Source organism: Thermobia domestica, chromosome 2 (genome assembly GCF_964235325.1).
Source record: "Thermobia domestica chromosome 2, izTheDome1.hap1.1, whole genome shotgun sequence".
Classification (NCBI taxonomy): domain Eukaryota; kingdom Metazoa; phylum Arthropoda; class Insecta; order Zygentoma; family Lepismatidae; genus Thermobia; species Thermobia domestica.
In genome coordinates, this window is record NC_137455.1 from 278,472,694 (window position 1) to 278,616,872 (window position 144,179).

General features: G+C 36.5%; 1 protein-coding gene across 2 annotated transcripts; it reads left to right on the plus strand.

Moving 5' to 3' along the window:
• The first annotated feature begins 21,216 nt into the window (after positions 1-21,216).
• Rab11 (RAS oncogene family member Rab11) lies at positions 21,217-79,684 on the plus strand. Of its 2 annotated transcripts, none has more exons than XM_081748757.1 (5): positions 21,217-21,736; positions 48,444-48,565; positions 52,563-52,636; positions 57,352-57,626; positions 77,428-79,684. In XM_081748757.1, exons 1-5 carry the CDS (start codon positions 21,697-21,699, stop codon positions 77,562-77,564), a joined length of 648 nt encoding a protein of 215 aa, XP_081604883.1. In that variant the 5' UTR covers positions 21,217-21,696; the 3' UTR covers positions 77,565-79,684. The 2 variants fall into 2 exon arrangements, with proteins under 2 accessions (XP_081604883.1, XP_081604882.1); XM_081748756.1 differs by lacking the exon at positions 77,428-79,684 and adding an exon at positions 71,723-71,914 and having other exon boundaries at positions 21,249-21,736.
• Positions 79,685-144,179: the final 64,495 nt, after the last annotated feature.

Here is a 144,179-nt window from a genome sequence, read left to right on the forward strand (position 1 = left end):
TGGATGTAGCTTCGTCAGTAGCTGTGCGAGGCCTCCCTGATTTTGGTTTGTTTCCACCGACCCTGTCTCTTTAAATTTCGCTGTAACTTTCCACACTGCACAATGGGAAATGGGTTCCCTTCCTGGGTGACGAGCGTTAAAATCGTCTGTGATCGGTCTGCTGCTGCACTCTCCTGAGATCAACACGATCTCTATCCGCTCGTCCCTTGTTAGTGCCATTCCGTGTTACACCATCTGAAACAAAAGAAAATCAGTTAAAACTTTACAACGGTTGGTCGTAGAGTCAAAAACATTTCACCACTGGCTTCCTGGAAAAATTTCAGTCCTATTTGATGTTTCACACGATAGGATTCCCATTTTAAAAACTTACCGCCATTTCAAGATTGCAAATTTGAAGACGGCGGCCGATAGTGCCATTGTGTCTCAAAAGACTTTCTTTCCCCCTCGTCTGTTATCATCACTTTTTTCTCCTTCCCCAATTCTGAACGGTTTGGATTTTATTTGGATGTTTCCCCATTTTTGAACCATCTTGTAGTATTAAATTTCTAAATTCTATCTTGCGAGTGATCTAGTGACTGAGGCATGAACTACTGTTAATTTGAAATAATAGTGGATTTTTCTTATTTTTCTTATTTTTCTTACTTGATTACGAAAATGTTTATTGCAAAAATTCGACTTTTCGTAAATTCGAATTTGTGGAAAAGAGCCCTGGATTGATCTATTTACGCAAGTTGAGGGTTGTTGATATATCAAAACTTTTCTGTCATTTGCCATTAAAACTTTTAAGCAAATTCTAATGATTATACACTGTTCACACTATACACAAAGACTGAGAACCCTAGGTTGGAAACCGCTTGCATACTATGAAATGTTAAAGTATATGTCTCTTGTTCTTACAGTTTTAAAAGCATTAGGAATAATAAGTCAGGTTAAGGTAACGTATGGTTTTTAATAGTTTTTTCAACCAAAATAAGTAGTTACAAATTTATCGTATGTATTTGCAGGTAACATTGTGATATGACGGAAACGAAACATTTTTTTTAAGTTATCACCAAAATGTGCCTAATGAAATAATGCAATAGATAATAGAAAATAATTCTTCAAATTATTTGTGAATATGGTTTGCACCTTTCATTCATGCCAACGCTCGTTTTTCTATCAGTTTCGGCCCATCTTCTGCTTCAGATTCTCTTCCAAAAATCATTTCACTTTTAAAACATAACTACTTCTTCATTGCCTGGGCTTTCACAAGTGTTTACAGTGTATTTTAACGATGCATTCGTAAATATACTTTTTAAATACAATAAATGAAATAGAAGCTTTACATACAAAGTAGTACAATAAATTAATACAATGCATTCATAACATCCAAGTGTGATGGCCAATTCACGAAGATAGTAATATTTTAATTCATTTCTGATGAGCCTAATTCAATAATTTCCAACACAATGCCTGACAATTCTCCACTTCATTAATTAATACCTTCTCCAGCGGATCATCATATTACTATTATTGCAGGTAAGCCGAAATGAATGTAGATTAGTTAAAGATCTAGTTTTCCTCCCAAACTTCTTTTTATGCGCAAGCTCGACAACTACAATTCAAGTTTTTTCTTCTGTCTTTTAAGTTCCAAAAGGATTTTCAGTGCAATAAGGATTCGAAATATCAGAGAAATGAACTCCTCCTCAGTGTCGGAGTTGCAGTTAGTTAGCCAAAAGTGTTCCCTGTTGTAGACGTCTGTTGTTCGAGTAGACGGTTCTAAATATACTCGCAGAATTTCCCTTTATTCAATTATTGTTGAAGCAGCAACACAACAACTTTCTCCACCAAGTTCTCTTTGGCAGTTGTGACTTTGCTATACTGTCTGTGCTGCCATTGAGAAGAATTCTGTCCAACTCGGACTCTGAAATGACCTTGAGGAGGTCATGTTCGAATATTTCGCTTCGAGTGTCGTCCTCACCGACGAACTCAACTTTTCACACCAAGATCTCTTAGGCGGTTGTGGTTTTGCTAAACTTCCTGTGCTGATGGTAAGGAAGATTCGGTCTAATTCGGACTCTGTAATGTCCTCAAGGACAACGTGGTCTGATAGTTCGCTTCGAGCATCATCGTTGGATCCAAGTGTGATGAATGAGTTGTGTGTGTGTGTATGCCTTTAAACATCTGTTCTTGTAAGTCGAAGATATCAAATTCTTTCTCTTCTTTTTCTGTATTAAGGCAACAAGAGCGACTCGATTTATCACTGCCAGTAATTGAAGTGATGGATCCTTATGACGCGTAGATTAGTCCTGACACTGACATAAGGAAGTAATCCTTTCAGACGCCTTTCCTCAAGTGAGTACCAAAATACAGCAAATCCTTGTAAGGTGTAAATGAAAGCTGTTCTAACTACTTCTTCATCAAATCTACATGTATACACCATATTACCATTAGTATCACGACTCTGATACTCCCGACACCTCCGCTCGCAACTGATTGTAATTAAAGGATCGTCTATAAAGGGAAACTTCTGCTCATAATTATGAAGAAAAGAGGTCTTTTCCCACTTTTTTCACTTTCCATACGAGGTCTTTTTTTTTTTTTTTTTTTTTTTTTGTTTAAATAGCATTTTGTCGCTTTTAAAGAGCAAAGTATCAATATGTGTTATATTCAAATCGTTCGATACACTGAATTTTCACCTTCATTTATTATTTTCCATGCTATTAAGCGGCGTGTTATAGGTCGTCCAGACGTATCAACATATATTCTTATGTTTTGCTTAAATGTGTTTTTCCATAAGTTTGTATCCAAACTAAATTTTGTAGCTGTGAAGTGTTGCTTGAATCAGTAGCGTAACTAGAATTTTCTTCAAGGGGGGCAATGAAAGGCCCAAGAAAATTTTGAGGGGGTCATCTCCAATGAATGAAAAATTTTATTCACATAAATACACATACACATCTTTGTTGTTCATGATTTTACTCTTTTACAGTGAAAATGTAAGAATTTACAATTTACTACCTCAAACAACTAGGATACATTGATTTCTAATATAAGTAAGTACTTATTTAATCACGGCATTTAAAATATATGTGGGTGGTTGATTTTAAGTGGAAGCAGAGAAATACACTTTTACAAGTAAAGAAAATAACTTATAGGATCATGCCTCTAGTTAAAAGAGGATCTTTTTTTATTCTTGTGGGCAGCAGGAAACTTATCAACAATCTCAAGATGTAACGATTTAGCAATTTTCTTTAATATAAAGTAATCCTAATTTTTTCAACCTATCATCAGTCATTGAATTGCGTATATGTCTTTAATATTTTCAAACATGAGAGTGGCCTTTTACATGTAGCACTAGAAACTAATATAGTCACAAAGATGATATCTAGCTTGTAGGTTTCTAGGAATACGTTTCTGTAGACGAAACAAAAAAATCAATGAAATTCACCAAGGAATTAACTTTGGTTTTCTCTCGTCTTGATAAAACTTAATTGTGTTTGAGAGGATTTTAATCTTATATTTGAATATTCCCAGATTACTTCCATAATACTGGGCCATAGACTCCACAATGTTGTAATTTAGAAAGTTTCCACTTTTTGGATGTAGAGCGGTGATTGATCTAATGATTTTGCTATATTATCCAAAGCGGTTTTTCCATTTCAGTGATTGCCTTATCAATAGTAGGCAGAAGAGTGTATCTTAGTATAAAGAAAATTCGTTTTCTGCCTCCCAAAATGAATTTGTGATATTTCGATGGCGAATGTCTATTTCGTTTCCACGAGAAACCCCTATATTCTATCTGTTTCTAATTCTGGAATTTCAAAACCATTTTCTTTGTATATCTCCAAACATTATTGATAAATTTGCTCGAATGTTGCTCGTTGAGAGTCATATTCTCCAGACCTCATCTTCAACAGCGTTTGAACTAATGAATATACAAGAATCAAACTTTCCGACATGTCTGCATCTACTTGAGATAAGGCGAAGCTTAAAATTATAGCATACACCAGTCATCTCAAATTTTAGCAGCCCGAAAACATTCCCTCTCTTACAGATCACACTAAATTGCCGCATGGAATGATGGAAGTAAATAAATATCACAAGTTCCAGAATTGGTTAAGTTTATGGTATAATAATATAAATAGTTGTTTGGTAGATAAACTGTATTATTATTAACTAGCAGCGTTCACCCCGCTTCGCTGGGGTCACCCCGGAACGCAATAAACCTTGTTAATTAGATAATTTTTACTTTTTCGCTTTCAAGTGATATGATAAAAACCATAGTAGATTGCAGTAAATGTTAACATTATATCGCCTGTCATTTATGTTAACCCGCCGAGTGACACGGTCATGCGGGTTGCATATAAATACGTTTATTTTTACCTATGATGAACTAACAAAGGATTTGTACGTTATGGACACTTGAATGGTCAATTATCTCAAGACACTGGTAATTGAAAATTAAAGTGATATGATAAAAACCATCTAGGGTCCAAATCCTAATAACCCCCCAAAAATGAAAGAAATTGGTTCAGCCGTATTAGCGTGATGAGGGAACAAAGGATTTGTGCGTTCTCTTTTATATATAAGATAATAATAAAAATAATAAAATAAAAAGTAATGGACAAATGTTCTTAAGAGACAAACGTCACACACAAACAGAGGAACTGAACTCTAACAGGACACTGATTTGCTGTCCCAGTCCACTTTAAATTTTAAGCCTTGCTCTTGAAGCTTAAGTTTCACTTTAAAGTAAATTGTAAATAATTATCATGTATGCTTAATATTTTAGAAAGAAATGTCCTGATTTCGCTCTCTAAAAATATGGTAGCCTAATCAGTCACGAAACTAGACATTTGGTGCCCAGGGCAAATTTTGCTATTAACACCCCCTTCATCTATATCTACACCAATAAACACACAGATTAGTTTGCTGGCGTCCGGGACAACTGGCAAACTGAGTAATAAATTTACCTTTACTTCATTAAAATGAGGAAGTGAACACTCTTTGAAGAAAAATGAGGAAACGTGCTTTTCTTTCCCTAATATCAAACTGTGTACAAACCAGGGGCGGCTTGCCTATAAGTGCTGCAGGGCTGCAGAACTACCAGCTATTTTAGTGGCATAAATGTATTTTCAATTCAGTTGAATTGTGTTTAATTTAATCAAGGTAATAACATGTAATGATGATATTTGGTCTAACGGTGTCCTGAAATTGTACTGCTGGATATGCTACATATCGTAGTATTACTGGAAACACCTTCTGAAGCTTAATAATATTGCAAGAGCTGTGCACGGATTGCCCTATGCTTTAGCATTGAAACCAAAATCTTCACCAGCCGCACTGTATTACGTTTTCCTTGTCTCTTAGATAGGATTTACTAGAGCTGCACTCCCAGCAGCTCAGAGCTCACGAATTCTTCCGAAGAAGCCGAAGACACACGACGTGATGCACATGAGGCTCCCTTCTCTTGTTTTTGATAACGGTATTCAGTGTAATTGTTGTGCGCTTTGAAAGTAATAGTATTCCATGTTCAAGTTTGTGCAAATTTTCTGAACAAACACAATTTGTGTGACAATTTTAAGGAAACCGTAAACCTTTTGGAAATTCTTCAATTATCCCAACGACAATAGCTGAAGCAGAACGTTACTTCTCTAATTTTAAAATAGTTAAAACATTTTCGGGAAGCACAATATGTCAGGAAAGAATCAATGCTTTGGCTGCCTTATCAATCGTGCGTGATTTCATATCCATCATGCCGAACTTTAATGATAGAGTAATAGGACATTTTGTGCAGCAGAAGACACGTCGGATAGACTATTTACAAACGATAAAATATTTATAATTCAGCAGTATTAATACAATTTCTACCTGTAGACATTACGTGAATCCGAAATTGTTATGGTATCTGAAAACAGTGTTTCTTACGATATGGGTATGGTATTTTTAAAGTTTGTTACACGCAACGGTGGCGTATTTAGAGAGGAGATATAAGGCTCAAGATCCCCCGAAATTCATTTAAACTTGTAGGCATCCCAAAGGAAAAATTAAGTGCTTATTCATATGCTGTGCATAGCTCCTCCCGGAACAAAATCCGAAATACGCCACTGACACCCAATAAGCAAAACAATAGTGTTTTGGTTGCGGTTAATTTCAATTATAATTGTCATGATAACGATTAGAGTGCTAAAAGATATGCGGTTCGTGTAGATTTTATAATTACTTACTGCAAACGGGAAATTTAATATACAAAAAACACACTGTGCAGAACTACCTCAGATTATGGTATCGAGCCGCTACTGGTACAAACAGACGTTTCAATCGGGACTCCTTACAGCAAAAAAGTACAGGGTGCGGCACGTAAATCCGGCCCGTCGTAATATTCTGGTATATTGTGTTTTTGGCAACACTTAAATAATCTACCTTCCTACCAAGAGATGGCATGTCGAGGTCGGGTCGACTTACGTGACTTACAGCAGTCACGTGCAGCCGCAGCCAGTGAAACTTGTCGAAACCAGTTGAGAAAAAGGCCTCGTTGTGTTAAGCCGGGTGAGCGTCAGTGTGTGATAATGCCGTATTCGATACCCGAGCGTGTTGCCATTGTTGAAGGGTTCATTCTCACTGGATCTTTTGTGAAAACAAAGAATTTGTTTCGGGAGAAATTTCCAGGACGTTCTGTGCCAGCAAAAAGCACCATTCAGGAATTGATTGAAAAATGGCGGCGTACAGGATCGGTTCAAAATGCTCCCAGGAACAGACGACCATCTGTCTGCACACCTGAATTAAAGATGCAGGTGGAGGAGATAATGACAAGAAGTCCTCGAAAGTCAACCAGGAGATCATGCGAGTCAACAGGTTCATGCGAGTGAGAGAAGTTGCAGACGTTTTAAGGGGACTGAAGTTAAAACCGTACCGGATAAGTGTTGTGCAAGAACTGAAGGAGCCTGACCTGCAGAAGAGAGTGCATTTCTGTTCATGGCTGTTGAGCAATGTTGCCAGTGGTTTCTTGGATCCACTAATGCTCATCATGAGTGACGAGCAGAGTTGGCGTGGGTCAATGAAAACTTGACCCACTGACCCACCAGCCACCGTGACCCACTCTGACCCACGACCCACCATGACCCACCACCCACCGTGACCCACTCTGACCCACGACCCACTCTGACCCACCACCCACTGTGACCCACCACGACCTACTGACCCACCACCCACCATGACCCACCACCCACGGTGACCCACTCTGACCCACCACGACCCACCACCCACCATGAACCACTCTCATCCACTTTGACCGACTCTGACTCACCAAAACCCATCGTCATCAACTCTGAACACGATCCACGGCCTCTTCTAAACTGACTAAAGACTAAAGAGTTTACACTTGTAATAAAACAAGACTGTGAAATTGTCACTAATCGGAGTTTGAATTTCTAGTCAATCGCTCAAGCACCACTCTGTTGCAATAACAGTGGATCTGACCTTTACGATATAAAATGGTAAAGTGTTTGTCAGTGAGGAAATTGAAACAGTTAGAGGTGGGGGGAAATTAGTGTGTGGCTAAAATATACTTGTACTAAGAGTGTATTCTTTCATGTGTTACTTTCTGAACGTATTCCACAAGAAACTTTTATTCGCAGGAAAATACCCCTGTACAATATGGAAAATGTTATGGTTTCTCAGTTCACAGTATTTTTCTCACAAAATACTTGAAAAATCAGTTGTTCATAGGGTATAAAGGTGCTCGGGTACCCTCTGTGAGAGCACATCTATAAAGTATATGTTGGGGTCAAAAGTGTTAAAAGTTTCTGGATAGATTGTATAAACTAAAGAAGAACGTAATCAAGATTAGAACGATGGTTTAAAAAAGAAAAAGAGTATGTAGGTGATTGTTTATATGTGTAATTGAATTGATGTCACAAATTGAGCCATAAGTGGCTGAAGTTATTTGTATGTGTACTAAGAGCCATAAGTGGCTGTAGTTGTTTATGTGTTTGATAGGAGCCATAAGTGGCTTAAGATCATTATATTTAGGTAGATGAGCCTAGAGGGACGATTTATGTTTTAGGTTTAATGTAATGCCAAGGTGGCTTACGTTATTAGAATACTTGTGAAATACAGGACGTTTATCGGCTTGTGGTTGAAGTATAAACCTAATAAAGGTTGGCTATGGAAAGAGTAGTATCGACATTCATTGATTGACTCTAGTTGATTTGAAGTAATACTTTGCTCCTTTTAGATACAAAAAGTAATTTTACTATCCTAACAAATGGCGCAGTCTCATGGAAAGGAATCTACGCATAATGTTATACTACAGGAGATTTAAAAACTAGATCAAAAGGAACTTCATCTATGGATTTTGAAGGAATTTAGGAAGCGTGACCTTGTAATTTGTCAATTAAAAGAAGAAATCAAAGAATTGAAAGCTAAACAAAATCTGGGTAGCTATTCATCGAGTGGACTGTGTACACCAGGAAGGATTTTTAGGCGATCTATATATTCGTCGTCCTCTCACTCTACGAGTGAGAAGAAGGAAAATCAAATTAGATGTCTGGGATCACATATAAGAGAAAAGTGTCCAGCTTATGGGAAGCGTTGCTTCCGCTGTACTGGTTTACACCACTTTGCACCAGAGGCTGAGAGGAAGAATTTGAAGGTAGAAAACTTGGTCGGAAGTACCGACAATACAAAAGGAGTCTTAGAATCGAAGAATGTGAATGATTCTAATCATGTTTTTACCATAGACACAATGGTTTACCAATTAGCTGAAGACAGTAAAAAGCACAGTCAGAGCACAGAAAAGTGTGTACCATATTCAAACAAAGGGAAAGACCTTGGCATAGGAATGCTTATGGATACAGAAGATATGAATGTCAGACGCTTAAATTTAAACAAGGACACATACTTCACAGACGCCAGCTTTACTTTAGACTCCCTAAGGCTGCGTAACGAACGTCAAAAAGAGAAGAAATGTGTTGGAAAGTACAAGTGTTTGATAGACTCTGAGGAAGACGAAATTCTTAATGTTCAGATGCAGAATTTGAATGACAGATCTAGAAGACCTAGAAGATATCGAGAAAGGAATGGAAGACAGAAAACTCAGACTACCAGGCAGTATAAAGAAAGTGAGAAGAAAGAGGAGCAGATCTTGAACCAAAAGCAGGAAGTGTTATAGTGTATGTTTATGGAGTTCATGTCTAGGGATCAGAATATGCAAGCGATGAGTGACAAGATTTTGGGAATGGAACAACGGATGAGAAGATTGGAGAGAAAAAGAAGAAGAAAGAAAATTAATGAGCGATAGTAATCCAAAATCTTGATAGTGAATTTGGTGATCATCTTTTGTTATAATTAAATAAGACTTGTTTTTTTTTCGGTAATGCACGGAAGGATGTTAGGTTAGGCTTTTTCAGTTGGTGCTGTTCATTTTTATGTGTACCGGGAGGATGTTGGGAATCCCTTGGTGCAGTTCATTTTTAGGTGATACCCGGGAGGATGTTGGGTTCAAAAGTGTTAAAAGTTTCTGGATAGATTGTATAAACTAAAGAAGAACGTAATCAAGATTAGAACGATGGTTTAAAAAAGAAAAAGAGTATGTAGGTGATTGTTTATATGTGTAATTGAATTGATGTCACAAATTGAGCCATAAGTGGCTGAAGTTATTTGTATGTGTACTAAGAGCCATAAGTGGCTGTAGTTGTTTATGTGTTTGATAGGAGCCATAAGTGGCTTAAGATCATTATATTTAGGTAGATGAGCCTAGAGGGACGATTTATGTTTTAGGTTTAATGTAATGCCAAGGTGGCTTACGTTATTAGAATACTTGTGAAATACAGGACGTTTATCGGCTCGTGGTTGAAGTATAAACCAAATAAAGGTTGGCTATGGAAAGAGTAGTATCGACATTCATTGATTGACTCTAGTTGATTTGAAGTAATACTTTGCTCCTTTTAGATACAAAAAGTAATTTTACTATCCTAACAGTATGCTCATAATTGTAATTTGTGTAATCACTAAAACACCACGTTAAATTTAAGTTACAAATATGCATAATTGCAATTATTATCAATATTTATTCAAAGTAGTTTACCTAAAGCAAAGAAGAGACTTACTAAAAAGTAGGTACAAAGTTGAATAACATAAATAAGCCATTAGTAATACAAGTATATATTTTCCGTAACTCGTAATTTTACACCTTAAAACAAATCTGAAATCAGATTTATTTCCTGTTGGTAACTTTTTGGCGGTAAATCATCCGCAGTGGAATGATGTCCATCCTTCAGCCAAGAAATAACTAGCTCGTCTACTTTGAGCTTGTCTAGCGGTGGGCCATTAACATTGATGAGCAACAAGTTAGACAATGTTTGAGCACTTAGTGTATTTCTAATATTAGTCATCTGTAAATTCATTAGAGGAAATTCCCGTTCGCACTCTGTCGTGGAAATTGATAATATTTCTACCCGATTTCTGCAACTTCTCATCGATAATCTACTTATTAGACTTAAGTCTGATAACGATTTTTCTTGGTCAGGTTTGAAATATTCAGCAAGAATTATCATCTCTCTATCACCATACAACATCTTTTCCATATCGACTATGTCAGTTGGCAATGTCGACCCATGAAGAACAGAAACTTCATCTACCAAGCCTTTGATAGGGAATCTTGTGAATAAATTATCAATTAAAGCCTGATAAACTGATGATTTCTTATTTGTTTATAAATTTAATTTTTGTAATTACACATGAAGGTTTGATACCATTACCAAGTTCCCTCCCCCGTCTAGAAAGCGAAAGGGAACGAGGTTCCTGGAAAGTGTTCAGAGTTGAATGGGAATTTCCCTCCTTCTTCAACTTCAATTACCACACTGCTGTTTGCCATGTGCCAAATTACGATGATTTCAATTAAATTATCATAGTATAATTATTTCCTTGTTGAATTATCAATACTTTTCAGTGGAAAAAAGGATGAAATTTCAACGTTCCAAATCAAAGTAAGTAGACCAGCGTAAAGGGAGAAAAAGTGTAAAATTTTCCATACAATTACGCGTACAATCCAAACTTAAAATATCCATGTAATTAAGCTTACAGTACAAATTTTATGCCCATTTTTCTCACAACTTTATGGGTTGATTGCCCTGTGCTGTAAGCGCTCCAAATAATAAACATAAGCTTCAGCAATTATTATAGCAGAAAGCAATGGATATATGAAGCCAAGCACTGTATTTTTTGTTTCTAATGTTTTTCTTAAATAACATCGATCGTTTTCGATCATTTTTACAAACCAACTCACTACCAATTTTTCCATATATAGAAAGTGCCCCCCCCCCTTCATATAAAGGAGAATTTAAAAAAATGCTAGGACACACACTGTTTATTTTCAATAAAGAGTTAATACACTGAATTTCATCTCCTTAAGTTTAACGGCTTGCGAGATATTTTTTTTTTTTCGCAAAAATTCGGATCCTCACTACCTCCTTAGGATATTATTCCTTATAATAAAAGCAATATAACATCCCAATTTGGATTGAGGCCTAACTATATACCAAAAGTAATTTCATTTGACTTTGCAATTTGATCGTGATGATCAGGCACACATAGTTACATTCAATTTTTTTTATATAATAATTTATATATTACAGCGATTCAAAAATGTGTTTTTTTCCAGTAGTTACCTCTAAAAACTCACAAGTCTCGAAAGCCAAGTAGTAGTGTAAGTCCTATTGCTATTATTACAATTAAAAATATAAATATTCAAAAGTGCCTGAAGTTCTTTTTTCACTTAGTTAGATATACTCACCTCAGGTAAGTAGACAGAAACAAGTGGAAAAGAAAGGGAAATGAAGGTCTTGAAAGTAAAACGGAGACAAATTTACTAGTCCTCAAAAGATACTGTCTACAATGCAGTGAGCAGAGAGGGTCGGTAGATCATACTGAGTCGGTGGGTCACGGTGGGTGGTGGGTCGCAGTGAGTCATGGTGGGTGGTGGGTCACGGTGGGTGGTGGGTCGCAATGAGTCATGGTGGGTGGTGGATCACAGTGGGTCACGGTGGGTGGTGGGTCGCAGTGGGTCACGGTGGGTGGTGGGTTGCAGTGGGTCACGGTGGGTGGTGGGTCACAGTGGGTCATGGTGGGTGGTGGGTCGCAGTGGGTCACGGTGGGTGGTGGGTCACAGTGGGTCACATGCTATTGACCCGAGACCCACTGACCCACCCAGAAAACTTGACCCACCGACCCACTGACCCACTCCATCTCTGGTGACGAGGCGTGGTTCCACCTGTCTGGGTACGTAAATTCCCAAAACAACCGGTATTGGTCGACAGAAAATCCACACGCAATCCACCAGGTACCCTTGCATGATGAGAAGATTGGTGTTTGGTGTGCCATTTCCGCCACACGCGTTATTGGGCCCATATTCTTTGAGACGACAGTGAACAGTGACGTGTATATGGGAATCCTGGAGGAGTTTTATACACACTTGACCGAACAGGAGCGTCAGTTATGTTACTTTCAGCAGGACGGTGCAACATGCCACACATCAGCTGCATCATTGTCCCTTGTGCATGAGATTTTTACACCAGAGAGGATAATCAGCAAAGGCTTGTGGCCTCCTCGGTCACCAGACTTGTCCACGTGGGACTTTTACTTATGGGGACTGTTAAAGGGAAGAGTATACGAAACAAATCCACACACAATTGAAGAACTCAAGACCAGGATCCAGGATGTCACCAATAGCATTACAACACAAGAACTGACAAGGGTATATATGAATCTCCTCAATCGTGCTCACATGTGTGTTGAAGTGGGCGGAGGACACTTTCAGCACCTGCTGTGAAGGCTGCTATGAAGGGAGTAGTCATATTCAATACATTACATTTCATTTATGTGTTGTAGTTAATCATATTCAATACATTACATTTCATTTTATGTGTTCACTTTACGGGCCGGTTTTACGTGCCGCACCCTGTATATGTGGCCTTTTTCTTTCTTTCGTTTGTTTAGAATTTGACGTGAATTCAAATACACAAATATTTCACACCCACACCGAATGGCCAAAGCTCAGCGGTAGAACATCGACTTCAGATTCGGAAAATGGTGTGGGTCGATCTCTCGTGGATAAATATTTCGACTGAGAAGTTTACCAAGGTTTTTCCTCGGTGTTACTAGGGAAATTTTTATAGTCCCGTTGACTCATTTCCCTCATTTCTATCCTCTGAGTCTTGAAAGCCTTAAAAGAAATTCAAATGTAGTTGAAATAACTTAACGCTACTATCCTGTAGTCGATGCTAAATTAATATTTAAGTTTCGAGATTAGATTTGAAGGAGGGGCATTAATTAGTATATTTTCTTGAAAATTTGTCACCACTGATTTACTATTCTGCATAATTCCTACAATGTAATTTTCTCAGAAATACTTAGTGCTTAATTTTCTCAGAAATGCATATTTTGACAAAGAACAAATAAAAATCTATAGTAAAAATGGGTATTCTTTGACTGAACTTATTGAATGGATTATCTGTGGACCAGTCCCACAAACTCCTGATATATCTCTGATTACTAAACATCAGATAACTTGATGATACAACCTGGTCACGGGAGTAATTACCACTTTTACATAAAATAGCATTACTGCCGCGACCAAGTTGTATCATCTCGGTATCTTACCTGATGGTTAGTCATAGGCGTCTCTGGCGGGGGGACGGACGGGGGGCGTCCCCCCAAATATTTTGAAGTACAAAATATTCAATATTTCATTCTAATTTAATTTATTTACTAACGACAGAATAACAAATAAATAAATAAATAATATTTTAATAATTATATTTATTTGGAATATATTATTCAGGCTGTGGAACGATTATATCAGAGTTCTTGATATACCTTAGGGGATCCGTGAAGGTAAGCAGAAAGGTAACAAATGGAATCGAAGATAATAAATAGGTTTGGCTAGGTAGCACCATTTTAATCACTTTCTTCGATGCCCCCCCCCCCCCAAATTTTACATGCCAGAGACGCCAGTGTGGTTAGTAATCAGGAGATTGTAGCACTGGCTCTGTGATAAACTTCGGAATTTCTCTAGTAGTGGCACTTTTGGGATTAAGCTAGTTAAAACCGTTTAAAATAAAATACTTCTGAACGATTTATTTATAAAGGATCATCGATTTTTGTTAGCCTCAGTTCCCCACGCTTTAGTTAGTAGTATAGATCCACCAAGCCCTGACTTCGTTTTCCTTGGAGATCGCTAGTATCGCTTAACATGGCAGCAGAAGATTTCTACAGAGGTGCAAATAGTCAAGAGCGTTAGGATACTAGACGTACTAGAGACACGACCAGAAGCAGTAAGTACGCCAGAAATTTTTACTTGGAGGGTGTTCAAAATAAAAGGGGGGGTGTTCTCAGAAGAGTGATATACATTTTTAAACAAACTCAAAGAAAACAGTACCGGTATATTTTGTTGTGCAACTATTGCAATACTACTATTACTACTACTACTAATAATAATAATAATATCAGCTCTTCACAGTGGTAGATCAATAAAGGAAGTTCACACATTTGAGCATTTATTATTATTAAAGTAAGTAGTACAGTGAAACCTCTCAAAACGGACATCGGTGGAACACGATTATTTGTCCGTAAATGAGAGGTGTCCCTAAAACGAAGGGTTCTCTCTCATAACATCACACCACAAATATTTATGGCATAGAAGAATAAAAAAAGTTTGTCCTCTTATGGAGGTGCCACCACTATTTCACCCAGTAATTACATATGAATTGATTATATACAAATTATTGTAATCATTTTGCAAAATTCTGCCATTATTTCAATTTATTCACCCCCAGCAAGTTTTAGTGGGTGATTTTTTTTCAAATATTAATTGGGAAAAAATTCCCTCGTCCCATGCTGAAATCACATTCGTTTAGTAATTAATACTGTACATAGTTGCAAGTTCATTATTTTAATGTTCTAACCCTGTTGTTACGTTAATGGTTGTAATATTATTTGATCTCTTAATCTCCGTTCTTGCCCTTTCCTGGTTCTGAATATATTTCATAAGAAAATTATTCATTGATTTGTTTTCCAGAAATCCAGTTTTTCAATTTACAAATATTTTGTATTTCTCTGTTTTGTCTTTTTCTTAATATAGCCTAATTTTAATAGTCCGCTCAATGAATTTATGTGAATAAAAATATACTTTACAAAAAATTAAGCTAGCAACAAATACGTTCCTGCATAACACTAAACTCGCTCTAAAATATACAGATAGTGATCAGAAAAATGGAAACACCTGTAGTTGGCAACACGTCAGATGCATGGGTTGGCAGTGGTGTCGTGGCGCCCGCAGCACCGGACCGCTGGTGGTGGTGTGTTAGGTCGGTCTCCATACTACGTCAGGCGCAGTGGAGCAGCAGTGTCCAGTGGCTGCAGCAGACGGAGGTAGTGTAAAATGGGAGACCTCTCAGATTTTCAAAGAGAGCAAATTGTTGGTGCGCGGTTATGTGGAGTGAGTGTGACGGCAGTGGCTACTGTGTTGGGTGTGTCGCGTGGGACAGTGTCGAAGGTGATGACGGCCTACACAACACACGGGAAAACCACATCGGGGAAGCGGAACAGTGGGCGGAAGAAAATCATGAGTGACAGGTCACGCCGGGTATTAAAGCGCATTGTCACGCAGAACCGTCGTGCCATTGCGGAGCAAGTGACAGAGGAACTCAATCAGCACCTCCCACACCCTGTTTCGACAATCACAGTCCGCCGCGAATTACATGACATGAACTTACGGGGTCGTGTTGCACGGGCCAAACCGCTCATCAGGGACCATAACGCTTTCGCACGCCGCAAATGGTGCCGCGACCATGCAACTTGGACCGTTGAGGATTGAAAACGTGTGATATAGTCGGATGAGTCATCCTTCACCCTACTCCTAACCACGGGCCGTGTTTATGTTTGGAGAACGCCCAAAGAAGCTTATGATCTGCAGTGTTTCCGCCCAACTGTGAAATATGGCGACGGCTCGGTGATGCTGTGGGCCGCCATATCATGGTTTTCATTGGGTCCTGTGGTCACACTTAGCGTACGAATCACTGCCAACGATTATGTCGCAATTTTAGGAGATCACTTGCATCCCATGGTCCGGATGTTGTTCCCGGACAATGACGCCATCTTCCAGGATGATATTTCACCCATTCACACAGCTGGCGTTGTTGCAGCGTGGTTTGAGGAACATCGGGATGAAGTTCAACACCTCCCCTGGCCCGCCCAATCCCCAGATCTCAACATAATTGAACATCTGTGGTCCGTCTTGGAAACACGACTCCGGCGAGGATTTCCACCTCCATCCTCTCTCACAGAACTGACCGATGCCCTGCACGAGGAATAATGTAAAATTCCACTTGCTACCATTCACGACCTCTATGCCTTCATCCCACGTCGCATCAAGGCTGTTCTGAAGGCGAAAGGTGGCCCGACACCATATTAATCTGGTAAGTTGCAATTTCGTTCAGGTGTTTCCATTTTTCTGATAACCATCTGTATATAATTCTTACTTCGATCGATCTCTTCATTTCTAAAAACATTTTGGCTACACCCTTCTAACTTCCGTCCGTTGATACACCACTTGTAGAGTAGCACTTACCAACTGAATCTGGTATAGGCTTATTACTATATTGTCACATTTTTCCTTATTGAGGAGGAGGTAGGTGAATGACCGATCAAGACGTTGCCAATTTCAGTCATCTGCATCTGTCCATCAATCTCTTTTCTCGGAAACAACCGCGGAGCCCAGGAGGATAGGTATGAGCGGGTTTGTTTTGTCAATTGTTTTGATCGAAACACCGCCCGAAACAATGAGGTCATGTGGTTCTCACAGCCGTACATGAGATCGAGGTCGCTTCGTATTTTGAAGTGAAATAAATAAGAATGTTGCCTTCTTTCCTAAACACTAAACCATTTTTAACTTGATGTAGTAAATAACCTCTATGATACTGGTTGATACAATTGGATTTGGGGGAGTATTCCTTTTCCATCCAGGGGTGTTGTAAAGAAATTTGAGGGGGTGTTGGGGGGGGGGTAGATTACTCCCTGACCAGAAGGTAATCGAGAAGGAGAACCAGTATCAGTAGCAAAGAGTAGGTGTTGGTAGTATTTAGAATCTTAATTTTCTCGAACGATTGGGATACGAACAACAGAGAATGACAGAAATAATAAAAAATTCTTCTCTCTTCTTTTACTGTATATTTAACAAGACGGCTCTATATTATTTGATAATAATAATACCAAATTATTTAATGGATGCTATGCATTTGTTTTATGTTGCCATAATCAATGGAAATTAACTACTTAGTGTACGAAGATTTCCTTCGTCCAACACAAGTGTAATGTTCTACCGCAGTGCATGCTATTTGTAAGTAAGCATATCTTATTTTAGTATGGCTTTCAACATCGAAGCGAATGAGAATGTCGACCAAGGATGTTATAAATAGAGGATCTGCCCATACAACAAAATCGTGAAGCCATACGTCACAGCTTCGCCACACCTGCTCTGCCCACTCCGCACCACTAAGATCGCAATGTTTCGAGCCAACAATCATGGCAGAAACGAGAGTAGCCAATCAGATGTTCCGGCTCAGACGATGCTCGGTTGTTTTTTGGCTTCACTGAGTTCATATGATGAAGATATGTATGGGCAGATCCTCTATTTTATAACATCCTTGATGTCGACTGATTTTGCTTTTTTTTTTTTTTTTGTTCTTTGTCGAAAACAAAGAAGATAAACAGATAGAGGGCAGGGATTAAAAGGAACGTTCAGATGGTGAGGTCAATGCATGCACATTACAGATTTCGACGAATTAGATCTTGCTGTACTACAAATAAAAACGAACCTGGAGCATTTCACTCGGAACGCAAACTATTGCAATATACGGTATTCTGCAGTTGGTAACTGTTATTGAGAGATGTTTCGGTAGTAGTTTCATTTGTGGCCACTATCAACTCACCGTATGTCGACCTATAGCAGTATCACTTTCTGTGTGGGTCACTAGGTGGGCCAAGAATTTGAGCAAGGGGGCCTGGCCCCTCAGGCCCTCCCTTGGCTCCGTCACTGGCTTGAATATGCGTAACTTTGTACTGGTGTGGTTTAATTTTAATATTTCATAAGTTTGTAGCCAATTGTATGTAGTTATTAAGTTTCGCATGAATGTGTGTAATGTACTGGTTTTGTTTTATTTTCATATTTCATAAGTTTGTAACCAATTTCTTATAGTCAGTTCCCTCTTCTATGTAAACAGGTTTTCACCCCTCTGCGCACGTCGCCTCAGGGAGCCTGCGGATTAGCACGATAATAAATAAAGATAAAAATGCCGTGCCGATGTGCACGAAAATCGTACTGTGCGGATGTGCACGCGTGCCGATGTGCACCACACCGATAGTACATCTAAAAAGAAGCAAAAAATCCTAGTGAACATGGGGGAAATTCCGTTCCGTTTAGGAGTGACAGAGTGTCGAAAGCGTGGGAACATGAACTTCAGAGGTCAACAGCTTAAAAACAATACATCTTAGAGAATGCGGTTGAAAATGTCACTTAGAAAGTCATACCTACTCTATTGAAAAATGGGGTCGCTGTGGCTCAGTGGTAGAGCGTTCACCTCTGGTGCATGGGGTCCCGGGTTCAAACCCTGCTCCCGCCAAGTGAGCTTTATGGTGAACAAACACCGTGTGCGTGGGTTTTCTCGGGATTTTCCCGTTTCTTCCCACTTTCTTCATTCCACCATTTCATTCATTTCTCATAATCACCGTCTCCTATAGCCTAACTGCCATAACCATGGGACGTAAAACTCAAATATTTCATTTCATTTTTCTAATGAAAAATGCATGTTTGAAAACGCAGCTGTGTGTGGGCACGGGATTAAAAACTTCTTTCCTTTACAGTATGCCCGGGAATCCCTCCGTTCCTTTGGGGAATAATGTTTCAGAACAGCACCGACAATGTTTGGGAAGTAATTCGTGACACTAAGACAAGACAAAAACTATAGACTAACCTGGGTGCACAAATGCTTCCTTTCGGAGTTAAAGGATGCCGAAAACATGAAAAAATGAACTTTAAAAGTCCATAGCTTGAAAACTATAGGACCTACCGTAGTCGGGTCAAGACTTCACTTAGGAACTAGTAGTGCTCTATCAAAATATCCAAGTTTCATAATCCTGCTGTACTTCCACAAGTTTTATAGATGTAATTGGTAAGTACTTCAAAGTGTATGCCTGTAGCCAAACTTCCTCTATAAAAGTTGTTATGTGAGTGCCTTAAGATTCTGAAACATGTATTTTTGGATAGCGCACATAATAGTTCGTAAGTGAAGTAGTGACTCGAATATGTAGACCCCATAGTTTTGAAGTTATGGACCTTCAAAGTTCATTTTTTCATGTTTTCTGCAGCCTATAACTCCTAAAGAAAACATTTGTGCACCCAGGTTGGTCTATTTATTTATTTGTTTGTTTGTTTGTTTTTTGTTTAATCTGGGTGTCAGGAATCACCTTCCAAACGTCGGTGTTGTTTTGAAACACTCTGTATATAAGAAATAAATAAAATGAAATGAAATCTGTGAGTTTTACGTCCCATTGTTATATCGGCTAGGCCAAAGGAAATGGTGATGATGAGAAATGAATGAAATGGTGAAATGAAGAAAGCGGGAGGAAATGGGAGAACCCCGAGGAAACCCGCGCACAGTGTGTTTGTCCAACACAAAATTCTCTTGAAACGAGCTGGGATCGAACCAGGAACCCCATGCACCAGAGTTTAACGCTCTGCCACTGGGCCACTGCGCCCTCTATATAAGGGAGTGATAGTAGATGAATAGGTAGATAGATATGATTTTCTCAGGAAACAAATTATACAAGTTAGATTTTATTTATTTATTTTTTTTTAACGGGTTAACACAACAAACTGGATAGCGACATATACAGCATCTTGCACTGCGAATACATTGCAAACGAATTGTCCAAGATAGATGATTGTCAAAAAAGTAGTTTATTGGGAAGACTTTTATCCAGCAATGGATCGGTAATTGACGATAATGGTAGGTACGCGTTTAAAATATATTTTAACCCTCACCACAGGCCTATAGCCCCAGTCATTCTTGATACATTAGGAATAAACGCTTTCTGAGAGATCATATGTTTAATCTTATAGCTATAACAATTTCAGAAACCAAAGATAAAATAAATTTACCGTTCCCCCACCCCGCCAGTAATCTTCTGATACTGTATGTACAGAGCAAAGCAAGTTTTTTTAAATAATTATTTGTTTCTGGCTGTGAAAAAATTGTATCCACCAAGCTCTCCGTTTCAGCTGCCTGCCTTTGTGTGTGTGTGTGTGTGTGTGTGAGAGAGAGAGAGAGAGAGAGAGAGAGAGTTTGACTATAAGAAACGGTTCTGCGAACTCGAAATATTTTGACCGGCTAAATAGCACCACTGGTCGTTTGTATGTAACAGCCATTCCAGTGATACCTTCTGCTTTTTCAGCACTCCAGTCTTTAATCGCCTGGAATTCCAGGAAGCGACCACGGGAATTTGAGGACTTTAAATATATTCTTCAAGACATCGAGTAGAACAAATCTTCCAATTTTCAGCTTTAGACTATTTTTCGCAAGGTTCAAACTTAAAATGACTGGGCTTCCATTTTTTTTTTTTTTTAATTTGAGCTTTCACTAAAATAAAACAAAACTATGAGGTGCTTAGTGAAGTGTCTTAAGTAGCATTCCAATATCCTCATTATCAGTGATCATCACAGAGAATCCTAAGCATCCACCTGCAATGAAATCGAATGATACGAACTATAAAAGCAGAAATGAAACAAAATCGATATGTATAAAATGGTACACTAAGCTCACGTTCGTTTCTAGTATATAGCCTACTGGTATTTATTGGTTATTAGAAACGTGTCAATGTATTAAATAGTTTTATCAATAGATAAGGTACATTTTGAGATAAAAATCGGGATGATTCATAATATTGAAATCATGCTTACGTTAAACATGACATTATGAATTTATTTACAGTATATGAATCAATTTCTTCTATTCATTTGTTCAAATGACCGTTTTATCAGTTTATCACTTGAGCAAATTTAGGGAAGGAGAAAAAGTACCTACACAAACTTGTGTATGATCTCCTCTTGTCTTCTCCAGGAACATCCCAGTGAGTCATTGTCGTCTGATATAATAAGACAAACTCACGATTCGAAGGAACCTCTACTTTCTTTACTTTTATCGCATATTACAATAAACAGACGATGACTAAAATAGAAAATACTTTCTAATTATTAGAATTAGTATCTATAATATAACATTTTAGTTTTTCTTTATATGAAATGTTTTGACATTTGACATTTTTACACAAGACAAGGTGAATAGTCAGTTGCAAATTGCGTTGCATTAAGTTTAGTCAATTGTTTTGATACGTCAAGGGCATGCGCAATGTTAGGGGCGTAAGAAGTGGAAGCCATATTGGGAAGTTAATGCGAAGGAAAGCCTTAAACTGGTTCGCGTTATTGAAAAATATCGAAAGCATCCGACCTCGTATTACCCCCATAATATTGTGTTGTAATCAGAAATATTACAATAGATTTTTCAATCACGATTGATTTTAATTTTTTTCTAGTGTTCATAGTCCAAAACAATTTTTTTTCAAGGAGCCCTATCCTGGGTGTAAATTCCAGGCACTGAAAAGGAAATGGGTACCCGGGATGATGAATATGACTATTTATTCAAAGGTAAGAACAAAAATACTTTTATTGATAATTTTATCGTAGTATTCGAGTATGCAATTTACCATGAATAAGTTATTGGGTCAATCATTTTGTACTGATGGTAATTCACAAGAGTTTAAACTAGATTTGGAAGTTCTAAATTATTGCATATAAATTGTCACTCTAATAATAGAAGAAAGACGTAAGGTTATGACTATATAAAACTTATATAGTTCGGTACGGGTTTAATCAAGTGCTTAGGAATAATGAATAAATTTTTCAGGTTTGTAAGCTAACGAAAATTATCGATACTTAAGACAGTTACATATTTCAGATACGAACGATCTCTAAAATTAAGTTACGTCAAATTTGGCAGTTTTCGTACATCGTACAGTTTGTTTTTTTTTTTTTAAAGAAAAAAAGAAAAATCACATGTATTGTTGAACCGATGTAAGAAAAAGAATGTTCGATGTGACCTTGCATAGTGACGGCATATATTTGTTCGAAATTGTACTGAAGTGCGGTTAGGAATGTGTTTGTACTATACAATGTGGCTACTATTTCACTGATCGGCTTTTTAGCATGTCATTGAGGAATTCGTCTTTCGATGCCGAGGCATTGCTATGCCTTTGTACTATAGATTTATGAGAGTTGAATTTATGACCACCATTATGAAAACAGACGATATATAAGATAACGTGTACAATGTAAATTCTTCGAAAGTAGAATTCTTTCAATAAAGTAGGTTTCCTAAATGTGTCATACTCAGCGTGTCAGGTAGGCCAAGTTCATTGTTCATCTTGGGAGTTTTATGTTCTGTATATGATATATTGGTTGATAATCTTCGGGGGTTATGTTTAGGAGAAGGGGTCCAGAAGCACATAAAGACACAAAATATACAGGAGAAATGGATGATGAAGGTACTTAGGCCTAACATAACGTAACCAAATCTAACCTAAAGTACGCAAAATTCTGCCATTTTTTGAAAAATTATGCTGGACTCCTATACTAACATAATGTAACCCAAAGTCACCTAAACTAACCTAACCTACCCTAATGTGAACATAAATTAGCGAAATTCTAACTTTTTTAGAAACAGTTGCTGGAACCCTTTTGCTAAACATTAACTGTCTTCGGAATTTAACTTTTTTAAAAAAAATAACACCAGTATTAGTGACACTTTCAGTGCATTAGGAGACATTAATTTTAGTACTTTAGGCCTGCTTTGTGTTTAGATGTGAAAATTGGTTGTGTTGCTCACCCTGTCGTTCATTATTTTTACAATATTCGTAAACATTTTCTTTACGTCTTTCTGATGTAAAATCGTTAATTTGAACATCGTTAATTAAAATGTGGACCGATGTTTAGTTAGGAGTACGAAAATTTACTGCATTCGGTTATATTTGATTGGATTACATTAAGTTGCGTTAGATTACGTTACGTTAGGCATGCTGTATTATTGTACGAATCCATACTATAAGTAGTAGTAGTAGTACCGGAAGTAGTAGTAGTAGTAGTAGGAAGGGGGTTAGAAGCTTCGCAGGGGTTGGTTGGATTCTGATCTCTACATGAAATGGGCAAATTAAACGCACAAATTTTTCTGTACTTTTTGCAATCCATGGATCCGTATAGTAAAACAAGCCTACCTCTCCGCGAAATAGTCCATCCGCCACCACATTTAGTGCTGCTTACAGCATCATAAACAACCACTTTCTTAACTTTTACTATTCCCCTTACCTGACTTTCATTCGTTCTTTTTCACAAACTTAAATAAATTTTCCATTTGACCCGGTAAATTTCCTAAAATTGGTCCGGCGATACAGACTTAACCCTAAATTAGGATCCATACTATAAGTAGTAGTAGGAATGGGTTAGAACCCCTGCAGGAGTTCGTTGGTTTCTGTTCTCGACATAAATGCGAATCACTTCCTCTTACCTTTACGGTTTGTACAGGTCCCCTACTGCTTTCAAAAAATTGTGTGCGATACTCTCTTGACTACTTGAACACCACTATCAACTCATTTCTCTTGTAAATCATCCTGTTTTTTCCTACTGGCCTCCTAATACTAAACAGTTACCTTATGTTTTTATTTGGTTTCAGAATCAATGATTCCTTCGTGCCCTAAATGATTCCCTGATTAATTCTACACCCTTATTTTCTTGGCGTTTGGTCAAACACTTGCTTCCAAATTAATGTATGCGTGCAAACTGATGTGATCCCTTACTGGTAAAATTACTGATACGGATGACTGTCATAACTACTGTGCAAAGAAACATTGACCAACCTGTGCTAGGTCCCCACCAAGAAACACGAATGTTGTCTAACCCGAGTCAGGGCGGAAGCACAGGAGGAAAGGGGCCATAAGGAGCAGCCGCGTCAGCGACAGAGAGTATGCAGACAAACGGGGATAGTGGGGAAAAAACTAGATATCAAATAAAAACAGCCCACTTGTGTAGGCAGAAGCGCTTGTGATGGCCATGACTTCACACTAGTATCTCTATACTAAATAAACAGAAAATACATGTTCCCTACATTGTGTGGCTACAATTCGCCAATGAAAATTACTATGATACACACAGTCATCTTTCAGGTGTAGTCAACTGATTTCAACAGTAAAATTACCATTTTTATGACTGTATTCTAAATCTGCATCTTTTCCGTTTTCCGAAGCTTGTTTATTTTTTTTCAAAATAGCACATTGTCGTTATTCGAGTTTCCAACTACGGTATGTTTTGGAAGACTTATGTAAAGTTACGTCAGAGACTAAGAAGAGGACAAGAAACTGTTCCCTGATTTAGTTCCACCACCCTAAGAATAGGTTCCATCTCTATCGTTATTACTTTATTCCAACCGAAGGTGGTTTAAAAAATCCTGCCTCAACATTAATTACAAGCAAACACGGTGAAAAGTAGCAAGAAACTGATTTATATATATAAAATATGGATTGAGCGTCCCAAGAAAAAAAGCCACCTCTGCCCATAACCCTCTACTGAATCCGGAAGTGTAGGAGTTTACAACTTCGATTTCACTTGACATTCAGATGGCAAATATATTAATGGATAAGGTGGAACTTTTCTAAAATACGAATTTACTGTAATGGATAAGGTGGAACTTTCCTAAAATACGCATTTACTGTGATAGTGTCCTAAGAATATTCACTCTCTGTTCTAATCAGACTGTTGAAACCGGAAGTTGTAGGTTCTCGCTTCCGGAGATAGCGAGAAATTATTTTTTCATAGCGTCCCCAAATGTAGGTTGCATCTCTCTCTTTGGTAAGTTATACTAAAACGAACTCTGCCATGGGGTGGAATCGGAACTATGGGAGTGCTATAAGAAAATGCCCTCGTAGGTCCGTTCAGACTTATAATTTCTAATTCTCGTTAGAGTACTTGTATTATCAGGTGCTACTGGTTCGAGTGGTAATAAACCGTACTGTTTTTATCACACACTATATAGAAGAGTTACGCCGTACATGAATAATTTTTCGTATTCAACACAGTTTTAAAATAATTGCTGCCTAGTCTCACATTCAATGGGACGAGTGCTTCAAAACTTCGTGTGTAAATACCAAATATCTCTTGAGGAAATGTCAGCAATATCGTAAGGTTTATTCATTGACATCCCACAGTTTCTACAAAGATTGAAAAGTGTCTTGCAAAAATAGTTTTCAGTCAATATGGCGGTACTTATTGCTCCTGAAGAAAATATTAAGCAAGAATTATTTCATGAAGAAAGGATGAATAAACTGAATTATGGGAGGTCGTTCGTTAGTTGGTTGATTTGAAGGTAAGTGACCCTTTTCAGCACCTAGACAATGTGAGAGGTAGACCTGGAGCTTAAAATGGGATCTAAACCATTGAACTCTGCCTCCCATGCATATACGAGGCAGAGTTCAACACAGTTGTGATCAATAATATTTCCACAGCGTATAGAAAGAGATCTTTGTATTTGTATGTGGCAAGAAATGATTTTTACAAAGTTTCGTAATTCCTATGTTTAAAGTAACTTTACCCATTTGAAAAGGAACACTGCGTTCCCCGTTTTTCATTTTCATTTGTTGCTTCGCACACAATCTTAACCCTCCCTATCCTTCAAATGCGAGCCTAAACGACACTACAAACGAAAATTTGCACAAAATGACGATCATGATGGGGACAAATACCCTCTGCTGATGTCCGCATTAAACTTCATCGAAATAATAACGGAGATTTACTTAGTCTAAATATATTTTATAATCCTTCCCTTAATAATGCAGATAGCATCGTACTTCCTTTAATTTTGTCGCCCTGTATGACTTTATTCAAGAATAGTCGCTTTTGTATGTGGTTTTCCAAATCGTGGTGTATACAGTCATCAACACAGAAATTAGTAAAATTCAGGGATAAGTGAATCTTAATTTAACCATGTGGTTTGGTATATATGCTATTCACTGTGTGTGAGAGTTTATGGTCTTAATTTTCTTAATTTATTCGTTAGTAATTACGAATGTGACACAGTAGCGGATATAATTAGTAGAAGCAGTTGTTTATTTCCACACTCCAGTGAATAAGGTACACTCACGTCCAAAATTATTGTCTCGTGTCTATAAATATGTTGTTGTAGGAATATAATTTGATAACGAATTCGCCCGGTATTTTAATAATGTTAGTATGTGTATAATCGGCAAAGACATGTATGTGGAAAAGTTAATGTCAAAAGAGCTGTAAATAAGAACAATAAAACGAAAAGAAAACTTTCTTGTCCATTTTGTAATATTTTGTTTTACTTATTCTAATTTTCGTATTTATAATCCTTTTCCTATGAAATTTACCAGAAATATACATTTCGCGATTATACACATAGTATCAGTATTAAATGTACCCTGCAAAATCATTATCAAATCTTATTCCCACAAGGAAACAATGCGACAATCAGTTTGGATATGAATGTAGATAGTTCATATGAAGTTCATTTTCAATTGCAGAATGTTTTTGATAAAGCCTATATACAACGTAGCATTCGTAGTGAGATCAATTTCTAAGTGGGGAAAAAAAATCCCCGTGATAAATTGTTGTGCGATTGTGAATAAAATCTTTTGAGATTTTATCAATGAAAAACGGAAGTTATGCGTGAAGTGAGTTTTAGGTGACTGGCGCCGGTAAATATGGAGTAGGCAAGTCAAAGCCATGGATGATGAGTTGTTCCTTCCAGAAGATAAGTAGAGGGCTTATATCAGGATTATCAGAACATAAAATGTTATTGTCCACACTATGCAGCATACAGTAGTTTAGAAATACTTAAGTGACGACAAAGAAAGAAATGGAATATACTGGTTCCCCAGGCAAGACTGGATTCGAATAAACGGACGATCATGTGCGCTAGGGAACCAAATTCCTTAAGTAACTTAGAACCCAGGATACCAAATCGTTCGAATTGTCAGTGATGTCATTCATGGTGACAAAATTGCAATTATCTTTTTGTTTCTTCCCACATACCATATAGCTAGCGATTTATAATAGAAGCAGGTAACGGTTCTTGTCATCCTGTCGTACTTAAAAATTCGACTTACACTAAATTCGTTGCTTAAATTGTAGAACTGTGTTGTCGCGGTCTATCATGTATTAAAACAGATCTTATTGGCATAGGTATTGGAACTAATACCCAACTTAATACTTTGTTGGACAGTGCGACACTTTTGTTAGGATTTCAGTATTTAGGTTTCTACACACACACACACACACAGTTGATTGGTTGATATCTAAGTGTTTGTGTTTAAAGTGTATGCTGTCTCTTGGTAATTATATGTATCTCCACTTACAAAAAGTCGTTCTTTAATGTGAAGCTTACACACCCAGTTGTAAAACTTCCTCAAAATTCTCTCATACAGCTGCTAGATTGCAATCGGGAAGAACTTTTGTTCACAGGTGTTCAAAGTACACACTGTGAATCTAAAACAGACACGAAGTGGAGAAAACAAAAGACATTTGTGAAGATTAGAAATCAAAAATATGCGCACAATGAGCAAATATTTTGTTAATCTACTGACATACCTGACACTTCAGAGTACCTATTTCAGATGTGATTGTGGAAGTCTGACTGACTTCTGGTTCAGAAACTTCAAAATTGATCACAGACGTGGACGTACGGTGTTGCTGAACTGAAAAGTAGTAAAAGTTTTAACTGGCACATGCAGAAGTAAGGTTTGTGCGATACTGCTCACAAGTAAATTGGTTCATTATCTTCGTTTGGTTCAGTAATAGATATGTGTCCTGTGTGCTCTCTGATTTTGTCGGGACATTCACAGACAAATGTTCGAAGAAATTATGGCAACTTGGTGCATGGGGTCTCAGTTTCAAGCCCTGCTCCCGCCAAGTGAACTTTGTGATGGACAAACACCGTGTGCGTGGGTTTCCTCCCACTTTCTTCATTCCATCATTTCATTCATTTCTCATAATCACCATCTCCAGAGCCTAGCCGGCGCAAACGTGGGACGTAAAACTCAAAAATTTCATTTCATTTTTTACAATGTGACAAGTCAAGCATATCTTTACTTTCTTGTTCTGATACTGGTTTTCTCGTGCATAGTTTCTGTTGCCTAATGCTACATCGATACATAATGAACGAATTTGCCATTTCCTGATATATCTAGTAAAAAAGGAATCCATGTCTGGATTATGTATTCCCTTAAATTGTGTTTAAAGCTTCGCCTCTCTGGAACTAAAACCACTTAATTTTCATCCAGTTGATATTTTTCCCATCAATAGTATATTTCCACCTTGTAACATGTTCAAGAGAGTCAGTGGACAAGAAATTATCATGTCGCATCACAGTCAGGGTTGACAAAAACCATGGTTTTTATTGAAAAAACAAAAAACTCAGTTTTTTTGGGTTTAAACCAGGTTTTTTTGTTTAAATAATTTACTCTATGTATTTATATTAGATATGAACAGAAATTAGTTTGTTTCGCCTTGGTGTTATTATGCAACAACAAGGTTATGCTGGAAGGGGTCACATAAACTTAAAGCGGAATCCAAGCTGCTTCTCGGCTTCATCCAAGAAAAATTGTCTATTTCGACACGAAACCGGGTCTAATTGGTCACAAATGCGATTGCCGACTCACTCACGAAGGACTCCTGATAAAAATACGTTGTACTGATCTTTACATAGGCCTAGTTGTTAATGTAATTGTCAAGAGTCATTTCAGAAGGACAAAATGATAAACAGTTACACAAGTAAAAACATTATACGATTATATATAAATCGGTAAACTCCCGCCTTAGCCATTGGGAAAATCCTGTTATCACTTCAAGTGTATTTGTATATAAAATTTTAAGGTCAACGTATCATAATCACTACGCTAAAACTGAGGTATTAAATTACAAATTTGGTATGTAGATATCATTCAATAAAATTGAAACAGTCAAATCCAAGTTGATGTTGGAAGCTGCGTAGGCAGTTGATAAATTTTGCCAATTTCTGTCAATATGTTTAAGCAACCTTGGCTGCTTTATAAAACAACAGGCATTCAGGCAAGTAGAAATATATAATTTGGTTTCGTTTCGTATGTTTAGGTTTAACATCCTTATGAAATACCAAGGTTATCACGGAGAAGACTTTCGCTTAAAGGGACACCTCGAATCGCTACTTGGTTTACACTTGAAAGATGGGTTGTGGTTCTACCAAGAATTGAACACGGGACACCTTGATTAAAAGGTGAAAAATACATAAACGTAATGCAGATGGTTTCATATGTGGAGACTCACCATAAAGTTCACACGATTTAAAGCATTTTTCGTTCTTTTCTTTGTTTGGTTTAAACCATTTAAAAAAAAAAGCTGGTTTAAACCAGCCAACCCTGATCACAGTTATTTGGAACGGCTTTCCCAGCAGTTTTTACAATAGCCACCTAATCATCAAAAGAACATATTTCTATCAAGCAAAATTGTATCAGACTGACATACGATAGGCCAGAATTATGATGCCACTTTCTGATGTTCTCTTCCACTTATCGTCTTTTATGCTGTCGTGTTGAGCTGCTAACAGCTTCTTTTAATAAACAGAACACAATATTATATTCCCAGTAATTAAGTTGCTGTTTGAAATTATTAATATGGGTACTTAGCAGTGCAACTCTCAGGACCCGTCTCAAATCACAGGGATTTACTTCTACCTAAAACAAGTTAAAAGTGCATAGGTATAAAGGGCCTTGCACATGACACCACAAACACGATGAACATTTTGTCATAATAGAACATTTCTTTAGCTTTATTAATAGAATTCCTTGCCTCCCCCTCCCCCACTTAGTTCAAAATACATTCGTAACAAAAGTGTCAATACTGGCAAAAGTATGCGATTTTACGTTTCGATATTACAGCTTTAAATGAGCATGGATAAATAATGGTTCTTGGTAGAAACATACGGTATTATATTACAGTGCAGTATGTTAAGAGTTACTGTTTACACCATAATAGTATAATAATACCGTATGTTTCTAGCGAGAATCATTATTTATCCATGCTCATTTAAAGTTATAATATCGAATTATATTGCCGTATATTTTCGCCAGTTCTGGCGTTTTTGTTACTAATCAGTGTTCGTCCATTTAATTGAGAAACAAAATCGCTCCAAATCTGGGTGGGGTGAGTTTACACTTTCGGGAATAGGAACAACTTAACCTATCAACCAACGACTAAGGAAAGGATTCTCTACGGTATTATCCGATTAAGACTATTTAGCTCTCTGATACGTAGCTTAATCTGTGCAGGTGATTGTATAAAGTGGTAACAACAACAATACGAAAAAAATATGAAGAACTCGGGCCAATTTTCTTTCGTCCTACCTTTCTCAAACTTTAGGAGGTGTACATAATATATACTAGAATACATACGTCTTCTTTGAGAGTAAAATATTCCAAAAATCCATTTACTGTAATTTAAGATTGCAATTTGAATTTTAACATTGAAAATCAGTCGCGAATCATATTACGACCTGCAGTCGTAATGTTACAGAACTGTCATACCAGTACTTCATGACTCTTCTACAATATATTACGCTCGTGTAGGCCTCTACCTTTTTTCTAAACGTCTGTTATGAAGTTAATCATGCTGTTAATAGTGCGTGGTTTCCTCGCAAATACGTTTATCTTTGACAACACCCCCAACAGAAAAAGTCAATTTGGATGAGGTCCGGTGATCGTGGTGGCCATTTAATTGGCCCTCGTCGACCTGTCCAACGATTGGGTAATTCATTATCAAACTCGCGCACTGTTACAACATAGTAGGAAGGAACTTCACCTTGCTGTGATTAGAAGTCGTCATTATCGTGTTGTCGCCGTGGAATAGCATGCTGAGATATTACGGGAAAGTTATAACTCACGAGAAGCTCTCCTCTTTAAATTTTTGCTTTTTATAATGCCTGCGCAACTAACATTTCATTGTCGTGAATAGTAATACTGACCACTCAACTACTCTTTTGCGCATTACGGATAGAGACAGTTCCTTCAAATTTATTGAGTAATCTGCAAATCGTTAGTCTACTTGGTGGAAGTGTATCAAATTCTGTAGCCCATTATTTCGAACCTTTTCAGCATTCTCTGTCTAGTATTGTTTGATTATCCACTTCTGTTGCACTGGTCATTGGTTAAATTATCAGCTATGATTGAGGCATTCCATGTGAAATCAACCAAATTATCAGAACAAAATAACCTTGACGTCTCAGAATTGGATGGAACTTGGTATACATGTAGACCCGTGTGAGAGATGATTATGCACCAAATTGTAGCCCTGTGCTCCATGTAATTTCAGGGTACAGGGTGGTAAAAAATGGACAAATTTGAGGTTTTTTGTAGAACCTTGTTATCTTTAATTGGTCATATCTCCCGTGAATATTGAACTAGAGAGACAAATAATATACCATTTTGAAGAGGAAAGAATAGGCTACAAGATGTGTCAGGAAGATTTATTTGAAAATTAAATATTTTCCGGGAAAATTTTGAATCATATCTCAAAGTGCCTATTTGATTTCCTTGAAATTAAGTATCAATGTAGCCCCATATGTCCGTCATAAGTGTACCAAATGTCAACTTGGGCCAAGAATGGGCCTGGAGTCTACAGTGGTTTTCGTATCACCATATCGGTAGAGGGACCTGGGGTGCTAATGTGGCAACTTTCTAGTTTGTCAGTACTAGTGAAGTAAGGTGTAACTGCCTAGCAGTAATGTTTTCCTGGTGCAATCTGTAATTGAAGACTCGCTGTAGGAAAGGATGTAAGTACCAAACACAGAAGTTACTGTAACAATAGAGACAAAAGATAGTAAATTGTGCCCAAGCGTCAAAAAGATAGAAAATACTATTGCTTAGAATTACAACCTAGCATATAACAAAGTATGAAAATCTAAGACGTAAAGGTATGCAAAAAATAAGTGAAACACTTTCAAGGTGGCACTTACATTGTTTTCTACAGCTAGTCTTCAATTCAGTAATCTTGTGAGGAACTTTGGAACATTCTATTATCAATCGTACATTGCATTGACCTAAATATGTGAACATTCTGGAAAGTTCTAGAACAGTCTGAAACCTAGAAAGTTTCAGACATGACACTGTTGCAGTTTATCTGTTCCAGAAAAAATTGGTGCAAATCCTGAAATGTAAGTTTCCCAATGTGTCAAAAATGTACTGCTTCTCTAATGGAGCTGCCTCTCAGTTCAATAACCGGAAAATCTTCATTAACACCTGTACCCACGACTATGGTATGGCATGTGAATGGCATTTTTTTTGCAACGTCACATGTCGAGTTTGTGTGTGATGGTATTGGAGGTGCACTGAAAACAAATGCTGCAAAAACAAGCCTTCAAAGATATACACAAATCAGATCATGACTCATGACTCCAGGCCCCTTTGTACAGCTGGGCCTCGAATGACAGCAAGGATTCTAAAATGGTATATGTGTACTGCACAAAGGGGGAACATGAAGAGGAAGCCACCTTCCTAAGCGACAGTTTTGATGCAGCACGACAGATTCCTGGAACCCGTAAATTTCACTGTGGTTCCTGTGTCTCAAAGAAATGTCGAATGAGGCAATATTCTTCTAAACTGACTTTAAGGACGAGTTAGTAATCGCAGCAGATGCCTCATAAGCTGGCATTACCATTGATAGAATCAGGGGCTTTGTTATTTGCACCTATAGTGGCTTCTGGTAGCTTGCTTGTGTTTTGCAAGCCGACAAGACACATGAAACAGCAAAGTTGTGTTTTCTCAGACCTCATGGACCAGCACCTTCCTTTGTGTATCCAATATACCAGATGTGCTCTAACTGCCTGCTTGTGACATCTCTCTTGTTGATCCCATAACTGCAACTGGCCGTACATACACGCTCAGCAACAAAGAAATGGATAAAGCCAGTCGACTGCTTCAACACCGGCAATTGATCACTTCCAGCAGGTCAGGCTAAATATTTCTTAGACCTTACTTCACCAGTATTGACAAATTGGCAAGTTGCGACATTGGCACACTTACGCCGGACATATGGGACTACCTTGGTATCCAATTTCAAGATCAAATGGGCACTTTCTGAAATATCACTCATCCAAAATTTTCCCAGAAAATATTTGATTTTCAAATAAATCTTCCTGACATATCTTGTAGCCTATTCTTTCCTCTTCAAAATGATATATTATTTTTCTGTGTAGCTCAATATTTACGGAAGGTATGACTAATTGAAGCTAACAAGATTCTACAAAAGACATCAAATTTGTCCAGTTTTTACCACCCTGTACTGCAGGGTTGGCTGGTTTAAACCAAAAAACGAAAAATGTTAGTAAAAGTGTTTGTAAAATCTTGATGAACACACATTTGTGGGCTATCACGTTTCACTCCCGTATTATTCAAATTATATTCAGACCTAAATTCCCCATTCATTACTCAAAAAGGTTATACTACAAATGCAACTTTTTTTTTTTATATATAAGTTTATAAATGTTTGTTTTGTAGTTATTATTATTGTTATGTAATTGCAGTCAAGGAAAAATTCTAAATATTGTTTCGTTTTAATGTTTACTATTGGTAAAATACATCGAAATGCCGTACTTTGTGTATGTGTGGGGGGGAAGGGGTCATGCAGACCCCACGAGAGGCATTTAGTGAAATGAGAAGTATCTTCGGTATCTGTTTATGTATAAATGAGTCTGAGCCAAAGTCGACTCAAATAATTCGTATCTTTATTCACTTTTCTTACTGATATGCAAATTAAGTCGTCGTATTTCTTTAATTTAAGTTGTTGTTAACTAACTTGAATTAAATTAGTTCTTCTGTACTCCGTAGTACTTTGAAATTGCCCATATGTAATTCTGTATAATTGTTTCACTTGTGCAACTGTTTATCTTTTTGTACTTCTGAAATGACTCTTGACAGTTATATTAAGAAGCATGTAAAGATCAGTACAACGTATTTTTATCAGGATTCCTTCGTGAGTGAGTCGGCAAACGTATAGCATTTGTGGCCAATTAGTCCTGGTTCCGAGTTCAAATGGAGGACAATTTGTCTCGGCTGTAACTCGAGAAGCGGTTTTTATTCCGCTTTAAGCTTATGTGACCCCTTCCAGCCTAACCCGGTTGTTGCATACTAACATCAAGGCGAAACAGACTTATTTCTGTCCATATATATGATATGAATATATAGAGCAAATTATTTAAACCAAAAAACCTGGTTTAAACCATAAAAACCGTTTTTTTTTTTTTTGTTTGTTTTTTCAATAAAAACCATGGTTTTTGCCAACCCTGCTGTACTGTGAAACTACAGGGGGTACGGGGCTCAAATTTGGTGCATGATCCTTTCACAAAGGGGCCTACATGTACACTAAGTTTCATTGAAATCTGACACCATGAGGTTTTGGGCTTGGTTGATTTCACGCTGAATGACCCCTAAAAAATAATAAAAGAAATAAAGTGCTTATCTACTTTCTCAGCCTCTTGTATATAGGAAACTTGTGGTTATCATGCTTGCATAAAATGGCTGAAATCACGATATTCCCTTGGCTAATTTCAGCGCTTTGTTAAAATTAACAACCACTAAATTTTTAGGAATCCTAGGGACCTTAATCGGAAGATTATTTTCTTGGCATGATTTCGGTAGTAACCAGTCCTGTTGCGTTCCAGTACCAAACTAAATGAAGAGTTTCGGCTTCACAAAGATTGTTAGAAGTTGTTTAACTTAGTTGTTTTTTTTCTTTCTGTCCTGAAAGAAAACTAGTATCAGCAATAACATTCTATGCCAGTATATTTAAAAATAGTATTAGGCGTTACACTTCACTAAATTATTTTGCTATAAATTTCTAAATGAGTCTACAATATCGATTTTCTTTTTTTCATTGCACAATGAAAATATTGTTTTAACACTTTTTCTTGAAAGTTTTCCATTTTGCCTCTACAGGGTTCATACCAAAACAACCGAGAGCACACTGTTCTCCATTAAGACAAGATGTCTTGATTATTATTATTATTAATTTTTTTTTTTAAAGTCAACCTTTCGAAATCACCCCATCCCCATTGATAAGCGTATCTTTATCATCATCAGATATTGCTTTGAGTTCATACTACCGTCTGCAATCTGCATCATTTCTCAGTTGTACGCTGAAATTTCACTCCAGACAATATTTAGTTGAAATGTTGGACAATTTGTAGTACAGAAACTGAGTTTCCTTTGGTTTTATATGTAACATATTATAGACTTAATCTTGTGCAACTATTCAAGTGACACGTTGACAGTGACACCGACAGTACGGGGTGAATTACGTGAGCGAGCCTCAAGTATCTGGGTGTAAATGTTTAGCTTAATAGAGAGGTATATGTTTACTTCAGAAGACTGATTTACAGGTCAGCGAAAATTATATTACCATAGGAAACTGCAGAAAAGTTGACCCACTGGTGGGTTACGAGACACTCAACGTGTTAAATAACATTTAGAATAGAATAAAGGTTGTACGTCTTTAGATCGTGGGTTTACATTCTTCCAAAGTTTTGTGATCCAGTTCTTCATAATATTGTCCAGACTTGTTTTCTCGAAGCGTAATATGTATAGTATCCTGTGTGTGTCGTAATGTCCATACCTATATTCGAGAGCCTTCTATGTTCTATTCTTGCAGACAGCTCTTTTTCATGATCCGTTGGAAGTTTAGGCGAGACCAATTTAGGATTGTTTAATGATTTAAAGAGTATCTGTCTAAAAATGCCTCGTATTTTCAGATTTCCAAACCATGTGTAAGTGTTGGAAGTTCTACTAAACGATTGTCAGTCTGTCCGTCAGCAGGTATCAGAACAAAAACAGTAAGAGATACCGGAAAGCGGTTCTTTGAAATCGATTCAGTGTCTCAAGAATAGGTTCCATCTCCGCTGTTAATCCTCTATGCAAACTGAAAGTAATAGAAAGCAACCATTTTCGGTTTCAATATTTGTCGCCATATAATAATAATAATAATTGTATAACAGATAGCGACAAGCTTTTTTGCTTTTGATTCAACATCTCAAGCGATCATACCACCACTTTCTATACATTGTACCGAAATCAAAGGTAATTGAAATTTACTAATGTTTTAAATACTGATTTCCATATAGCAAAAACGCTGAAAATATATACTGTATCGAGAAACTGTATTTTGCAATCGATTCTGTGTCCCGAAAATAGGTTCAATCTCCTCCATAAACGAACCAGAAGTGGTAGAAATAGACCATTTCCACTTTCAGCGTTGATCGCCATAGAACAAAACTGATAATAGATAGCGACAGGTTTTTTGCAATCGATTCATCGTCTTGAAGAGAACATACTATCACCACCTGCAACACACTATCAAAACGGAACTGGTTGAAATTCACTAATACTTGCAGTTTCAATACTAATTTCAATAGGTCAAAAACATTATAAGGGATAGCGAGTACTGGTTTTTGATACGAATTCAGCGTTCCGAGGAACAGGCTCTTCGATATTCCTTGATTGCAACTAGAATACTACTTTAAATTTCAGTATTGAATTCGCATATTTTGGAAGTGTGCCGTAGTTTCACACTGTGAAACAACTCAGATGTTCTTTTAAATTTATACTATATATTTTTCCTTTTATTTATTTATTTCATTTTTTGTAAAACCATTTTACGATACCTGGATTCCAATAAAATGATTTGCAAAACCCTTGAAAAACAAGTTCCAAGTTTTTTTTCTTTATTTTTGAAATTTAACTTATGTAGGAATGAAATATTAAAATAGTATTCTACAGCAATAATACAACTTCACAATTGCTGTTCAAATGTGAGTAGTTAAAGAACATAAAATTTACCACACATTCTTTGTTTTAATTATTAGTTGTATGTCATCATAGCAATGTTTCGTTCGGTAATTGTGACTATACAGTCAGTGCCGTAACTTAATTTTTTCTGGGGTGGCGGCAAGCATTAATACGCGTATTTGGGCCCCTAGAAAAAGTTGCTTTTCTAATTGGACCTCTTCTTTCCATCTTTCTTTTACTATTTATGCCCCCCCCCCCCCCGAGCCTGTGGGCCCTCCCGCACGGCAAGGTCTGCGGGGCCGTTAGACCCTTGGGCTGTTCCATACATGACAAATTATGGTGACAATATTGACAAATCTCAGAGCCATAGAAATAAATATTTCTAGGCCCCTAATAGTACACTTCGTTTTTATTTTATTCACCTTTTGTGTGCTGCTTTGTTTATGTAATGTAGTGAACCTGTTTGATGCTTCATTTATAATTTTATGTTCATATCGTACATGGAGTAAGAAAATTTTATCTTAAAGTGCCCCCTTCCCCCCCTGAACGACTCACACAAGTTATGGCCCTGTATACAGTGAAGTTGCACCTGTTTCATAGTCTTATCCTTTGGGAACGTGTATTTGAAATCAGAGAAGCAATAGTAATAACGAATATAAAATAAATTTTTAAAGAACTGATTTTTATTGCAATTCATTGAAAATCATTTATAAATTTATATATATATTAAAAGTTCTTCCTTCTCATAATTGAAATTAAATGCGCCAAGAAAGAAAGAAAAAAAAAGACAAATGAAATCTTTCAAATTTTTGTCTGGAATCTATAAACCGGTAGAGGGGAGGAGAAATTTACTTCCATCAACTCAAACGAATCTGATAGATATCAGTAACTCATTTTCATAACTTGCTCGTTATCACTATTTGAACTTCAACTAAATGGTTCAGCTTCGTTACTAAGTTCAAGAATTCTTCGCATAAAAGAAAGCCTACTAATCTTCAGAGATCATGATGCAGCCACTCTAATCGTAGTCAGTTTAAACTTAAACAAATTGCTTGTAATAATTGGTAGGTATGCAGTGATTTATATTCAACAACTAATCAATAACTGAGTCTAAAACAACCGACAAATAAATGGTAAGAATGTGTGTTGACATAAGCAGTCCTAAAATCCATCCAAGTTCATGATTTGCTGACATATATAATTAAGACTTATAAACCCATACCTGTTCTCTCCGTCTAGTTGTTGTATATATACCATATTCATGCTCAACGTAACGATTCGGCTGTTTATATTCCGCGTTTTATGTTCTTTAAAAAACGAGTGAATGGACAGAAAGACAGATGATGAAAGTTACATTTAAATGAACTTTATGGTCAATTAAAGAACATAAATCTACCCGTTATCATACTAAACACCTTAGGATTTGCATCTAAGAAGATATTGGCTATGATTTTTATTGAAGATCCTACCTCTTTGACATTTTCCGCGTAACGTAAAATTGAAAGATTCTTAGATTGAACTTAAATATTTGCAAGATTTTATAACCCGTTTTGATAGATAAAGGTACAGTCAGAAACAATATTAAGAATAGGTTGGAGGTATAAGAAATTCTAGTTCTTGACTGCACAAACAGTGTCAGTTTCTTTGATCAGTCAGTTCTCGGTTTTTTGCGATGGCCGTAGAAAGTAGTAGTCAGTAAGAACGGAACCTCAGTGTCATTCAATGCAAAGAGAATAGACATGCTGGTTATGTGATACTTGCTTAAAAACAGTTGTCCTATATATTTACTTAGCTGTATTGCACACAGTTTTATTATTATTATTATTATTATTATTATTATTATTATTATTATTATTATTATTATTATTATTATTATTATTATCTGGAAGTTTCATCTGAAGAAAAAGATCAAATGCTACTAATGTCAAGAGTAGATATGTTCCGATTTGGACACATTTTGTTTTCGATAACTCGTAATTCTGCTGAGAGTTGAGAATCGGAAAGGGAGTACTAGCAGTCAAGAAATGCGAAGAGTGTATGTAACTTTCTTTCGTTTCTTTTTTACGCTATACTGTTAGATTAGACAATAACGACATATACCAGGAGTGCCTTTCGTACATACATAAAGAAAAACCTCAAATGAAGATTCCTATTTAGGTTGGCCATATAGGGATTCTGTTGTATAGAAGGAACTAATGTGTATATTTTAAGTTAGAGTAAATTGCTTCAGCATCTATTTGTACGTTTCTGGTGTAAGGATTGTTACCGAGAATTTGGTTTCGAAACAACTGTTATATAGTATTTAACGTAACTTAATCGCTGATGGTCTTTTCATGTAGAGTACTTTTGTATCAGTGCTTGAGAGCGAATAAACAGTTCATAGTAAGACCACTACTGTAAATATCCAAGCAATGTCATGTCAGAAATTCGCTTTAAATTTGTGTAAATTGTAGGACAAAGCGTACTTTAATTTTGAAGACAACTGACAAACTCTTGATTCTTTAGATCGTGACTCAGTTTTAAGTGTTGGGAAGTGACAGAATACAGGTATAGTTTAAAAGGTGCATTTGATTAAAATAAATAAATACAAATTTCAAATTACAATAATTCGCATTTCGTTTGTGGGAGGAGTGCAGGTAGAGGCATATGAAGACGTGGATAGTTTGCTTGTTGATCGACTGATTGAGAGGTTAGCGTCTCTTTCAACTGCATTTTTTTTCAACTACGAGGTCATATGAAACGTGGATGTACAACTTAACATGGAATCCGAACATAAGCTCCCGTTGGGAATCGAACCTGGGTCTTCCGTGATGAAGACGCATATGCTAAACGTAAATAGTTAGCATTGCATAAATGAAAATTACATATTTTTTACGCATTTCTATTGAACATTTTATACATTGAAAAATTTCGATATTAAGACTAAAGGTGTTACGCCATCACCTCCCTTCACCCGTCCCATCTTTAATTTCTTCTTTGCTTCCCTTCAATACAACGATTTCCATCTCTGAAGTCTACACTAATTAAGAGAGATCTTATAGCTATAGTAAAATACTCTTCAGTAGTTGATGCAAAACTTTTACAAAAAATAATGCAAGTACTTGGTTATGCTCGAAGCTTCAAGAAATCTTGTTTTATGGCAAAGAAATGGAAGTAAAGTTCATTTTAATGTTGTCGCAAACGATCGTGTAAACATAGTCGTGAAGGATATTTTAAAACATTAAGCATCATATGCTTATTTTTATGCACTTTTACTTTACTACTGGGGGTCATGAACGTGTGTTATGCACACTTCCCGGATTATTCAATTTGTAAACGTAGCTAGCCCCGGAGTAAAAGGGCTGATTTTAATACTTATCGCTTCAAGTGTTAAAAATATACAAACAAAACTGAAATTTATGCTCCATGTATACCAGTATTCTAAAAAATAATTTACAATAAGATTTATTCTTTTGTAACCTGTTTTACCCAATATAGGACGTTTTTCATACATTCGCGTGTGATAGTTCTATCCTTTCTACAGTAAATCTGTCGTAATTTTACATCATGTTTGTATAGAGTATCAGTATACTTCTTTCATAGTCAAATATTGTGGTATAAGGCAACCTAAATGTATGTCGGGATCTTTTCGGTCCCATACCATTCTCCATTCATGGAATCCGACGCGGAAAGAACTCAATGCTTGCTGAACATTAGAATGGAAATTTTATTTTTTTAAATTTATTTTTTGTGTGGGGGGTAGGTTGGTGGGTGGTAAATATGTATTCAGTCAAAACCAACTCCTTGTGTACACATATGTGACCGACGGAGAAAAGTGGCTGCAGTTTAATCTCGAACTTCGCAGTAAGTTGTCAGGATTTAAATCCTTCCAATATCAATAATTTCGTGATTCGCTTTGTTTGATATTTTGTCTGTTCTGTTTGATACTTTCAGTTGTCAAGTCCTTTACCTGTCATTGAAAAGAAAGTGGAGCACAGTTATGAGGCTTCAGTTAGCCAGTTACATAAAACTGGAAGAAATCATACTTAATATGGTTGTGCAGACAGCAAAAGTTATATTCACTCAACCGTTGTAGAATAGCTATGACTTATGCTTTACGGTCACGATTTGTTTCACAAAATATCCGACATTTCAAAGTAGTTACTGCTTACGTACTCAGAATATGAATGAAATAGCATTAATGAATAACTTTCATATATTTTGCTTGTGTTTTTTTTTTCAGTAGTATTTTCAAAACAATTGAACAGATCAGTCACTGTCAGTCACGGACTGCGGCAAACTCAAATTTTTATTCCGACCATTACAAGGTATTCTCTAATGACAATTTACACGTAACTGTTAAAATGCTGGCTATAGTTTATTTTGTACCTGTATTTGAGTTTTTATAGAGAACTGTGTAAACACTATATGTGTGGCTTGGATCTAAAAGGACCAATGTCACTTTTCGGCAAAAATTAGCTATTCTTCAATTGTAACGCCTATAAATGGATGTTTTCTTGTGCAAGAAGAGCAAATGTCAACACGAAGTAGTTTAGAATATAACATTTGCCTTTCTTGCGCAAGAAAATATTCATTTATAGGCGTTAAAATTGACAAACATCTCTTTTTGCCAGAAAATGACATTAGCCTTTTTAGACCCAAGCCACAGATATATATTTGTTATATAGCTCATCACTATCTACTTCAAACTTTCCTTACAGACTTATATATGAAAGTTCGATTTAAGGTGTAAATCAGGTTTATTGTTCAAAAATGAAAAATCAGAAATGAAGCATGATTTCCAAACCAAAACTGTTTATTTCATAGACTACAGGATACGTACATGAATTAAAATTTCTTCAAGCAGACAGCATATGGGTCTTATTTTCCTGCCACGCGCAGCTTCTTGAAGTTGACAAAAAGGCGTTTTCCGTGTTTTGCAGCCACCTGCTTCGAAATACGGATCCAATTTCGCTTAAATTGCGTTATGTTCTCGCAAAGAAGCTTTTCAGCAACCATTTCTCTCTTCACCATAGCCCAGAACCGCTCAGTTGGTCTACACTGTGCGTTGACGTTGGGTTGTCAACTCGTGACACATATGAGATGTGATTGTTCTCCAAAAACTGCACTGTGATCTGAGCATAATGCGATGATGCCTTGTCCGGCCAAAATAAAATGGGCTGGGTAATGTTCAGACTATGTATCCATGGCAACAAAAAGTTTCGTAGACAATTGGATACATACATTTCACTGTTTAATGTTTTGTCGGTCACAAACGCTGGAGAAAGCCTCCCATCCTGTGTCAGTGCCTGCCATACCATCATTTTCTTTGGAAATTTGGATTTCGGTTTTATCATGGCTTCCAGAGGGGGGTTGGCACCGTGGTACAATAGACATATTCATTAGCATTCATCTCTGAAGCGTCCCATTCGACTTTTGTTTCATTATCGATGATGAAGAAACAGTTACCTCTCGAAGGTACGGCTTTCTTATACAATTTTGCACAATTTTTCTTTGCTTTCTCCAATTCATCTTCTCGTATTTTTGCCACTGTCTATCTTTTACGTGAGTGAATTCCGGCTGTTTTCCGATTTCTCATCACTGATGCTTGCGAAATGTTTAGTTTTAGAGCAGCTTTCGCGTTGACAGATTTGGTTATTTCACGAACACCTTTTTTTTTTTTTTTTTTTTTTTTCTTTTTTTTTTTTTTTTTCACCATCTTCTGGTTACATGCTGTGCGCTGGGACCCTGAATTTGTGTTATATCGAACTTCACCAGTGTCAAGAAATCGTTTAATAGCTCTGTTGATCCTTCTCTCACACACACACCTTGTTCTTTGAAATAAGACACTATCACCTGATGGTGACAATTCTGCTCCTGGAAAAACCTGGCAATCGAAATGTGTTGCTTTTCCATCTCTTTTGATTTAGGCATACTGCCCATGTGAACCGTACTGTCGCTATCAAACACTCATAGATCACTGCACGATTTGGGTGCAAGGCGCCTTCACTCCTTGCTCCTGTTCGCAGTTGTGCCAACTCAACGTTTGGGACAAGAAACCTGAATCACACCTTATGTTCTGATTACTTACGTTCTGTCTACAGTGTTCTATTATTATTATTTGCAATTTTATTCGTTCTACTTTTTTTCTTCAATTCTTATGTTAAATCAACAAATTTGTGAATAAAGTAATCGCGTTTATTGAATCAGAATACGACAAAGTACTTGCGAACTTTACTAAGAATGTATTCAGATACAGAAAACTTTACTAAAGAAGTGGGCTAAATACCTAAATACGAAAGCTGTGATTTCTTTGCGGAAATCATCATATAAGTCTGGGGTGTAAGTGCAACGAATCCACTTCTCGGTACTGGTGACCTCGTTCGTATCATTATAATATTGAATAAAATAGTTGTTGCGAAGTATAGATTACTCCTTTCTTGGTTTTCTCATATGAATCGTGTAGAGTAACATAAATCTCGAAAATAAGTTACCTACATGAAGGTTTTAATTTAAGAACCCGTACATATTTATATTCCTTGGTAGTGTGTTTCTGATTTATCGGGTTGGGGTGAATGGGAGAGAGGTGCTTTAGATGCGATATTAAACTTGGATCGAATACGAGAACAAGTAAATGTTATTTCTATGAAGTTTGGATAGCAAAATGAGTCTTAATGATTGAACAGAACATAATTCATCTGATTCACTTTTTATTATTTCGTTTATTTCCATATTTCTCATTCCTTGTTTCCTCATCTTTCGTTTCTTATGGTGTTTTACGAAGTTTCTTTTTTACTTTTTTTCTTTTTTTGTAAACCTACACAGTCTCATCAATAAAAATGCTATTTTTGTAAAATAATAAAGAGTTTTATTAGTTTTGAAAAATAAACTGTTCCTTGGATTCATGGATAGTGTTTTTCAAATGTGGTAATTCCGCACATTAAGAGGAGGTAATATCTCAGTTTCACAGAAATCTGGTCTTTTTATAACATCCAAACGTTGTTACGTATATTTTCAAAGAAGTAGACCGGATCCCGCAAATCGAAGTAGCATAATTTACTTAGATAGGAAAGAGATTAGCTGAAGTCAGTTGACACTGGAATAATCAACAACTAACATCAGAAGTGAGAAAAGTAATAAAAGGAAGGACCAGGCCGTCTGTACTTAAAGGTATTATTATTCATCTGGTGTAAGTAAGTAAAACTTCAGGGTTCGAACAGGATTCGAACCCGGGATCTCCCAGTTACGAAGCAAGAACGCATTTTCTCTTTGGTCAGTATGTTGTAAATTAGGTTATTTTAGCGGCCTTTCATGATAAGCTCACAAAAGTCTGTTGTTAGCTCTGAAATGTTTTATTACACTTTGATCCGACATTTGAGTTCCATCAGCGTCATTTTTGACTAACATTTAGTTACACGGGAATATTCAGAACTATGTACGAAGACAAGAAGAGTAACATAACATTCATACGTTAGTTTTTTGTGTATTTATTTTTTTCAAATCTGGTTACATTGTGTAACTAGGGAAAATCGCTGCAACCCACTTGTGAAGAATTTTCAGAGAGATTTCTCACGTTGTCGTGCGTGAAGCGGCTTTCCGACTACTGTCCACTATTGATTTGTATCAGTCCGAACTTAGCCATCACGTATTGCGAAGTTCAGCGAAAGAAGGAAATTCCAAGATACGAGCTCGTATCCCCCTAATCTAACGTACAATTTCATGTACATTCCTGTAGTTACAAAGGAAGAAAAGCTGCTAATGTTTTTTTTTTTTTTTTTTTTTAATTGGTGGAAGTGTTTGAATATAAATTTTTATGAGTGCAATTAATAAAACTGATCATAGAAAATAATGTTGCTGCGTTTGGAAATTGCAAGAAATATAATTGTTTTAAGTGAACTCCGTGGCTAAACGACTAGCGTACGCGCCTTTTGCGTGCGAGACCCGGGTTCGATTCCCGGCGGGAGCTCATGTGGTTCGGATTCCACGTTAATCAGTAGGTCCCGTCTCATATAACCTCGATGCTGAAAGGGTCGCTAAACTCAAAATCAACTCAACATGTAGTCAATGATTGAATGATTTGGAACTGTAATCAGAAATTTGGAAGTCAAAATCGCTGGTTTTAGGTCAAATCGCAACACGAGTTACAAGTGTAGGAGAGAGTTGTTTAAGTGAACAATTGACCCCTTGATATGTATAATGTTCTCGAAAAGAAATGCAGCTCATTTTTTCAGGAGATTGGTAAAACGGAAGCATTGTCTGTAGTTCATGAACTCTGCTTAGATCATGTGTTTCACAGGAATTGAAATATATTTCTTCCGTTACGAAATTTGTAAGTTTAAGTACTTGACTTCATCTTAGGATGCTGATATTACAGAATAAGCTTATTACCAGAGATGTATGTCTATAATATTGTTGCATACGACTTGTGGGATTTTTCGACAAGTGAAATACGTTGGTTTATTTATTAAACGGAGAAAAATGTTTATTCCAAATATTTTTCGTCGTTATCTAAAACCGTCGTCCATCTTTTAGGTAAATCACGAATTCCTCGCTGGAAGAATTCCTTATCTTTTGAGGCAGTTCATCCATCATTTTACTTCGTAAAAATTGAAGCACTTTTCCGAAAGTCAATATTACATGGAACGAAACAAATGGTAGTCGGAAGTGATTATATCTCGTGAATACGCCTGGTGGGATGAAACATCCCAGCCCATTGCTTCCAACATTTCCCGGAGAGGCTTAGCAAAATGTGGTCGAGCATCGTCGTGAAAGAACATGACTCACCCATGTTTATTGTCCCATTCTGTACGATTTTCCTTCAAACCTTGGTTTAAACCGAGTAGTTTTGTTGGTAGTAGTCTGCAGTAACTGTTTGATCAGGTTTCAACAGCTCGAAGTACAATGCATCTCCTAACCCCACCAGATGCAGAGTAGAGCTTTCCTTCCATGGATGTTGCATTTTGCTTGAGATGTTGGTGGCATTCCTGGAGCAGCCCACGATTGTCAAAATACACAGTAAATCCACTTTTCATCGCCAGTACTTACTTTTTTGCCTGCAATAAAAGTTTCGCAAGTTGTTTATCGTTTTTCCATGTCTCTTTCCGTTAATTCGTATGGGGCACATTTTCCTTCCTTTTAGATCTTTCCCAAGGCGTGTAGACGTCTGACAACAGTTGCTTGGTTAACTTGTAATGCTTGTACGAACTGTTTTTGCATTTAAGATGAATCTTCATTCAAGACTTCAATTTCTTCAAAGGTTTTAGATGTGCTTTGCCCTCAACATTGAAATCACCATCTGCGTATCGTGTAACCTATCGTTCACACATGCTGATTGATGGGACATGTTGGTTTTAAGCTTTCACAAGTATACAATGGGCTTCTGCTCATTCACACCAAGCAAATACTTGGATAATACCTAACATAATGGTTCCAAGCTGTTTCCTTCCTCTCTCTCCAGTTCTTTAGATAGTGTTGATAGCCGATAAACGTTAACTCAATACGTGACAGGCTAATATAGCCGTAAGTGCCGAATACCCAAAAATCGATTTCCTAACTCCACATATATTAAAACTCAGTTCTTCAATTATTGCTTAGCTGCTGGGAGATGTCTGTGAAAGAACAGTTGGATTGAGGATCCTGAGGGAAATTAACATCAGAAAATTGTACAATTACTGATGTTACTTCCTTCAAAAGCCACTACTGAACAGTTAAAAAAAAGAAAGAAAAACTTAGAAAAAAACTTGTAATGAAATTAAGTAAGTTTCTTATTAAAACTGAAAAATGTTCAACGCCGTAACTACCCAGTTCGATTGTACTTACGTATATTTACGTGTAACTTGAACGAATGCATGTATCTTCTCGAAGATTTTTTTTTTTTTAATGCATGTCCCATGCTTATGCTTAGGCTAAAAGAGGCGGATAATTAATGAAAATGAATGGTTATTAAATTATTATTATTATTATTTTTTGTACTCTCCCACTGTGAATGAACCTAGGATCATGCACCAAAGGCACACGCGCTAGCCACTAGACCAGCAGGAAGGTCTCGATTTTTTTCTTGCAAATGGTTTTGTGTAGTGATTAGAACTTCATTTGTATATAAATATAACCGTATAGAAAATAATACTTCAATGTGTAAACCTATATCATCTTGGATTGGAATATCCAACTGCCAGCTACCCTGACCAGGAACTTTCAACTTTATGCTAGCGAATTTTGGGGTGGTAAATTAAAATGCATATGCTTCGTGAAATTCCCTCCTTTTCCTATTACCATTTTCAGTATAAAATTTCTTTCCTACTATATGAAATTTAACAGCGCTTTTTTTTTTTTTTTTTTATTTTCATGAACAGGTAGTCTTGTTCTCTCTCCTTTCGTGTAATAGATTCGAGTTTAGCCCGTAATTGGAGTAGTATGGTATGAATTCCATATTAACGTTCCATGCAAAATAAACTATTTAAAAAAAAAATACCTATATATATATATATATATATATATATATATATATATATATATATATATATATATATATATATATATATATATATATATATATAAATATCAGTTGATGTTCACAGTAATGCAGGCAAAAGTTTCGAAGTGTTAAATGTAATGTCCTGAAAGTACTGGTATACTTTCCCTGCATTACAATCCAATAAGGACTGCACCTAGCAGCTTTTATTTGGGTAATATGTAGTCACCACAGCCATTTCCATTGTCGGTAATTTCGACTTTCGAGACAAGATTTCGCCTAATTTTTGTAGCTTCCAGTTGTGATTAATCGAAACCAACTTTGAAAGTATCTGTTGCGTGAACAGTCTGGGATTACCCGCGATAAACAGTAAACTCCTTAATTTCAGGGCACACTGCAATCCACCTCTCGTTTCAAATTCTTCCTAACAAGGAGCTATGGGTTTACCTCTGATATAGTCTAGGTAAATGTTCAGTGAGCCAGGCACTCTGAATTGTTGGTGACAAAATGTGGCTTCCTATCACGAAGCAAACTGGTGGTTCGTACAAGGAGCGAGCAGACTATACATCTGGATTCAATCTTACAATAGAGTCTTTAGCTATTATGTTTATTTTCAACGGAAAAGAACATTAAATGTAAATCAATATTAAACATGTTTCGAAGTCACTGTGTAGTCCAAGTACTTGAAAGGGTGACCACTATGAATAATAAATGGTGTCCACATTGTGGTGATCAATCACATGAAAACGAAGGGGAAATACTTGAAAGAGTGCATTCTTATCCAAAGCAGTAACAAGGGTGATGGGACTCGCGATATGCTAAGTATCTGCTTATTTCAAATTTCCGGCTAGCCAGTTTAAGATGATTATAATCGCATCTGATTTTATTTCTGTTACATGTTCTGAAATATAACGAACATTTTGTAGGGCAACAGGAAGATGGTAGTCTTGGTTTTCTGATATCCATGTATTGACATATGATGATGATATTTGTTCATGTAAGTGTATTAATTCCATATTTTCTTCCGTTACAGTTGTGTTGATTGGAGACTCCGGAGTTGGCAAGAGTAATCTTCTATCACGGTTTACTAGAAATGAATTTAATCTAGAATCAAAATCTACTATAGGAGTTGAGTTTGCAACAAGAAGCATACAGGTATAGAAAACAATACATATTTTTATATAAGGTTACAGAATATGAAGATTGATCGCTCGATCGTTCAGTTTAATGTAAATATATCGTAGAAATGAGCACAGGAGTCTTTGTTTTCAGTGACAGGAGGTTTATCCATAATTCACATAATACAACAGGTTTCAAACTGTGCGCGATCAGGGCGTAGCATGAGTCATGGAGGTTAGTATGTGATTAGACTTAAATAGTTAAGAAGAAAAAGCATTCATATATAATTTTAATAGTCACTCATTTTAGAACACCTAGTAGGAATTCACGGATGTAGTTGAAAGTTGGTATACAAGAATGTAATGGTAGGTGATAGTAATCGCAGTATGGTACGTGTGGGTATACCGAACATGCAGTACTAGATAACAGTGTAACTACATCGAACAGCCACACAAGCAACTGTTCAGCAAGGTAAAGCCGGTCGTGTACAGATCATGCGTACTCATGTTCCCTGTAGTTTTTAGGTAGCTGGGCATTGCGTTCGGGCGCGGTCTCCCCAGGTCCCACATTTGCTGAATGGGGCGTAAATCCGGAAACCTAGCAAGTCAGATACTTGACATTGTACCGAGTAGAGCACGCTGAGATGTCCCGGTGGTATTGAGACGCGAGTTATCCTGTTGGAAGATGGAGTTCATTAAAGTATTTAGATAAGATCGGAGAACACGATTGACGTCAGGTGTATGACGCAGTAGTCATAATAAATACCAGAGGAGAGCAGGATTTGTTATCTGTTCTCTATTCCCAATATCAGTACAAGGTATGGGTCCTGTATGGCGAGTGTGAAGACACGCTAGATTTTGGCATCTATGAATACGAAAGCCATCATTACGTTCGAGACAGAAATTATTCTCATCGCTCTTCATTCGCCTCGCAAGTGTTGTCTCATAATTGAAGATGTTCTTAGCAATAATCATGTGAGAATAACTCGGGAAGGCAGACCTGCGTCTAACAATCAGCTCAGTGTTTGTATGCACACATAATGGGGCTATGATGCATTGGCGGTTGTGTTCCTGTTAGTGTAGATGGCTTTTTTTTAGGCTCTCCTATATTGCTTCGCAAGAATACTTGATGGAAACGATAGCTGTGGAAACTGCTTCTCATCTTGTATACCATCGGTTAAGCACATTCGTCCCAAGCAAGTGACAGTTCTGAGGAATGAACATGTAGTCTCTCGCACCCTCCTTTACGGCCACGCTCGGTCACTTAATTGTAAAGGGTTTACTAATAAGAACATAAAGTTTTTACTACAAGTAATTACGAAATTTTATTACTATTGTTGTTGTGATAAGGAATCAGTGACATTAAAGATATTGTTGTTCAAATGTCTTCCTCTACTTCGGTGGGTGAAATACTACTGCTTTTATACTCATTGCGCGATAAATTCGTTGTGGTGCGTTCAGTGTTCTTTCACGAATTATTCGTATCTTATCCTCATAAACGTGAGATCCCCATAGAAAGTAATCGAGATGGAAAAGACCACGTAATTAATTATTACTCTTACATAAACGATATTGTAAAAGCAATAAAGAATTTGGTATAATTAACAGGACCATTAACAACTATCAAGTTTTAATAAAGGTTTATTTACAACTAAAATTTGTTCCCTAATTAGACTTTAGTTTCATTCATTTTTACATTACAGTTTATTTTATTTTTAATTCACGTTACTAAGATTTAGTAACGGAAGTTTTTTTGTTAGCTCATAGTGGAATCTAGTAATATTGATAAATGAGCATATTTACATCAATTTGTTACTGTAAAGTTCAATTGAAAAAATAAAAGGTTCTAACTTACTTCATAGTAGTTATTGTGAATACGAAGTAAGTTTTTGCTATTAACTAATTAATTCTTGTTTAATGTGAAGACAGCTGTTATAGTATGTATCAGCAAGCCGTATTCTATATCGTTCTTAAAGATTCGAAAAGAACAGTGAACTAGATTAAGTTTGTATGTGTATGTGCGAAGTATTTTCTCAAAACACGAAACCTGCCAGTCTGTTGTTATTAAAGAATATTGTAGCTCCATGCAAAAGCGCCCATCTGTAGCACAAGAGATCTCTGGTTCGATTTCAAGCCATGAAAATTAGTGGTGGACGTTATGTCCTTGTGTTTCTATTTCCGAGGTTTCCTCGTATAATCACATTTCATCAATTATTTTAAAGTTATTCACTTTCAAATTATCAGTGTCCTTTAGCCTACATGGGATACTTGTGGAACATAGAACTAAAAGATCTTATTTCTTTCTTTTGATTAGCACACATCAATACCTTGCAACAATGACACATAAGTACTTTAAAAGCACTGATGAATGAAAGAAAATTACATTGCAATAAGAAAAAACATTCACAAAACATGGTCTAATAGCAGTCACAGTCACTAATCTTTATCAGTCGCTTAAGGTGGACCTACCTTGTAAATTCGAAACAAATTGATAAAATACGCTGAAAAGAGAGGAAAGTAATTTGACATATTCCACAATATCACCAGATTTGCAGTGTGGCCAATTGGATATGAAGTTGCATTTTTAAAAATTACCTTACGTCCGGTTACATATTTCAAATGTACATGTTAATAATTTACAATACCATATTCATTGTTGCGAACTAAGGATGCTACAGTATCACAAACATTGCAATTTTGGAGGACTCCATACCAATAATAACGCATCTGAGATGATAGGACGACGCACATCCAAAATAACTTAGTGTTGAATATTATGACCATAATATAAGGCATTTTGAATAAATAGGAATAATTACAAGAAATTAAAAATTTGATTTTTTTTTTTTTTAAAAAACTTCCTTTCGAAAAAATACTTACATAAGTTACAAAACAGTCATAATGCGGTTTACAGGTATTAAACTCTTTCGAAGATACGATGAATATTGTTACAGTTTTAAACACTGCTCAAGATGATAACAAAAAGTGATAGTGTTTGCTAGTTGTGATTACAACAGATTCATACGGTACATAATTTAAATAGTGTAGCAAACATTCATAATGGCCAGGATGGTATAGCGGTAGTGCTAATTTGCTTTTAGCATAATGTTGGTATGAAGTGCTTCTTTATGTATATTGTGGAAGCTAAACGATTAAAGAGCATTTTTATATTCCTTGCCATTGATTTTTTTTTTTTTTTTGTTTTTTTTTTGTTTTACGTTCCACGATTATGCCGGCTAGGCTAAAGGAGACGGTCAGTGATTATCTGATAATGTAAGAATTGTAATTGTACATATTCACAAGTATTATCTAATGTGCTAGTTGGGAAATTGTTTGAAAAGCCTGCCAAAACATTTTTACTTAGTTTAGCATTAATTGTGTTAAGTAACAATCCTAATTGACCTATGAAAATTTTTGTTTTCCTTTGTAGTTTCCTATAGAAAAATCTAATACCATAATGTTTGTATGATTGTAAAACAGCTTTCCAACTTGGATGTCACGTAGTTGTATGAAAAGTGTCGCAAAATTATATCAGAATATGAAGAACATGTGATAAAATAATAGAATTTCCTTATTTTCATTCAGAACATTAACTGCGCGGTTGAGATGCTGGTTTCTACAATTTGTGCGAGTAACACTCAATGATAGCACTAGATGTCTTTATTCTTAATGTTGTAAGGACTGTATAATGAGAGTACCAAAAAATGGCTTTGGGTTTCACATGATGTCACGTTGAAGGATGTCCTATACCGGAGAGTTTGACGTATGGAGAGAAAACCGTAAATAATTGAAGTATAAAATTGTGTGTACTATTAGGATATCGCCATAAGGAACTGTTTGGAAAGCACTGGTGTAAAGTATTGGGGTTCCTTTTGTTATCCGTGTAGGAAAATTATTAGTGAACAGGTACGTCGTAGAACTAGGAACAACTGCTGTAGAACAGATCTCTGAGGGACATATTTGTTATCTAAGTTAGTGATTTTCTTTTGGCTCTTGGTGAATTGTAATAACTATTTTTTTCTCTTCTTCTCTAGGTTGATGGAAAAACTATAAAAGCCCAAATATGGGACACAGCTGGACAAGAACGTTACAGAGCAATTACTTCAGCGTAAGTGTAAATCAGCAAAATGTTTTATAGCTATCAGGAAAAACTGAAAATGTTGAATTAATATATTAAATTTCTATTCTTTCGAGTATATTCACTTACTTCATAATGAATATTGTAGTGTTATATTAACGATGGTGCTATTTAGACTTACTATCTTTTTTTTTTTTTTCTTTCTTCAAATAAGCCAATCTTGAAATTAAGATAGTCTTTAAATTGTGTTAAAATCCATTCAGACATTAATTTTCAAATTGAGAAGGTAGCATTTCTTGCAAGGAATTATGCAAGAATTTTATTAATTAGGGAAAACGTGGATTAGGCAGAAATTGTCTTACTGCGAATTTTCATTTACTGGGTTGTGAATATTAAATGTAAATTTCCATGTGGACCCAATGTAAAATTTCCAATTGATGGTTGTGTAAAAAACATTTTAATGCTCCTATCATTCTAAATCACAGAACATCTTGTACTGTGCGTTGCACTTCAATGGTGCAATGATTTTTATTATGATGCAATGTTATAACGATTGCAGACTTTAGGCGCAAGTGGTTTTATTTCTTTGGCCCATTTGGAAGTAATTCTTATTGAAGTTGGGTTCGTCAGAAGACGTCGATGTTGTTCAGGGAACTATTGACGTGATTTAACTGAATAATTTGTTACTACTATCAACAAAATTGACAGTTCCAGGAACAGTTGGGGGAGCAGATCAGTGATCTTCCCTTTTACAACCTACCTTCAGTGAATATTTTACCATTTAATTTATGACATCTTTATGAATATTTTACTTACTATTACTACTTCAAACTTTGCCGGTCGTTACAAATAGCCAAAAGTTCTTTTTTGTGTACTCTGATGAAACAATTTTTTAGAAAGCTTAAAAATTAAAACAGTTTATCCAGTGTGTTTTTATTCATAATGACATGAGAAGATCGTACCTTTTATTGGTTACATTGGGTTGTCGGAAAAGCCATCACTTAAAAAAAAAAAAAAAAAAAAAAAAAAAGCATCATTACCTACATAAAGAACAAAATATGAGTCAGGGGTGTCACCCGTTTTGTTCAATAACCTGTTATCATCTTTCAAGAAGCTTCATAATTTCTCATTTATAGATTTTTTTGTTACTTTGTTTTTAAGGAAAAAAAAACTGATCACGCTGCCGATTTACAGCTGTAAATTTAACATTTTGCCACTTAAAAAGTATTCTAAAGAACGGAACAAGCGAATCTGACGGCGCCAAGATGAGGCGAGTACGGCAACACCCCATCCAAGCTCTAATGATTTTTGACCGAGTGATCGAACTCTAATGTATGTATACTTGGTCATGATGAAACAAAACTCCTTTAGGATTAACGAACTTTGGACGTTTGTGTGTGACGAATTCGTTCAAACTGTCCAATTGCCGCCAGTACACATTCGGTAGGAGCTTGAAACACACAAGAATTTTAAAATTCTACCACACTGAAAGCATTAACCTACTTTCTAATGAATGTCTGCTTTCGATGTTTGAGGCGAATCATCACGTCGAGACCAATGGAGTTGGCGCACCACATTGTTGTATACAGTCCACTTGTCATCACGTTATCAGTCGCGTCTAGAAAGGATCGTTTTCCTAATGTTTAATGAGCATATCGCTTATGTTTATACGTGCCGTCAAAAGAACTTCTTTGAACTCATAATCTAAACATCTAGCTTTCTTGCTTACCCCAGCTTCTTCAGGTGGTCCTGAACGCTTGAGTGATTGATGTTCAAGTTTTCTGCAATCTCTCGTATCGTGTAACGTGGATTAGACTCGATCAGTTCCCTTATTTTGTCGCAGGCTTGATTGATTTAAATCACGATTGAGGTCAAATGATATTTTTAAAAATGAATTTATGACTTGAATCAATATATTTACTTAAAACCGAAAGAAAATGCAATATTTCTGACCATTGTGAGACCTAATCGAATGTAAGTCTAAAACTCATATCTTAATTCGTATAATGATAGGATTTTAATAATGCAAGTATATATAGTTCTTTTAAGATTACAGTTATGGGCCAAGAATTTTGACAATACTGATTTAATCATTTCATATTGTATAGGAGACGTTAGGAATTTGAATCCATTTAACATTAGTCACAGTTTTTAGTTCAGAATTGTGCATATGATGGTAATACATATCACAGCCTTAACTGGAGTGTTTACATATAACGGGTGAACCATTTGAAATTAATTTTTAAACATAGTACTACCTTAAACTGGGTTTTTATCATGTCATTTTGAATAAAATGCGTATCTGACGAAGATCAAAGTTTATGCCAAAAATACTGTCTCAGGAGCTTTTCAAGTTAGGAAAATGGAACTTGGTATATGAACTTCTCATTAAAAATGATTGAACACGTGTTCCAGTGTTCAAACCTATGTTGTCTGACCATTTGATATGAATTTTTGAACAGTTAGCACTTGTATTGAGCTAATTTTTATCATTTCATTTTTCATTAAAATGCGTATCCTAAGGGGTTTGGAACAGGGAGGGGGCTTAAAAGTATTCCAAATATATATTATTTCACAAGTCTCGGAAGGTGAAACTTTGTATATCTTTATCTAATCTCCTAATATAAATAATATTAAAAGAGTTTGTTTGTTTGTGGTCCATCTGTGTGCGGCCTGGGAACCAGACGAATGGACCGAGAGTTAACAAATTTTTGTCACGGGTACCTTGGTCCAGGCCCCAGACTAAGACGAAGCGTTTTTTTAAAATTCAAACCAGGAGGGGTTCTCAGGGGGGGGGGCATTTACCGAGATAGGTAAAAGTAGTAGAAAATGACCGGTATTAGTGGCTAATTCATAGTCTTTGCGGACGCTGAGATCAGTGATGAAACTCCGATCGCTGTGGGACGGGACGGGATCATCGGAAGGGGGGGGGCAAGTATACCGAGACATGTAAAAATAATCCAAAATGACCGACATGAATGTCAAATTCATAGTTTTCACGGTCGCTGAGATCAACAGTGACACTTCTATTAGCGATGACCTACGAATCCAGCTACCATTGTGTGCGGGTCGGGGGTCACCTTGCGGGGGGTGCCAAGACATGTAAAAATTATCCGAAATGACCGATATTAGTGTCAAATCCATAGTTTTCGCAGTCGCTGAGATCAATGGTGATACTTCCAGAGGCGTTGACTTCCAAATACAGCCCCCATGCGAAGAATGGATATTTCAGCTAGTTACAATATAAATAAGTATCCACATGTTTAAGCCTTTTAGAAAATTCCACTTCTGAGGGGGATGGCAGTTTGTATGTTACTCGCAGTATATAAAATATAACATCGACATTGTCTGTTTCATTATCATGGTAAAATGGTTGAACCATTTGGAATGAAGTTTTGAGTATAGTTAGCTTTTGACTCGAGCCAAATTTTTATCTTGTTACTTTCACAAAAATGCATATCCTAAGGGGGAAGGGTTTAGTATTTAGTATTTATGAAAAGAAAAAGAACTGTATCTTACGACCCCTTCAAGTTAGGTAATCTATAACTGTCTTCTTGTAAGAAGATAATTTGATGATGATTTTGCAGTATACTTTTAATAATGATACTGTGTGTATAATCGGGAAATGTATATTTGTGGTAAATTTCATAGGGAAAGAATTATAAATACGAAAGTTAGAATGAGTAAAACAAAATGTTGGTAAATGGACAATAAAGTTTTATTTTCGTTTTATTCTTATTTACTGCTCTTTTAACATGAAATTTGCCACATACATGTCTTTGTCGATTATACACATACTAACATTATAAGAAATCCCGGGCGAATTCGTTATCAAATTATATTCCTACAACAACATATGTATAGACATGAGACAAATATTTTTTTTTTTTTTTTTTTTTTTTTTTTTTTACATGAGTGTACATAAAATCCTATTGAAAATAAGTTGAAACTGCTCCATTGTTTCTGAAAATTTTGCTTCTAAAGGATGTTCCTGTAATATTTTAATTTTCTATTTTGTATTTAGGCTATAAAATGACGAAAGTGAGGATATGATTGGACCATTTGAAATGAATTTTTAAATATAACCTGAGTTGAATTGGGTGTTTATCATTAGTTTTACATTTAGATTGAAATGCATATTCTAAGGAGGGGGAGCGATTTTCACAAACAACAACAGCCGCATCGTTTGAAGTGATTTGTTGACATAGCACTTTGGTCGAGTTGGGTTTCTTTTCATTTCGATTCAAATATTCATCTTAATGGGGTGAAAAAAAATGGTTAAAATATACCATTCATATATTTGCTATAAACCTATTTTTTCCGTGCTAACAGTCCCCGGTGGTCTATTGGCTGGCTAGTGTGTGTCTGGTGCATGCAGTTTCAGGTTCAGAAAAAACTACGGTTCTGAAAAGTCTTGAATATTTTTCCTATAACTTTTTGGAACAATGGTTATTGTATGAGCAGACAAAACTACCGAAGTTATTTTCATAGCAAGATAGAAAGTAAGGTAAATACCTTCTAATACCTGGTCACATTAATTAATTAGTCGGTGATACCAGATTATGATGCACAATATTTTTATTATATTATTATTATTCATTTCAGTCCAGCTTCTAAAGAATGAAAATAGAAGTACGTAAGAGAATAGGCTACGTAAGTCCAAAATAGATTTTAGATGTACTATAACTTTCATGAAACAAATTAAGTTTTTCTCCATATTATTAAAGTTTTTCTTTGTTATACAGGTACTACAGAGGAGCTGTTGGTGCGCTACTCGTGTATGATATCGCGAAACATTTGACTTACGAAAATGTTGAACGATGGCTGAGGGAACTTCGAGATCATGCTGATCAAAACATAGTCATTATGTTGGTAGGGAACAAGTCAGATTTGAGGCACTTACGTGCGGTGCCTACGGATGAAGCCAAAGGATTTGCGGAGAGAAATGGGCTTTCTTTTATTGAAACATCTGCGCTCGATTCAACAAATGTAGAAACAGCCTTCCAGAATATTCTTACAGGTTAGTATAAAACATGCAAAATTGATGTTTGCATTATTTTTATTGTTTCTGTAGACGAAACATTTTTTTAAAATTACTAACAATGTTTGTTATTGGGTCAATCATTGTGAAATTATCCAATTTCAGATTAAAAGGTTGCTGACAATTTATTTTTTTATAAAATAAGACAAATTCTGACCAAAGCATATCCTATCGAATAAATAATTTAGCTTTACAGATTGTCTGAAGGCAAAGATACTTTGCCGAAACTTAGATAATATATACTTTGGTCAGAATTTCTTTTATTTTATCAAGAATTTTCAAAGCTAGAATGAGTGGTATTATTATATTTGTTCATTTTTGTAACCCAACTTGTGCTATACTTCGAGAGTAGCAAAGAAGCATTCGTGTGTTTTTCAGATGATTAGTTTTCGTTTGAGCTGCCATTTTACAGACGTGTGAGTCTCTTTTGTACTTCTCAAATATTTACTTCAAACGTTGTAGCTCCGTTAGTTTGAAAGATATCAATTTCAAACAACTATTTGAAAGAAATTAAATGTACCACATTTTATGTTCAGTGTACATTTAAACCTATCAGATTAGAAATGCTTTTAAAAAGTGTTGAAAGTTGGTTTGAAAAACACAGGTTGTCATATTTGAAATAAAAAAAAAAATCAAAGAAGATTTTAAATTTTTTTCTACAATATAGGTATAGGCTTTGTCGTATATTACTTTTTTTTTTTTAACGAATAATCAACGAAAATTAGCTGTTCAACCTGAAATATCTCAAAAGGGACACACTTGAAAAATTTCACCGGTACCTGACCAGTTTTTAAGTTGCGTTTTTTTTCTTTGTGACCAATTAAAGTATAACTTACCTGATGATTCATTCTACAACTATTCTATATGTATTTTACCTATTAAAATATTAGTTCAGTTTAACAATGCGTAATGTTTTATTGTAATAATATTTTAGTAAAGCATACTAATTGTTAATTATGTTTTAAAGAAAATAATTGTTAAAAGATAAACACTGTTTTCTTTTGTGTAGTGTTCGAGCTTATCCAATTCATAAAGAAGTCAATACCACTTCATTAATAGGACTTCCTATTTACCTTACTGTTTAAGCATAATACAAAATAATGTAAACAGAAAACACCTTTTTTTTTTTTTTTTTTTTTTTTTTTTGTTTTAACAGTCGGTGTGACCAAACTGTCCTCAACCGGCTCCCCTTGTATTAAACTAAGACATCTTCCGTTAACCGCAACTCTCTTCCTATCCCTCTCTTTCTCTCTCTCACAACTCTTAATCTCGGATGAAAAGATCTTGCAACCCTTTCCCTACCTTGCGAGTCTAGTCGCTCACGCTTAGTTCTGCTGCTAGGCAAAGAGGCTAGAATACATGTACATTCGCGTATATACATCTAGCACTACTCGGCGAAAATCCAAGTATTTAAATGTAAGATGTCTTAGCTTCAATACAAAGACAGCTGGCTGAGGACCGTTTGGCCACTCCAACGTTAAAGATTTTTTTTTTTTTTTTTGCATTCTTTTGTATTATAGAACCTATTAATAAATGTGGTCTCGACATTTTTATGAATAAACTCACACTACACAAAATAAGTATTTATTTTTTAGTAATTATAAGGAGCGTTCGGAGGTATATATATATATATATATATATATATATATATATATATATATATATATATATATATATATATATATATATATAGGGTTTGTCTGGAAAGTAATAGGACTGAGTCGATTTAAAAAAAAAAATATTGAGCCAATCGTTACAATTCTTTAAAAACTTTCAAAATAGGCTCCTTCTGCGTCGATGCAGCGCTGCCAGCGCGATTTCCAAGCATTGAAGGCGTCACGGAAGTCATTCTCCGGGATAGCCTTGAGAGCCGCGGTGCAAGCTGCTTGGATCCCCTCTGTCGTCTCAAAATGCTTGCCTTTCATCGGGCGTTTCAGGCGAGGAAACAAAAAGAAGTCCGGGGGGCCATATCTGGGCTGTAGGGCGGCTGCGGAAGCGTTGGGATGCCGGCTTGGTCAGGTAGCTCTTCACAAGAAAGGCGGTGTGAGCCGGGGCGTTGTCGTGGTGCAGCTTCCAGTCGGCTCCGATGTCTGGTCGGACCCGATTGACCCTTCGTTTGAGTCTCTTGAGCACTTCCACGTAAAACTTGGCGTTGACGGTTTGTCCAGGAGGAACAAATTCATGGTGGACGATGCCTTTGATGTCAAAAAAGACAATGAGCATAGTTTTTACTTTGGATTTGCTCATTCTTCCCTTTTTGGGCGAGGAGACGCCGGCGTGTGCCACTCGGAAGATTGCCTCTTTGTCTCGGGATCATACTCAAAGATCCATGATTCGTCACCTGTGATTACGTTATTCAAAAATTGGGGGTCACTTTCACACATGTTCAAATTTTCTTGGCACAATTCCACTCACCGCAATTTCTGGTCGTCAATGAGCACTTTTGGGACAATCTTCGCGCACACCTTGCGTATGTTCAAATGCTCCGTCACAATTTCATGAACCACAGTTTTTGGTAAATTTAACATCTGGGCAATTGAACGAATACTTAGTCGACGGTCTGAGTTCAAAACTTCGCGCACAGCACGGTCTTCATCGGCGACCTCTTCCCGGCCCTCCGAAAAGGCCTTGTGCCACCGAAACACACCACTTCTTGATAAAGCATCATCTGGGTAAGCCTGCTTGATCATATCAAACGTCTCTGTCGCAGATTTACCGAGTTTAACACAGAATTTAATCGCGTACGAACGCTGCATTTTCGACTTGCACCACGCACAGAAACACGTCGCGCGAAAAAGCCTATCCTGACTCTCCGTGTGCTCGGAGACAACTCACCAGCCGCTCGTTCGTTAGCTAGGAACGCCCTCTACCGGATCCAGTCGGTGCGCGCACGCTCCGAAGTACAGTCATGGCGGAATAAAATCAGTCCTATTACTTTCCGGACAAACCCTATATATATATATATATATATATATATATAATATAGTTGTAGAATGAATCTTCAGTTGAGTTATATACAGGCCTCCCAGCTCTCCTATTTTCCTATATTTTGGAAATTTGTGTGTATTTTTTCTATCCATGCCCATCTTGTCCTTTATTTCCTGTATTTTTCAGTAATTGAATTATTAAAAATATAAGCCAAAGGCAGTTTCAGTGGTGATTTAAATTGCTACATATTAGCAATATGCTAAATGTGTCTTAGCATTTTTTCTGAGGACTAGTCACTAATTCTGTTTTTTTTTAATTTGCTTTTTCCTATCCTCCCATGTCAATTTTTTTTTTTTTTTTTTTTTTTTCTGTGTGCTGTTCTTTCCAAGCGAAGCTTAACTGAGGAACCTTGTAACGCTCCAGTTTCTTATAACGCAAGCTCTATCAGAGTTTTCTTTCAGCAGTGTTTGCAACAGTATTGGCTGGCCATTGATGTGTGTTGGTATTCACCAGCTTCCCTAGCTCCTTCCAATATTACTGTACATAATTTGTAGGGTTCCCGCGCGTCCTGGAAAACCTGGAAATAAAATTGTGTTGTGAAAACGCCCGGGAAAAGTCATGTAAAGCAGAAAAAGGATGAAAATCCTGGAAATTATATATGAACTGGAAAAGGCCTGAAATTTATGTTGTATAATAGTTGTTAAAGTGTATATATAATTTGCAGACCTATGATGAATGAAATTATTTTACATTGTTTATTTGAGAAGGAAATACGTTGATGTTTTTTCTTGAATCAGTAAATCAAATCATTTATTTCAATGTTTCGTTTTTCCAAATCAATACAGCAGGTCTATTAAGTTTAAAAAGCGAAAGACTATATATACTCTTATTCTGTATTAATCTAAATCTTGTTTCCAGTTGCCTATTGGGGTAAAGGGTTGCCTTTTCTTACGTTTATTTTTATTTATTTATTTATTTGTTTGTTTGTTTGTTTGTTTGTTTGTTTGGACTTCAGAGCATAATCTAGTGCATAAACCAAACTGTCCCATATTTTTTCAATGACCTGTTGGGAGGCCTGTATATTAGGGATGGCCAGAACCGGTTTCGGCTCTGATGGATCCGGAACCGGATCTCCAAGAACCAGTTCCGCCGGAACCGGAACTTTGTGGCCATCCCTAGCTAAACCCAAGCTGCTGGCAGGCTGTGAACAGTGTGCTAGATGAAATGGTGGAAGCAACATTCAGGCGGTGGCCGCTTCTCATTTGGCTAAACAAACTGGATAACTGGCAAACTCATTGGCTAAGCACCAACTGGTGGACCAAAAAGTTTTTTCTGGGGGGCACAAGCGGGTCTGCGCGGGAAGGGTACAAGCACGTGGTCCTCTTTGCAGTGTTTTGAAGGTGAACTTTGTGCCTCCTTTACGGGGCTTTCGGATCCCAGTTTCGGTCTGAAACTGGGTCCTAAAATCCGGTTGTGGAATCGGGTTTCCGGATCCAGGTCTGGAACCGGAACTTTGTGTCCATCCCTGCTGTATATATTTTAATGGGTAATAAATCGCCGAGCAAAAAGAACTAGCAATACAAAAATTAGTCAGGTCTAAGTGAGCAAATTGTAACCACTTGTTGCTACAGAAATAGCGATTGCTTTGTGAAAGTTAGACTTTTTCAGATATATCTCTTTCGAGAGATTTTAGGTTGAACATAGCCGATTTTCGATACCACGAAGACTATATCTAGAAGAAACATAACGTTGAAGATTTTTATTTCTTCAAAAATGACAATTTATGATTTTCAGACTTACGCATCTATATAATAGGTTTACGCGTCTATACAAAATAACCACTCCCTCAGACAAAAACTGAACATACAGAAAATGAATGAATGCTTGTATTCTACTGTCTAGATATTGTGCAACTTCGTGTACAAAAATAATAGTAATAAAAAAATCGTGAGCAATCATTATTGGTTGATCTGATATGGATGTATCCAATATAGTTACATGAGAGAAAGGCTGATATTTGTATAGAAATCAATGCTCTGCTACTGTGGATGATACCATATGAAATTTCGCTGTTAGTATAAATAAATGTTTCTGCAATTGTAGCAGTTGACACTTTAAGGATTTGACTAATATTAAAATAGAATATTGAAAGAAACAAACAAAAATCTGAAGAAAAGAATATTAAATATTACAACTTGCATAAAATTTATAAGTTACGGAAAAAATGATAAGTGTCTCTCAAGAAACTAAAAGATGCAACTATGGTCTCACTTGATTAGGTCGATTATGAAAGAGGAATTGTTTCTTAATATTCCAAAATTTTAGAACTTTAAGGTAAATGTGTGCGTATGTACGTTGACTACATTCGGAAAGTATTTTAGAGGGTAGGTTATATTGTAGGCTAGTAGCTGATTGGTTATATATGCGGTATATGTAACTTTCAAACTGTTCCCATTTTATTAAACTATGTAGTATGATTCTGCTGTTGTGCAGAGGTATACTAGTAGTGTTGCATTTCTAATTAATAGAAAATTTATTTGTTCTTACATGTAATACTGTTTGGAAGACGCAGAGAACTTAGCAATTTTTCTTATGCCTAGTATTTAAGGAAACTTTGGAAGTAGCAATAAATGCAGCGCAATTTACAATTGAGTCACTGTGGATGCGTGTATCAAATCAGTAATATGATCGAAAATGTCATCGTTCCAACTATTGAGGGAATTCTGTAGCAGTCATATTTCAACAGAATTGAGTGAATTTGAATAATGGTAGCCTAAGTGTTGCATCTCCGATGTATTAAAAAAAAAAAAATTTCTTTTGCTTATATAACCATACAGCAATACATTCGAATGGAGAAAAGTTTGTGATAAACAGGGTAAGAACCTCTAAGTCGACTATAAAGTTGACATAATATGGCAAACTCAATCTTTCTATATGCGGTATGTGTGTGAAGGAATTTACCAATTACGTAGTTAATAGATCGGTGACGTTAAGCAGCTTCGCAGGTAGTTTCCATTTATTAGTGTGTGTTTTCTTACCGAAGCCTACTTCCTTGCGTGTTAGAATGTTAAAGCAATTAGTATAATCTCGATTGACATCGCAAATCCTACAATTCTTAAATCAAGATCTACTAATAGCATGGAATGTTGAATAAGTTTTAGCTAACAGCCTTTCATTTAGCATCTCACTTTTTGAAATCACTGAGACAGTCTGAACATGCATCATACAGAGTTGTGTAGTGCATTTACGCGTCGCATTCGGCAGTTGACATTATTCGCAGTGTTACCATTCGTTTAAGATATAGCGCGTTCAGTGCACAAGGGCCGCTTTTGTTCGTTTTGGATAGCGCGTTCAGTGCACAGGTGGCACTCTTGGTCGTTTTGGATATACTCCATATCTGAAGCTCCTTTCAATTTTAAAAGATTAATGTCCAGATATTGTAAGTAACTCGTACAATATAAAATCATAGTTCCCATGTACTTAAGCGTACCGTACAAACTTCATGTCTCTTTCTCGTAGCTTTGGTAATTGGATTTGATCCCCATGTGCTCTGAATGCTCCATATATCATACAGGGTGTAAATTTATTTTCTCTCAGCCTAAGCTGGCTTCAAGTGTTCACACCATATTTCACCCATCTTCTAGCGTAAATTCAATATTACTGTGTCAGTAAAGCACACTTGATGGTGTTAATAAAGCTTTATTTTGTTAGTACTGCAGCGATATCATTGTATGGTCTGAATTAAGAACAATTTGACCATGAACTATCATCTAAACGGTATAAATTGAAGAAGAAATAATACATAATTCACTTATGCATTATAAATTCGAACTATGATTTAAAAGTTAGTGGTTGGACTTTCTATGATGATATTACTGGAGATATTTTGAGAGTAAAGTATAGAAATGGAAGATTGTGAGTGTTACATAAGCACCGAATCGAAACCTTTTTTTTTTTTTTCTTTCTTCGGTAGGTGTGGCTTACTGTCAACATGGGAGAGGACATTCATGTCCAGTGGTCAGGGCTTACCCAAGTGAGAAGGGGTAACAAAAAGGCTCAAAGCCATTTTTGAGCTTTTCTTAGTACATTATTGGAACATTGAAGCTATATCACGTTACGATGTTTTTCCTAACGAGGTTTTGAACTTCTATTAGGCAAATTACCCACTTCAATATATTATTAAGATATACTAAGATATCTTGAAGTTCTTAATATAATGGATTTTTTTTTTTAAAGCTGATATAATTGAAAAACAAACTAATGTATAGATTATGTTTATATTTGAAATACATATTCGATTTTGTATTTAAAAACAGAAATTCTGCAAAACAAACGGCAATGGTGAATTTGGAGAATATAATGGTCTTGAACTGTTGCTTTATATGTATTTATTTTGTCGCGATGAACAAATGCTGATAAGCAATGTGTGTGTGTGGGGGGGGGGGGGGAGAGGAATAAAATTTGAACTTAGGATCTCACATACATTGTCCTATTAATTTTTAAGGTTTTCGTCACAGGATTAGTCCTTCAGCTGTGGAAATTTTACGTATATTTATTTTGGCGCTGGGGACATGTGACGACGAAGGAGCATATGGTAAAAAATACTCGTTTCGGAACAGAAACAAAGGAAATACACAACTTGGGATACTTTAAATTCAACAGTATTCTGCAAAAACTGTTCGATCATTCTCGGTACAAGAGTAAACCAAGGAATGGGAAGGTCACAGGCGTGTGCATTCATGGTTGGTTAGATTTAAGTTTAATATCCCTTTCAACAGCGAGGCTATGTGAGACCTGGGTCTGCAGCTTAATGTGGGATCCAAACCACATGAGCTTCGCCGGGAATCGAAGCGAGTCTCCCACGCCAAAAGCACGTGTGCTAACCTCATTCACGAGGGAGCTCAATATATATTGATGTTAAGGTGTGAGGCAAAAGGTTACTGCCTAAAAAGAGGACTTGAAATTCAAAGTCAGCATCATCACATAAAACCAGTTTGACTGATTTGTTTTCGTCACGTGTTCGAAGCCCTTATCTCCTGGGAAAACTTGGCAAGAAAGGGTCTTTCCTAGTAAGATAGTGAAATCGGCCCTTGCTCCAAATTGGGTCGCTATTAAACCAAAAGGTTACCCTTAACCTAAAAGTACCTCAAAAAAATTTTTGATCCCCTACCCCCTCCCCTTACTGATTTATCGTATCATACATGCTCAAAATTGAATATTTTTTAATTTTGGTGGAGGTGGTCGAAAAATTTTGAAAGTTTCACAGATTGCAGACACTATCTAGGTGTAAATGTATATCTTTTTTCAAAACCATCGATGCGTATTTTCTTTATTTTTTGCGTGTTGAAAATTTCAAAAAAAAATGTAGAAAAAAATTTTTTTTGGGGGGGTCACGTCGCTGATTTTTTGGTTAAAAATTTGTTATACCCTTAGGTACAACATACATTTTTTTTGGGGGGGGGGCTGAAAGTGATGGCAACATTGTCAAAAAGAAATAAAACTGAAAACAAACGTGTTTTTCACAGTTTTCAAACCATTTTAGAGCCCTCAAGTTGAGGGCCCCTTCAAACAATCCTTTGCCAAAGTTCACAATTTTCCTTTCTCTTGCGTCCCTTCCAATTCTGCCGTTCTTCGGCTGCTTCGATTGTGTCCATTTCGGAATAGAAACCCCAAATATATCTCCGTAACAGTGCTTCCGCTTCAACCGACTCTCGCACAACAAAGTTACACAGCTCGCGGTAGAGCGCGCTACCGATAGAGAGCGCTACTCTTTGCGGCCAGTGAAGTAAGCACTGATAGATACGAGGAGCCGACGCGAGGTGTATGTAACTTTGTTGTGCAAGAGTCGGCCCCGAAAAAAATATATGTTGTACCTAAGGGTATAACAAAATTTTTAACCAAAAAATCAGACTTGTCCCCTCCCCCAATTTTTTTTCCACATTTTTTTTGAAATTTTCAACACGCAAAAAAATAAAGAAAATACGCATCGATGGTTTTGAAAAAAGATATACATTTACACCTAGATAGTGTCTACAATCTGTGAAACTTTCAAAATTTTTCGACCACCCCCACCAAAATTTAAAAAATATTCAATTTTGAGCATGTATGATACAATAATTCGGTAAGGGAGGGGGTAGGGGTTCAATTTTTTTAGGTAGTTTTAGTCAAGGGTAACCTTTTGGGTCAATAGCAACCCAATTTGGATCAAGGGCCGATTTCACTATCTTACTAGGAAAGACCCTTTATGGCAAATGACGATCGATCCGAGTTTCTCAAATAAAAATAAAATCTTACCAAAGCAAACACGTAATATTACTAAACTGTGGTACAGTTTCGGTGTTATGTTACTGCCGTCATCAGTCACTCAGATAATTGGTGCAAGTTTGAGTTTTATGTCCCACTATGCATTGAGGCTAAGGAAGACTATAACGATGGATGATAGTGGTATATTGACGAAAGTGGGAGGAAATGGAAGAACCACAAAATCCACTTTATGGGAGCTGAAAATCGTACCAGGGGTCTCACATGCCAGTGTAAGCACTATACCATCGAGTTACCACAGTTCCAATTTCCGGAAGTAATACAGATTAGTAATAATTATAATTTGATGAGATTTTATGTTTGTTTAAATAATACTTAGCTCCAAAGGTAGGATGAGCACCACTCAGATAACAATTTCAGTGACTCTTACGGGCTGCTAAGGTCTACTGAGGTACACGTATTTAGAACTGAGAGATCCTGCCAGCTACTTTTATTGTTCGTGTAATCGAATTTTCATGAGAAGTACTTAATTTTTCAAATGGCACGGTCCACGACGTGCCAACCCTGAATACTCTTGACCTGACTATACGAGACTTGCACCCACAGTTTAACATGGAATTATAACTATGGGTTCTCGCAGGGAATCTAATCCGGGTTTTACGAAAAAAGTTGTGTACGCAAACCATATAGCCATATGGAGCTGATATATAAAAGGCTTCTTCCAGTGGTAGATCCAGACACGTGCCCTCTCCTCAAGGTAAAATGTCGCTATTTGTGTATTACAGCAAGACAAGTCGAAAAGTTTTTTTTTTTTTTTTTAATTAGTATATTACATCTCTATAATCTACTATCTATTGATATTGCAAACTAGCCGATATCCGCAAGTATTACAGCTGGTAATATTTTGCGCCTTCTCCAGACCTTCGATTCTTGTACTCAAAAAGAGGAGAGAAAAACTCATCGAGGTTGAAGTGCAAAGAATTAAAAAGAACTGTTTTAAATTTTTCTGTAATGATGCTCCCAGCACCAATATGAATGAACATAAACCTTGTAAGATACATACATTTAAAAAATAAAAGCAAGCAACTTCAAATTGAAATATACATTATGCATGCTTCTGAATGGAGATTAAAACACTGTAAGTTACAACAGAAAACGTGCGGTTTTCTCAACTTACCTCGTTTCAAAATTTATGCCTGTTCTGCAGGAACATATGGCTGAAAATACTCTCTAAACTAGAATCAATTTTATTGTTGTGTTAAAATTAGTTCATGAACAAATATAAAATTTTGGGGATATCGGAATTTGAAAGTTGATATAGCAAGTTGAACTTAGCAACATAAAAAATATGATGCACACATTCATTTCTATATGTATATGAGAAAATATCAAAAATAATGCTAAATTGTTCCCGGACCCCGTCCCCTCCCGCTCAAGAAAGTTCTGGATCCGCCCTTGCCTGCTTCCATCTTTAGCATTACTCTGCAGCGACCATAATTAGTCACAAAATTAATTCATCGAAACATATGGATGTCGTGTATGTTGTGTTGTTGAGTGTTGGTATTGTCTCGCCTATACCAGGCTTGTTTTGTTTTGTATGGCAGTCATGTTGTGGCGTACCCTGGTTACATGCAGTTATCGAAATATTTGATTGGAGACTGGCTGACCAGCAGTTCGGAAACGTTCGTGATTGCTTGTCTCTCCAGACACATACGTTGATGGTTGCTCATGATGATTTTTGTCAGTTTGTCCCCACAGGATTAGTCTTTGCCCACTTGGATACTCCAAGAAACTGCTCCGGCTTCCTCAGAATGACCATGTTCACGGTCGAATGGAGTTAGCCAGCTCTCTTTTGCCCCCGTCACATAACATTTGAGACTCATGGTACAATCTGTAAACATAAATAAAACTGATTATAAATACATGCCTCAAAATGTTAAAACAGTAACTAGTAATACATAATACTTGACATTGCATTATTCTACTAACTTTTATAATTTAGGCCAATATAAAAATGTTACTCGGGATAATTACGTGTAATGGTATGTTTATAAAATGTATTATGAGATAATGAAGCTACAGTGAAAGCATTTTAAAAATTGAATGTATAATAAATATCTTCCGTAAACATGTTCTGAATTAAAGGATAAAAAGGAAAAATATGTGGACTCAATAAGAAATTATGTGGAAGCATGAACCAGAAGTTGGATTTTTACAATAAACATAAAACTATTTGATTTCTTACACTTACTCATGGTCCGCAGTATTACATATCAGGGCGATTTCTCAAATCTACTAGTCAAGCACTTCATAAATTACAAGTCTTAATTTCACAAGTTCTTGTAGTTTTTGTCTCTCAGAAGTTTTACAAGAATTGTGAACAGGACAGTTTTCACTATTACGTAAACAAATTACAAGCAAGCTAATAAAGACGTAGAAAGCCAAGTTCTTGCAAAGTACTGCCTGTTTGGATATTCTCTGTAGTGCTCCTTAATTCATTCGAACCCGGTTCCCAGCGGGAGCTCATGTGGTTCGGATTCCATGTTAATAGGTCCCGCCTCATATAGCCTGGCTGCTGGAAGGGACGTTAAACTCAAAATCAACTCGACTCGCACCTATAGAGCTGTAGAGTTGGTGTGTTAATTTTTTTTTTCTTTCGTAATATAGTTATTTCATATAGGTGAAAGGAAATAAGCAAAGTATTTTGATAGTTGCGTAATTCAAGTATTAAGTCTGCTCTAAGAAGAAGACACTTTTAAGGTTCTATTGTTGACGTTCCCTTTAAATTATTTTTCTTTTTCTTTCTTTCTTTTTTTATTATTGATTTTTAAAGTTCTAGGTATGCTAAGCCATGTTATTCAGTGCCCTATTGAATGAATTTGTACGTATTTCAAGACTTTCCTTAATACCGAGGAAATTTAACAAGCCATCAGTTTTATCAAACTTCGCTTGCAAATTTCAGCTTTTAATAATTATGAAGGCTTTTTTTCTTTCAGCCTCTTTGGTATACTTACTGGGACAAAAGTAGCTAACATTTCAGACAGGGATGAAAGTTCCTTCGTTAATTACTCGCATTTTTGCCAAGAAGTGGTAAAAGCAAATGCAGCTGCTGATTATTTTTTTGTAGTATGACAACATATCAGTTGCAGAAATGTGCTGTTGTAGCAGCAGAAGACATGATACCGTGATAATAAAAGTTTAACGAAAGAAAGCTAGACTTTACTGTAGTTTTGGGTTGTCGCTCCACGACACAGCGTTGCTCCGCTTATTTTCTAGAATGTTCTTATATTTGATAGCAATGTCTAATAGCAGTTCTATTTCAGACTGCGAAAACTTTGCAGTTCTTTTCCTACTTTCAGTATCCATACTTATTCAAGATCTCTTGCTAACAGTTCACTTCTACCGCATACGAACATCAGAGATAATTCCCTGAACCAATAATAGGACACAAACGCTGAAAAAAGAAAATCGAAATGTCAAAAGTTTCGTTGAAATATTGCCAGATCCATAGAAACTCCTGCTTAACAAAGCCACACTTGAAAACTGATTATGCAACAGACTACGGCTTAATTCTGCCGCTCCGAATAAGTTCAGCTTCGCTCAACCAGGAGTTAAACGAACATTGTGCAACCGGCCGTAAGAGAGTGATATTGCCAACTTCGTGAATGGAAATAAAGTTCAGGCTGGGTAGTCGTCAGGATCCTCACCGTCCATGGTCCGAAATCTTATCTGTATTCCCGTACTAAGTGTCTTTACTTAGATCCGTTGAGTGCAGTTATGGCTATTATTGAATACCTTTGTCGTTTGAGTATTTATACGAAAGGGAAGATTATCACTCATTAAGTTCTCATTTTCATATTTTTAGCTACTTAAAAATCCCTGAATAACAGGGTTTTGAATTTAGATTAATAAGAATTGATATCTTACTTCTCTTCTATAAGGCTATTATTCTTTCATCTAACAAACACTTATAATCTGTCAATTTTAAGGTTTCTTAGAAGGGTATTAGTCTGTGGTTACTTGAAGACTTGTTCCTGTTCTTCACAAAATAACATGTGATCTTTATCAAAATACTGACAATTGCTGTTGCTTTTTTGTGTTTCGAGATGCATTTTGCCAAAAGCAAAATAGTTGATCGCAAATAAGTACTAAAATCATAAATTATTGTGATTTTCTGCTATTTCAATTGATTATTTATAAACAAAATAATCGCCTCACGGATCATTGCACATCACAAATTAATAATGATAGAATCATGTAATGTCACATACTTTTATATAACACGGGAGAATAATTTATTTTGAACACAAATTTATTTAATTAATAGTTTAATAATGGCTTAACAACAATTACCCGAAAAAACTTTCAACTAAAATGAGGCAGCCGTATTAAAATTGGTTGAGGATACAGTCAGTTCAGTATTCAGTTACAGTTTTTAAGTAGTATTAATTGGTTTTAAAATTACTGTATCAATTTTTTTCCCTCTCAAATGCTTGCTAATTGATACACTGGTTTGCTTGAGTGCATGATAACTATACATATGATTTTTAATAAGCATAGCATGCATTTGTGGCCTAGTAAATCATAGTAGTCAGAAACAACGTCTGTAATTTTCATGATAGCGAATATAATATACGTATATAGATATGGAATACTCAAATCAAGTGAGATTTCGGCTTTTTCTTTTTTTTTTTTATGATTGATGAGTTGAGAAACGAAAATCATGTCAGATAATAGTACTTTAGTAAATTGTGCATGTTTTTTTTGTCTGAAAGCCATACCTTGGATTGAAGAAACAGCTCTTAATTTTATTTATTTTTGTTTTGTTTACATTTTGTTTTATTCAATTTGGTCTGACGCAAAGTTCGTTTCTGGTTTTCATGCAGAAATATATCGGATTGTATCACAGAAGCAAATCCGAGATCCCCCTGAAGGAGATACAATTCGGCCAAATAATGTAGAACCAATTGATGTGAAGCCCACAGTCAGTACAGATAATGTGCGCAAACAATGTTGCCAGTGACTTCCACGTACATCAGTGGTCCTTCATATCAAGTCTGACCTGCGCTTTAATTCAGGTTGTGTATTAGTGCTAGTTGCATTACATTTTAGTTTTCGTTTTTTTAAGAGTAGTGTAATATTTTATTTCTAGAAATTATTCTTTATTTCAGCTAGTAATTAATATTTAGACTAAGTTCGTATTTTATTTAGTTTTTATAAGCCTGCTGCTTTTTATGAAGTATGTTTGCAGTGTGTTTAGGTATATAGTGACAAGTATTTGTTCATAACATTTTAGATATTCGGTAATTATTGCTATATGAACGTTCTGTCTTTCCTGGCTAGTGTTTACTTATTCCTTGAGTGCTGTTATTATTTTTTTAAGTTTAATTTTATCTCTTTAATAATTGTCTGCGTTTGTATACTAAGGCAAAAGAAAGAAGGAAAAAAAAATATTACAAATTAAACCATATAACTTTGTGTTGTGAAACTACTTTTGCTGTCGATTCAGCACGTTATGTATCCTACTAGATCAGAACCAAATATTCAAGTCAGTTGAGTTTTAACTACAACAATAAAGCAAATAAGTAACTTTCGCTCAGAAAAGTGTATTCATAGTGAATACGTTCAAATGCTCAGCTTCTGGTAGCTGCTATAGGTAAGTGGTTCAAGCACTTTGTTAGTCAAAAGATGTTTAATTGTTGCTGCCATATTGTGGAGTTTCATGTTACCTTCAGAAATCTCGATCCCTTTCCTCAAAGATAGACTTCAGTCGTGGTAGATTCTTGTAGTATTGTTGAATCTCCATTTCCAGACACAGATCAGAAACAAACTTCCTGTGTTAGAGTTTCTGAAACTTCTTTTCAATAGAGAATGTCATATGCTTACATTTCATTGAGGCGACTTTGAGCTTTGGAATGAAATGACGGAGCTGCCTTTCGTTTCCAGTAAATAGTTGTCTCTCTCGCACTTCAAATGATGCTGCTGGCTTATTCCCATTCGCTGAATCTTTCAGGCTTATCCATATTTGCTGAGAAGAGCGAGTTGAAACTTCATAACACCCACCGTGATAACACTTTACGGATACAAGATATCTTGAACAATTAACTGATCAGCTTTCTGATCTGCAGTAGTTGTTGACGACCATCTCGATCTCACATCATTCACCATCAGAATATCTATCGGTCTCGAAAGTTACGAAATTTCGCTTTTGGGTCAAGATTTTTTTTTTTTTTTTTTTTTAATCTGTACAAATATAAGTAAAAACTGAAAATTTTGTTTTATAAAACGTTAAAATTCACCGCCAGAAATGTCTGTGGTCGAGCCGAACCAAACGAAGAATTGTATTTTATTTCCTGTTAACATTGAGAAAAAGGTGTCTTAAAGGAAGAAGTCATGAATGAGTAACCGACAACTGATCGACGCCCAGGCCAAACCGCTTAAACTACAAACTTGAAATTTTGACAGTGTTTGAGATTTGTGATGTAGAGTACCACTGAAGGAATTTTTTGGAAATTCCACGATAAAGAGGAGATGAGAGTGGCAATTATAGAGCAAAATGCCCATATCTCAGAATTTCTGAAAGGTAGACACATGAAATTTAGTAAGACTATTCATGGCTTTGGATTAATTGTTTTAACAAAAGAGACACTGACCAAAGCTTAAAACTTCACTTTATTTTAAATTATAATTTGTAACTGTTTCGGATATCTAGCATATCCTTCTTCAGACACGATCGAAATTAATGAAAATACAGACATATATATAAAGTAAAGTTTTAAGCTTTGGTCAGTGTCTCTTTTGTTAAAAGAAATTTAGTATTTACACTTCCCATTTTAAAATCATCAGACACACGATTTACAGCGCTACAAGTGTTATAACAAAATGACCATATCTCGAAATCATTTAAGGTTATAAATTTGAAATTTGGTATGTAAAACATTCCATTTAAAATATAGACCTCTATCAGTATTTCATGAGATTTTCCTATAAAGGGAAGAAAAAGACAGGTTAAAAAAAATAGTCGGGGTATCAATTAAAAAAAGATGGCTCTATCTCGAAATCTGTTATGGGTAGAGACATGAAATTTAATATTTAGACTTTAGTTTAAAATAGTTAAAAACCTGTCTCTGCATTTTTAAATATTTCGTCTACTTTAAATATTTTCTCTACAAGGGAAAGGAAAGAGTAGAGATTGTAATTGTTAAAACAAGATTGCTCTATCTCGAAATCCCTTAAGATTAAAGACTTGTTAGGGGTTACAGAAGTGCGAAGCCGTAGGCCAATCAAATGCAGGGTCTGGAAACTTCGACCTTAGCTAGCTTAAGACTAGTACCGTATATTTCTGAATCCAAAACTATTGTTTCCCTCAATTCCGTGCCGGAAAAAATGCGAGATCAGCTTGCCTTTGCATCATACGGCTCGAGCTTCCAGTAAACTTTAATTCTACACTCTTCCTTACTTAACCACTTTAGCTTTGAAATGAGCAGACGTAGTGGTTCCTTCCAATAGGGAAGACTAAGGGAGGTCTGTATCTTATTTTTAGTGTAGTTTTATAGTAATCTTTGAAAATTTACCCAGTATGTGCTGTAGATGTTCTTTCTGTAATCCTGTATATACATGGTGGACCATTTTTTCTTGATACGCTCCTCTAATAGATAAAAAAAAAAGGCCGAAATTGTGTACCATGCCGAAATTTTATCGGTAGGGAACATTGTTTGACCTTCGTTTTGATACCATCAGTCTTACTGTTGCAAACCGAATATGAAGTTTTTTCGTGTGGCATTACGTCAATCTATTACATATTTCAAATCTACATGTTAAAAACTTAAAATGTCACAGTGTTGCAAACTAAGGACGCTGTAGTTTCACAAATATTCAAATTTTGGTGGTCTTTGTAAGGAGGAATAACACAAGTGAGACGGACAAAGCAATGCACATCCAAAGTACTTCAGTGTTCAATACTGTTAAAGTTGTCATAAATACGCCATTTTAAGCAACTTATCGAATTTAGCCATTTTTTCATTTTCTCCGAAATTGGATGTCATATTTATGTAAACACTTTTACGAAAGTCAAAATTTAATTTGTTTTATTTTTTTCTTCCATTTTCGAAATTCGTCATACTATGACGGTTGTATCTGATACTAGGGTACTTTAGATTAGCATTACCCCGTCCGTGTCACTTGCATTATTACTGCTTAGAACCCTCCGAAATTTAGTTGCTTCAATGTTTGCAACACTGAACACGTCCTTAGTTTACAACACTTCATAATACATGTGGTATTGTAAGTTTTTGTTGAACATGATCTGGCGTAGTGCTATTTAGAAAACAACTTCATGCTGGGTTTGCAACACTTCGGGTTGTATTGGAGAGTCAATGCTGGAATATTTATATTCGAAGGAATAAATACACTGACACTCATAACCAGATCTGCGAAACTATAGAAGCTCGTGTCACGTCCATGGTAACGAAGTTTGAACTCACCTCACTTCACTGTGACACCACCAGTCATTGTTCCACGTGATACGCCTGTCTTGCAGTAGTGGTCCTACAGCGGAGTTTCCATTGCAGGAGACCTGCGTTGAAAAATATTGTGGTCCAAACGATGCCATTCCTCCTGACAATGATTCCAAAGACTCTCAATTGTACGGGGACGTGTGCTTCCGAAGGTCCATTTTCATAACGGAAATCCACAAAAATTCCATGAAAGAGGCATCGTTTTTTTTTTTTTTAAAGGGGGGGGGGATGTCGCCTGAATGCCCGTTCACGTGTCATCCGATCCATGTATGTCTACGTGGACCTTGCCGTATGACTGGATGTCTTGTCCTGGTGGATGACAACACTAGGAATATCATAGTGTTGCTGCTATAGAAAGTAGGAATATCATGTCTGTCGAGTGTCTCTAAAATTATGTTCTGGTAATAGGCAACATTGATTTTTAGCCTTTTTGTCCACTCTGTGCATTGAAAGTTTGCTGTCGTAGCAGTAACCACCAGTCAATGTGAACCCACGTGGAAAATTTTCATCACATTCACATACCCAGTCAGATCGACCTGGAATTACGTGGATGATAGTAGATGCTTTTTGCCACATACCGACATACACCCATGCTTCATTCAGTGACATTACATACTTCCAGGAGATGGCGTTCGTAGAGCTTTCGGCTGTTGATCTTCCTCTCCTGGATATGAGAAGCTCGCAGCTTATGAATTTGAGCCTTCTGCTTCTGCACGATTTGTAAGTCTTGACATATGATGCGATTTCTAGTTACGGGAGAACATTGCACTGCCTATGCAGTTGATCTTTGTGTTATCGGGTTTTCACGTCGCACCAGGGAGCTCACTTTCAATACAACAGAGGGGAGACGCTTAGGCTTCTGATATGTTCAAGGTCCACTTGGATCGATTCCAGCAATAGGTACGCTGCACGTTTTTTGGCGATTCAACACTTCGTTGATGTCCTCCTTTGATACATGAAAGTCTTTCGTCTTACACTGTTTAATGATCTGGCTATAACAAATGTCAGAAGGGGCACAGTTATTATACCTCTCCCAGAAGACTGGGATTTTTTTTCGGTGTCATGTAACCACTCACACATATACCATCTTTGCAAGTCTAGACACAATACTTTCGCACTACCAGCTCTGGTTTGCTCTCTACTGTGAACACGTGCTGCTTCTGGTGTACGAAATTTGTTACCGTGAACGTGAAACGATCTTCCGTACTAGGCGTTTAATCTCAAAACTGTGTGCAAGTAGTGTTTTTTGCACCTTACGTTGAAATAAGATGGGATTTTGCGAATGCGATCCGTAAAGGGAAGTTATCTTTTATTATTTATTTATTTTATTTATTTTACGAAATGTTACCATAGGAAAGGTAAAGGTAACGAGGGTATAAGTAGCTCCAATAAAACCGAACTTACATCAAGTATTTTGGAATCAGAAAAAAAATGTATACAGTGTATCTCCTTCATACTTTCTATAAACTTTTTCTCCCCATACGAAGAACTGTAATTGAAGGGTAAGGTGAAAAACAAGAAATGTCTATGTATGTGGTTTATCGGGTGCTTTTTCCTATCTGTTGGTGACTCTTGGTACTATTTGACTGTGTATGCCATGTATGCGTAGGTGTAGAAATGTCCATGTAAAAAGAGCAAAAGATTTGACTAACGCTATTCTTTTTTACGCGGTTTTCATTATTAAAACGCCGTTTTCTCGAAAATGCAGTTTTGTGACATTCCTTCTTTTTTTCCCTTACTCTTCAATTTTGCAAGTTGAGAAATAAAAGAATTGAAGGAAGTAAGAAATAATAATAGGAAACAAAAAATTTGGAAAAGAAGTACGAAAACATAGATAACATTGATCGGTTGACACTGTTTCCTGCCCCTATCATAGTTGATTTGAAATATGAAAGAAACGAAAATATTTGTGACATAGATGTTGTAAGTATTCTTTACTCAATAGTTGTATGACAGTTCTATAAAACTGAAAACCTGTTCATCACTCCAAATTGTCGTTGTGTATTTTGGGTTATGTAAAAATTAGAATCATTGCACCCTTAATTAATCTGAAATTAATTTTCTTTTACCCACAGAAATATACCGTATTGTGTCTCAAAAGCAGATACCAGACAGTCCTGATGAAGACACACCATCTGGCAACATGAAGCCTATCCACGTGGAGCCAACTGATGAAAGTAGTTCATCTAAAAAGACATGCTGTCAACCTTAAAGTGAAGAATAATAATGGGACTGAGGACTGATGTTAACATTTTTTTTTCTTGTGAAAAACAATTGGTGGCTGAAACTCACTGATGAAGTGACAATTAAAAAGAAAACAGTAATAGCAGCAACTTCTTCGTATTCTACAATACATCAGTGATTACTTAACAGTTGCCACTGGAATTCTTGTAAAGGAAAAAAAGATAGTAATTAAAAATAAATGACCAGTTTTTTTGATTGTCCTTATACACCATTGCATCACTTAAAGTAATAGTGTTATGTAAAACACATCCTTTTGCATTCCTGTTGCAATGGGGGTATATTTTTTAAAAGCTATCTCTAAGTAAAAACCTGTTGGGTATTTTTAAGTTATTTATGCACCACTTAAAATATATTTGAAGTTTTTGTGTAGGTTTTCTTTTTTTCAAGATTGTAAATATATATATTCAAAGAAGTATAACTTTTTCTGTTCTATATCGATTGGGTTATTTTCTGAACATGCAAATTTTTATGAATGCAGTGTTAGACAAGAAGAATGAAGAACGCCATAGTTGAAGTAGTTGGTGAAACTTGTTCATCGTCATCGAGTTCCTTCTGGAGCTCTGCAGTCAATTGCATAAATAATTATAATGTTAACTGTTCTTAAGTTTATGTTGCAAATGCACATAAGCATTTTTCGTAGTTCGTTTGAATGAATCTGGTGCTGTCATTAGACACTTGTGGGATATTGTTGCCTGACTTGTACATTGTTGCGAGCTGTAGTTAACTTATAGGCATTGAGTTAAGAATTTTTAGAGCTGATGTTTAAAATTAACAAGAAAGTAGCTAAATACACACTAAATACATTAAAAACATAAATATGAGCTTTCTTCATTCACTCTACTTTGTGATGTGAATTTCAGCCATTTTTTTGTAATGTTTGAGATGTTAATGCTGACAAAAGAAAAATCAATCTGTTGTAATTACAGTTTATGGCCAAAATAAATTCATTCTATTTAAAATTTCTCTTTTCTCATTAACGCAAGAAACAGGTTAGTTGGCAGAATATGCTCATAGAGTAACTATATTTATTTGGGTTTATGGCTGGGTCAGTAGCAAGAAAAGAAATAGAGAAGTCAAATACATTAGCACTGGTGGTTAATTCGTGTGTTACATTGTTTTGAAACGTCGGAGTAAATAAAGAATTTAAAAATGTAACTGACTGCGTAATTAGATGTATTATTGTCTCTTCGAGAAAACATAGACGGAAAATATAACAGTCCTTGATAATATTAAGGCAGTTCTTGTGTCCAACATTGCAGTATCGTTAAGTGTAAAACAATTTTGGAATTGTAATTCTGTATACATATCGAAGAAAAAAAAAACACTTTTTAACGCATTATTTATTGAGAGTTACTAATCAGTTTGTAATTTTTGTGGTCAGATGCTTCATTATGGCTCATATATACATATGGATGTGTATATACATATATATATATATTGAATGCTTTAGCAGCCCAAAATTGTTGCTTTACACAGGGTGTTTATATATGTGCTCTAAATTGTATTCCCAGTGTTAATTAGCTGGGTACAGAAATAAGTGCCATTAGTTATAATAGTTGGGGGAAAAAACGATGATCGAAGAATATTGAAATGTGAGTGTACAGAAATTCAGCCCATGACACGCAATAATGATCATACTAGAGCTGTATGAATGGGTTGTTAGCTGCAACTGCCTTCAATGTAAGCTTGTAAAGTGAGCCAGTACTTTGCACGACTATTTAACAAGGAATAAATATATATATATAATTGAGATTGTAATTCAAGTGGTGATAATTTTTATAGTGCTGTATGTTTTGTTCCCTAATCCCTAATATATTTTTTTGTTCCAGAGTATCGACTTGCTGTGAGATTGGTTTCAAAATATATAAACATGAGACATTTCGTTTGAATTTCTGGTTTTGTATGGAAAACTGTTTGAATGTTCTGGTGAAATCTGTTATTATCAAAGCATTCAAAGATATATATAAAATAGATATATATATGCAACATATACTGTATCATCCTCTTATTTCATATAGTCAATATTATAATGCGGGCCTTTGTTATTTATAATATTTGTAGCTATAAAGTCGTTATTGTTCTCAATAATTTTATTGTAGTTTTATTGAGTTCTATATCTTCAGTGAAAATTCATTTTTCTGATTAGTCGAACACTTAAAGGTTGAATATTTTCACAATGTTCATAGTGTTATATTAAAATTCAGCTTTCAATACGGAAATTGTGACGTAAGAGAAACTCAACAATTGCTCTTCGAGAAGTCTCACGCTTTTTAAAAATAATTTTATTGAATGTTGAAGACATTTCCTGAAAGTAATATATATGTATTTTGCGTATTACATCCACCAAATTCATGTTCATTTTTTTTGGGATGCCGCTTATAGTGGACTCGATGACGTTGCTAATGGTTAATGACGAAAAGTTACTACCATACTACAATTACATGCATGATTCTCGTGAAGCTGTTAAAGTAGAAAGCTTAATGTTGGGGCAACATGGATGTGAAATAATTGTTTAGTGCATAATGTTTGGAAGTGAATTTAGTGTTCCAACTGCTCGCATTAGAAGAGCTGTTTCGAGTTCTTTTTGTGTGTGGGCACACACATTAATACGAATGTAGTGCGAAATTTCAATGATTGTGCTACCTGGTTATTTGAACACAAGTTGAATCAATAAGTTATCTTAATACTGTTAATGGAGGGATTAGATTAAGAATTTTCGCTTCTTGAAGTAGAGTATTTCTTTCATATGTCTGAAGGTGTGCGCTTTACAGCATTAAGTGAGATACTATATATTTTGTCGAAAATATTGTATTGTCGGACTTCACTATTTCAAATAGTTACTAGTGTAACATAATTACTTTCAACAGTTCGGTAGTAATAGTTCAAGAAGTCTCATTTCTTCCGTGAAAATCCATCTCGTGAAGATCATTAGCTAGCTTCGGAGAATAATTGGCTGAAAGTCGGGAAAATTAAATTTTACTGAAGAGCAGTTCGAAAGTTCTAATGGTTCCTGTAATGCGGAGTATAGTTAAATCAACACAATTTCTTGATGTATTAATACATCACCAAGAAATCATGTTCTAACTGTATTCCGTATTACAGGAACCATGAGAACTTCCGAACTGCTCTCCGGTAAAATTTACTTTTCCCGACTTAGCCGGTTGTTCACTTGTACCAGTCAGTTAATCTAATAGAAGTGGGAAAACTTATTACAGAAAATTTATTATTAGGATCAGAATAACATAAAAATTCTTTAATGTGATGTGGCTTCTTTTACAAAATAAAAGGAATTGTTTAATAACGCAACGAGATTAGAAATAGTAAGAATTGATAATACTTTTATTTTTTAAGGGAAAATCCATTAGACACATGTTAACCATAAGAGACAAGACACATGGATTCTCAGATTAGAAGGTAAAAACACCCCCCCCCCCCAAAAAAAATCATTGATCGATCTTTTCATTAACACCTCTGTGAACCTTAATTAGGTTAAGAATGTGCACAGACGTAAAGCTGATTAATTTCATGATTATATTTTAGGAATATATTCTTTTCATGCTAAGAGAGATGTGCAAGTTTACAACCACATTAATTCATTACATTTTGGAACAACAATCAAATAAACGAACAAAGGATGATATAAACATGTAGATTTGAAGATAATGTTCAAACAAGTAACGGTAACGCAGTTCATAATTGAGTGATGTGCTAACGTGGTTAGTGAATAATGTTCCTGGGAGGTACTAGTGCAATATACAGTTCAACCTTGTTACACAAAAAATAAAGTATAATAGTAAATTCTACATTTAAGAGTTCAACGAAAAAAATGTTCAAGGATGAGCCATGTACCATTCGAGAGATCTTATTGAGCTAAACAAAATATGGGTGAGTGCAAATTCCTCATGCCAAGTTCTCAGGAAAAACTTTTTTTTTTTTTTTTTTTTTTGTAAATCTAAAGTTTATGGTGTACAAAAGCTACGCCGCCACCTATTAAGATGAATCTGACACTGGAGTGTATACTGCGAAAGTTTTTGATTAGACATTAAGAAAACCGTACACGCATGGTTAATGAGATAGTCCAAAATAAAATGTACTTTTTTTACTTCAATTTCTGTGTAATGCTCAGAATCCAACTAAACAAACTGCATTGTCTGAAAGCTAAATTTTTATGCGTTGCTTTCGAGGAAATATGGAGAAACCTATTTTTATGGCGCTAGAAAGTAGGTCGTTCGTTGCCAATAGTAGTTGATAGCTTTTATATCAACTACTATTGTTTATATAGAAAGTACACTGTTAAGTAGCATATTGTATCCATTGTTTGTCTTCTAAAAGTGATACACACAGTCCTAACACTGATTGCACATAGTACAGAGTGCTAAAAAGTGTGGAGACATCCAAATATATTCCAAACCGTTCAGAATTGGGAAAAAAATGTGAGACGAGGGGGAAAATCTTTTTTGAGACATATGACACCATCGGGCGCCATCTTGAAATGTCTGGAACTTTTTTAAAATGGGAACCTTATCGTGTGATGCATCAAATAGGAGTGACAATTTTCCAGGAATCCAGTGGTGAAATCTTTTTGTTTCTACGACCAATCGTTATAAAGTTTAACAGATTTTCTGCACTTACCTGGAGATAACACTGTGGGCAATGTGTTGTGGCCCACTGACCAATGCCACAGCAATTGTTCAATGTGCCGTCCCTCCTTGAGCAATCGTTAAATATATTTACTGCTGCCAGTCATCCATTACCCTGTCCAGCATGTCCTGAAGAATGCTGGCACACGCGTCAATAATCCTGCGTTGAAGGTGGTTAATGTCCCTGATCTTGGTACCATACATAACGTATTTGACGTTGCCCCACAAAAAGAAATCCAATGGAATGAGGTCTGGGGAGCGCGATGGCCATTTCCACAGGTCCTCATCGGCCTATCCATCTCTGTGGGAATTTCTTATCGAGATACTCACAAGCACATAATCCAAATTGAGGTGATGCCCCGTCATGTATAAAACAAAGGGAAAGAGCCATCCTCTAACGCGACGCCCGGCAAGATCTTTTCCTCAAGCACGTGATTGTAGGTAATTGCATTTAAATTGCCCTCGATGAAGAATGAGCTCACTACACGGGTACCCCACCATCACTTTGTCAGAGCAAACGACTCGAGAATCGTCGTACGAGTATGGATTGTTTTCACAGCAATATCGGTGATTTTGCTTGTTCACCTGCTCCCCCTCCCCCCAAAGAAAACAGCCTCGTTAGAGAACCACGTTATATGCGTATCGAGGATTGTCTGATTTGTTCCGCAGCCCCCACAGAATTCGACTCGGTGGTGTGGATTATTCTCGGTTAGATGTTTGAATAGCTGTATCTTTTATGAGTGCCACTTATGCACAGATACGATTCGCAGGATGGACGTACGAGATAAACCACATTCTTGGGGTAGGCGACGAGTACTGTGGGTGGGACTTTTTGCGAAATGATGGCAATACAGCACAGCATTGGATGTCGCTTCGTCCGTCGCTGTGCGTGGCGTGTCTGCTTTTGGTTTGTTTTCCACCGACCTGGTTTCCTTAAATTGCACTATGGGAAATAGTCTCCCGTTCTGGGTGACGAGCGTTAAAATCTGCGATCTGTCTGCTGCCGCGCTCTCCTAAGATTAACACGATCTCTATCCGTTCATTCCTTGTTAGTACCTTTCAGTGTTACGCCACCTGAAACAAAGGAAAATCGGTTAAAACTTCGCAACGGTTGGTCGTAGAACCGAAAACATTTCATCACTGGATTCCTGAAAAAAAAGTTCAAGTGCCGGCCTATGGTGCCATTATGTTTCAAAAGATTCCCCCCCTCGTCTGCAAACATCACCTTTTTTTCCCCCAATTCTGAACGGCTTGGATTTTTTTGGGTGTTCCACACTTTTGGACCATCCTGTACTTGTAATCACTAAAATGTCTTGATTTGAAAAATATACGCTTAGGAAAGAATGAAAAAAGTAATCGTAGACATGAATAATTTTATAAATATAGCCGCCTTTGTAAAGCAGCTTTCTGGTGTGTAGTTCCGGACCTCTGTATAGAAAATTTTCTTCCTGGTAATTTTTGGTATGAGATAAAGTATATTTTTCTTTAAAGTTAATTGCATGAAAGTTGAAGTAAATTAACTTCATTATGTATTGGGTTGGCCCATAAATTTCGGCATTTTGGTTTCCACAAAAATAAACAAGAAATGAACAAGAAATCAATCAATAATGTATTCTCAGTTGTTTTCTCAACTTTCCCTAACTTTCAACAAGCTGTTCAGTGCCTTGGTTTGTTTGCTCGCGGTGTCGCCCGTTTATCGGGGCTAAGCCATTTTTTTTCGCTGATTCATATTGACGTTCAGGCACCATCTTTTGTTGCCGGTAAGAATTTGGTCGAGGAATCGCTGCTTCTCTGTAAGTTGACCGATGACGGACAGACAAACTGGTGGAGATCGTGACTCGTTGATTTTTGTTGTTCAAAGCATGCGGAACCCAATATTGCGCTCAATTCGTCAATATTTGAGTCTTTCTAATCGAATGAAGGTGACTATATGGTACTGTGAAAGCATTCCATTATATCTGCCAGTTCCCTCGTCGTTTGGCGTAGATCATTGTGAATAAGTTGTTTCAGTCGCTCCTCATCGAACTGAACGGGGCGTCGTGTGCGATGTATTTTTGAGGGTGAAATTACCGTAATTGAATCGCTTTAACTAATTTTGAGCTGTCTTAAGAGGCATCGCTTCTTCGCCATACACTTCAGAAATCTCTCGTACAGCTTCTGTAGCTTTGACACCTCGGGACAATTTAGACATGAACAAAAAGTGTATCAGCGATTTTTTTTTTTTGGTAGAACAAACAAAATTCTTTATGAAATACCATAAAAGGCATTGCTAAACATTTTATTTTCACTTAAAAAGTTTTTTACGGATTTGGTAATGAATAGAGCTTATATTTAATAAGCAATATTTTAATGTAATGTAGAGTACACAGACAGTAGTAAGGAAGTAATGAATATGATAGATTCGTATGAAAATGACATATCAGTGTGTCAGAAATTCATACAAAGATTCTTTGCAATTGAGTTCGAAATTGCATAGGGAATAATAAAGTGCAGCTTCTGTTCAAAATATAGCTTATTCTATTAGATAGTTCTTGATCAACTTTGAGAAAACTATGTTGACATTCAGGAGACTTAAGGGAAAATCCTCGCAAATACTTCTCCATAACGATCACCGCACACTGGACGAAATGCACAATCTAGCTCTGCAAAAGTCCAAAATCAAGTTGCTTGGAATCTCACCCATTGTACCCGTAATAAGTCATGAACAAATCACAGATGACAGGAACAACAGTAGGAAAAATATGAAGTTCTGGAAGGAAATGGGTTTGCACGTATAAAAGACGGGTTGTGATACAGCAGCAGGTATTACTAATGGTCAGATTTAGAGGATCAAAGTTAACCCATCATCCTCAACATTTGTTTGACTATTAGGAATCGAGAACTGCTCCATTTGATGCTGCAGGGATGTACTATAATTGAAGTACAAATCGACTGAAAAATTAAATGTGTTTACCACAAGTTGCACGCGTACAACATCGGAAGTTGCTATTCGTACAAAAAGGTGTGTGATATTGCATTTTAAAGGAAAACAATAAAGATATCCACCTCGAAATTTGTGCAATAAATGAATGTTCTCGTATGCAGTAATAGTGACATTAGCTGCAGAAAACTGCAATCTGAGTGTTTAATAATTTCAGATACGATATCTGTATCCCGGAGAGAGTTGTTTGATATTTGGCGTGAAAAAAGAATCCTTACTGCCAAAAATGCTGCAGTTGCAACACGTCTGAAACGGACTGAGACTGGAGAAGATAAACTCAGATGAAAACTAGTACATTCAGCAGCAAGTAAACAATTTTAATAGCAAAGTATATCAAAAATGGCAGAAATGGAATCGTGTACTGACGCTATCGTATCTGAAATGATCAAACACATCATCAGGTTGCAGTTTTCTGCAGCTAATGCCACTATTATTGCATACGAGAACATTCATTTATTCCACATAAACAAATTTCGAGGTGGATATCTATATTGTTTTCCCTTAAAATGCAATATCACATATCTTTTTGTACGTGTGCTACTTGTGGTAAACGCATTTAATTTTTCCGTCAATTTATACTTAATCATAGTACATCCCTGCAGCATCAAATGCAGCAGTTCTCGATTCCTAATAGTCGAACAAACGTTGAGCACGATGGGTTAACTTTGATTCTCTAAATCTGACTACCATTAGTAATACCTGCTGCTGTATCACAACAACTGGCGCAAATCCCGGGGGGACGAGGGGACATGTCCCCCAATCTTGGACCTGGGGGGACTGTCCCCTCCAATAATCTGACTTAAAAAGTGCTTTTTGGGATAAGTGTGATGATTTGTGTCCGACTGCCACAAAGGAATGTAAGATGAAATTGATTTCTCTTGGCTTTTCCATTTTTTAAAAAAGAATCGTATTCTGTAGTATTTCAAACTGAACTTCGTGCTGTAGTGCGTTTCGTAGTCTCATCAATATGTATTAATTCCACTTCCGCTACTAACTAACTAACTAACTCTATGGCCTATGGAACCCGGAGGTTCAGTGCCGCGTTCACAAAAGCTCTCCACTCACTTCTATCCTTAGCTAATTGCATCCAGTTTCTACTTTGTATTCCTATCTCTGCGAGATCCATCTTAATATTGTCCTCCCATCTGCGCCTAGGTCTTTCTAATGGTCGTTTTCCTATGGGTCTACCAGTCAAGACTTTGAAAGCGTTTCTATTTTCTTCCATTCTAGCTACATGACCTGCCCACCTAAGCCTCCTAGACTTGACGACCCTAACAATGTTGGGTAAACCGTATAAACTATGTAGTTCCTCGTTATGAAGCTTCCGCCATTCCCCATTCTCGTTCCTCTTGGGTCCGAATATTCTTCTCAGGATCCTGTTCTCAAATACTTTCAGTCTATGTTCTTCCCTCAGAGTAAGCGACCATGTTTCACAACCATACAGAACAACAGGCATGATTATCGTTTTATATATTTTAAGCTTCAAATTCCTCGACAGAATTCGCGACGACGAGATTTTGAACCGAATAGTAACACGAATTCCCTGCTTTTAGTCGACATTTAATTTCTTCGTGAATATGATTTTCGTCTGTTAATATTGATCCTAAATATTTGAAAGTATCCACTTTATCAAAAGCATTATTTAATATTTTAACGCCTCCACAATTTGCCGTATTACAGTCCCGACGCACTTCCATGTATTTAGTTTTCTCTGCATTTACTTCTAAATCCATGTCCCTGCAAGCGTTTAATAAGATCTCTGCATTTATTTCTACTGTTCTCCTATCATCCCCTATTAAATTTACATCATCAGCATATGCCATAACCTGGTGAATGCCGTTCAACTTTAGGCCCTGGTTGCTATCTTTGATTTTCCTTATGGCGTATTCCAGCACAAAGTTAAATAATAATGGCGACAACGCATCTCCTTGTTTCAGGCCATTTTCGACGTGGAAGCTCGTGGACAAAAATTTTCCTACCCGGACTTTACTTTGGGATTCACTTAAACATATCTTAATTAACACTTTAAGCGCCATGTGCATATATTTTATGCACACTTGGTCTGTTCCTGGGGGCCATTGCATATATTTTATGCACACTTTGGTTTTCTCCTGGAGGCCAAGGCATATATTTCATTTTTTCCTGTTTCGAGTCAGTTTTTTTTCTTCTTTGTTTCTTCAAAAATATTAATTTTGTTGTCGTTCTATACATTTTACTATAGTTTATGATGATTTTTTGCGAAAATACGAGTGTGGATAAATTATATACACATGGCCCCTGGGATAAAATTGCGAAGTAAATTTTCATGTTATTGAAACTTACGATAAATTTATTTCAAAAGTTTTGCTAAATAACTTCTTATACTGGTCGAAATTACAAAGTGTGTGGAGATAACATTTCAAAAAGTATATATTTTTCTAAATATTCTATCTTATTTTTTATAAACGAAGAGATAACAAAGATTTTCTCTTAAGAAAATATAAGAACAAGTCACAGTTTATCTCAGAGTTAGCAGGAAATATCACCATTGCTTTCAATTTTTCAGTTGCAATGTGTTTTTCAAAGAAAACAATCTTGACTAGTCGCTTTGCCTTCTGAACATCCGCAACACACAGTTAAAACTTGCTTAGTGCTTCGCTGCGTCTGCTCTTCCATAGCGCTGAGACAGCTTGGTGTGTAGAATTCTGTAGAATAACGTCTTTTCTTACCTGATGTTTGGAGAATGTGTTTTCTTCGAGTAGGTTGCCCATCGGAATAACGGCGCCGACTTTCCAAAATTATGTGGATGTATATCAATGCCAGGACGTGTTATGTGTTTTCATGGAAGTCTCTATATCTGATGTGATTTATTTTTAGTTAAATCTTATAGCCCTTATCTCATAAAGGATTGTTCTGTCATAAAGTAAAATATACCGGTACTATAAATGTAATTTGGGGCTCGCCCTAGCTCTGTGGTAAAAAGGCTGAAATAAACGCAATAGCCGGGTCCAAACTAAAAATCTTGTGCGTCCAGCGCACCCACAAGATTATTTGTGTGGGTGTCTGAGCCCCGGAGCACCCACGTAGTCGGCGCGCATGCATCTGAATGAACTGTGTCTTCACTCCCTTCTGGGTTGTTGTTCCATAAGAAGCCATCTGGTCGGATACATCAATATTCGATTTTTGATTCATTCTATTCCAAAATCGTAGATGGTATTTTTTTGTTGTGCTTGTATGTAACTTCTGTCATGGTTAGCACGTATTTGATATAAACAAATAAAACATCACACTTATCCCTCCACTTCACAACGATCACATTGACATTGCTTTGCAGAGTGATCATTTCACCTTTTTGGAGTTTTGCTGAAACTACAGGTTTTGGATTACCTATCCGTTTCTTCCTAAGGTTCTTATCAAATGTGTTTGATTGTCATTGAGTTTGTTAGTCAAAACAACATTTTTGTAAAAAATGTCTGTGAACAACGTTCTACCGGCATTCAATAATGGACTCATTATTTCCATTACTATCTTAGTTGGCATAGCTTGCTTTGATGATTTGGATTTCTTTCCTCTGTAGAGCTTTACGTACCAAGTGGATCCACCCTTGACGCAAAGCTTGAATAATTTCAGCCCGTATTTGTCTCTTACCTCGCATGTACTGCTTGAAACTAAGTCTTCCTCGAAACGGTCCATTGTCTCATCAATACATACATTTTGTTCCGGTATGTACACAGTCTTGAATTTTTCATTCAACATGGCAACAAGGGGATTGATCTTATGCATTCGGTTAGATTTGTTTTCCACTGATTCGTTATCAGAGAAATGAAACATACTAAGAAGTAGTTCAAACCGGTTTCGAGGCATACACTTACTAATATTGTTTTCATATAGTGGACTTTTGGATAAATATTTCCTAATATTTATTTTTACATCCAACCCCATTCACAAAATCAAACCTAAAAACTGGAGTATAACACTCTTATCTGTATCATACCACATGGACAATCTTGCATGATCAGTTGACGTTTCGTTTTCAATGACAGAAGTAATATATTTATCTGCGTATCTGTTCGTTTCAGTTACAGTTAAGTCCAATACTGAGTCATCAACAAATAGCTCATAGTACTATAGCACGTCTTTTGTACCTTGCAAAATATCAATAACCTCACACGTCACACCACCATCAAAATCACATTCGAACTCGTGCAAGTTTCCAAATACTGGATACCACACAATTTCTTTTGTGCAACTAGTCCCAGATTCGGTCTCCTCTGGGTCTATTTCGGAATCACTCAATTGATGGCCACTAAATATCGATTCACCATTCTCTGACTTATGTCTTCTTTTTCGGCATGCCTTAAGGGTATCTTCATATTCATCACCGTAGAAGAATCATACACAGTTTCGGGTGGTGAAAAAGGAGGATTATCTGAATTATTGATGTTAGTAAATAAATCTTCGCTCAAGTCACTCATATCACTTTCCATTCTCTCTAAAATATCTCTTACTGTGTCATCGTTGGCCATATTGAGGTGAAAAAGAATTACTACACGGAGCAGGTATTTCTCACAACAGTGTAATGTTAACTGAAATGCACTACAATTCAGTTTCTAATGACAATGAACTTTGATTGCCTGCAGTGGTACCAACTTTTGAGTAATTATTGGTCTATTGCTATATGCTGTTCCCAGGGGCCAGTACTAAATATTTGTACACTTGTTTCAACGATAATTGTATAGAAAATCTCTACACAAGCCTATAATCTGTACACTGAATCGTGTAGAAAATATATGCACATGGCCCACAGGTAAAAACTTTTTGTGCATACAATTTATGCACACGGCCAAATAAGGAAAAACAGGAAATACGTAGTTGGTCCCAAGAGGAAAATTCTGATTTTGACCCCTGGCGCTCAAAGTGTTAATCTAATTAGCTTTCTCGGTATTCCAAGTTCTGTAAGAACGTTGTATAATGTTTCTCTCCTAACCGAGTCGTAAGCCTTTCTAAAATCAATAAATAGTTGATGTACCGGGGTATTGTATTCCCACTTCTTTTCGAGTATTTGGCGAATGGTAAATATTTGGTCGATAGTTGATCGATTTCGTCCAAATCCGCACTGATAATCTCCAATAATTTCATCTGCGTATGGGGTCAATCTTGCTAACAGAATATTTGAAAGGATTTTATAGGATGTTGACAGAAGAGAAATCCCTCGATAATTATTACAGTCAGTTTTGTCGCCTTTCTTGTGAATTGGAACAATGATTGATTCTTTCCACTCTTGTGGCAATTCTTCCTTGTTCCAGATAAGGAGAATGAGTTTGTGTATCTTGTTCCACAATTTTTCGCCTCCAGCTAAAATTAACTCAGCCGGAATTTCATCTACACCCGGAGATTTGTGTTTCTTCAATTTCTTTATAGCGGCTTCCACTTCTATTCGATTGGGTTCTGGAATATACGGTTCTGCGGTGTGTATCTCCTTTTCTCCACGCACATTAGTTTTTGGCTGCGTGTTCAGCAAATCGTCAAAGAAATCTTTCCATCTATTTAAGAGGCTATCCGTATCGGTGAGAACTGTTCCGTCAGATTTCTTTAATATATAAGCACGAGGTTGATAGCCTTTCTTAAATTCGCTGATCCCCTTATACATTTTTATTTTTACTATTATCTTCAAGTTCCTTAATTTTAGCTTTCAAAAAATCCCGTTTCTTTGTTCTAAAAGTTTTGGAAGTTTCCCGCCTGATATCTGCGAAATTTTGTGTAGTTGTTCCATTCGGATTTTGTAGCCACTGCAATTTTGCCTGTTTTCTCTTCTCTGCTAGTTTAATGCATTCTTGGTTGAACCATGGTTTGTTCCTACGTATTTCCGCGTGTCCCAATTTTTCTATTGCTGAACTTTTAATGCTATCTCTAATTTCAATCCAAGTATCCTCAACACTAGTGCACTTTGAGTCTTCTAAAACCGCGAATCTATTCGATACTTCAATCTGGTATTCCTCTCTTACCTGGCTCTCTTCTAATTTCTTTAAATTAAATCTCTCCGTTTTCGGACATTGAATATTACCTTTATTCAACGATAATCTCTCCCGTATTATCGCTACTACCAGGTAGTGATCAGTGTCACAATCAGCCCCTCTAAACGACCGGACGTCAATTATGCTAGATTGTCTTCTTCTATCTACTAAAACGTGATCCATTTGATTATGTGTTTTTCCGTCTGGTGATGTCCAAGTGTATTTATGAACGTCGCGATGTGGGAATTTTGTACTCTTCACGATTAGGTTTTTGGATGTTGCAAAGTTCACGAGTCTAACACCGTTGTCATTACTTTCCTTATGCAAACTTTCGTTCCCTATAATCGGTTTGAAAACATCCTCTCGTCCTACCTTCGCATTGAAATCCCCTAATAGAATCTTCATATGGTATCGCGGGAGTTAGTCAAATATCCGTTCCACTTCTTCGTAAAAACTATCTTTTATATCGTCACCCTTATCTTCAGTTGGAGCATGTACATTTAAAACAATAATATCACACCACCGTCCCTTAAGAGTAATAAAAGAAAGTCTGTCAGTAACAAATTCAACCCGTTTAATTGCTGGTAATATTCGTTTGTGAACGAAACACCCTGTTCCTAACTGGTGATTTTTATTTCCTTCCCCGTAAAAGAACGTAAAATTTCCGGAATTCTCAGATCCATTTCCTTCCCACCTAACTTCCTGAACTCCTACTAAGTCCATCCTGTATTTCTCTAACTCACTCGTTACAGATTTTAACGCGCCTACCCTATAAAGACTTCTAATATTCCATGTTCCAAATCTCATGTCCATTTTCTTTTGCTGATGTCGTGCCAAGTTATCAGTCCTTGTCCGAGGCTTTTGTGAATGTTTCTGAACAAGTACTTTTTTTTACAGGATGAGGGTGTTAGCCTTACCCAAACCCCCAAGCTGGAGGACCACTCCTAGTCGTCTGTCCGCGACTGCTTATTCAGTATATTCGCAGCTAACCTCTATATCTAGAGGCCTTCTCCTCGATCCGCAACCTGAGGACGCGCCATGCCGTGGTGACAGGAACCCACGTTACACGGCCACTTCCGCTACTTGGGTACAAATTGCAATAAATGCCAGAGGAGGATATGCCCCTCTCCTCATGCTGAAAAGTTTTCTCAGCTGTAGGTACGGGCACAAATTCCGGGGAAATGGAGAGACATCCCCCCCTAACATTGGAACTGGAGGCTCTCCCAATAATCCGATTTGAAAACTGCTTTTCGCAGGTAAGTGTGATGATTTGTGTCCGACTGCCACAAGGGAAAGTGAGATGAAATTTGTTTCTCTTGGCTTTTCCATTTTTAATGAAAATGAAGGCGTGCGACTGCGTGACGTAACCTGATATGAAATCTTATCTCCTCTCCCCTAGGACCTAGCACACGAAGAGTATATAGACTATCCAATGTCAGTAGAACCCATCTTTTCAGTAAATGCGCATTTAATCTATTTGTAGTATTAACTAGGCACCTACTCATGCTTTGTAAGGTAAAGCTAACTAACTCTATAGCCTATGGAACCCGGAGGTTCAATGCCGCGTTCACAAAAGCTCTCGACTGACTTCTATCCTTAGCCAACTGGATCCAGTTTCTACTTTGTATTCCTATTTTTGCGAGATCCATCTTAATATTGTCTTCCCATCTGCGCCTAGGTCTTCCTAATGGTCGTTTTCCGATTGGTCTTACCGCTAACACTTTGAAAGCGTTCCTACTTTCTTCCATTCTGGCTATATGTCCTGCCCACCTAAGCGTCCTAGACTTGATGACCCTAACAATGTTTGATAAGCCGTATAATTTACGTAGTTCCTCGTTATGAAGTTTCCGCCATTCCCGTTGCTCTTGGGTCCGAATATTCGTCTCAGGATCTTGTTCTCAAATACTTTCAGTCTATGTTCTTCTCTCAGAGTAAGCGACAATGTTTCGAAACTATACAGAACAACAGGTATGATTATCGTTTTATATATTTTAAGCTTCAAATTCCTCGACAGAATTCGCGACGACAAGAGATTTTGAACCAATAATAACACGAATTCCATGTATTTAGTCATTTAATTTGTTCGTGAATAGGATTTTCGTCTGTTAATATTGATCCTAGGTATTTGAAAATATCCAATCTATCAAAAATATTAATATTGTAACGCATTCATAATTTGCCGTATTATGGTCCCGACCAGGGTGCGAATTATCGGGGGGATGAGGGGGATTTCCCCCCTCAATCACATGTTGTCCCCCCCCAAAGAAGTCAGCTGAAGTATCCCCACCGGGGATGCTCACTTTCTTCCCCAAACTATGCTCAGTATAACTTCAAATTTAACTGATTTTTGTCATTTCTTGTAAGTTTAATCTTCTAGCTGTACTTCGAAATGATCGATGTAAACTATTCAGTTTTGGTCATTTCTACTTACCACCTAATTACCCACATTTTCAACGTTGTTTAGTTGAAATATATTATTAGGACTACGGTTGTTACTTGCAACTGACCTTCGTACCTTTCAGTTCGTCATCGTTTGTGAATTTGAATGTACTAATTGCGTAGAACAAAGCCATATATGGATTTATAAATGTTCTTAGCGGTTGGCCAAGAAGAAGTAAACAAATATTTCTTCCACCATACTTGGCGAAGTTCGGACATGTCATATTCATCCTCTACATTTGTATCGATTGTCATCTTATTTTAATTTTTGTTGTAACATGTTATTTCATTTTCCAGTGTATTCTTTGTTAGTATATAGTCTTCATTCCCTAGTAGTTTGTGTGTATGCAACTCAAAAGTTGCATTTTTTAATTTGTGATAATTAGCATAGTAATCACTGCCTTTTACAGTTTTCGGAAATGAACTTTTGAAACTGTACTCAAAATCTGAGATATCAACATGCACGGCAGTGCATGGCAGCCAAGTTCCGCGAAGCAAATGAAAACTGGCCTGCACTGAAGTAAGCATATTATACACGAACAAGAGTTTTGGGTAAAATCGCCGATTTCGAGGCTTTGTAAAAACGATTCTATTAAGGGTAGAAACATGAAATTTAGAATATAAGGAGATATCCCACAGATGTACTCATATGCCAAATCTCACATTCCTACCTTCAACCATATTTGAGTACTGGACCCCCAAAATATGCAGTTTTCAGGCTCACTGACTCACTGACTCACTCATCAAATTGATTAGGTACTTCCCAATTAGATAGAAACGTGAAACTTTGCATAAAGGTACTCTATAACAATTTGAGTATGGAAAAAGTCCAAAATCTGAGGAATGTCCTATGGGAAATTTTTTATGGGCAAAAAACTGACCTTAGCCAGAAAAAAAATCGTTTCACTCACTCACTCATCAAATTGATTAGGTACTTCCCAATGAGGTAGAAACCTGAAACTTTGCATAAAAGTACCCTACAATAACTTGAGTATGTAAAAAATCCGAAATCTGAGGAATGTGCTATGGGAAATTTTTTATAGGCAAAAAACTCCTTAGCCAGGAAAAAAATCGTTTCACTCACTCACTCATCAAATTGATTAGGTACTTCCCAATGAGATAGAAACCTGAAACTTTGCATAAAAGTACCCTATAACAATTTGAGTATGTAAAAAATCCGAAATCTGAGGAATGTGCTATGGGAAATTTTTTATAGGCAAAAAACTGTCCTTACCCAGGAAAAAAAATCGTTTCACTCACTCACTCATCAAATTGATTAGGTACTTCCCAATGAGATAGAAACCTGAAACTCTGCATAAAGGTACATTATAATGACTTGAATATGGAAAAAGTCCGAAATGTGAGGAATGTGCTATGGGAGTTATTTATGGGCGAAAAACTGTCCTTAGTCAAACACAAATCTGTTCATTCTCTCCCTCATCAAATTGATTAGATACTTCCCAATGAGATAGAAACGTGAAACTTTGCATAGAGTTACCCTATAATGACTTGAGCATAGAAAAATTCTGAAATGTGTGGCATGTGTTATAAGAAATTTTTTATTGACGAAAAACTGTTCTTAGCCAAGTAGAAATCGTTTCATTCTCTCAATCATTAAATTGATTAGATAATTCTCAATGAGGTATAGACGTGAAACGTTGTATAGAAGCACCCTATAATGACAAGAGTACTGAAAAAGTCCGAAATGTGATTAATGTGCTATGGGATTTTTTTTTATGGGCGAGAAACTGTCCTTAGCCAAACATAAATATGTTCGTCTTCTCACTCATCAAACTAATTAGGTAATTTCCAATGAGATAAAGACGTGAAACTCTGCATAAAGGTACTGTACCTTATAATGGCTTAAGTGTAAAAAAATTCCGAAATGTGAGGAATGTGCTATTGGAAATTTTTCATGGGCGAAAAACTGTCCTTAGCAAAGCACGGTTCATTCAGTCACTCATCACATTGATTTGTTAGTTTCCAATGATAATGACGTGAAGCTGTGCATAAAGGTACCTTATAATGACTTGAGTGTGAAAAAACTCTTAAATGTGTGGAATGTGTAATGGGAATTTTTTATGGGTGAAAAACTATTTTTAGCCAAGCAGATATCAGTTCATTCATTCACTCGTCACATTGATTAAGTACTTGTTTATGAAATGTTGACGTAAAAGTCTGTGTATTGGTACCTTATAATGACTTGAGTATGGAAAAGGTTTGAAATTTAAATAATGTACTAAGGAAATTTTTATGGGTGAAAACTGTCCGTATCCAAGCAGAAATCGGTTCACTCAATGATTGACTCATTCATAGCATTAATTAGGTACTTCCCAATGAGATAGAAGGATGAATCTCTGCATAAAGGTACTTTATAATGACTTGAGTATGGAAAATGTCCGAAATTTAAGGAAGTGCTATGGAAAAATTTTATGGGTGAAAACTGTCCTTTGTCAAGCAGAAATCAGTTCACTCACTCGCTCATCACATTGATTTTGTATTTCCAATGAGATAAGTCGTGAAACTCTGCATAAAGGTATCTTATAATGGTCTGAGTATGGAAAAAGTCCGAAATGTGATGAATGTGCTATGGGAAATTTTTTATAGACGAAAAATTGTCCGTAGCCATTAGATACTTCCCAATGAGATGAAGATGTGAATGTCTACACGAAGGTAGCTTATAATGGCTTGAATATGAAAAATATCCTAAATTTAAGGAATGTGCTATGGAATTTTCTATGGGTGAAAAATTGTCCTTACTCAAACAGAGATCGGTTCATTTACTCACTCATCATTGATTAGGTGCTTCCAAATGAGTTGAGTTGATTTTAGTTTAGCGTCCCTTTCAGCAGCGAGGCTATATGAGACGTGGACCTACTGATTAACGTGGAATCCGAACCACATGAGCTCCCGCCGGGAATTGAACCCGGGTCCCCCACGCCAAAGGCGCGTACGCAACCGCTTAGCCACGAGGGAGCTCTGCTTCCAAATGGGATAGAGATTTGAAACTCTGCATAATGGTACCTATCTTATGTAATGACCTGTGTAAATAAAGGTTCCAAATTTAAGGAATGTACTATGGAAATTTTTATGAGCGAAAAACTGTCCATAGCCATTAGGTACTTCTTAATGAGATAAAGATGCGAAACTCTCCATAAAGGTACACTATAAAGGCTTGAAAATGAAATTTGAGGAATTTGCTACGAAAATTTTTTCATTAGCAAAAAAAAAAAAAAAAAAAAAAAAAAAAAAAAAAAAAAAACTGTCCTTACATCAGAAATCGGGAATGATTCCGTTATAGAACACATCATGTGCATAGTGATAATGTTGTCAATCGTCTGAGTGGTCGAGTTGGTGCCCTCCTCGCTGGTGTATTGGCTATACTTAACATACGTTATCCGTATGTTACATAGGCACTGCCCTCTTTCCCGCTTAGATGTTACACAATGTCGTTGCAGAATGTCTGATATCTAACAGTCTTCCGTACATTACATACGTCAGCTATAAGTTACATACGGCCATCTGTATTTGAGATCCTGACAGCCTACATACAGTCTTTTCGTTCGTGTGGAAAGTGCGTTTATTCGGAACACTTATACGGAAAGTACGTTCAAATATACTTTTTCAGTTCGTTAAGTCTAACAACTACAGGATTTAGACATGTAACAAACGTTTTTACGTACACCACATAGTTTTTCTCAGTGTGCGAGTAAAATAAGTGAAAGCTAGTAATAAGTATTTAAGCAAGTTAATGAGGCACGTTCTGTGAATCAGTTAACTTTTAAAATCGTGGGCTAAGACACGTACATACTGCCGTAAATTTCGTGGTTGGAAACCCAGACAAGGAAAGCCAATATTTTGTCTTTTTTCGGTGAATATTTTTCCTTTATTGCAGTCATTCCTATTAAATAGATATTGAAATTAATTTGATAAGTAAGATAATGTAGAGGTAAGAATGTTTAAAATTAATGAAGTTTTCGAATTTATGTGAGACCAGCAACAAAATGTAACCGATTTCGTAAATATATTGGTACCAGAGTTATATTATAGTTACCACAGTTGTTATGTAAAAATGTTCTTGATACTTCGTGTCTCTATCTGTGAACAGTGTGAGAATCTCTTACGTATCAGACTTTTCATCAACAGTGAATTTCGTGCCTTTTGCTCTTCATATTTCCTGAATTTGCCCTTCGGGGGTTCGCCCCCACACCCTCGCCTTTGCTCGTCCTACTTCCTCACACCTCTTAAGCTTACAATTCCCGAATTTCAAGTTTCTTTTCCTATTTCAACTATCTAAAAGATAAGATTTTGTATTCCAGGAAAACGCCTATTTAAATAACATGGTGATTTCTTCATCTTCCTTTAGACTCCTTAAAAATTAAAAATATTCAATTTTAGCAATTTTCCTGTTGGTTAGTCCCGGGAGGCTACAATCATGTCAAATTTCATCATTCTAACCCTGCCGGAAGTGCCTAAACGTTTCGGGGTTTAGAAGACGTCCAATATAAATAACATGGAAAAGGTTTTTCTGGTCCCCATAAAACCACTCTAAATTTGGATATTTTCATTTTTACTGACTTACTTAGGTAATACTAACGAAAACGTTGAAGCATACCGAATTTCACGTTTGTATTCCAATTTCAAGTACCTAAAATATGAGATTATTTGTCCAAAAAAGGCCTGTTTAAATAGCATGGGGAATTTCTTAATCTCCCCTTTAGACGCCCTAAAAATTAAAAGTATTCAATTTTGGCAATTTTTCTGTCGGTTAGTTCCGAAAAACTACAATCACGTCAAATTTAATCATTGTAGCCCTACAAGAATTGCCGTATAATTTTGGGGTGTAAAAGGTGTCCCATATAAATACGTACCATGGGAAAGATTTTACAGTTCCCCACAAAAGCACTCTAAATTTGAAATTGTTTATTTTTACTTATTTACTTAGGTAATACTAATGAAAACGTACAAGCATACCGAATTTCAATTTTTTATTCCAATTCCAAGTTCCTAAAATATGAGATTATATGTAAAAAAAAAAAAAAAAAAAAAGACCCATTTAAATAACATGGGAAAATTCTTCATCCCCCTTCATCATTTCAACTTTCCACGTCAACCGGAAGCACCCCTTTAATTTATGCCAGTTCATGTAGCTTTATATACAGTTAGGATATGTTGGTGGCAAATATTATTAAGTTTACAAGCTATTTGAAAGATGTATATCATTGGAAGGAAAACCCGAGGCAGTATGAAACTGCGCAACATGCGAACTCCGTAATTTCACAATGTGGAAAGGTAGAGAACAACTAGGTATATTGAAACACCAGCTATGTCTAGTGATGTAGCAGCGAGGATTCAGCATCAAGGGTTTTGGGCCCTTTTGATACTCTTCGTATTTAGGCAATGAAAAATGAGATGTTAGCGATCGTGATTTTGAAGTTCGGGTAAATGAATTGAAATCTCGTTTGGACATAACGCTCTGATAGATATTTGATAGAATAAATCCTCCCCACTGTTCTAGTGGCTAGCATGTGCGCCTTTCTTGTACAGGTCTTGGGTTCGATTCCCGAGAGCCCTTGGGAACTAATGTGGTATGTGACACATTATGACTCCTTTAAAAATGTACAATTTTAAATTTAAATCAGCAATATGCCACAATTGAGAATTCCAATATACGATATTGACATGGTGAACTACAAAAAGAAGTGAAATTTGAGCAAAAACACCAGAGGTGCAAAAAGTGCAGCCAAGTTCGTCAGCCTCAAAAAGTGATGAGATGAGGATGGATGAGCCAAGTTCCTTGGCCACTGCATCTGAAAGGGACACTGGAACTTGGCGCGAGGTGTCAAGGAAAATGATGTTAAGGAACCTTAGGGATAGTGGTGGTGGGCGTGGTAGGTTTGGGACCACCATCAACCTTAGGAATATCAACTTTGCTAATGAGCTAAGGCACATATACAGAATACTGCAGTAAGATTGGTGGTTCGAAACCCAGACAAGGAAAACTTATATTCCTCCACGAAGTGTCAAAGTAAATGATGTTAACGAGCCTTAGGAATGGTGTTTGTGAGCGTGGTGGATTTGGGGGTCACCACTAGCCTTAGGACTGAAATGTCCCGGCCGTGAAACTAGGAACAGACATCTTAATGTATTCGAATATGTTAAACACCTTGCGCCAAGTTCCAGTATCCCTTTCAGATGCAGTGGCCAAGGAACTTGGCTCATCCATCCTCATCTCATCACTTTTTGAGGCTGACGAACGTGGCTGCACTTTTTGCACCTCTGGTGTTTTTGCTCATATAGGTATTTTCTCGTAACTATATGTTAACGTACACGCTGGGGATACGTTCCTAGTAAGCAGACATTTTAGTGAAGGTGATTTTTAGGTGAATAAGCGCATAATTGAAGATTTGTTTCAGCATTTGTTAATACGACTGGTTCTCCGTGTCATGGTCCGTGTCTGTATAACCATTTCAACTGGAGCGGTTTCTTTAAATTTAACCCTTCATTTTTTCATCTTTCTTTTCGCTGTACAGTTTGCTGTCCATGCTAATAATGTTGTCTGAAAAACTTCAATGTAATGTTTTACTTTATTTGAATAACGTAACACATAGTAAATCAACTCATCTGTAACCTAACAGTAAAGTAATTGTAAGTGTTGACTTCCTGAGCCCCATCACGGAATCGATATTTGGAGGGGAAAAAAAAAAGCGTGAAGAGCGCAGTTTTAGCGTGGAGTAGAAGCACAAGCTCGAAATTTGAATTGAGAGTTTTTAAATATTTGGCCTTCGATTTGACCTTGATGTCAGAAATCGGGACCAGCAACAATCTATTTCTTGTTTGATAGGCTAATATCTAGATTTTTTTTTAAAGTATGTCCGGTTTAACTGATAATTTTAGTGGTTTTCAAAAGACTGAGGTCGATTTTTCTTTTTTTTTTTCTTTTTTTTTTTCAACCTGTATGTAATAACGCAAAGTGGAAGATTTCAATATGAGTGGAAAAATTAACATATGCTTGTGATCATGGCCATCGCTCGGGAAGAATTATTAACTAAATATACCTTAGAGAGCTACGGATACAAAAGTGAGTACAACAGAAAGGTTTGGTGGGGTGTGTGTATTCAGACAATATATACATGCATTGTCATTGTCGGTAGATTTATTAAATTAATAAATCTCTTATGTATTACAGATTTCATATATATATATATATATATATATATATATATATATATATATATATATAATATATGGGGGTGCATTGGGGGAAATTTGCACCTTCAGACTTTATGTCCAGTTGGCCTAATTTTATCCCCCCCCCCCAATATAGATTATCTAATTCGCATACTGGTCCCGACGCACTTCCATGTATTTAGTTTTCTCTGCATTTACTTCTAAACCTTGTCCCTGCAAGCGTTTAGTAAGATCTCTGCATTTCTTTCTATTGTTCTATTATCTATTAAATTTACATCATCAGCGTACGCATAAGCTGGTGAACACCGTTCAGCTCTAGTCCCTGGTTGCTATCTTTGATTTTCCTTATAGCGTATTCCAGGACAAAGTTGAATAATAATGGCGACAACGCATCTCCTTGTTTCAGGCCATTCTCGACGTGAAAGCTCGTGGCCAAAAATTTTCCTACCAGGACTTTACTTTGGGATTAATTTAAACATGCCTTAATTGAAGTGAAATTAATTTCTGAAGAAGAAAAGCAAAATTATAAATTTAATAATTTATATACAGTTTATATGAATTTATTCGGCAGTGACAAATATTTTCTGTATATACCTTTCGAAAAGTAGCAAATGAGTTATTAATAACAAATTTATTCATGGTGGTTCATTCTAGACGTATGTCTTTTCTTTTTTTGCACATATGCAGATGCTTATCTTGTAGTAACTAACTACCTCTTGTTAATGAGCTACAAGTGTTGCCCTTGGAATGAAAGATGTTTTGAGAAAATCTTAAGGGAATTCATATCTCAATACCTCTGCTACCTTTCGACAAGCAGTCAAGTGCCAATAAATGACAATTGAGATGGTTAGCTTTAACCTTGAAAATTTTCCGGTATTACTAAAGCTCCCTACTGATGAAAGGAGCCGATATAGCTAATGGTTTTACCAAAACAGACAGGACAAACAAATACGTACAACCATTTCCTGTATTCCTGTAAGTGCTTTTTCTTTTTCGTATCTTCCTTCACCACTTCTTTGTCACGGTAGTGTTCTGGTCATTGACATCCAAGAACAAATCGTGGAAATCTATGCTTGTCTCTCTCCAGTAACAAATATAGAACATTTGGCTCTCATACGGAAATATGAAAGACTTAAGAAATATAACAAAACGTATTCGCGTGGCCAAGATACGCAGGTAAATTTATTATTAACATAGGATAAACATTGCTTCAATGCGGCCAACTTCCAAGATAGGCAGGTGGCCAAGTAACGAATGTGTTATGGGAAAATGCAGGTTCAAGACGAACCAGGCCAAGATAAGCAGATGGCCAACTTAGAGAGGAGGCCAACTTGACAGGTTTTACTGTATGTATATGGTTTTCTCTTAAATTCGCCATACCGCTTCTTCTAACGCTATTAATACTCAAAATTCAATTTTCTACATCTTCCCACGCTCATTATTCAGGAAGGATGCACTTTCGACTTCGATGTATTTAAACAATTTTTTGTTTGTTTTCGTGTTTATTTTCAACCCCCAAGCACTGTAATAGGAATTATGAAACACCATATATACGTATATATTTCAGAGAAAGCCATTTTCGAAACATACCACATTCAAGATGGTCAGGATGTAACACAAGATTTTATTAAACCTTGACCCATCAATCCACGATTATTTATGAGACCTTCATTTAATTTGTGAATTTTTTTATTTCCCCAAACCCTTGAACTTGGTATTTCCTGACAACATGAGTGTGGTACCTACTAAACAGGCCCTGGCTAGGGATGTGCACGAGTCGAGACACACTTTGTAAAATTCGGGACGAGTCGAGACAAACGTACTTGTCGACTCGAATGTCTCGAAAATCTTTCTATAATTTTTAATATTATTTTGAAGAAAGTACTCATTCAGAAACACTCGGCACGAGAATTTCGGAAACTGCAGGAATTGTCAGGTGTTCGAGGAGTGCTGTGGTGAGTGTCTTGACAAGTGGCGAAACCAAGGGAAAACGACGTCCAAACGCCGAGGTGTTGGGCGACCCCTACCTCATTACATATGTCGGACTTTATAGGCTGAGCAGACTGGTAAAACAGGACAGGCAGCGAACTGTCGGAAATAACATCAGAGTTTAATGCTGGGCCAAGTTACAAGTGGTCTGAACTAGTGTTGTAAAATTTCCGGAAATTTTGAACCTGTTGGTAAAAAAACGTTTTTTTATTTTTTTCCGGAAAAAATGTAAACATTGAAAAAATAAAAAATGTTTGTATTAGGTTCATTTTACTAGTAATGATATCCTTTTTTTCAAACGCGTGAAAAATATAAGTTCAAAAATTTCAATATTGCGAATATTAAAATATAGCAATCGAAAATAAAACTATTCCAATTATTATCTGTATTAAAATACTAGATTTACGGGTATATGTTTGTCTCCAGTCCTTTCGACAACGAGATATTGAACCTACAAGTGCTAGAAACGTGCCGTTTTCATTTGTCGATCCCAAATTTTGTGTAAATTGTCCAGTTTTAATGAATATTAAAAAAAACATGTTCATTAGTTCTTTATTATTACATTTTTAGGGGTACACTGGAAGTACTGAAATTTTTTAAAAGTAAAGCTTCATATTCTACGAGTTATATATTCCAACATCAGATAGTTGTATATAGGGGTTGTATATCTCTCAGGTGTTTGTTTCATGGCCAAATGATAAGAAAACGAAGGATAACCATTTCTCGAGTCTAACTAAGATGAATTTTCATTGTTTGGAGAGTTTTTTAAACGAACTTCGTATATAACTGACATAATTAATTGTGTGTGTAATTTATTTACTTATTACATAATGCATGCAAAAAGAAAGAATACAGTGGTCATATATGAATTAGAAATTCCAACCACAAGTACGCTCAAATCTTGCAAACGGTGCGAGATATTGAAAAAAAAATAGTCGAAAAAATTTCCCCTTTATGATACCCCTTGCCGATTTTTATGATGGCGTTTTTTACTTGTATCTGTAAAGGGACATGTACAGATATGAGGTATGACAAGGAGATTCATGTTCATATGGGAATTATGCGCTGTGTATAGAGCTCAGGTTCAGCTAGTTGAAAATTAATAGTCTTCACTCATTTCTGTTATGTCGTTTATTCGTGGATATGCATTAATTACAAAAGTTACAGTTACATGCATTAATTACAGTTACATACAAGCCTACCAACATCAAGTGTTCTGTTGCAACAAATAGGTCTCTTGAATAAAACTGAGTTCTCAATATGTTCTTTGGTCTGGTGAAGTTTTGTTAATTTTAGCCAAATTACTTCTTAAGAGAAAGAGCAATAGGCAAATTTCACTAATACTTATGCACTAAAACATATAATTACTATTATTTAATATTTTAATATAGACACTTATATAAACTTTATGTACAAAATCCTGTATGTAAACAAATACATGTTTTCTAGTGCGACAGATTATCTATTACAATCAAAATGAAAGTGACTGTTTCTAACTTAATAACTCTTGAATCATCAGACTGACCTCGATAAAATTTTCAACAAAGATCAGGTTTGGGATGGTTTTTATCATTTTACTTAGAAGATGCAACTTGAAGGAAGAGGAGAGGGGAAAATGACCTATTAGTGTCGAATTCACAATTTTCGGGGTCGCTGAAGAGAACAATAACACTTCCGATGCTGTTTAAATAAAAATTCAGCCCCACAACTTGGAGGAGGAAGGACAGATATAAAAATTATTGAAAATGACCGATAGATATTGGTGTCGAATCGATAGTTTTCGGGGTCGCTAAGATAAACAGTGATACTTCCAGCCGTTTAAATCCAAATTCAGTTCCGCAACTTGGCAGAAGTGAGAGAATATATATATATATATATATATATATATATATATATATATATATATATATATATATATATATATATATATATATATATATATATATATATATGTGTGTGTGTGTGTGTGTGTGTGGATTTTTCTGTCGGTAGGCAGTGGTACGGCATACTGGCACCTTTTAATGGTAGCGGGATATTTCCTTTTCTGTCTTAAAAATGGGTTGACAAAAAACTTTAAAAAATACCAAATAGTAAATGTATAGGTTTATTAAAAGTCAGAGTTTTTTGTTTGTTTCCGTCTTCCTTTTTTCTTTCAGGAGAAAGAGCTTGCGAATCTTTATTCCTTCTTGAAGCCAGTTAATAATATTCAGGGATCTTTCCCTCGCTTGTACGTCCCCGCGCTTCCCTTTGTTCATTCCTTTTTCGCGCAGTAATATAAACCATAAAGGCTCTGAACCGACCAGATTTTCTTTCTGAAAAGACTGATGTCTCCCAACGAATTTGTCTGTCGCTAATTCAATGGCCATTAGAGATGGTACATTGCGGCTTGAATTCCTTAGATAAATAAAGCAATAAGGCAAAAGTGGACGGTGAGCAAAAGTCAGACTCTATCTTTCACAAATGGGAATTCAGTAAATGGAAATGTGCATTCAAGATGCAGCATTCAATTATCTATACAAGCCGGCTACAAGTCTTTTGTTTTGGCCACGGGTGCAGTTCAAACTATCCTTTCCTCCTACCAATTTTACAATTTAGGATTTAGCTTCTTAAGGGATGTGTAGCCTACCGAAGAAGCACACAGATGTTATCGAAGCTATTGTTTCTTTGTATGCTTTGGCAGAAACTTCTTTGGATATCGAAGCCCGCTCACTTTTGTTACTTGCGGACACGTTGAGGAAAGCAATTTAGTAAACCAAGCTTTCTGTCTAAAATCTTAGTTTTTTCCGCATTGAGAAGCAACTTCAACTCGTCGCGCTCTCGAGTTTGAACTCGCCGGATCTGAACCCAATCGAACACATATGGGATGTGATTGAACGTAACGTCAGGGCACATCAGCCCCTCCCCGGAATTTACGGGAATTAGGTGACCTGTGTGTGCATATGTGGTGTCAACTCTCTCCAGTGACCTACCAAGGATCATTGCGTGCATGCCAAGACGTGTCGCCGTTGTTATCCGTGCCAAAGGTCGACATATTGACAATTAGGTAGGTAGTCATAATGGTCTCGCTGATGTGTGCGTATATTTTAACTCCTATATTTTGTCTCGACTCGAATTCGAGTCGAGACAGAGACTGTCGAGTCCAGACACGAGTCGAGACAGAAACATTTTCGAGTCGAGACAACATTTTCTCGAGACGAGTCGAGGCAGGCTTAAATCTCGACTCGACTCATGCGCATCCCTAGCCCTGGCCGATATCTTCCCAAATCCTTTACATTATTATTGTTGTTAAATATCTATTATAAAAATGGTTATTGGTGATTGTTAAATAAATAAAATAAAATACATTAAATAAAATAGAATAAATACGCAGCAAGGAAAAAAAGGAAAAAAAATAGATCAAGACAAAAATGCTCTCCTCCTAAAAGTCTTTCTTAAAAGAAACAAAAGTTGTAAACTAAAAAGTGAGAGCTTTTCCACTTTTTAAATTCAAATGTGAATTTTTAATTGTTTTTTTTTTTAATTAAATCCGAAGAAGCAAGTACGAAAACCCGCAAGTCTATCTCTTCTACACTACTTGACAAAATGCTAAGGAACAATTGATTTGTGTCACGTAACATTCCAGGCAGCCGATCAATTACAGTCAAATACAATGCACTGGGCGTAGTTGAGCAGGACCCGTTATCTGTATAAGAAGAAGTGCACGAAAGCTTTGTATTCAGTCAAAAGTACATGCAGTATTCCAGGATCTGAGGGGGGTTGAGCATGCATGGAAAGCCTAACGCAATTTTATTTCTGATTATTGTTATAGGCACTATAGTGATCGTGAAAACCAATGTCGTCGCCCCCCAGCGCGTGGTTGACAACTTGGGGGGAGGAGAGAAAACGGGCGGGGCGCAGAAAATCGTAGACCTTCACGTTGGCGGTCCTAGTATCCCTTCTAATTGTCACAGGGACATGAGCCATACCTCGTTGGAAAGCGTATGGAACACAAATTCCGACGAGGTAACTTTTGTGCCCCCACTGCCCAACACGTAAAAGAAGAAGAAGAAATTTAAAAAATAGGAAAAAAACTAATTTTTGTAAAATTTGTGAGACGCTGGCAACATTGTTGTTTATCGTACGCAGGAAAAAAATAATCTCACATGTACGCTATACATAGGGAACAATCATATAATAAAATGAAGGACGTACATACAATAACAAGAGAGATAAAATTTCGGAAGTACCTACTTCCGATGGTCACTCTGTACATATTTTTCGATGAACTGTCGTCACGTTGGCACCCCTTTCGACGCCCCTGATTGTCATAGGGACATGAACTATACCTCTTTGGAAAGTATATGGGACACAGATTTCAGAGAGGTAACTTTTGTGCCCTCTACGTAAGACAAATAACAGTGTTGCCAGAGCTTCACAAACTTAAAATGGTTTTTCATTTTTTTTAAATTCTTCTTCTTTTACAAGTTGGGCATGGGGACAAAAGTTATCTAGTTGGAATCTGTTCTATAAGCTTCCCAACGAGGTATTGTTCATGGTCTTGTGACTAATAGGGGCGTCGCTAGGGCTGCCAGACAACGTGAAGGTAGACGACAAATATACAATAAATTTTAACATTTTTATTAGATCACATATTAGCTAATTGTGCTCACATTGAATACACGGGGTTTTGCAGAAATCGTACACTTTGTAATGAAACACCTTCTCTTGATTTCACACACAAACTTGATTTCACAAATTTACACACAGAACTTGCGTTCCACTCACTTGATGATACAAAATTAAAAACGTTTCGGCCTAGTTACTTTTACCACGTACTACAAAAATGGCTCTCAAATTAACTTTACATTACACGCTTCAGTTCGTCTTCATTTACAACCAAGAGTAGGTCTGGTTTAGAAGTATTTTGCGGCAAATAGCGTTGTAGTGTCTTTACAGATAAGCTATACCGTAAGACGGTATAGCTTACTTTGCACAAAATATGAAAAGAGTTCTAGTTCTAGCTTTAGTTATCTCCCTTTTGGGAGATTTAAAAAGAAAAGTCCCGACCTTTTAGCTTAGCAGACTGCTTCACTAAATTTGTTTTAATTGATTTTGAAAACGTAGATTTTCATAAAATGGGCGCATTCCAACATGGACGAATTCGCCTGCTCTAACAGGGCATTTTTAAAGCTACCTTTTTGTATCCAAATGGATACCCAGGCCCAGCACTTGGATACCCAGGCCCAGCACTTTGGATACCCAGTGCGCTTCATAAATCTTTAAACTACTGGAAAAGTGTTTGAACAATAAATTGCTAGAATTACTTGGTTTGCTTTCCAGAGATTCCCAATTCTCATTATCGCCCAATTCCAATCTTCTCAAAGATTGTTCTCTTTAACCTAACCTGTTTTATCCTGGCCTAACATTTCCTGACAAGCAATCATTTTGTGTCTGTTAGGGCAATATCGGTAATTAAGATTTGTTCAGGCAAATTTTCTGACAATTAATAGATGGTACAAACTTATAAGAAAATAAGAGATTGTCTATTAAATACAAAGCGCTATTTTAACAATTTTTGATCCTCTTTGTTGCAGAGTTACCTTCAGTGGCAGATTTACTCCGGCGGGGAAGGGGGCTGAACTCCTCAGAAATTTTAGGATTTATATGGTAAACGAACCAAATGTTACTCATAACCTTCAAGCCTCCATCTAAAATTTTGTGATTTCTAAACACGAAGTATTCTTAAGAGAAGCCCTACCAAATATTTTTCTAAATCTGTCGCTGGTTACTTTTGTGCCCATCCCCTTTTCCCTTATACTCAGATATTAGAAGCTCTAATACTCAGATTATAGTCACCGGTATTTTTACGACCCGCTCGGGAGAGTAATACTCCCGGAAATACGTTTTTTCGCGCGCTACTCTAGCCAGCTGTTTTACGCGCTAGCCTAGTCAGTTGTTTTAAGTTGGTCACAAAATCTCTATCATTTAGTACAAGGGGAACAAAACGAGCCTTATATCATGGAGTACAAGGGCAACAAAACGAGCCCTGCAGGGCTTCTAATCCATTCCTACTACTACTACTACTTATCTGCACAAAAGTAAGTAAATCACGTTTTTGAGTATTATTTTCGTATTATTTTAATTTAAAAAGTTATAAAATGTAAAAAAAAACTTTCCTCGGGTCGGGTTTGAACTCACGCCAAAAGAGATTTCCGTTACTAGCATATAGCGTTAGCGCACTCGGCCACGAGGTCCGACGACAACAATCGTCTGAATTATGCTATTTGAATGCAACGTGGCAAGACATAAATAACGCTAACCAATCAGAACTGTGTTTTTCGTTCCTACTTCCGGGAGCATTACTCTCCTGAGCTAGTCCTGTATTTTATTTTGTTTTTGTTTTTTTTTTTCCTTCAGCGCGAGTTTTCTTAAATATAGTATTGCCAGAAATTTTTCCGTTTCTTTGGTAATCAGTCATTACCCTTTATTCGGTGGTGGTAGAGCATGTATCAATTGCCGTAACAGTAATACAGGTGCTAAGACTGCTAATGGTATTAACGCCTCCGTCAAACCTATGATAACCAGATGAGAAACTTACTCAATTATGTTCTAAACATGTAAAAAACCAAGCAATGCAATTGAAGTGTGAAAATAATACTAGGAATTACCAGTTACAAGTGGAATAACACGCTTTAAAACAGGACAGAGACCAAACAATTTGAAACAGATTGAGATTCAAAGTGTAAAAATTATAGAAGTGAAACCATTAACAAAAAGGCTTACATGCTATGATTTAAACCATTGCATTGATAAGATTTAAACCATAAAAATAAATTTTTGATTACATTGCTTCTTTAAAAAATGAAATATTGCTAGTAATATTTAGTATTTCGTTAGGGAAATGTTTATTCAAGTTCACGTATTGTTATTTCCTTGTTGAGTAGTTTGTGTCTTGTAATGTGTGTTTTGTACCCTCTCCATCTGTGCCAGTCGTGTTTCTTTGTCGTTGTCCTGTCTATGTCCAACTTAAAACTATAGATATAAAAATAAATAAATAAATGATGGAAAATATCCAATTATCGGTTTTATCTTTAAGTACCAGACTGAAGGAGGATCTGAGAAAACAATGTAAAAAGAACATGTGCGCTCCTGTATTGATGGCGATGTGTTGAATCGGAAACGAAACGGTTAGTAGAAGTCTGATAAATATGTCATTTTGTATGTCATTATTTAAAAAGTGTGCATTATACAAAAATGCACGTTTAAAAAAATCACTGTGCGTTTGAAGTTTGTTACGTCTATCAAGGGTCCTTTTGTATCTGGATACCCAGTAACGATTTCTTAAAAAATGCACTGTGCTCTAAGTAGATTTGTTTTCACACAAATTGTAAAATTACTTGGGGGTTAGAGGCTCAGGACATATAAAAAGATGTAATAATATATAAAAATTGTAAAGAAACTAAATTTTGTCAAAATTTAAAATTATGTACTAATTCACAATTGCACAATTGAAAGAGCATGATACTCCAGGTTTAAAGATGTTCGTCGCCATCTTGGTCTCCCATGAAAAGAGTTTTACAGTCCTCTGTCGGCAAAACCATAAACAGAAAAGAGGAAGTTTCAACTAGCACCGTAATAGAACATCTAACTGTATTTTGGCTATATTGTTGGCGGTTAACATCAGTTCTAATTACCGGGAGAGTTCATTGTTGTAGAGGTATGGAAAGCAGTCACTGTAACGGCCGCCAAAATTTGAAAGATATCACGTAGGTACCAAGAATTTCCGTCAAAGTTAAGTCAGTTTCGCAGAATACTACTGTGTATAATGGGACTTTGATGCAATAGTTGAAATTGAAATGTGAAACGTTTTAAGGTCATAAAAAAGTAAAACTGGGAGAAGGGAGCTTCAGTCTGTACTCGGGGTTACTTTGCACAGGTCCAAAATACCGTTTAGATAGGAAGTTATTACTACTGAAACCTCCTGCATTCTAAACTTAGGTAAATTTCCTATTTAGGAAGATATCGGAATGAATTTCTTGTTGGAAAATAAATTAAGAACAGTAGCGGATCCAGAAAAGTAGCTTGAGAGAGGTTTCAATTACAAAGACTTTTTTTTTTTAAAAAAAAGAAATTACTAGGCTTTTAAGGGCTTGCAGCTTATACGCATAGGAATGACTAACATTAGGTTTTTTTTTTTAAAAAAAAAAAAGAAAAGAAATAATGGAATTTGGGTGGGTTTCAGCCTGAAAGTACGGTTGGGATGATATTCTTGGACATAAGGAATAACCAAGGGATCAATCCATGCAAAGTGATCGAAAAAAAAGGAAAATTGCCGCAGATTTTTTTTTTTTTTAAATCTATTTTTTCATAAATGTTTATCCTATATCAGGGTACTTCAAAACCACAATTAATTATTTTTTACAACATCCAATGGCAGAGTAACGGCTGCTGCCATTTTGCATTTTTTCTATTGTATTCTTTTACGTTGTTTTAAATATCTCAGCATGTATTTGTCCTAACAGATTAAAAATTATGGGACGTCTCCAACTCATGCAGAGCTAAAACTTTGATTTCTTAACGTGTTTGCCTAAAACCATTTGAAGGGGCTGAAATCAGGGTCTGAAGTAGCAACATTTTTGGACATTGAAAACATGTTTGGAAAGAAGAAACAACTTATGTAGAGGTCTAAATTTGTGGTGCATGTAGTCCGGGGTCATAAGTTAAAATACAAAAATTTACAGACCTGTAGCTGCTCCCAAAGGCCTGGGGGGAAAATCGTAAAGTTGGGGGATTATGCCAATTTAGCATATTTCACTGTCCAATATCTCCAATGGGTCTGGGTAAAAAAAAAAAAATCTAATATTTTGGGAGTAGACTGAAAAATATTGGAGAATTTATCTGTAGTAACTAGGGGAGGGGGTATGGAGAGACCTCGATTACCCGCCAACAACTTTCTAAAAAAATAAAAAATATCCCCTTATGTTGTGTTATAGAGAATTATACACAAAAATGCTCAATAACTGAATGAGGATATTAACAATTTCCTCCGGGAAAACTCCGTGTCCCCCCACTCACTCGACTGTAGGATATTCCAAATTTCTGGAAGATCCGCCCCCCACAGCAGACAACCCTTAAATCCGCCCATGCTTAAAACACGACATTTATATGCACTAATGGAAGAGGACACATAGACATATATAAAAAATAAACAATTCATTTTGGCACATCAAAACATAAACTAGGTAACTTCTTTAAGACACCTCATTTTACAAACAAAAGGTAGGAAAAAGATAACAAAAATGTCGGTGTTGTCAACTTAGAAATTATTTCTACATAAGAAATAAAATCTTTTTACGTGCAAAGCTATTCGTCAAGTACTGTGTATACAAATGGGCATATTAAAGGTATTTATCGTCTACATTCCAGTGTCGGTATGTTTTAATCATTGAAAAACTGAGACGGTGTTCCTTCATCACTGAAAAACTAGAGGCGGTATAGCATACCACCGCATAACGTCTCACTTCCACCACTGGGAACGGTCTTATCTGTCCCCTCTCCCCCCAATGTTGAAGAGAGAATTGCGCCACTGGTTTTGGTCATATTTTATTTTATGATAATGATTGTATATTTATGATAGCGAGTTGAGATTTTGGTCTGAGTAGAGGCCCGGGGCTACAGTCCCCCTTAATCCGGCCCTGGTTCTATTCCTGGTAGAAGATTGATGAAATTTGAAAGCATTGTGGCAGTTCAGATACTACCAGGTCTACATCTCATATAACCTTGAGGCTGAAAGATATTTAAACTTCAATCTAAACTTCAACCAAATTTTCTAAAGCATCGCATTGAAATGGAGAGTCTTCAAATTACTTCACTACATACAGAACCGTCTTGTTAGAATATTCATCTTTTTGACTCGGTGGTAGAAGGACTAGCTCAAGAGAGTAATGGTCCAGGAAGTAGGAACGAAAAACGCAGTTCTGATTGGTTGACGTTATCCATTTCTTTCCACGTTGCATTCAAATAGCAGAAATCAAACGATTGTTGTTGTCGGTCTTCGTAGCCGCGTGGGTTAGCGCTATATGCTAGTAATGAAAATATCTTTCGGCGTGAGTTCAAACCCGGCCGGAGTATAGTTTTTTTTTTACATTTTTTCATTTTTATAACACTTTTTAAATTAATATGAAAATAATAGCCAAAAAACTTATTTACTTACTTTTGTGCAGATAAGTAATAGTAGTAATAGGAACGGTTTAGAAGCCCCACATGGCTCGTTTTGTTCCCCTTGTACTCCATGATATAGGGCTCGTTTTGTTTCCCTTGTACTCCATGATATAAATTTTGTGACCAACTTAAAATAACTGGCTAGCGCGTAAAACAGCTGGCTAGAGTAGCGCGCGAAAAACGTACTTCCTCTCCCGAGCGAGTCGTGTGGTAGAGCATTCACTTGCGCATGGGAATCCTAATTCGATCCGAGCTCGCTCACTTGGGCTTTTGTTTGACAGTGTGTGCATTGATTTTTTTTTGGGCGGGGGGCTGCTTCAATTTCTTCTCACTTCATTCACTATTCCGTTCATTATCATCACATCTCCTTTAGCCCCGGAGCATAAACACGGGACAAAGAACTTTATATTGGAATAAAACTAACCGTGAACCATTTACACTTACTATCAATAGTGGCGATAACATGGGGGGCAGCTATCAAATTTTTGCTTCCATCAGACTCACGAATAGGTTTGAATTATAATTGAAGGAAACTAAAGTCAGTTTTCGAATTCGCGAATGTAGTGCTTTGGGTGATTACCTAGTAATATATATGAGGGCTATTTAGAAACTATAAAACGAAAAGTGAATTTTGGAATAAAAAGGAGACAAAAGTTACCTCATATGACTTCAGCAATTCCTACAAGCCAGCCTGAAGGTTGCATCGTTATCAAATTGTTGCGTTTCTAGCCAGGTCTTGTGTGGAAAAACAAGTGGTTATTACTTGGTGCGAGATCTGGGATATATGGCTTATGGTAAAAGAAAAGCCAATGAAAGGCCTGTAAGAGATCCAGAGCCCACTTGGCCGAGTGCGGGCGGGATTGTCATGAAACAACGGCTATCTTTGCACTCTATTTTCCTCGGTGTTTGTTTTGGATTGCCCTTTGGAACTAATGGAATGTTTCACAATGATTTTCAGCGGAAACTATTACACTACATTCCAAAAATTGACTAGCAATACACCTTTCCTACCCCAAAACAAAGTAGACATCAGTTTTTTCGCAGACATTGTTTGTATTTATTTATTTTTGAATTGATGTGTTCCAACTCCATTGACTTATTTTTAATTGAACGTGAGATTAAGAAGGGAAAGATTCCACATGACCATCTTTTGGAAAATTGAAAAAAAACTTCGTAGTAACCAAACAAATAGTCACAGGAAGAAACGTACTATTGGAAAGTTGCTCCTTATAACCTTAAGTAGCATATACGCAAAAGTGTTTTACTATTACATTCTTATTATGGTTATTATATGAGTTTAAAAACGGTGGAATCTTTTCCTTTTTAATCTCAACAGACTTAGATGTCAAAAAAAGTAAAGAAAAACGTATTTTTGAGCTTAAAACTGTTCCTTACTTATTGTTAAACCAACAAAAGTAATGAAAATTAAACATTATTCACACATGTTATAAAAATAAAATACATGAGATATTGGTTTATGCCTTTGTACACTGTTTCTATTACTACTCACTGTCCTCACTCTCATGCTCATCAGTAGGCCACCCTAAAAGTTTATTGTAAAATACTCTGGCTTGTTCCGGCACATAGTGAACCACTTTGGGAACATCCTCGAGTTTCTTCCTTTTTATGGGAATGATTCCATTATATGTCTTTTCAACAGGAGGGTCTGCTTCACCACCTTTGTACAGTTTAAAAACTTCACTTTGTAGCCCGTCTATAAAAGTGTGAGCTGTAACATATCCACTTTTTGCTGCTGTGAATGTTAAGTGTTTGTAGGTACTGATTTTAAAAGGCTGTTTGGTTCGAACACTAGCACAAGTATTTTTGAAAAATGTGGGCCACCATCCTTTGAAGTTGAGAATTTGTTCGTTTGAAACGGATTTCACCTGAAACAAAGGCTGCTTGGTTTTTGCAGTGCCAATCATATCGTTGTATTGATCAGGGGAATAAATCCTATCGTGGCGTTTCTTAATAACACCAAAGTTCCGGTCGCAGGGGAGAAAACTGTATTCTCTAATGAGGAAAAATACATGTACTTCATTAAATCGCCTAATAATAGTAAGAAACAGGAACAATCTCACCAAAGTGTGATTGCGGTTTTGCCCGGGACATGAGTCACTGAACACGTATAGAGTTTTCACTTGAGGGTCAACACTATTGTTTATATAGTCATATAATAAAGAACACACCTCGTTTGCTCCTTTCTTTGCAACTCCTTCATGATAGGTGTACATAGTAGCTTCTTCATTTTCTAAACTATGAACACAAAACACGTAATTCCATAACTTCCTTAAATAGAACATTTCCTGAACAGGTATGCACGGCAAAGGAAGATTCTGCATAAAATCAAAGCAGATTCCATGCACGTCATTTCTATTAGAGCATAGTTCAGTTACTTCTTGCATTTTCTTGTAAAACTTACTTGCTCTTTCTTATGAACCATCAATTCAGCTACAGCGACCTGTTTAGCGTTGTCATTCAATGTCGATGATGATATTTTTGTATTTAGGTCTTCATACGTTGAACACACGTCAACTTGCGGCCTACCAAATCGGTACCCATAATTTTCCTTGTAATAAGTTAAAAAGTACTAATATTTTATTATGTCTTTTAGTTCTGGATGCTTTTCCAGAAGCATTTTATGCATCTTTGTGCTGGTCAGCCCAGCCTCTAAATATGTAACAGGATTTGAAGAATAGTGGGAGGTTTTTTTGGGGGGTAAGACTCGATGTGTTTCTTTAGCACTATTAAAACATCATTGGGAAATTTCTTATGGTTATCGTGTTTTCCTCTCATGTCGGTAGGTTGCTCGCCTTTTGCTAAAATTTGTGTTAACCGATAAACCACTTTATTGGAAACAGCTTGCAAGCTCATAAAAGCTTTCCGGCAAACTTCTACACGGTTAGAATCTTTCATAGCAAAATATTTAAACGATGAAGGAAATTTCTTTAAGCCGATGCCGTTCAACATCATGTCGTTCTATCAGACCTATCAGATAAGTGTCCTGTTCATTCTTCGGTCTACCACTATAAATACATTGAATTATATTTTCTTTTTGGTCATTATTAAAACTAACTGTACACATTTTCTTGCATTCACAGTCGGGTCCGGTTTTTTTTTTTTTTTTTTTTTTTTTTTTTAACTAACCTGCCACTTGTAGTCACAAACTCCTCCCCTTTTCGTCTTGCTGTTGTCATCATCGCTGTGATATTTCCAGATCCTCTTCTCTTTTTAACGAGGCTTCCTTCACACTCCGAAGCTTCAGACATTGTTTGAAACACTTATTAAATGATGGCACAGAACAATCACAAATAAAATCTAAAAAACAATCGCAATCTTAAAAGCAAGCAACTGAAAAGCACGTGTGTTGCATTCTCAAATCACTGAGCGCTCTGTTGGAGGGAAAAAGAACTAAGCGCTGCTAAGAACATGGAGCTAAATAAGAACATACTGGAGTGCCTACCAAGTAGGGTAAATTGAGGCTACCACATGTCCGCGCAACGGATCTAAACTCGGCAATATTAACCGATCATATTTTCTATAAAAAGCAATTACAACACTCGTACTAATGGAGTTAGATATAATATGAACTAGAGGAACTGCATATGTGAAGCCTCTAACAGTGACAACACGGACCTTTCCTAGGAAATAACCGAAAACTGGCCTCAATTTGAACAAATTCTGTTCCATAGCAAAACAATAGGAACTTCACATACCTAGGCACTCCAGTATGTTCTTATTTAGCTCCATGGCTGAGAATAAGAAGGGAAAGATTCCTGGAATGTTTTCTTTCTTAACCTCAGTCAAATTTTTCACGTGCTCCTACGTGATAAAGATGAAAAGAATCTTTCTGTTTTTTATGCCAAGATATACGTCTTAAATAAAGGAACAAAATGGCTATTTCAAATCATTTTGACAAAAAAGTGGAATCTTTCCCTTCTTAATCTCATCGATTCAATTATAGTTAACTTCTTAACCCAAGTCTCGTCCTCAGTAACAATATGATCAATAAATGAATTCAGTCTTTGTTATAGACTTGAAAGAATTTCAAGGCGTCTCCATCCGCTGAGTTTCGTATTCCTTGGTCAAAATCTTCGAAATCCATCTTGCACAATTTCATGCAATAAGCTACGTGAAATTTGCAAATACTCAAACTAGAGCCCTAATATCGTGAAACGGCAACTTTACAAATCTTCCCATCTATTTTTGCGACACTTCACCTGTCACAACGTTCGGTCGCCCACTTCGGTCTTCACCGTGAACGTTTGTGCGGCTAATTATAATAAATATGAGGCACCAATCCACTTTCACTTTAAGCCTGAAATTTAATTAAAATTACCTGTTTTATCTCAATTGAGACAATGCAAGAGGCAAGCTTGTGTTTCCAAGTTACGCATGAACAAAAAGAAGAGCGTTAAAGTGCTAACTGATAAGTTACTAGTAGCAACATATACTGACTGCATATTTCTCAACCTTGTCTGTCCGTTTTGCCCAATTACGATGACTTGAATATTAACCTTGAAATACTGTAAGTTATTTCAAATCAAATACAGAAGTTATTTTTTTTTAAGAAGTTGCGTATCTGAAGTTATTTATTTAACTAACTGTAATCAATAATTGTGAAGTAAACATTGTATGTGGGATCCAACAAGATATGCTTTAAGTGTTCCCCATTGTGTGCTACACATAGTACAAGACGTTTTTTCCAATCTTGAGGGACATGCAATAACACGTGCGACGTCACATTTACAAGCGTGCCTGATTCGTTGTTCAAAATGACGGGAATCAGGTATTTTTTTCTTGATAAGTGCTTTGAGATGGTGCCACAGATAAAAGTCTTAAGTGTGTCAGGTCAGGCGAACGGAGTAGCACTTAATAGATCCTCGACGATTAATCCAGTGGCCAAGTTATTGTGCATCCAGCCATTCACTGGCACATATTGCATAGTGAGGAGGCACCATCTGTTGAAAAAAAGCAGGGAAGTTACCTTCTGGATTCAGGAGTGATGGGAACCTACCTATTCCTGCAGCATGTCAAGATTTCTATTCCATGGATGAAGAACGGCCCAATGATAAAAATGTTCCATATCCTACACCATACCATCATCTTTTCCGCACTAATTACTCTCAAGGCATCTCTCTATGCTGGGTTTGTATTTGACCAATAACGGTGATTTTGTTTATGACCTAACCGTTCACATGGAACAGAGCCGCATCACTAAACAACATACTAAGAGGAAATGTTACACTTAGTCACAGCCTATTCTGCAAATTGCATTATCCTATTTGGGTCACCTCTGGTGCATGGGGTCCTTGGTTTGATCCCATCTTGCGCCAAGTGAACTTTGTGACGGGCAAACTACATGTGCGTGCGTTTTCTCGGGATTCTCCCGTTTCATCCCACTTTATTCATTTCATTCGTTTCTCATCGTTACTGTCTTTTTTAGCCTAGCCGCCACAACTGTAGGACGTAAAACAAAGATTTTCCTATCTAGGTCATAATCCGTTAGGTATTGCTGGAGTTGGAGCTTGTATGGATACCACATGTTCGTGTGCAGCACACGGAGTATCAACTTCTGACTTACCCCTGAATTTGCAGCTAAACGTATGGTACTGAATTTCGGGCTTTTAACAAAGGATCCTACAACTGTCGTTGCTATTGTCTCAGCCGTTGGACTCCTCCGGCGTCCACTGCGTTGTTTGTCGTGTACAAACTGAGAAAGTTTAAATTTCTGCAAAATACCCGACACTGGTATATGGTATATGGTCCCTTTCTGGATACCGGGCATTACAATCATCAGCAATGGACATTTTCACTGTTTTTTAATTGCGCCAAGGAAAAAAGTCAGAGGGAACTGATTACGGAGAAAACCTTTTCGCTCAAGCGATGATTCTAACTAGTCGAAAGGATGAGGGTCCATAAGGGTTTTTTTGGTTCTGAAAATCTCTAAAAAATGAAATGAGTACTACAACAATTCTAACTACCCATGTTAAATATATAACATACCTACGTAACGATGCTATAAATATTTGTTTCCTGGCATTCAAATTTACGTTTATTTTCGAGTCCTGTAGTCGAGTAGTTGGAGGATTTTTGCGAAAAGTTGCTGATTTTTCGTTACTTTCGTACTTGTTAAACTATGAGCGAAACGTTGATACACTTTCTTATCTATATATTATACTACGCATTTAACAACACATAATATATATAATTAAGAAAGTGTATCACGATTGCACTCACAGAAAAAAAAGAAAAAATGATATCAGTAGGTAGCTGCTGCACTGACGTCATGTAGCAGAAAGTTACCTGTGAAGACCAAACAAAACCGCATTTAATTGAATGGAGTGTGCATTTGCGAGAGAATGAAGGTCAATGCAGTGAGTATAGGAGACCAGAAAGCACTGTATTAACGTGCGAAGAGTAGGAAGAGACGTGATACTACACGTGAATAGGATCTGTCAAATTTGATTGATTAATTGATTTATTGCCCTGTGTATTTTCTTGTTTATAGCCAGGTATACGTGAACAGGTACTTAGGAGGGTAAAGATTTATTGCCAAGCCGTTAGAAGGGTCGGACTGGTTTCTGGAAAGGTTATTATCCCCTTTTTCTGTCTGAAACATGACCCTACAAGCTTCTCTAATCGATAAAAATTTTAATTATGATATAATAAAATTAAAATGTGTCTTAGGCCATCAGAAGCCCTCTAGCTCCCACAAGCCTTTTTAATGGTAATTACTCGAACAATTTTATTTGAGTTGTATTATTTACAGATTAGCTTCCTTTTTGGAAGCTCTGAACAAATTTATTTGTCATCAAATTAAAATTAAAAAGTGTGATGTAATAAAACGTGATCTTGCCTATCACCCCATGAAATATAGCCCTTCAGCCTCCCGTTGCTTCCATAGAAAACTCAGAGGAATTATATTCCGAAAATATTAAAAATTGTGAACTCAGAAAAAATTCCATAGGAACTTATTTACTACTTTTCGTTTCCTTCGGAAACCCGTTGTTAATTATTTATTCCCCTCGTAATGATTACTCGAACACTATGTGTCTTTTGCTGTCTCCTTTCCTATAGAAAGCCGAATAGAAATATGTTAAAATATTAAAAAATATGAGCTTTCATATAGGAAAAGCTCCCTATACGAGTAAACAGATTCCAGGATCCTCTCACAATCAAGGGGCGCGATATCGAGGCTCGAATTTCGCAATAAGAGTTACATATACTGAAAGACCATCAGGTAGTTAGTAAGTTACCAAATTATTAGCTGCAGTCCTCCAGTAGAGAAAAGGTTATGGGACTGTCAACTTCAGAACCTGGCGTACGAAAATCACACAAAACTTAGCATTTGGCTTGTTCCTCTTTGTATTGACAAGAGATAATGAACTCTAACGTATTCCCATCACACAACATGACGTTTGACATAAGAAAATCTGTATGAGAAGAATTGTCAGTGTTGCCATCCATAGAAATTACAGTGTTGCCAGAATAAGAATACCTCAAAAAGCTTGCAAGCAAATAGTACATGATCGGGACTTTCATTGCAAAATACGGGTTATAAAGTAAATTCTAAAAGAGCATCAATCATAAAGTGACCACGTTATTAGCTGCAGTCCGCCAGTAGTGCAAAATTATGGGGCTGTAAAGTGAACACGAGAGACTTTGGCAAACAGAAGGAACAACTTGTTTGTGTGTGCAATAGCAAATGGTATTTGTTTGAGAAGGGGAGATAGCTATGTAAATGACAGTGTTAAGCCACACAGTTGATATGAAGAGCAGAAAGTTTCGAGTGATCCAAACAAACACGGTTAGTACAATATGCACGTCGGACGATACCCAGCGACGCGCAGTGATAATACATTTCTGTGGTAAGGGAGTCGAAACAGTAGTGAATTGGTGTCTGGAATGCTTTCGGTGCTATGTCCAGATATTCCGCTTTATAGAAAGCAAAGCGAATCATGTTGCGGAACAGGAGAGCGCAGAATTGGTACAGCATGAACGACTGGAGACGCAGGAAAATGTCACGGTGCCAGATGTTCGTTTCCTGCGACAAGACAATTGTGTCAGTGACGAACTTGACAAAGTTCTTGTAAGGACGGATAAAGTACACGTCCAAGGGCTGCACCAGTCCTGTACATCCAGCCAGGATCTATTGCTTCCTGAATGTGACATTTGCAGGAACAAATTTATCGGAAAGCTAGTCGTCTTTGTTTGGGGTCCACGAGTCCAGCAAGAGATAGATGTTCTCCCTGTTGTTGGGAATGCTATCCCAGAACGCTTTGTTATAAAACGCCGACAGCTGCGCTTTCGACATTATCGCTGTCCGCCCCGGCAAAGGATCTGATGTTTGGCAGATCCAGGGGCTTACTGTGGGTGAATTTTCCGTTCCCTTCGGACACCAGGACATACATTTGCGTCAGAATTTCCCCGGCAGCAGTGATAACGGGCATGATCATATACGAATGGCTGGTGGATGCAGCAGATCCCACAACCGCTCGAAAACAACGGGCTCCTTTTAGACGCAAGGTGCGGTGACTGTGCAACTCCTTATTGAACCGACTCTGGTCTGCGTTCATGAGATTTTCAGGGAATAAATGCAACTCCTCCATCTGTGACGAACGCATCAACTGGGCTTTTAGCTGCTCCTCATGGTCATTGTTCCGACTTGCCCGACGGACCTTATGTGTTATTGCACGACATACAATCCTGTTCCTCCGCTCAAAGGTTTTGACCCACGTCTGCGAAGCCCTGAAGTTCAGCTTGTTGTCTGAATTAATCATTCGTTTGGCTTCCATTGCCCAAATTCGGAGAGTCCTGTCATGAATAATGGCACAACGGTCCACCATTTCCTGAAATTTGGCAAGCACTGCATTGTTTATGTCAGACTGTCTTGGCAGAGCCATCTTTTGAATGAAGTTGTACAATTATGCTTTGGAAAGGCGTCGGAACTGAATCAAAACAGTGCGCATTTTCGCCGGCTTTACTCGCATTTGCCTGGTTTTTGGATTGCACAACATGAACTCATACGCTTGCCTCTTGTAATCGTCGCCGACTCTCTCATCTGCTGTCTTTGCACTTTTAATAGGGGGAGGACTCTTTTTCGTATGAGGATCCCCTGCTCGCTGCTGGTTTCGGAGGCGTGGTCTGCGAACTTCCTTGCATGGTGTCTGCACCGTCAACGACATCCGAATCATCATGACAGGCACTCTACGGATATGTGGCATCAAATCCTAGAGTACTAACAGTTTCCACTACGTCCATATCGCCAGCAAGAATTTCCTCAATTTCCCTTAAAATAGACTGTTCTGTTGCATTCAACGGGCGATCAGCTGTTCCGAATCTCTGAACGAGAGCGTTAACATCTGTTGCTGGATCCATTACCAACAGAATGACAGCAAAGCCCCGCTACAGTACGGTATATCATGCAGTAGATAATATAGTTCCGCTAGTTGCCACCTGTGGCGCCCTCGGCTTGTGTTTGTCACAAACTCTCGCATCCATAATAGCTCAAGGACACACAAACTGTTTTCTGGTGACAAGGCTGTAAACAATTTATTGCAAGAACAAACCTTGAACGAACTGAAAGTATTCACGTCGTTTTCTTGCAATAAATTGTTCTTGTAATTAGCTTTTGCACTTCTGTTTAAATAATATTCTGTAATGTTAATACAAGTGTATTATAACTACTTTGATTCTTACAAACTAAATAACGTATTATGTAAAACGTAGTTCCGTGCGAACCACGAAAACATGATGTCACAAAACACTCTTTGTTGTACTCACTCTTTCATTCGCTGCAAACAAAGCTTTTCGCGGTATTCTTATTCGGGCAACACTTTTATTTCTATGGATGGCAACACTGGCAATTCTTCTCATACAGATTTTCTTATGTCAAACATCATGTTCTGTGATGGGAATACGTTAGAGTTCATTATCTCTTGTCAATACATAGAGGAACAAGCCAAATGCTAAGTGTTGTGTGATTTTCGTATGCCAGGCTCTGAACTTTACAATCCTATAAATTTTTCCCTACTGGCGGACTGCAGCTAATAATTTGGTAACTTACTAACTACCTGATGCTCTTTCAGTATATGTAACTCTTATTACGCAATTCAAGTCTTGATATTAAGCCCCTTGCTTGTAAGGAAAGGAAAGAAGGAAGGTAAAATATTTATTTATTTTTCATTTATTTTTCGCTGCGATACGAACTTCGTTTTGCTGAAACATTGACACCTATATCTTCCTTCTACGTCCACTCTCTCACAAATGCCAGCCTTCGGACGAACTTCTTATGACTGCTTGGCGATGCGTGCGCAGTTGAGTACACAAACAGCTTCTTAGCTATTGAGACAGAAATGGTTGATTCTTTGTTTCGTCAGTAATACAAAATTTATTGCTATGGTAATTTATTTATTACTATGAAACCGCTGAGACCTATCGGGACAACGGGTTCCATTTTCATATTCCTTCATTGAAATGTATGGATCATTAAAATTTATTACTGTGTAAAAGCGCCGTTGTATATCAGAACATCGGGGCAATGGTTTCCGTTTCTTGTTTTTCAATCCCCGCCACGCGTTATCTGAGTGTCTTTTGAAAATACAGGTTCCAACGAACTTTCTAGAAACGAATTTTCCCTATCCCTTTGTGGATTTCAGTTTTTGTATGTTTGAAGGCGCGCCTCATCTCAATAAGATCCATAGAATGTCTTCTTTGTATAGCGAAACTCACCATGATTTTCCGACATAGACGATATTATCAATTAAATTGTCGCCAGTACAGACTTTTATTCACAGATGAAATTGTCTGATAAAAGATAATACTTTGAGGAAAATATAGTAAATGGCATATATCTGCTTAGGTGTTCTGTCAATGTGTGCGAAATTATCAGAAAGAAATGATAAATTGCTTGGCGAGACGAGTTCACGTTGGCACTTCTTGGTTATCTGTGGATGTATTCTGCCATATTATTGGAAGAAGAAGAAGAAAATAAATTGCGAATTCATGGCTAGAGAAACAATACTGTGTCGGGCTTATTCTCCTTTTTGTGTGGAAACGGAATATTTGCCTTTTATGTTTGTACATTGATATGAATTGCTACCTAGGCGGCATTTACACAGGACAAACGAAAATAAAAGATGAAAATTCATTACCTTATATCCCTCCCCTAATGTTAATAAATAAATATATATAAATCGATTGCACTTGCATTTGAATAAAATTTACTTTACTGCGCTGGTGTGGCTAACTTCTGGTTATCTTTTGCAGTCTGAGAAGTTGTGTTTTCGCTGTGTCTCATTTTGTATGTGTTTTTGTGGGCGTTCTTCAAGTGACGACATCAAAGACCAATGTAAGTTTTTAACATTATTATTATAATAATTAACAAGTATTTTGATATATTTCCAATAACAAAACGTTACAAAGTTTAAAAAATTGTTGTTTTGAGGGGAAACGGGAGAACCCCGAGGAAATCCAAAACATGTTTTGTCATGAAAATAATTCGGTTGGTGTTGGGAACGAACTATGGACCCCTACGCACCAAAGATATCTGCTCTACCACTGAGCCACTGTGCTTTTAGAAAAAATTGGTTGTAGGGCGGTACCCCACCCCTGAATTTTCTGAATAATTTATTTGTTCATGAATTGAAATAATATACCTACACCATAGGTTTGGAAATGCTTTATTTATAAGTAAAGGAAAAAGTGAATTGAGAATTGTCTCATGGACAACCAAACTCTATATTATTTGAAGTGTGTGTGTTTCGTGTCATGAGCATCCCAAGTTTTCACATTAATTATACATACATTATTTGGTTAGGAAGCTATATTATTATTATTATTATTATTATTATTATTATTATTATTATTATTATTATTATTATTATTATTACTGGATGATAACCAAACTTTTAGGCATGAAGCAAACAAGGTATTTTACGATAACATTTAGCTACGAAAAATTATCATTGTACCGAAATGGTTTTTATTTTCTAATGTAAACTACAGTGATTATTAATGAAGTGAAGATGGGAGAGCTATTACTATATGATATTTTAAGGAGCGCATCTGAAACATGGGGAACAGCGATAATTGATCCGTGGTACCATAGCTAAGGATACGGTTGATCCAAGCCACATTTGATATTGTGGAGCATGTTATATTTAGTTACAACCTATATGTCTTTTATTTTCTTAATTAATTATTTAGACTTTACACGAAAGAAGTCAGGCTTATAGAAATGCATGGTGACTTCCCTCACAGCCACCACTGATGGAAGAACGATTTAGTGGAATTCATATTTGGTGATGAGATATATCCTGAGTAAATTTATGAGTGTTTAGTGCGGAATTTGTTCCGATTTTTATAAGTGAATGGTTTTACTTAAACCTGAATGATGTCACGTATACTGCAAGCAGGTTTAAACAGAATAGGGTACTGACCGACAATTTTTAACTGGCACATTTTTATGTAAATATTATGTTGTTTAAATATGATGTCGATATATGTTATTACATTGTTTGAACTATTTGTCGAGAATCCATTACCATATTGGATATTGTTTCCGGAAAATGGACACTTTAGACACGTAAAGAACACTTTATAGCACATACACCTAATATATTTTCCCCGCGACATCTGTAGTAAATCTTTTTTTATTTAGTGTAGTATAAAATAATTAAATTAAATAAAGAGAATGACCTATGTCTTCCTTTTAATTGAAAGAAAAAAGTATAGTAGACATTTATTGCGTAATACTTGAAAATCAATCAAAATTAAATGTTTAAAAGTATTTCAAACTTGTTCGAAAAAGTGTTCTTATACTAAAAGATGTAGAAATTGAGACAAGCAGATAGAAAATGCAGAGATATGAGGGAAATTAAAATGAGGAATGGGGGAAATAAAAATGGGAAAGAGACAGAGATATTTTTATTTTAGATATTAGTACTGCTTTACGAATTTGTAGAAGATCGGGCGTCCAACCTTGTCTCTTGCTATTAGGTTTTCCCCAACTGAACGCTTCTTGCTTCACTGAGAGAGGGGCGGTTATACCCGTGTTTCTTGATAGTAGCCCCACTAACTGAACGCTTTTTGCTTCATTGAGAGAGGGGGCTATTCTCATGTTTCTTGATAGTAGACCCTAACTGAACTTTTCTTACTTAACTGAGAGAGGGGCGTTCAAGCCCGTGTTTCATGCTAGTTGGTTTCCCCCAACTGAACGCTTCTTGCTTCACTGAGAGGGGTTATGCAAGTGTTTCTTGCTAGAAGAATTCCCTAACTGAACACTTCTTGCTTTACTAAGAGAGAAGCATTTATGCCTGTATTCACCCCAATAGTACAACTTGATGTTAAGTATACTCATACTTGTATTCATCCCCAATAGTTCACTTAATGTTAAAATCACTCATACTTGTATTGATCTCCAATAGTTTAAGTTAATGTTGAGATCACTCATAATGTCATTCATCAACAATAATACAACGTAATGTTAAAATCACTCAAACTGGTACTGCCCCAATAGTAGAACTGAGTATTAGGATCACTAGAGTATACATGGATATTTATGGGTGTACCGGGTGAGACAAACCTAATGCATGGAAGACGTGCTTTGCTTTTAGTAATAACTAGTGGCGAAGAAAAGAAATGTGCGTCACATTAAGATTAATGATTGAAATAGCGAACGTGTGCTAACGCTATGTCGTGCATTCGAAACATGCAATGCCCATAATATATACAAGATATATATACTTTTATTGAAATAAACAGCATACGGAACATTGTCTCACATACGTGCGCACTGAAGAACATCCACCACCCAAATAATGTCTATTTCATAATTCTGCCGTTAGGTGTCACTAGTAGTGGTGGTGGCGCCATACATGATAGGACGTGATATATTGAGCTTTTGGAGTGTGTGGGTATCATTTCCTTTCACGTCAGCGTACGTAGAAGATCGAAGACGAGTTCTATTGGCTACTAAGCGTATTTTAATTAAAGTATATAGAATTTTTAAATAGTACTAAGTAAAGTATATATGATTTTCAAGCCATTAATTGAAGCCTATTACAGACAAGGAACCATTGCTAAACCTTGAATGGTAGCTGCACTAGCGATAAGGAAAATCCTTTTAAGGAAAGCAGCCATCTTACCACATTTCGTTGGAGTGGTAAAGAGAAGGATATCTTTTTAGTGGGTTTTGTTAAAATTCAACTAAAGAATAAAAGGTAGGTATTTCGTATCTCTAGTAGTTACTGTTTTATTTTTTAAAAAAGAAAGAGAAAAAACTGTCTTGTTGTGAACTTGTAAACTATTTGTACTTAATTCGTCTTTCAAAGTTGGAAACTGGAACATAGATAGTTTTTTTCATACATATTAGAAAAGTAGTTTTCAATCTAATGTAAAGTGAATATTTATTCGTTCTTAACCCTGTGGGGATCCGGGGTTTTGGGGGCATTTTTTAGACTTTCAGTCAAGCAGCTACTGCATCGTCACTATTTATCCTAGGATCATGGTTCATACCTCATTCTCTTCAGAATAGAGCTGGCTTTCAAATGGTACCACTTGCATGCCCATACCATATACCAGGAGAAAGAAAATTTATGTCAAAGGGAAAATTGTGAGGGAATTTTTTGTCAAACTTTGGGCCCCTCTTCTGTGTAAACGTAGATACCTCAAAAAATCTGATAAATAGTACTTGGTAAACTAAATGCGTGTACCAAATTTCAAGTTCCTATCTTTAATAGTAAGGGCGGGAGAAATTTTATCAAGAATCCTCACAACGCCTCAAATTACCGCAAAACACCATGATCTCAGGGAAAAAGTTTCCTGAGACCCCTGATTACCCTAGGGTCATGTATCGCCCATCATTCTCTTCAGAATAGAACTGCCTTTCAGACGGTATGACTCACGTGTCTCCATCATGTATGTAAGGTGGGAAAATCACGGAATACGGGATTTTTTGGGTCTAAAAATCCCTTTTTTCAACTTTTTTCCCTCTGGACCCCCTGTTTTAACGTAGAGATCTGAAAAAATCTGATAAATACTACTAGGGGGGCTGAATGTTTATACACAATTTCAATCTTCTAGGTGCAAAAGTAAGCCCGCCAAAAAATATACCGACCATGCCCCATATTACCCTATACAGGAGTATATCTTGATAAAATTCACTGAGACGTCCCTAATTACCCTAGAATAGTAATTCGACCGTCATTCTCTTCAGAACGGAACTGCCTTTCAGACGGTATGACTCCGTGTCTCCATCATGTATGTGTGGCGGGAAAATCACGAAATACGGGATTTTTTGGTCTAAAAATCCCTTTTTTCAACTTTTTTCCCTCTGGACCCCCTGTTTTAACGCAGAGATCTGAAAAAAATCTCATAAATACTACTAGGTGGGCTGAATGTTTATGCAAAATTTCAATGTTCTAGGTGCAAAAGTAAGACCGCCAAAAAATATACCGACCATGTCCCATTTTTCCCTATATAGAAGTATATTTTCTAAAAATTCCCTGAGACATCCCTAATTACCCTAGACTAATACTTCGACCATCATTCTCTTTAGAATGGTACTGCCTTTCAGACGGTATGACTGACGTGTCTACATCATGTATGTGAGGCGGGAAAATCCTAAAAAACGGAATTTTTGGGGTAAAAATATCCCTTTTTCAACCATTTGCCCCTCTGGATCCCCCTGTTTTAACGCAGAAATCGAAAAAATCTGGTAAATACTACTTGGTGGACGGAATATTTGTTCAAAATTTCAATCTTGTACGTGAAAAAATAAGCCCGCCAACAATAATTAACATTGGCTTAAAAAGGGAACAATATATTTTAAGATTATGACGTCATCACCTTCTATGTCTGGACACAGGACGGTCTGAAACCATACGTAATGTCTTCTACAATGCCTCTGGACTTGAAAAACAAAAAAACAGGACGAAAAAGCTCAAATAGAAGAGAAATAACGCAATGTACCATGAAAAACGCATATGGTACAAAATGTACCATAGGATCCCCAAAGGGTTAATAAATTAGTTTGATTAATTGCTGTATTTTTGGCATATTTAAATACAGGTTGAAAATATTTGATTGCTTTCTCTTTCTTTTTACATATTATTATTTAACTGATATATAAAAGTGAACTTGGTAACTCAAAATAGTTGTTTATGTTTTATCTGTTTCAGATGGATTTCTTCTGACCAACTGGAGAACTCAATATGATCGATGAGATCAACCCCCAGGAATTCGTGCGCGGTCTAAACGACTACCCGAGAGTCTTCAGTATGAGGAAGTGTGTTATGGAGATGCACTGGCTGGGACATCGTGGGTCGGAGAGGTGTGACGCACTACTACGCGACCTTCGTGTTTTTGAAGGTAATGACATTAATTTTCCAGCACTGGATACACAGTGCTGATATCCTCAACTTGCTTGTGTAAGGATCGTACAAAAGAAAGTTATGATCAGGCTCAGCAGACTTATGTATTTATTATCTTGTCGGGAATGTCAGCAGGATAGGATAAAATATTCAGAGCTTTCGACCTTTTTTGATTTTGGAACGCGGTTTGTTTCGGAACCATGCCTAATCCCATCTGAAAATAATAATGCAATAGTCATCACCCCTCAAGAAAATCATAACTTGAGTTATAATAATATAAATGAATTAACCGATGAAGATCTAGCTTTTTAGATGAATTAGAATGGATTGCCAATTCAAATTCCGATAACGCACCAGTTAAAGAAATGAGGAGATCGGTTCAAAATCAGGATAACGTTGTGGTTATACACACACAACAGGTCCAGGGAGAATATCCTGTATACACTGCCCCTTAACACTGTGTACAGGATAATCGTGACTATGAAAACCAATATTCTCTCCTCAGGCTGGCCCGTCATATGTTTGTGTTCCAACAATGGTTGGACATGGCACCAACAATAGTAATAGTACAACTGGTACTTGTAGTAGTGCAAGTGGTAGTAGTAGGGCTAATATTAATAATAATGGGCAAAATCAAATAAATAGTAAGTTCGAAGTTGAAAGGGAGAGCAGAAAATGGTTTCGTAAGTTTCACCTCATGGGTCATGAAATTGCCGTTAGCCCTGTGGGTAATGAAAGGATTATTGATATCCCAGAGGCCTATATTGAAAGTTTATTCGATTTTGCGTTGTGATCCAACGGATCACCCCACGGATTATATCGGGCTATACATAGATAGTATCAACAGTACCAACAATAAGCCCGTGTATATCCCATGGAGAAGAAAAAGGAATTTCTCTGCTAGGACAGTCCTCGCTTTAATCGAAAGTGTGCTAAATTCGAATAAAGTGTTCCTTCTGGGGCATCGGTTTCGGTTTCAGATAGCCGACAGCATGTATGGCTAGGGAAGCGAATCCCGTTGAAAAATATTCAAAGCAGTAAGAATATTTGGAAAGGCGTTTAATACGCGTAGAAAATAAGAATTTTTATTGCCTTCCGCTGGCGATTGTATACTGGATAACCATACATACATCAAGTAAACAAATATTGTGTAATTTTAGAGTAAGAGACCAGGAAACATGGCTTCTTAAAGCAGAAGTTCTCTGCGAGATGGTAGAAGTTAACGTTCAAAGTAAGGGAGGCTGTGACTACGGATGTTCATGCTTGCCGAACATATTTGAAAGGGGAGAATCAAATCATAATTTATGAGGAGCATGAAAAGAAAAACCGGAAGTATATAGTTTGTTACCCAGGAGAACCTGCATTAGATCTTCATCCACTATCAATGAGGTGCCACTGTTGGCCATTTCGAACCTATTCGCAATAATAGTTAAGCTTTCTTAGTGCACGGAACTATTATTATTGGGGTTATGAAGGTTATGATGGAGATATCATAAACACAAGTGTGAAACTCGGTGTATTTTTCGGACAAACTCACGAACGAAATTACATTGCTAACAAATTGAAATGTAATGCGTGCAATAGAGACTTTGCCGAGGGTGTATGTTTCGAAAACAATATGAAGCGTAACAAAGCGGCTAGATCCTTATGCCTAATATTAAGGTTTGCATCGATTGTGGAGTTATGTTTGATAATAGGCGTCGAAAATCTGATCACGTGTGTGATGAACATTTCTGTTCGACATGTCGCGCACATGTTGATACAAACCACACGTTTTGTACAGAGACAGAGGCCTGTTCATACGAATATCTTTTGTACATATCCTATGATGTAGAGACAACGTTGAAGGCACCGAATGACCGCCGTGAAGGGAACACGAAGTTGTACTGGTCTGTTGTCGCCACGTTTGCAATGCCTGTATAAGGAAAGGTATCGATGAGCCGTGTAAAACGTGCATTGTAATGTTGGAAATAGTTCGTTTTCTATTAAGACGGTGACGGCCTTAATTAACCATGTGTTAGTAGAGCGTCCTGTCTCTCAGAAGATAGTGGCGATCGCGCATAATAGTCGCTACGATGGCCTCTTCTGCCAAAGAAATCTAATAGAAAAGCAGCATATTATTCCTAGTGTTCTTATCCAGGGTCAGAAGATTTTTAATATCGTCATTGGTAATCGTATCTTCTCTCGTCATTCTTTTCTTTTCCTCGGAGTGAAGTTGTTTAAATTCCCGAAAACATTAGGCCTTAGTCAAAATTTAAAGAAGAGAGATTTCGCATATTTGTTTAATACTGAAGAAAATCAAAATTATGTCGGTCCCTATCCTCCACTTGATTCCTATGACCCTGAGACATGAAGCACGGAAGAAAGACAATAACAGGTAATCTTGCACCAAGAACGTGCGATAAGTGGCGAGGAATTCAACCTGCAAAAGGAAATGCTTTCTTATTGGGAAAATGATGTTAGAATTCTAACAAGCGGTCATCAAACTAAGCGATATTATTGAAGAGAAAACAAAGGTTTTACTATGTTTTATCACCTCATCTACCATTGCAAGTCTTGCGATGGGGACGTATCATACCTTGCACTTACGTAAGAATACTATTCCTGTAATTCCTGCGTTGGGTTTCCATCATAAGACCAAGCATAGTACTAAAGCTATGCAATGGCTTATGCATGTGGAAGACCAATTAGCGATAGAAATTCAACATACAAGAAAAGGTGGGGAAAAGTATATTGGTAAGTACAAGGTCGGTGGAAGGCACGAAGAATTCAACGCTGCTTTCGACTTCTATGGGTATTAGTTCCATGCCTGTAAGCTCTGTTTCCCTTTTAAGCGTGACGCCATTCTGCACGACGCTGAAGACTCGTACAGTACGATGGAGAAACGATATGAGCAAACCATGCTGGCCGTAGGTACCTGAAAATTATAGATGTAAACTTATACGAAATATGGGGATGTTTTTGGGACAATAAGGTAAAGACGGATAAGGAAGTACAAAGGTTTATTCAAGAATATTGTACTAATCTGCCTGATTTCCTTGTTCCCAGAATTGCTACAACTGGCCGCACGGTGGTATTTCGTTCCTATGTCAATTGTACAAGTGATGAGCGAATCGCGTAAGCCGATGTAACGAGTCTGTACCCATGGGGTGATGGTACGTAAATCAATGCCGGTTAAATCACCTAAGATACATACGGAGACGGACTATTCAGATGTGGAAAGTATTCACGGTGTAGTGAAATGCAACATATTGCCTCATAAAGACCTCTATTTTTCGATCTTGCCATACGATGAGGAAGGTCGATTACTCTTCGGTTTTTGCCGCACATGCATGGAAGAAGAAAATACTAACGATTGTACTCATAGTGATGCTGAGTGTGTTCTCACAGGGTCATTTTCTGCTCCAGAGTTACACCTTGCTCTTCAAAAGGGTTACAGAATAATCGATGTACATGAAATATGGGAATTCGAACTTCTAGATCCTGAAGAGGGGAATTCAGGCGGTCTGCTCGGGACTTGTGTGAATTCCTTCCTTCAGATGAAGCAGGAAGCCTCTAGTTTTCCCGCTTATTGTAAAACGTAAGAAGACAAACTGAAATATATCGAATATTATGCTCATGAAGGTATACGGTTGAATTACTATAACATTAGGATGGACCCGGTATTGAGGCAATATGCGAAACTATGGCAAATGGGGGCAACACACAGACATGTCACAGAGTGTAATCGTTAGTAATGAAACAGCGTTTCATAGGTATATAACCACGGCAAGATATGAAATTCAAAGTGTGGTACCAATTGATGATGACCATCTAATTAGCAGTTACAGAGACATTGAAACTAAAAACGTACCGTTAGAGTTTTCCAGTGTAATATTATCAGCATTTATTACAGCCTGGGCTAAACTTAGATTGTACTAACTACTGACGACTGAAGGACCAGAGAGAGCAATCTACTGTAACATTGACAGCATCATGTACCCACAGAAGAAAAATGAGGAACCGCTCGAAAACTATTTGGGTGATCTGACAAATGAAATATGAGAAGGTTGGGGCTTTATAACCTTTATCGGTTTAGGCACCAAAAGTACGCCATGGAGCTAAAAATGCTCAAGGGGATGTTCGGTACATTTTCAAAATTAGGAGGTAACACTAAATGATAGGAACACTCAGAGAATTAACTTTAAGAGTTTCTATAAACTAGAGTCCACAGTATAGAAAATTCAAATAGGATCGTGCGTAGACCGGGGTTCCGTGTCTTTACCTGTAAAAAGACAAAGACACACCGTGGGTTCAACAAAAAACGTAAACGTATCGACGAACATGACATGACTGACGATGAGCCTATGCGAAAACGTGCAATTATACCTTACAGTTATAGGCCCACGAAAGAGTAAGTGCGACTTGTATGAATATCTCTTCTTTTTTGTTTTCGTGCTGTCAACATCCTCATTATTTATTCTTAATTTATTTTTTAATTTATTCATAATTTATTCCCTATTTATTCTTAATTTATTTTTAACCATTTCGTTTGCTGTGCAAACTCGTAATAACAGATGAGCTGTGAAAATATTAAAATTCCTATGGAATCCTATGGAAGCTTATAAGTACATTCTATGAGTGTGATTATTTTAACTCGAGAGCTTTAATATTCTTATAACAGTGATATTTTAACCGTTTCGTTTTCTTATAAAACTTTATTTTATCTCTCTCTCTCCATGGATGTGTGTGTATATATAAAGCAAATGCTCTATTCTATGCATTCATTTGTGTACAAGATGTTAACGTTTCAACATCCATCTACTATTTTAATTGCTGGTCCTTCAAGGGCTAGTATAACTTCTTTTGTAAATCGTTTACTTATCGAACATGATAAAATGTTTAGTATAAAATTTCATGAAATTGTATGGTGTTGTGATGCAGTAATACCAAAATTAGATGCAAATGCAAAAATACGTTTTGTAGAGGGAATACCTGGCATGAATAATATTCAAATTAAAGAAAATGCGTTATTAATACTTCATGATTTAATGTCAGAAACCAATGATGATGTTGCTAATTTATTTACAAAGTATGCTTATCATAAAAATTTACCTGTAATATTTATTATTCAAAATTTATTTCCAAAAGAAAAACATGCACATGATATTAGTTTAAATGCACAGTGATAAATTACAAATACAATATCTAGCTAGGCAAATTATGCCACAGAATAGCAAACAAATCGTGAATGTATTCGAAGATGTAATACGCGAGCCTCACACTTATTTATTATTTGACCTGACAGAAAACCAACGATGCATTGCGAATGCGTGCAAATATTTTTTCCAATGAAATCATGTATGTGTACGCTAACGTAAAAGACATGTATACAGAAATTTTTGTTTAGTCTGCATCAAGATGTTGAAGGTGAAACAACACGCTCCCTACTCTGTGCAAATTCAAGAGTACAATACAAAGACAAATTTTACAAATGCTTCATTGGATTTAATAAGAACAATTTCTCAAGTAGCTACAACACAATGAAAGGAAACATCCCTTTAAATTCTCGTGAGAAGCAACGTTTATGTAGACAAAAAGATCCTACGTGCTCTATGTCAGGACCGTACGGCATTGAAGTAAAGGAAATTGTTAGTACGAAAAGGCGGTGCTCTTCTACAGTTAATCTTGGGACCACTTCTTGCAGCAGTAGGAAGTAGTATTTTTAGTCGTTAAGTATATCAGAATTACGCAAAATGATTCTAGTTCCTGAAAATACTATACATGAAATTCAATCCAATCTTAAATCCATAGATTCACATCAGTCACGTTTAGATGAAGAAATGAATAACATTTTTAAACGCCGTGATCTTAGTGAACAACAAAAGTGGAAAATATATCAACAAGCTTTGCATCGTTATTTAGAGTATACTTCATCTTCACATAAACCTATTACTTTACCTGTCATTCAAGAAGAAGAGGAAGAACTTTGCAACATGATAACAATACTTCTATCTTACCATTAGTACCAGATATTTTACAATCAGTACCGAAAACACTACGTAGAAAAACAGATCTATTATTAAAACAGTTGACAAGTTCTGATAAAATTCAATGGGATAAGTCTGATGTAGTACATGTTCAAGGAAAAACAATACCGGGTTCAAATATTATAGATTTAGAAAATGATGTTCGTACAAGAAAATTTATATAAAAATCCCATAGGTATTCATGAATTTAAACAATTATTAGATCTTAATATTCCTAAGAATTTATTGGAACATCTATTACCACACCAGCATCAAAAGTGAATAGTAGTAGTAGTAGTAGTAGTCAACGTAAGCAAGAAAGTAAGAAAATCACCTAGTCCGGCTATAGTAGCTAATTTATTTAAGCATTGGAAAAAATATAGCATGTAAAATGACAAAATTATCAAAAATATATTATTATTCAAATCGTGATTTTTTATCAAGTATACAAACATTACATAGTAAAACAGTTATCTAAAAAGAAAATCAAGAAGTGGTTAGCTTCTGAAGATGCTTTTACATTACATGCACCAGTTCGTAAAGTTTTGAACGTAAAAGTATTATGTTAGTGCACCAAATGGAACATTACAAATGAATTTAGCAGATATGAAAAATATTGTAAAGTATAATAATAAATTAAATATATATTATGTTGTATTGATATTTTTCACGTTATGCATATTGTGTTCCCTTATAAACAAAGAAAGGTCCTGAAATGGTAAAAGCAATAACAAAAAACTAAAAATTTCAAGTTGCCCGTGTTTAACGTACAAACAGATTTAGGCGGTGAATTTTATAATCGTCGTGTAAAACAATTGTTTAAAGAATGTGTAATTAATCATTATAGTGTTCATTCTAAAATTAAATGTGCTTTAGCAGAACTGTTTATACATCCATTAAAGGAAAGATTGTATCGTTATTTTACTACAAAGAATATTTATTGTTATATTAATGTATTAGATCAAATTGTAAATAACTATTATCATTAATATCATTCAAGTATTAAAGTGGCACCTGCATAAGTAAATGATTCCATTGTGAATCAAGAGTGGGAAACTATATCGAAATAGAATGATTAAAAAGAATATAACTTGTAAATTTAGTCCTGGATTATGTTCGCGTTATTAAGTATAAACATATATTAGGAAAAGGATATTTACCTAAATGGTCACAGGAAATATTTATTGTTGATAAATTTATTAAATCATATCCTGTCACTTATAAATTAAAAGATTGGAATAGTGAAGAAATTAAAGGAATATTTTTGCACAAGAATTATAAAAAGTAATTACAAATTCAAAGAAAACTTATCTCATTGAGAAAGTATTGAAACTTAAAAATTGGTGGATGCATGTAAAATGGTTTTGATATCTATCAAGTATGAATTCACGGATTAGGTCAGATTCTGGTCAGTCTGCAAAATGAATTTACGCACGAATTTTATGTTACTCTTCCTTCAAATGGAAGTAGCAAACACTTTGACAATAATATTAAAACATCATTTTGAGTTAAATTAGCACAATCTATTGATGTAAGTGATGGGGAATGGGGTATTGCGTTAACGGAAATTAATATTCCGTGGACTTTTAACAATGTTTGTGAAAATGAAGAAATTATAATTACTACTGTCATCGATGATAAAGTTGAAAGTCATTATGTTCAAATAACACCACGATATTATTCATCGATTGAATCCATTTTAAAGTTGATTATGTTAAAGTTGCAAATAAATATTTTGATACGATAGAAGTAAACTTAGAAGATGAACACGAGTTAAAATTATCATTTCATTTTTGAACTTCAAACTTGACACTACTTTAAACGAAAATGTTTTCTGAAAGAATTGATGATAGTTTTTACATTACATTAATTTCAAAAGCTAGTGCAGATGTGTATCCTACAAATAGTCCAACACATCTTTAATCAATTAAAAAATAATAATCATTTATCAGAATCCGATTGGCATGTAGGATTAAGTGAAGTACATATTCCATTAACATGTTATAATGTTACCGAAGGTGATAATGCTATAAGGTACAAATCTAAAAATGGTAAAATAAAATTATTGTTGGATGTTATCCATCCATTCATCATTTACTAGAAGAATTAAACGCAGTGTCAAGTTTTATAAGATTTACTTTTTCAAATATTGTACATGTTGAATGTGATGAACGTGTAGAATCAGTTACATTGTCACCGACATTAGTTTAGAATTAGGTTTTTCTAAAAAATCAGATCTTCTTAAAGAACCTCGTGGATTCAAACAACCATACGTAGCTATCGGATATCCACATCAAATTTTAATTTATACAGATATTAACTAACTTACTAACTCTATGGCCTATGGATCCCGGAGGTTCAATGCCACGTTCACAAAAGCTCTCCACTGACTACTATCCTTAGCTAACTGCATCCAGTTTCTACTTTGTATTCCAATCTCTGCGAGATCCATCTTAATATTGTCCTCCCATCTGCGCCTAGGTCTTCCTAATGGTCGTTTTCCGATTGGTCTTCCAGTCAAGACTTTGAAAGCGTTTCTACTTTATTCCATTCTAGCTACATGACTCGCCCACCTAAGCCTCCTAGACTTGACGACCCTAACAATGTTGGGTAAACCATATAAATTATGTAGTTCCTCGTTATGAAGTTTCCGCCATTCCCCATTCCCGTTCCTCTTGGGTCCGAATATTCGTCTGAGCATCTTGTTCTCAAATACTTTCAGTCTATGTTCTTCCCCCAGAGTAAGCGACCATGTTTCGCAGCCATTCAGAACAACAGGCATGATTATCGTTTTGTATATTTTAAGCTTCAAATTCCTCGACAGAATTCGCGACGACAAGAGATTTTGAACCGAATAGTAACACGAATTCCCTGCTTTTAGTCGACATTTAGTTAATATTGATCCTAGATATTTGAAACTATCCACTTTGTCAAAAGTATTATTTAATATTTTAACGCATCCGTAATTTGCTGTATTCCGGTCCGACGCACTTCCATGTATTTAGTTTTCTCTGCATTTACTTCTAAACCCATGTCCCTGCAAGCGTTTAATAAGTTCTCTACATTTCTTTCTATTGTTCTCCTATCATCCCCTATTAAATTTACATCATCAGCATATGCCATAACCTGGTGAATGCCGTTCAACTCTAGACCCTGGTTGTTATCTTTGATTTTCCTTATAGCGTATTCCAGAACGAAGTTAACCCCTTTAGTGCGTAATTTTCAGACGCGAACCGCTGTAAAAAGTGTTTTTTTTAGAACTTTGGATGTTGATTCTAAATCTGTTTCAAAATCACTTACATCAGAATCACTAATTCATAACTCTTCCTCGATGTAAACATCGTTGAAATATTGTTTTGGAGCCATTACTGTGCTGTCTGCTCTCAAACAAAACAAAGAATAAAATCTGTATTTCACGAAGCACAAATTCTATTTTAATTTCTTTCTTTTTTATCTTCTTTTAATTAAGCAACAATTGAAACCAGCTGAGCGCAAACTTGCTAAATATTGTCGGAATCAGGGGGGCGCCGCAAACTGAGATTTCGAACTCTGGCGAACACGTGTGACGTCATGAGGTATGCACAGCCAAGCCAGTGATACCAGTTTGTGGGAAATTTCCCGTAAAATGCGAAATTCTGAGCACTGGAGGGAATGCGGGAATTTTTCTTTAAAATAGGCTAGAAACGGAAAATGGAGACATTCTCAACTTTTTTAAATACGCTGTAGACGAACAAATATTCCATCATATATTGTTGAGTTGATTTTAGTTTAGCGTCCCTTTCAGCAGCGAGGCTATATGAGACGTGGACCTACTGATTAACGTGGAATCCGAACCACATGAGCTCCCGCCGGGAATCGAACCCGGGTCTCCCACGCTAAAGGCCCATCATATATTGTATCAAATATTTCATCAAAGTGGAATTTGAACATTTATGATATCAAGTTGTATGCAACTTTTGGGTTGGTTACAACATTTGACACAACTGCTCTAAATTAGAACTTGTTCTATTTCTATCCAACATTATATCAAAGAAATCGCTATGCGGTGGCACTAAAATTGAGTATGTGGACACGGAAAGCAATTGACATTATTTTGATGCATACTAGCAGTAATCTGTTTTGTATAACTATAAAATTAAAGAATATAGGGCTAAGTACCACAGGCGACTTCCCAAAATTAGCGTAGATTGAGAATATTCTGTGACTTTTTTTTAAAAAAAAGCAAACATTTTTTTCACTTTTCTTGATTTAAAAGATTTCTTAAGACGTTCTGGCATGTTATTACTTTGGCGCATGCTTAGATTATCGCGTACAAATTGACAATATGCCTGTATATGATGTGTATGGAACGATCATGTGCTATCTTGTTATGTGTAGTTATTTCTTCACGAAATTAATTCGTAATGCCTTATAAATTGTTTCTCAGGGTAGGAGTTGCATTCACGAGTGCAGATTTACTTTACGAGGACTTTCTTTAAGGTTCTTCACTTCAGCGAAATTAAACTACCGCTAATTTTAGTTTTTCTATAATATCTTCAAAACTAATAAAAGTATTCGAAAAGCAGAAACGTACTGAACTAGACAACAAAATACAATAGTGCATGTGATACTTTTACTACAATTCCCTATCTGTTTTTGGTATGCCGCTATTTACATAACCCACAAAAACTGTTAAATATATCTACAGTTGCAAATCGAGAGCAAATAGATGAGTTGTGATAACGCTATCACACACAAAATCGTATTGTTTAGTTTACTACGTTTCTACTTTTCGGGTATTTTTTATTTATTTTGAGGATATTACAGAAAAACTCTAAAATTAGCGGTAGTTTAATTACGCAGTAGTGAAGACCTTTAAGGTGTAACTACGCATCGAACGAATATCATTTAAAAAGAGACTGCAAAAAAAGCATCTTACGATAGGTGGCCATTAAAAGCGAGGATGATATTTAACCGATTCAGAGCAGGAGCACAGCATGGGACCCACAAGTTAGCACAGGGTTTTGTTCGCAAGAGGCAGAGGCATCAATAGCTGAAGGTGAGAGCCAAAATGAGGGTAGCGAAAAACACTTAATGTTGCATTAAAAAATCAAAATATGTTAGAGTGCGTAATATTTTCGCATTTCTAAATATAAATTAGAAGTTTCCTACACTGAAAAATTCCTCGGGAATTTAATATCCTACAGAACCCTTGTTAATATGTACTCTCTCATTTTAACTGTAAAACCTAACATTTGGTAACTGTTTAGTAATGGGGGGCCAACACTAACGAAGACTGAAAACAATGTGCCCTGCGAGACTCTAACCCGCCTTTACTCGCTAACGCTTGCTCGGCAATACTGTGCGAATTAAATGTTATTAAGCTAATCTAGCCGAATGTTAATAGAAAATCGCAAAAAAGTCAATTAAAAACCTGTGCCCCTCAAAGCTAAACAGTAGCCGAACATTTTTATGACGGACTATTTATTCTTAATCAGTGCCCCAAAGTTACAAAAGTTACTCGAAAATTAACTGAATTAGAAGAAATTTAAGCATCGGACTAATAAATAGAATGTAGATTCATACGTATTTACTGAGCAAGAAAGGAACCATGAAAATAAGATTTATTTGGGAATAGCAATAAAGGAGTGAAATGAGACAGAAGTAACTGTGAATAGTCATTCCATTCATTTCTACAACCTTATTCATTATAGTTACACCAGCAGGTGCCACCATAAAACTCACATATACGTTCATGTGACCTAACAACTGAATCAAGAAATATAAACAACTGAGCAATGATATTCACCTTTATATTTGATCGTTTATAATGGGTGCGAAAGTTTTACCCATCTTATTTGACCAAATTATCGTCAAAGAAAAATTTGATACAATATTTGATGGAAAAGTTTGACGATGTATAATAGGCTTTAGGTGTAAAACCCTTAACACTGAGCTCTTTTGTAATACAGATGAACCTAAAAAAAAAAAAAAAAAGACTTGAAAAATCAAGTTAATGTAAAGCAATTCCAAAATACCCTGCTTTTCGCTGCTTTTTTGGTGACGGAACAAGCAATGTGCTGCAACACAAAAATCGTTAGGCCAAAACAACTGAATTAATTCTGGCTTTCCTGAACATAACATTCCGTTCCAAACCATAAAGAACGACACAGTGTTCGTTATAAAAAAGTGTACACAGTTTTTTTAAAAATTGTTTTTTACCTTATCATGCATAACTATAAATAATACCTTTTTATACTACGAGAATTAATTCTATTGTACATCATAGTCCATCTAAAGCGGTATTTTTAAAATTAATCCAATGTTCTCGGGATTGCTGCCAGAGTGAGTGTTGCTGTTCTGAGCTTTCGTTACCATACAGCGGCAACATCTTCAGGGCTCCATAGCTCTGAAGATGTTGCCGCTGTATGGTAACGAAAGATCAGCACAGCAACACTCACTCTGGCGGCAATCCCGAGAACATTGGATTAATAGTAGACGCCAGCAAAGCTTCAAGATCATATTGACAAACCTCTACGGGGAGGACATTTACAGGAAGATAAACAGACTCCAGACACTCCGCCGAACAAAAGGGAAGTTGTTATCTCGATTGGCCTTTCTACTACGATGCAGAGACCAAGGTATCATTCCAGATTTCGCCAAAGTAACCAGTCACATCAAGTCACAGAAGGCACAACGGGTCCTTATCAGGGCCAGCCACGCTCTAGTCAGAGAACAGATACAGGAACTTCACAGAAGACTAGACCAGCACGACAAGGAAATGAAGCATCTACTTCTGTATCTACCAACAGTGCTCCACACCTGGGACTGGGAATGGGTAGATTCCATCACGTATACATATGGTAGCAGGCAGCATGAATTACACACAGTTCATCTTAAGAAGAAATTCGAAAAGCTTAACCGAAGACAAAACCCGGAACCATCTCATCCGAGCAGAGAAAAAGCAGTGGTGAATCTCTCCAGCAAAAGACTAAGTGAAGCAGCTACAAGTCTTCTAAGAAAAGGCCTGAATTTCGCTCCAACACCAAAACAAATTCCTATCACGGAATCTGTAAGCGGAATAGAACAAGCAATAAAACACTTAGACCAAGAAGCAGCAGACCACATACGCACACAAGCTGTTACGGCCCTTATGAGGGCCAAGCAGCAGAAGCCGAAATACAACCTATCCAGAGAAGAAAGGAAAGCCCTCAATGACCTACGAGCAGATGACAGCATCATAATATTACCAGCAGACAAGGAGAACGCGACCGTCATTCTCAACAGGGAAGACTACCACTCCAAATTGACATGCCTACTGGAAGATCCAGCATATAGAAAAATTGACAGAGATCCAACCAAGGCCATCGAAAAGAAAACCTCCAGATTAATACAAAGTTCCAGTCTGAATGAAGAAGAAAAGAAGAGGCTTAAACCTTCCGGTTCAATACCACCAATGATTTATGGCCTTCCGAAGATACACAAGAAAGAAGTTCCATTACGACCCATAGTTAACACCATAGGAGGCCCCACGTACAACCTGGCCAAGAAATTAACAGGACTGCTACAACCACTAACAGGAGAGTGTACACACCATATCAGGAACTCCAGCCATTTCGTACAGCTACTACACAGCATCAAGACAAACGCAGATTACATACTAGTCAGCTTTGATGTGGTTTCTCTCTTTACGAGGGTACCACTAGAAGATTCTATTAAACTCCTGGAATCGCACTTCAGCAAGGATATAGTACATCTCTTCAGACACACCCTAACGTCTACCTACTTCAGTTACCAAGACAATTTCTTTGAACAAAGCGATGGTGTGGCAATGGGCTCTCCTCTCTCTCCAGTAATAGCGAACTTCTATATGGAGTATTTTGAACACAAAGCGCTAGAAACAGCAACATACAAACCTACAGTATTCTACAGATATGTAGACGACACATTCGTCATATGGCACCATGGCAGACAGAAACTCGACGAATTCCTGGATCATCTGAATTCTATACACCGCAACATCCAGTTCACAATGGAAACAGAAACAGAAGGAAGACTCCCGTTCCTGGACGTACTCGTATACAAGAAACCAGATGGAAGTCTAGGCCATTCAATCTACAGGAAACCCACGCACACTGATCTCTACCTCGATGCGTCAAGTTTTCATCATCCTGCACAGAAGATGGGGGTGTTAAATACTCTAATACACAGAGCTTATCAAATATCAGATCCAGATAATATAAACACAGAACTGTCTCACCTGGAAACGGTATTCAAATTCAATGGTTATTCGTCGAAACAGATCAAGACAGCCATGAGAAAATACAGTAGCAGAAGTTGCACCACAAAAGAGGACAACACGGCAGACAAGGAAAATATTGCAGTTATTCCATATATGGGAAAAACCTCCAACCAACTAGCAAGACTATTGAAGAAATTCAACATCAAGACTGTACACTGCCCTCCACCGAAGATCAGGAGTTTACTACCAACTGCAAAAGACTCATTGGGATTAAAGACACCAGGCATCTATAGGATCACCTGTGAATGTAACGCCACTTACATAGGTGAAACGGGTAGGAACATTGAAGACAGAATGAAAGAACACCAGCGACATACCAGACTTAAACAACCTGAAAAATCTGCAATAGCCGAACACTGCATACAATACAATCATACGGCCATGTGGGACCAAATTGAAGTACTAAAGAAAAGCAAACAGTTCTGGGACAGGAAAATACATGAATCTCTATTCATCCGTACATACAAGCCATCCATCAACAGAGAC

Bases quoted from the DNA above. Each gene is read 5' to 3' on its own strand.
- Rab11 (XM_081748757.1), top strand. From the start codon at position 21,697: ATGGGTACCCGGGATGATGAATATGACTATTTATTCAAAG. The intron at 21,737-48,443 runs GTAAGAACAAAA...CTTCCGTTACAG, and splicing joins ATATGACTATTTATTCAAAG to TTGTGTTGATTGGAGACTCC. The intron at 48,566-52,562 runs GTATAGAAAACA...CTTCTTCTCTAG, and splicing joins TTGCAACAAGAAGCATACAG to GTTGATGGAAAAACTATAAA.